At 40.4% G+C, this 144,179-nt stretch overlaps 3 protein-coding genes across 3 annotated transcripts in view; 2 read left to right on the forward strand and 1 right to left on the reverse strand.

Moving 5' to 3' along the window:
* Positions 1-24,961: 24,961 nt before the first annotated feature.
* Positions 24,962-39,791, forward strand: ctnnb1 (catenin (cadherin-associated protein), beta 1). Its single transcript, XM_070911292.1, has 17 exons — positions 24,962-25,097; positions 31,867-31,917; positions 32,634-32,858; positions 32,987-33,240; positions 33,328-33,566; positions 33,870-34,071; positions 34,222-34,366; positions 34,531-34,634; positions 34,853-34,987; positions 35,192-35,395; positions 36,081-36,239; positions 36,535-36,654; positions 36,988-37,138; positions 37,355-37,476; positions 37,645-37,705; positions 38,405-38,655; positions 38,980-39,791. The coding sequence occupies exons 2-16, from the start codon at positions 31,905-31,907 to the stop codon at positions 38,617-38,619; spliced, it is 2,349 nt and encodes a 782-aa protein (XP_070767393.1). The 5' UTR covers positions 24,962-25,097; positions 31,867-31,904; the 3' UTR covers positions 38,620-38,655; positions 38,980-39,791.
* A 1,762-nt stretch (positions 39,792-41,553) lies between these two features.
* ulk4 (unc-51 like kinase 4) lies at positions 41,554-111,585 on the reverse strand. The gene is made up of 36 exons (XM_070912182.1): positions 111,448-111,585; positions 111,096-111,195; positions 110,625-110,764; positions 110,367-110,529; positions 109,861-109,962; positions 109,529-109,612; positions 109,226-109,301; positions 108,501-108,653; positions 107,846-108,177; positions 107,011-107,080; positions 106,653-106,719; positions 106,317-106,409; positions 105,903-105,963; positions 105,554-105,747; positions 104,771-104,817; positions 104,348-104,426; positions 98,316-98,423; positions 94,601-94,684; positions 82,270-82,431; positions 81,543-81,728; positions 79,859-79,986; positions 75,959-76,092; positions 75,441-75,562; positions 75,019-75,075; positions 74,627-74,678; positions 73,866-73,960; positions 71,319-71,370; positions 70,156-70,360; positions 69,355-69,447; positions 64,110-64,158; positions 61,537-61,642; positions 54,535-54,701; positions 52,578-52,676; positions 50,921-51,115; positions 45,747-45,835; positions 41,554-41,659 (listed from the first exon to the last, which is right to left on the reverse strand). Exons 1-36 carry the CDS (start codon positions 111,583-111,585, stop codon positions 41,599-41,601), a joined length of 4,143 nt encoding a protein of 1,380 aa, XP_070768283.1. The 3' UTR covers positions 41,554-41,598.
* A 25,226-nt stretch (positions 111,586-136,811) lies between these two features.
* The window catches only part of trak1a (trafficking protein, kinesin binding 1a), a 15,440-nt gene continuing 8,072 nt past the window's right edge, over positions 136,812-144,179 (forward strand). Inside the window, exons 1-11 of the mRNA XM_070911644.1 lie at positions 136,812-136,888; positions 138,150-138,266; positions 138,483-138,583; positions 138,887-138,995; positions 139,468-139,546; positions 139,679-139,809; positions 139,968-140,042; positions 140,741-140,878; positions 140,968-141,044; positions 141,196-141,435; positions 141,818-142,146. Of these exons, the coding sequence (XP_070767745.1) occupies positions 136,838-136,888; positions 138,150-138,266; positions 138,483-138,583; positions 138,887-138,995; positions 139,468-139,546; positions 139,679-139,809; positions 139,968-140,042; positions 140,741-140,878; positions 140,968-141,044; positions 141,196-141,435; positions 141,818-142,146 (1,447 nt within the window). The 5' untranslated portion in view covers positions 136,812-136,837. The remainder of the gene's footprint in view (positions 136,889-138,149; positions 138,267-138,482; positions 138,584-138,886; positions 138,996-139,467; positions 139,547-139,678; positions 139,810-139,967; positions 140,043-140,740; positions 140,879-140,967; positions 141,045-141,195; positions 141,436-141,817; positions 142,147-144,179) is intronic.

A 144,179-nucleotide genomic window follows, 5' to 3' on the forward strand; every position in this document is an offset into this window, starting at 1 on the left:
TCTGAGCAGAGGACAGGGTGCCTCCCCAAGCAGGTCGCCAGTGCATCATATGATGAATATGGGGAGACAAACAGCCACACTCAGGGGCAATTTAGACTCTCCGATGGGCTGTGGGAGAAAACCCAGGCAAACACAAGGGGAGATCATGCAATCTCCACACTGAAACTTACCAAATTAGCAGACCACTGAGTCGCTGTGTTGCCCTGGTATTATTATTATAGACACACACTGTCTCCCTGTCTCACCTTTCCTCTCTCCCCCACTTCTTTCTTTCACAGCACTGCAGTTGTGCGTGTGTCACTTCTCCTGCAAACTGTGGTCCTCAGCCCTCCGCTGTGCTAATCATATTTCTTCTGGCAAGTTGTTAGCTTTCGCAGGAGAGAGGGAAACAGGGAGGGAGGGGAGAGAGGAGATGGGGACGTGGTGCAGAAACTAATAGAAACAGTGGAGGGGAGAGAAGAGGAAGCACAGGGGAAATGAAGAAAGAATGACACAGAGGAAGAGAGAGAGGATAGAGAGTGCTGTAATTAGTCAAGTTTTGCGGTGGTTTATAACTCAGACACATTGTAGAGATACGTTGTTGAAGGATACCTGAATCTCTCTCTCCCTCCCCTTCCCTCTTCTTGTCCCCTCTCCCTCCCCTCCTGTCTGCGTCTCCCTCTCTACCTTTAAATAATGCAGTGCGAGAGATGGTTCTTACATACTGAGGAGGTGTCAGCAGACAGTTATGGGAACGTCAGCGCCATTGCACCTACCGAAATGACACATACGTACACATGAGCTCATCCACACATGCACACGCTTCTGTCATCTCTGTTTAGAGTGTAGCTAAACTCTGCCACACTGAGTAGATAATTAGACGGGCTGCCTATACTGTTAACGTCTACCATTAAGGCCCAAGAACATCAAATAAATGGCAATGCCACACATTTATACACAAACACATACTGGAAATGCTAAATAAATTCAAATGTATTGCATAAAAACTAGGCCATTACAATAACATATTTGAATTATTTGACAATTTAAATATTTACTGTAAAAATGTATTATGATTCATGCCATGGATCAGTGAAGTTAATGAATTATAACAAGAATTTAAAATATTTCAACGTGGAAAATAAACAAGATGCATTAACTAAAATAGTGTGTTAATGAATAAAGCTGACAGGTTGACATCTTGAATACCCCATAGTGTGTAGTATATGCTGTGTTTAAAATGTGGTGAGCATTTCACAACACTAAATATCATGCTAAAACTATTATATATAGAATTACCAAACAGCATCTGTTTATCTTAATTGATAAGGATGCTGTACTGCATAATCGTCTTTACAGTTACAGGATAATGTTTATAGATTAGCATCAACCCGTGTTCCCTTGGAATTGTTTATACTGAAAATATTTCACACTTCAAAATATATTTTTCTGAGTTTTTACTCTTTTACTGTATTTTATTTTTCATAGAATAAGGATTTGAGAGTAGGAATGCATACAACTGTTATAAACCAATATCTACACCTATACCTATCAACCATACAGCTGTACATATTTCTTTATATTTCCCATGTTCTCAAAGAACATCAATGGAGCAGTGATCCAGTCTGTGTAAATGTCAAGATATGATAGACTGCACAGCTTACAGCAGTTAAATTTACTGTCAGTCTGAAGCATCCAGGAAGGCCATTTTCTTCCTGATTCAAGATCTAAAAAGCTTTTGGTATAGAAAGTTACTCTCATCCAACCTGCGGACAATTGACTGAAACTGACTGGAACAAATGTCACCAGCACTTTATGTCAACATTTTGTTAGTATTACAAGCAGCAAAATATTTTTTCATATCTGCAGGAATCATGCCCACAATTTTCGAGGACAATGTGAATAATCATTAATAATATTTGTAACGTGTAATCAGAGGGATTAATTGCATTACAGCAGAAAGCAGAAATTCTTAAACCTATTTTTTGTGAGATTAACAAAGATGAACTCAGAGTAATATGGTCATTTTTCTTTGCCTTCAGGGTGCCTGGGGTAAAAATGGTAACATCAGCCAAAAATGTAATGTGATTTATTTTACACCGTTATAATATGGCTGGATGCTGCCAAATAAAATAGAACAGCTTTTGTTTATTCTTTGTGTGTTCCAGTCATTGTCAGCCATTTATTTAAACCATTATGTTTCACAGACTGTTCTGCCCATGGGCTCACCTAATACCTACTATATACAAACTGCATGGAGCCATAATGCAACCTTCCAGTCAACCATGTTTAGCCGAGCCTGTCGTACAGTACAGATTCCCCATGTTTCAGAACCTCTCTGGGTCTCTTCTGTTTTATTTTCACTTACAGGAACTGCTTTTTTCTTGGCAAATATAGCCAGACCCGTTTTTTGCCTGCCTGTCAACTCTGGATCTGTTGCTACTTCAATAATCTCAATGTCAAATTTGTATTAGGCAAATATCTAATAATAGCCATACTGTTAGATGGATGGCTCTTGCCAGGGTTTAGACGCAGAGAGCTGTTTCATATACTGTCACGCTGTCAGGATCTCGTGAATACTGAGCTGATGAAGTGGCTGCCTATAATACAATTTGGACTCAATTTAACAAACAATAGACAACATAGTGACATTGTGTTATATTTCTGCATGCCTATTATGCACTCTCTTTGTGAGGATGTTTAATTGCTCAGTGACCTTGGAGTGACACAATGAAGAACATTAAGCAACAAAAGCAAAGTCAGCAAAATATAATTACATTCACCCCCACTGCAGTAACAGTTTGTAAAAGGGCAATACTGGAATTAGTTCTGTGTTTCTGTGATTAGGCTTGGAATATGAATACAATGTTTCATCATTTATGCTAATTTTAATATTGAGCACACAATGCACAAATGTTTTCTGAAATAAATGTGTTAATGGTTCCGTGTTCGGTGTGTATAGGAATATTAAATGTGTAGAACACCTCACAAATCACAAATCTATGAGACCGTAATACAGCGGAGAATAATGTGGTAGAACAGATTATTATATTATTAATACTAAGGGGATATTTCCCATATCATTTGAAAGGAGAATATCACCCACACGGCTTTGTACCCACAGCCGAGGCGAGGCTGCCTTTATGCATAATTCATATTTCCATATCGTCATGGTGATCATGTACGATGAGTGTTTGCTCTCACAGCAGGGGAGCTGGTTGCTGGTGATGGTAGTGTGTGTGTGTGCGTGTGTGTGAGGTGGGCTGCAGGAAGGGTGTGTGTGAGGAGGGGAGCAAGGTGTCAGGGGGGGACAGAAAATGCCCTGAAAGAGAGAAGGAGTGGAGAAAAGAGAGGAAAAGTGTGACTGCTAAAAACACTGGCTCCATATTCACCTAATTATCCTCCGTCTCAAAGCAGCCCATTTTCAGATTTTTCTAACAACAGTTATTTTTACACAGTGGAGATAGACAGCAGGGATGGGGAGGCTTCGAAACAGCTCACAAATAGCTTGTGAGTCAGATTTACACTCACAAACCTACACACCTCTGCCTGATGATCCCCCAGTATATTAATTGATTGCAACCCACTGCTTTCTAATTATATCTGATGCCATCTTGAGCAAATATTAGCTTGTAAAGCATAACCTGTTTTCAGGCCAGAAAAGTAAGGCTAGTGACAATGAAATAATTTTAACATAAAATGGCATAAAAACACACTGTAATCACATTCAATATATAAACAAGTTTACGTACATGCACTATCACCTCCCAACTACACAATAGATTTGGTAAAAATGGGGTTTCCTTCCAAAAACACACTTTTTAATGTAGAATGCATTATATTCTCACACTGTTATTTCATTTTTGGAATGGTGAGCTGTATTCACAATCAACTCTTCAAACTGGTGCATTTGTTTTTTATTGGACATTTTCTATGTCATAGCCATCTCTCTAAATACACATTTACAAACATGCTACAGTCTTAGAAAAGTGCCAATTAACTACTAAACAACAGCATAAAAAGTGTTAAAGGCAAAAAAAAAAAAAAAAAAAAACCTTCTGGATAATACTCATACAATAAAAATATAGGAGGAAGCAGGAATAGCGGTGAGGCTTGACTTCCTATTTGGTTTGTGGTGTTTCCCATCAAAAACCAGCTCATAACCTTTGTTGCATAACACACGCCTCACTTCCTCATGATTCTTGCCTCCTGACATTGTACAAAAATGCAGAAATACCGAAAGAATGATACAGAAAACAACTGATAGTGCTCACATTGACCTCCTGAGTCCCATGAGCCTTTAAAATAAACAAAATAAAAGATAGCATCCCATGTCATTCTTTCTTTTCATTTCCAAAATATGAATCTTTAGCAATGTAGTTAAATGTTCAATCAACTTTAATTTAAAGGTTTCTTGGGCCTTGAGGTCCAAATCTTTCTCAGATGGAGGGAGACAGCAGTGATTTATGATTATGATTTATGATTGGATGGGAATATGTGGGAGGGAAAAGTGAACTAACAAGTCCCCCTTCCCTCAACAACAACTGGCCAAGTGCCTTTGAGTAATGTGTTTAACTCTCAACTGTTCCACCAAAGCTCCTCAGTGGGCCAGAGTACACCATTTTGCCAGATTTTGGTTGTTAAACATCTGCTTGATAAATTAATGTTAAAATAAAATGTTAATGATGATGGAAACAAATAGTAAGTGTTTATCGTTAGATTATTAACATTAAGAGGGAAACACATTATTCTCTCTCTCTTATTGTCTTTTGCCCCCCTCTGCTCTCCATCCTGGGTGAACTTGAATCGATCTGGTTGCTGCTCTGAATCCTCTTGAGAAGCTTCCCTGCACACACACACACACACACACACACACACACACACACACACACACACACACACGCATACACAATCTTTTGCTCAATCTTGATATTCCACTCTCCCAGTGGACAAGATGGACTAGAATTAATTAGCCCCATCCATTATGGACACACGCATCACCAAAAAAACACACAAATAAATACACACATTCACCCTTTATGTGTGTGTGTGTGTGTGTGTGGGTGTGTATATGTGTGTGTGTGTGTGTGTGTGTGTGTGAGTAGGTGTGTGCACTGTTTATACACTGAGGAGGAGTGTGAAGTTACTTAGTATTCCCTTGGTGTCTGACAGAAAAATATTGGAAGGCGTGTGTGTGTGTGTGTGTGTGTGTGTGTGTGTGTGTGTGTGTGTGTGTGTGTGTGTTTGTGTATGAGTGCATGAACATGTGCGAAGGCTGAAATTCAGAATGGTATTGATTAAACACAGCAGGGGGTGAGTGTGTGAGCACTGCAGATAGCTCACTCGCCTGCCACTCTGCAGACACACACACCAAACACCAAACGCACACAAACACACACAAACATCAAACTGTCCACTGGCTTCATTAGAAAGAGGCTGTCTGGCTTTCGATATGATGAATAAAATAAATCAAGGAATTTTAATTCAGCTTTGAGGTACAAAATATCAAATTTGTATTGAAAATGTGTTTACGAACCATTTTCTGTCCTTCTGATGGGCAATACTGCCATATTTGACAGGTAAACAAACAGGTAAACAAAGAGTTTTCCTTCAGACGATCAATACCCAAAACAGCCAATATGGCTATCAGTGATCTGTTGAAGGGTCCATGAGCAAGGCATTGAATGAATGCTCTCTTTGCTCTTAGTCACAAAACATTTTCTAGTTCTGGTGATTTAGAGTTTTTGCCTTCACTTAAAGGATTAGAAAGGTCCACTTAGGGCTGAGCAACCATCCTCTAAAGCTTATGAACATACACACAGTTAAAATGAAGGCTAAATGAGCAGTGAACAGGTTGAAGATAAGATAAGGCTTTTACTCAACAGTCCACTAACCTGTAACCTCACTCAAATTTAGCAGCAGCCAACCATGCAGAGACAAGAAGAATCACAAGTCATGTATTGATTGTATTGTTTGAACAGTGCCTACTTAAGAATGATCATTATAATCATGTCATTTGTTGCATTGTCCTCGTTGTTGTTATCTCTTACTATTCATTGGATTAATTATCCAGCCACCTAGCTGGACTTTCAAAAGTGACAATACGACTATGTTTTAACACAGTCTGAAATGTGTGTGTCCAAGAAGGATGTGTTAACATTTAGTGTCTAAACACATCTCTTATATGTTTGTTTATATAGGCTTTTGTATTCATATACAGTATTATTCCCATTCTTTAAATAGTGTTGTTAAACTTAGAATTTTAGTTCCACCATAAACAAAACGGAAGATTAAAACTAAATCTGCAGCTGAAATCTTGTAACTTTATTCTGTTACTGTGAATGTAAGTGTAGTAGTTTTAATCAGTCTATAGTCTATATTAGTGGATTTATTTCATTGTTTGAATTTCACGTCGACACAATTAGTGATGCAAAGAGATTTCTAAGCCCACAAAAAGACCACACGTCTTGCTTGTAAGTACACCAGGAGGCTGACGTGAATGGTTCTTCTCAGTAGGGAGCTTGTGTTTATGGTAAATCTGACATGAATGCAGCACATGACTCCACGTCACAAGATGAGAAAACATGGTGGTTATGTCTGGTCAACCCTGCACAGAGCAAACTGGTGACTGATTTGTTCCATTTGAGTAAAGTGTGACGCCACTGTGACTTGATCATTTTAAGATTACTGGGCTAGTTTGTAGAAATATTTTGAGCTTTACATTAGAGGGATAATGGATGAATTTGCTGCTCTGTCACTATGTGTGAACATGAACCAGGCCTCTTAAAGCTGGAAGAAAGAGACCATATCCTCTAACCTGTGATGTCATTGAGAAAAGCCTTTACCCTTACCATTGATAATGAGTGAGGCATCATGTATGTGTCATCCACAGAAGTGTGCGTCAACACTAGTGATGCTGGTGAATGCAAAGAATGCTAATACTAAGCGCAGTCAGCTTATGTACACATGAAGAGGCTTTCAAAGAGTGAAACATACACTCACATGTTGCATACAGAATTTGATCATCGAAGCATTATTGCTGTATGCATAGTTCCACTTCCGTCTTTCTCATGCCCTTCTCCACTTTGCTCTTGTCTTCCACATACTCCTCCTCTGCTTCTGTCTCCTGTCCTGCATCCTATCTTCACTCATTTGCTTTCTTTTCCTCTTCATTTCTTGTCCCCTCAACCACCCTCTCCACATTATGCTCTTACATACCTCTCCTCTTCTCGGAGCCACAGGCACTAGCTTATGTGATGGAGGCATACAGTGAATCAACTGAGAGATGCAGCTGCCTCTGCTCCTTTATGCAAAGAGTGAAATATCTTATTAATCAGACAGTCCTGACAAGGGATCGATACAGCGGTGCCATTCCCTTGTTTGGCATTCTGCCCCTTTCTCTGCTCTTTCTCTCCCCTCACTCTTTCTCCTGATTCATTGTGAGGGGGTTCTCCTTTTCTCTTTGCGTTACATGTGCCATGCAAAGCTCACTTTCCATGGTTAAAGCAGGTGCCTGGGTCAGAGCTAAATGGGGGAGAAAGTGGGAAATGCAGAGGACAAGAGGCAGCAGTGTGTCTCGGATTCTGTGGACAAAACCAGCAAGAGAGAAAAGGAGAGTTTCCATATGCATACTGTGTCTTTCTCTCTGTGTATCTCTGCTAAGCTTCACATAAAAGATGTACGATGTTGTGGCACAACTTTATCAGCAGAGGTAGGAGGACTGGCTGGTGGCTGGTTTAGTCAAAGTGGACTTTTTTGTCTGTGTAGATGCACTTTGGTTACGATTATCTGGTATTATCCTACTTACAATAATGATGCTGGTTATTTTGAAACAAATGTACTCGTGTTTACAGATATTCTACTTGGGTTTCACACTGAAAATTGCCCAAACCTATTTCCTGAAGTTTTGACTCAGGCTGTCCACAAATATCACACCTACAATTCTGTAGCATTTATGGAGCATGTTTGTGTTCATTGTAGCTCTGTCTGTCTGTCTTTCTATATCCCTTTCTTTTTCTTTCTTCCTCCCTTCTCTATCTCTCCCTCTCTTTCCCTCGCTCTCACTCTCTCTTTCCACACTACTGGGTTTTAATCACTGCTGTAATTGGCAACTCCCTGCTGTGCATGTGCACATACACACACACATACGCTCTGCCTCGCTGCTGCAAATCCCTCTGGCAATGTATATGTGTGTGTGTGTGTGTGTGTGTGTGTGTTGTGGGGGCAGGAGAGAGAGATATGGAGAGATAAGGATAATGAAAGAAGGAGAGTTTCAGAACTGCAGGCCAACTCAACAATCTGTCTGCTGTGAAGCACTGTGAGGAAGTGGAGCTGTGCAGCCAAATTGTAATTATCTGAGAGAAAAAAGACATGGTTGAAGATTTACACAACATCGTGTTGGAGTTACTGGAGAACCTGATGCTGCCTCAACTTAGTCAAATTAAAAATTAGCCATGTCACACTGAAAGTATACCATATACTGTTTATATAGGAACACATACGTGCATTAACAGCACATGCAATAGAGCACACATTAACAAATGAATAGATTACTGAGGACAGCCGGAGTTTCCTGTGAGTTTGTTTGCACCAATTCAAATGTTCAACAACTATTTCCACTTTGGAACATGTACAAGTTGGTTCAAGTTGCACTTTAAGCCTCAGCGAACATATACATCATAACTTTGTCTTGCTTCTATTAGTTTATGAAAGATAATAAGGCAACAACCTAAAAACAAAACGGATCAGGCTTAGATGTAACAACCTCATATCACTTCAAACAAGGAACATAGATTCTGATTTGTTTCCAGTTGTTTGTGGACAAACATGTTTTTTTTTACTGCCAAAATAATTTAGTCTAAGGTGGATATAGGGAAGTAGACCCATTTACATGCCATGGACACGACAGGCTTCTCCTTTTCTAGCGAGCGCTGGAACTAGTATCTAGAAAGTGCTAAAGTGCTACAGTTCCAAAATCAAGTGAAAAGCAAATAACATGTAACGTCGTCCCAGTTGCAGTTTCTGGCATTTATGACTATCTAAGATAGGCAGTATAGACAGATATGACAAGGTGTACACTGTCAGAGCACTTGGCATTTGGGTCAATTCTAAATGACAACAATATCCTGTATATTGACTGCATTTGATGATATTCGTGTTTAGACCATTCCAGTTAATGGTTGTTGTAGCGGGTGCACTGTGGTCCGCCATGGAAACAGTGTTGTGCTTTTTACATTGAGTCCTGTTAATGTCTGTTAGGTAATGCTACATAGAAAATACACATACACAAACACACAAGTTATTGAATACAAACATACCCCAATTAATTGCTATAGAGTGGCTATACATTTTAACTTTGAGGTACAGTACATGTACAGGGATGGGCATAATAACAGGAACCACTTGTACAATATTCAGTAGTGTAACCCAATGCAATGCAAAAAGAAGACTTACTATGTGTCAAAGAGGCCTTCATTAGTGATTTGGCGTCGGTAGGTTGTTGTGTAGCTGCCAGTTCTGTATTCCCAGCCCACCACATACTGTTCTTTCCCATCCTATCACCTCAAATTAGTCAATGCTGACAGAATTACAGAAATTAGCGTATCATGGAAAAAGCATATGCAGTGTGTGTTGAGACTTAATACACAGAATGGCAACAAACTAAAGTACAGCAGAACTCTGTGAAAAGTTTTCACTCAGAACACTGAGCAAGAAGATGTGTTTCATCAATGAAAAGAGTTTGTTGGGTTTGTGCTGAATATGTTGAGGCTTATTGGACCAGCAGTTGCCTAACAACACTGTGAGAACCATGTGACAATGGCCATGCTAAACCCAATGCTAAAGAATCCCGGCTTTATGGTTATCATGGCACATTGGCCGCTAAAAGGAAAGTTTCATGCTTGTGTGTGTGTGTGTGTGTGTGTGTGTGTGTGTGTCTTTTATGTGGGTCACCCCACCATGTCTAATGGCCCCTTGCTGCGTGCAGCGTCCTGCGCTGAGCTGCTCCCTGCTGTCACACTCATACACACAAACAAGCGCATACACGCAGCGGGGGAGATTTTGGGGTGTCCCTCACCCTAATACCCTCCACAATACACCAGCAGTGCATCTGTTGCTCCTGTTCCCAAAGTTGAAAGTTGATCAGTGAAGTGCTAGCATGTCTCTGCTCTCTCTTTTTGAGATTTTGTCCACCTCCTCTCTACTTCGTATTTCTTCTTAATTTCATCCCACACCAAAGATGATTTTTCTCTGCATTTATTTTACCCTTTCTTGACTAGGGCTGGATTTTAAGGGTTAGCTTATAGCCCATTCTTTGTGGTTTGTCTGTGTGAAATAGAAGAGAAGGCTTGGCCCTCTGCAGGCCTCCATCACACAGACAGCTGTTTAAACTGCTAGGAACTGCCTCAAACAGGTGAGCATCTGCACCAAAACACTACTGTGACTTGTGTTACGTATACTTCTGATAGGATTCAGGTGTAATGCAAAGCATCAAAATCATTGGGTATATTTGTATTGTTGTGTGTCAAATACATTTCTGCTGGATGCAGGATTAATCAGAATTAGTACTTTATCATGAAACAGTTCATTAGCATTGTTAGTCATGAAGAAAAAGCTAACACCAAGCTAACCAGGCTTTTGCCCTATATTGTACAGGTGTAAAGTATGTTTTGTTAGTAGTATAATTATTACTTGTAATAATAGGGTGGATGGAGGTTTTATATGCATGTCTAAATGACGCCAGTGTTTTTACTTTCCTCTGTGTGTCTGTCTCGGCAGTAACCAGACAGTAGGGAAGAAAAAGACCGTCATTAAAATTCTAGCACTATGATTTTATTTACAACCAGCATTGTGGAGTAGGTTGAGGAGAGGAGGGGAGAGGAGAGGGATGGGTGAGGTGCAGACTGAGAAAGGGGGAAGGAAAGAAGAGCGAGCACTGAGATGCTGAAAATTCTGATTACTACAGCTACAACCTGCCCATCTCCACTGTACTCCTGAAACACACACATAAACACACGAGAGCATATCAGCAAAACGCATGAAGAAGACATACATGCATGTATAATAAGTACAGTGAACATGCATGTAGACAAAGTTGCTGCACACTCAAGAGAAGCATCTGCAAATGTGCTCATGGACACACACTCCAAAACATATCATGCATATTTACTTCAATCCATACACACACACACACACACACACACACACAGACTAAATCTCAGCCACAGAGAAGCCAGCTACGTCAGTATATTTTCACACTGCGGTAGCGTCTCTTTGTCTGCCTGTCGGCCAGCCAGCTGTAAGATGGAGGGCGAGAAATATGGTTTAAGCGGACGGCTTCGTAAGACAGAAGACACAGCTTTGTCATTTTTGTTTCTATACAGCATTGTTGTAATATTGACTTCTGTCACACGATTATTTTAGTTTGGCGTTAGGTGTTGTTTTGTTCTTTTCCGTCAACGTGTGTATGTCTGATTATTTGTACATGAGTTAGGAGGTTGTATGTGTGCATGTCGAACAATGTGTTGATTACAGTTACTTCTTCTGCACTTCCCAGCTATGTATGCTTAGTATGTGAGATTTGTGTGTGTGTGTGTGTGTGTGTGTGTGTGTGTGTGTGTGTATGTGTGTGTGTGTGTGTGTGTGTCCATATGCGTCTACACATACATGCTAACACATACCTGGTGTGTGTTAAAATGTTTGTGTGCACATTAGTGGGGGAGGGCGACCTTCCGTCCACCTGTCCATAGCATCAGCTGTTGTTTGTGTTGCCACACACACTCACAAAGCAGGGGTAATTTGTTCCAATCCCGTCCTTGTCGAAAAGTAGAGCCTGGCAGTTGCTATGTAAGGAGCACACACAGAGACATGTACACGCACATACCAGGTGTCGACAGAATATAATGCATCCCAATACCATGTTCCTGCTGCAAGACATGCTACCTTTGTAAAGCTTACAGTACAATAATAATAATGATATATTTGTAGTTTGTAGAATCTACAACGAGAAGTCATAACAGCTATTAATTACCACTAGAGGGTTAGTTTGTGTCATCAGTTGTGCTCTGTTATTTCCATTTTAAAGCTAGCTTCAGCTGCTTGACCCACCTCAACAAACATACAGCAATGTCACAACACTGTTAGATGCAAATACGTACGTTTTCCCAAGCCCTACTCTAAAACCAGCACAGCAGTGTAAGGGGCAATACATGCTTTTTTCCTTTACCCAGTGCAAACCCTACAGTCATTTTTTGTGCATTTGACAGTGATGCACTGCCTAAAGAGAAAGCCATTTCAAGGGGAAAGCATCGATATGTAACACACACGGGCACAAAATGAAACCCCAGGAATGCATGGCGAGGCGGAGAAAGACACAGAGCCGCAGAGAATGATTCAGATGTATAGAAGGCCTCAGTGAGAGAAGGTTTGCCATTGTGTGATAAACACAAACACAGATGCATTTAGGCTTTGATTTCAGGTTGCTTTTCACTGCTCACAGTGGGAGCTGTCCTAAAGAAACAACCCTCACACACTCTCTCTCTCTCACACACACACACACACACACACACACACACACACCATGGACCGGACTGATAGGATTAGAGGCTGGTGCTATAGTCACTCTCTCTCTTTCTCTTCTTCTCTCACCCCCTCTCTCTCTCGAGCCTGCCAAGCCTTGATTATTCACAAGGTTAGTTCCTGATTGCCTATAGCAGTAGCAGACACAGGTTCATTATCTCTCCACCTCTTTTCCTCTCTCCCTCGCTCCCTGTCCTCTTTGCAGTATGTTTATGCATGATGGCTGAGGGAAAAGGCTTGACTTGTGCAAAAACTAAATACGATCCACCGAAACGCAGTGTGGCTGAAATGTTACGTGTCAAATCATCTTTGCATTTTTCATTGCATTTTCAACCGTACAAAATGAAATAACGCAAAAATAGTGTTTCTTGTCAATACAATTTTATGTTTTCTCTATCCCTGTATTGTGTTTGTATTCCTGCAGTCTTCCCTTATTTTCCATTTAGCCGAAACGCTGAATCACACTTTTGATGTGATAATTAGGGGATTCGATTGAGGATGAAGAGAATTATTTTAATGTTACAATAATTAAAACATTTATTCACCCTACTTCACACCTACATCTATCTATCTATCTATCTATCTATCTATCTAGATAAGACACACATTTTAATGTTTTACTTTATGTTATCAACAGTCTAATAAAATATTATTTACACATTTGAGGACGATGGCAGTCTTCAATTATTATTGTTATTGTTATAGAAATGACAGCAGAACTGGAGACAGGCAGGTTTCTTAGCCTACTGATGACACTGTATGTGTTCGTGTGGTGGAGGATATCAGTGCTGCTGCAGCAGGCTTCAAAAGGTAGCCGTCGGCCAGCCCTTCGCTGTCACAGTGGAGCTGTTGTTATAAAAGCTCCACCGGTAGCTCAGATGAAAATACAGCATACAAGGAATGATTTCGGTTAGAAATGCCTGAAAATTTCAATCAATGTTTTTTCCCAAAACATATTTGCTTGTGAGAGTAATTGTCCTGATATTTCGTTACAGACAGTCTGATAATGACGGAAGCTTTATTTATTTGTCCCAAATTTGTTGTCAGGATATCGAAAGAGTGTTAGTTTTTCCCCTCTGTCCGTCGGACAATGTCCCCATTCTGCAGAGAGTGTGAGTGTAGTGTTGACACATGTTAGTGCTGGCTGATTAGTCGACACATAAAGGAACACGCAGCTCCTCCATCACTATTCAGCCATTTTGTCTCCCTGTCTGTCACACTGGTGGAGTGGATGTGTGTGTGTGTGTGTGTGTGTGTGTGTGTGAGGCTTTTGTTAAGGTAATACAGAGGAGAGAGAGAAAGAGCGAGGGAGAAGACACCGTGAAAAATTACACAGACCACAACCAGAGCGGTCAGTGAGACAGACAGCCAAAGTGGCAACCATAACCGCTGTTTACAAGCTTGTGTCGCCTCTGTCGCTTCAAATTTTCATATGATTCTGATTTGTTTTCTGAGACCTTCTCACAATAGCGGGGTGGAGTTTGTGCAAAATCACTGTGTAATCTTTTTGATAAAAGCTTAAGGGTTGGCACAGTCACATCTCACAAATTTACAGATGTTTTATACATTTAAAGCTTTCTCAATATTGCAACATGTGGTCAGATGGAATTCTATAGATGTGATTGTAATCTACTGCTTTTATAATATAGTTTTTACAACAGACGCAGTGACAAATTCATAATGCAAAATTCCTTATATCTGATTCTGGCCTCTAAATGCGGCATGCAGCATGCAAAGTGAAAAAAGCAATGTAAGCTATTGTGCCTTTCATGCAAAACACTGCATATATTTTGAAATAAAATTGTTATTGTCAAATCATGTAAAATGGCATAATGAAATCTTACTTTGCAATGGTTGTTTTGTTATATTTTGAATATCCACATACCATTAAACTTAAGCTTCACAATCTCTCTTTAATAAACACATTTCCAGTAATGCACAGTTTTGCTTAATGTGTCATTTTAGCCACTTATTTATGATATAATCAGGAGGTATGTAAAAGTCATCTTATAAAACGTACAAGGCAAAGTCATTGTGTAATCCATCACAGATGTGAACCAATTATTTCTTATAAATAAACTCTGTAATAACAACATTTTATTCATATCAGCATAGCTTAATATCAATTAAAATGAACTAAACGACATGGAAAAATAGTAATTTCTATTACAACAAATGAATGTGCCACCACAAAAATCTGATGATTTTCCAAACACATTTTACCCAATTTCTCAGCAGCAGACTGTGATATTCAAGTCTGCTTCAATATTGAAACATGTTGTATATTGTAAATACTTCAAAATATGCTAAGAAACATTAGCTTTATGTAGTATATATACCAAAATGTTCTACATAATTAACTATCGACATTAATACATTGTTTTAAGTTCAGAAAGTAAATGATTGATTCAAAGATCTTAATATGTCAATGCATGTGTCAAATCTCACAGTGATGCTCCAACGAACGAAGTATTTCAGTTTGAACCAAATACAACCTTGTGTTTTGGTTAATTACATTATAGTTATCATTGTCATTATCATTATTATTATTATTATTGCATAGATATGTTCGATAGATTAGCGTAATTAATTACCTCACTGATGATTTTTACTATTCTTGGAGAGAATAAAAACCAATAAATTGTACCTAATAAACAGACTTCACTAGTTTGAACAGCATAGCTCCCCCTCTGGCTTTCAGGTGACTTAACATCTAAAACGCACCACATTTGATGGATCCAGTTTGTGTGCAAAGTCAAATGACACATGTCTCTCACACTTTCCTAGAAAATCAAGCACTGAGCAATCACCTGAAAAATGATCTGATAGTTTCACCTCTAACGTGAACATAAGAAAATAATCTCAAACGTATAAAAATGATATATATTCTCTGCACAAACAACTTGTAATCCGATACAAGTACCAGCTTGAGACCACAGGTTTTGTGTTGTGGTTTGATTTGCTGTGTGTTCTGTGTTTCTGCTGGGTCACATCAGTGTGCTCCTGTGGATATATTAAGAGCCAGAAATCCTTATATTGACGAGAATTGTGATGAAAAATACATATATTCTCCAGCTTCTGATCAGACTGTTCACAGAGATCAAAATTAAAATAATCTTTAAGTGACGCTTCTTTCATTTATCATTATGCTGCATATTTCTTATCTCACCAGATAATAAATGCTCACATCTTTCAGATTTATTATCATGCTCCGTATTTCTTATCTCTACAGGTAATATACACGTCTATATGTATACACTTAACCTTGCCCACAATAGACCATAATGATAAGATTTCTACAGTTTCTTGAGGACTATGAATTAGATGATGGTGTGATTTACCTTTGAGGCCTTGAAGTCAAACAGCATGTTTTATTCTTCTTATTTCTCTCATATCTCTCTTTCTATTTGTTTCTTTTGAAAATAGATTTCAATAGGCTGCTCAAGGTTGTGTGTCTCTGCGTGTGACGGCATATTCAGTAGTTAATGTGTGTGTTATTTTGTCTCAATATATTTGTGTGTTTGGTGTTTATTGGAAAATGCAGCAGGTCTGTGTGATCATTAACAAAATAATTAAATGTGAGATGATTTTCAGTAGCTAGTTATGCATCAAAATTCAACCTTCAACATTTACCCATTTATTTTTGTGGAATACTACTTTATAGGAGTCCATTTAGATTTATGGCATCCACTTAAACAGCAGGACAGAAGATAAATAATATCATCCACCTCTCCACTGGTGTCTGGGGGGTTTCTTGCATCCTCTTTTTCTTGTGTTATCAGGGGGAATATAAACAACTCCTGCTTTTGTTTGTCTTGCAATAACGAGTCTCAGAGTAAGAGCTTAGCGTGAAGGTGCACGAAGTCTATGATAGCATTACGACGACGTGTGTGTTAAGCCACATTATCTTTTAGGGTGTAAAAAGGAGCGTCTTCCCCTCTCCATTGAATCTATCAACTCCATTCAGTCCTGTTAGCTTTGATTGAGGCCTGTGCTATGGGCTGCTATTCATCTCCAACCGTCTATGTAAACAGAAAAGTCTTGGCGTGATGGTATGTGTGTGTGTGTGTGTGTGTGTGTGTGCTGCAGCCTTTTAAACTGAGGTTTAGCATCCACAATACTCTCTCTCTGTTGTCTATTTTACACTCTTTCTTTTTCTGTCCATGTCACGCTCTCTCCGAATCATGAACACACACACACACACACACACACACACACAGTCAGTCAGACCTACGGAGGATCAGTCATGCTAGAGGTCGTCTATGGGCCAACTTGACATTGTTGTCTATAAGCTGCTTTGGAGCAAGAGGAGAAGTTTAAAGGACAATTCCAAATAGTTTGTACAAGAAAAGGCGTTCTCACTTCACATATAGCTCGGTGTCAGTGAAGCAGGCTTTGCACGAAAGGGGGGGGGGGCGTCAATTCACTCTCGGTTCAGCCCTTTCCAAATGTGAATAGAAGCTACAATTGATTTGCTAATGATAGAGTATTCACTCTTAATAAGATGGATATAACAACCTTGTAGCTCTCAGTATTGGAATGTTTGGAAGAAGATTGGCTTCCTAAATCGATTAAACCGAAGGTGAAGTGGAGGCAGCCGTGCAGGATGTTGTTTTATGCTGCGGAAAGATGATTTGAGATAAATGTGACACAGCCGTTTATGTCAGTGGTGTTGCTTGAAATTGTTGAGGCTAACCAAATTACAATTATTGAATGAGTGGAAATATACGCTCTATCGTGATTTATTAAATTAATTTGAATGTGATCAATGCTCTCGGAAGAGCGCTCTCCTTATCTCGGTGGAGGATGCCTGGCTCAGGCTGCCAGTGTCAGTGACATCTTTTTTCTTTCACATGATTTCATTTCACAATTTGAATCACAGTGTATTTGTCTGTCCAATTTTTTTGTAGTATTTCTATTCAATTTAATGCGGCTTTAACTATTTTTTTTAATATAATTTAACATTAAAGTAATAAGTAGTGTGTGATTGTATTTTGTAAGGGAATTTCTGTACTCAGTTCATATTCCTGTTTTACTATTGAGGAAGATATATTTTCATTTGAGTTATCAGATTAAAGTGATCAAATAATATTATATAGCACAATAAACAAGACAGTTAATGATTATTGTTGTATTTCTCACATTTTATTTTATTTTTTTCCATCCAACAGCTGCTGCAACATGCAGTACTGGCTGGCATCATTTTAGCATAGAATGATTTATGTTTTCTAGTTTATGTGTCCAAACTAAACCACATCTGCTGTATCATGACTAAAACTCACCGTAGAGCACTATTTGAAATTACACTTCCCCTGTTATTTGCCATCAAACTAACATTTACACTCTCTCGTTGCTTGTGAAATGTATTTCTTAGTTCATAATGATATGACAATAATGATGACAGTCATTGGCACATGCTGGGTATGTGACACAAATGGCATATAAATCCAGATGTGACTGGCTTTAATGAGCAGCTGTTGACGATAATCCAGCTGATAAATGACTTTTAGACGCTTTAAACCCTTCAGCTCCAGTATCTCTCCATGTGGAGTTTAATTTGAACATGACATCATGAGATGTAATGAAATATCAGGGAGCAGTGTGGTAGCTTAGTGCACCAGCCACATATTCACAGTGTCATGTTGACTGAAATCCAGGGAACGGCCTCCCTCTGTCTCTCCCTCTGTCTGTCTTGTATTTAACAAAACAGAGAGATGCCATGCTCGTGATCTTAAAAACAGTGCTGAAACTGCTCAGAATAATAAAGCTGCAGGTAGCTGTGAACACAATCTGTGGCCTTCCTTGTCCGTCGGCTTGCTGTGCTGGTCTCCATGTCGTTGCTTTTGCAGTAAAGGTGTGACGGATACTGTGCAGTGCAAGAAATCTCAGCATGATTTCACAGGTAGATCTCAGTGCTAGCACATCACTCAGCTGTATTGTATAACTGTGAATAGCTGTTGTTGGGTTTCAGCTGTTTCTGACTCTCAGACCCTCAATTTTCCTCCAGCAGAAATCGGCATGAGTGTTGCCTCGCTGTCTGCGCAGGGTACGTGCGGGGTGGAGGACTTTTACCATGGCAACCACTAATGCAGTATAGATGCAGGGACTGAGCCGTTGTAATGATACAGGGTTGGAAGGCAGGTGAAATGTCATCCGGGCTGTTGTTTTAAATGAGCAAGGAGTGCTTTTGATGTCTAGTGTGGTCAACACTAAATCCCACTTGCCTCTGCTGTGGAAATAAGGTTCTTGTATTAGTTCAGCACAACAGCATCCGTCCTTTCAGCAGTTTGTAGATGACAATAGAATGTCATCAACATGGCTTCCTATACTGCATTATAGCACAAATTTTTAAGTCCACTCTGCCAATATTGTCAAGTGTCTCCTCCACATTGTTTCCTATATCGGCTTATACTGCCCAATCCTCATAATCCCACTGTAGTCTGAGTCAAATATCTGGTCCCTGCAGTGTCCTGTCACCTTCTTCTAGGATGTGACTTTTTTTTTTTTATCCTCGTCTTCCACCTCTTCACACACTGGATTACAACTAAGCAACTTTGAAAAGTGACACCTAACAGGTTAACATGGAATTTAGCTTGAAGTATATTTTGGGTTAATAATCATATCATGTTTTTGTCATTAGAAAAAAGTGTAATTTCCCTACTGTATATTCTGCAGTGAATAAGGTGATGCAATGTTTGCATGTCATGTGTAAAAACACAGTGCACTGAAGCATGCAGTGTAGCAAACTAAATAAAATAGCGGATATACAGAGGTAATGCTGCTCGGTAGTTGTTTTAAAGCTAATTCATCCATATGTGTTACTTAGTTCACAGTGTATTTTATATTGTACATAGAATACACCAGGCCTCATTTGTCTCATTTTCCCTGTCAGCGAAATATAATACTAAATGCATAACCAAAGTGGATGTATAACCTTGAGAAATAAACAGTATATGCTTGTCACAGACTGAGACATCTACAGCTCTACAGTTTCTTCAAAAGAAATGATATGTTTGGTTTCGCCCTGCTGTGTGCGAGCTATTTTTCAAGAAGGCCACAACCCTCTACACGAGAGTGTCAGTCCAAAACAAACCCTCCTTCCATGTGGCCCTGTCTTTTGCGCTTCCCTGACCTGCGCTACTATTGCTGTCTGCGTGTGTGTGTCCTTGTGCGTGGGGGGTGTTTGTTTTGTCTACCCCTATCTATAGCTCCGTCCTGCCCCTTTCTTTCACAGTTAGAGAAAGGAACCACACCCCTCAGCCCTTGGCCCAGTGTATGTGTGTGTGTGTGTGTGTGTGTGTGTGTGTGTGGCGTTTTGCTCTCTTAGGATTTGGGGATTTCTACTGCCGTCTCTGTTCCTCAGCAATAGCTATGCAACACCAAACACATATACTTCTGCATAAAATCAACATAGGAAGTTCTATAAACACACACACACACTACTGTATCCTATTCTACACACTCTTTCTACACACATCCATACAGGAGGTTTTGAATTACACATTCACAGGTAGAGGAACACATACAGTATACTTACACATAAATTAGAACATGGCACACACATATGCCAATGCAAGCATATACACAGGTTGTACACACACACACACATGCATATGTAAACACATCAAGTTGAAGCGTGAATGTGACCCGTGCTTCCCTTGTGAGTATTAAACCCCAGGGAGACCAAAACCTTCCTGTTTTGGTGTGTTTGCGTGTGTTATCCTGGGTTCTGTGTTATCATGGGCTCGTCCTCTGTTTAGTGAGAGCAGAAGGCACATACACATGCATGCAGTTTCCTCACAATCCTGCATTAAGCCGGATGAATGCACAAGTCAGGATAATTGTTGGTTCTGTCAAGGTGTGTGTGTGTGTGTGTGTGTGTGTGTGTGTGTGGTGCAAGCAAGTAACAATGTCTGCAATCCCCCGTGGTTTGCTTACTGTATGTGTGCCGGTCTGTATTCTAATTTTAAATCTGCTTTGGCACATTTCTATTTTAAAACTGTAAGACACACATGGAAAACACTGTGTTGGACCTTTTATTCAGTCAAATATGTACGTGGATTTTTTTCAATATTAAAGCCCTGATGGTGTTTCAGTGCGAGAATGTTGTCAGACCAGCTCCATGACGGCTTCATCTTTACCCAATGAACAGATTTATACTATTAGCTGATTACTTAAAGTGAATGGAGCCCTGCACGGTGCATGATGTTGGATAGCAGCCAAATATTACCAGCAAAGATACAAAGATAATTAAATCAGAGTGGAAAATATAACTAGAAATCAATATTGTCCTGCAAGTGAGCATTTGACATGTTTTATTTTTAGAATAGATATTAGTTGTATTCCGTCAATGATATGTTTTAAATGAAGACACAAGGTTTTTTATGAACCACATTTATTAACACACAAACACGTTTGTCATTACAGTTACATTATGCCTTTTCTAAAACGTGCTGTCTTGATGTCCATACCAATCTACATTTATCAATAAATTGCAGGTGTAAATACTCATCCAGCGAACTCCCCACGATGGAACATGAAACAGCCCATCCAGCTGGAAGAACAAGTGCTGTGTGGGCTCCCTGAAGTGGTGCAACACTGGGTCATTGGAGAGCCACAGCATGTTTGGGAACAGAACTGGCTGTGTTATTTCAGCACAGCCTGTTGGATGAAGGGCCATTTCACAGGCATTATGGATTAATCTTTGGCAGGATCTCTCCAGGATCAGACAAAATTGGATGTTTAACCTCACGTGTCCTAGAGCCGAGAGTTCTCTTGTGATTACTAACCAGGATAGAGAGGATTGAATCTGACCCACATTGAGTTAAACATCACATACACACATACTGTATTCAAAGTGACTCCTGAATGAAAAGATGAAAATATAGTACGTATACACATCCGTCCTCAGGTGAGTGTGATCCAAACCCTGAAAAATGATTCCATTCACAACATTATGGTCCACTGATGTATCACTCAATGCAGAGAGAAGACATTAGTTGGCCTCTGTCAGGTACTTTTCCTCAATCTACTTTATCAAATAAAATATTTTGGAATATACAGTGGTGTTGTAGTTTCTGCACTTCTCCCCTTTCACTTGATGTCTGGCTACTCTTCCACAAACAGAAAAATAAAAATGAAAATGTACAGTTGTATTTATTACTCCACCTTGCTGTTCATATTAGCTACACAGAAACACAGGTTCACAGCTGAAACCTCCCACCTCTTCCTTCACTTATTATGAGCTGTTTGCTATGTTGGGCTGAGTGTAGAAATATTAGCAAGTTCAGGAGCAGTGATTGACAGGTCTAAAATTAACAGGCAAGGTGCAATTTAACATTTCACATGCAGAAAGAATTGTAAAGCAGTATAGGCCTAGAGCTATGGATATGAGAGAATCCTTGTAAACAGTAATAAAATGAACAATGTGAATGAAGTTACATGAATGTGATTTATTTTCTTGCAGTATGAGACACAAACATACAAATTGATGCTGCTTATCAATGAAATACTGTATATGACGCAGACACACTGAATGCATAGACAGTTTGCTCAATGCAGAATGAGTCTCACAGACATCACAGATTAGACTTCAGTGGGATTTCCAAAGATGGTAAATCAGATTTTTAACCCTGTGCTCTTAATCCAGACCCAGTGGTCACAGACGGATATACTACGGTGACAATATGGTTCTGTTTAAATCTTTATTGTAACTAAAGCCCAACTCTGTAACTACACTGTTGCATCCTCTCTTGAAACACTGTCAATCCCCTACTGTCATTTTCTTTTTTACATTATTTATTCATTGCTTGTCATTGTGTGGCAGAAATAACATACAGTTTTGATTAATAATAAATCACAGAGACATTTACATTTTGAAAGGCCTGTAAACACTGGAGTAAAAGACGTCTGTGTTTTGATTTATGTTGAGTTAACACTATTCCATCAGGTAAAACTCCACAATTTGTGCAATATAAATACACACATACACATTAAAAATCAAATCTGCTCTTCTACTCTAATATATGCTCTTGTGATTTTTGTGTTGAGACATTAATCATAATAACCAGTAATGTAAACAGCTAGATTTTCAGAATGGTTTTGGAAGTGTTATATTCCTAGAAATGCTCTTTTTAGGTTGGGTAAGATCTATTTCACTAAAAGCAAGGCGGGTATGCCTTCTTTTATGAAGAAACAGTATTGTACAAGAGAGTGCACTTGTGAGCAGGTGAACTGCTGTAAAGATTACCATCTAGCACAGGTACTGCATGAACCATTCTCTCAGTTCAGAGATACAGTTTTCATGATAATATGTTATAATATATTTTATGCTAGATTCCTTTCTTTTTCACAACAGCACCCACATCCACAGTCTTTAGACTATATACTGGAAAAGTTGGAGGCTATGTGCCTTGCTCAAGGACAATAGTAAGTATTGAGAGGAGATTACTGTACGTTTCTCATTTAACTCAGACTCACCCAGCCATATTTGAAATGTAAACCAGCAAACTTCTGATCACCAGCCTGTCTCCTAACCATTACACTACCTTTCCACTGATATATGTTTGGGAATATAATCAAAATATCTGCAACCCAGAATGTTATGTCATCCTGTTTTCTTGAAGTCACCCACTGTAACATGATTTCGTACCTGTTTGGTTGTATCGGCATGCTCCTGTGAAATCACGTGACAACAGAGCCGAGCCATTTCATTTCACAAATCATGGCTGTATATTAAACTGACTGACAGCAGTAATTCTCACTGTGGTTTGAAAGCCATTCAAAATAAAATCAATTACACTCAGTTAGCGTAATTTTCCATGTTGCAATCTAATGACACAGGGTGGATTCATTCTAGGTGATGTGCTCATATATTGTGTATACTGGCTGTGTTGATGTAATTCCCGTATATCCTATCCAGGGACTGCTGCATTCACTGTTTTGAATTAGAGTTTGGCTTTCGGTAACCTATTCCGCCCACATACTGTAAATAACGGTTAAGGAAATAGCCTGTAGGCAGATGACAAGAGAGGATTTTACCTTGGTTTGCACATGACATTGTTAGCTGTAGAATGAAGGGACAATGTGAAGGTAGCACATTACCTTTATAACACAGATTAAGGGACCAAACACTGACTAGAGGACTTGTAATGCATATTCAAATTTCCAACTAACTTACTTAAAATACTTCCTGAAAATTAATAGCCACAACTCTGTGATCTCAGACTAAAGAGGAGATCACACTATTCACTTGAAGGACCTCGGCTATGCCCGTAGATCACTAATAATGTTAATGACTGAATATGCTTTCTAATGGAGTCAGGAAGTATAATTAATCTAATTCTACAATATTTGGAAGAAATAATCCTTTTAGCAATGCATGCATTGTTTGATCAATTAAGTATATAATACAATTGCCTGAACTCTGATTTTCTCCTACCCACACTGAAAACAGTAGTTATGAATCACTTCCTTTGGATATTTCCTGAGAATGTTGATTTACTTCAGTAATCAACAACTCTCCAGTAATCACTGACAATCTCTGACTCACAAATTCATCACTTTTCTGCTGCACCCAACCTTTTGCTTTATTGCAGAAGTTACTAATCACATATTTTTGTTCAGGAAGCTTGTAGCCAAAGAGCTGCTTGCTGGTTACAATTTGAATAGCCAATACCATATCCAGTGTCTATTGATTGAAACTGAAACTGAAAATCGAAAGTGTAATAAAAAATGATATCTCCTTTTTGAGTTTTTTGTTATTTGCAATGCTTGTGTTTTATTTATCATCATTTGACCCTTTGCATCCCCTAGCTTTTGGAGTCGCAAATGAAAATATGGTACCTCAAATAAAAACCATAATTTGTTTCTTGGAAGTGACTTTCTATTAGGCCTACTGTGATTATTGCTGATTTTGTGGACTATTTGTTTATTTATTTATTTTAAATCTGTGAGGTTATCTGTTTGTTCTATTGGGGCAGGGGAGTACTGGTAAGGGTAGTGCTGTTGGCATTGAAACTCTCACTGTCACACTCTGTATAGGTGAAGGATATTATCCGTTTTTCACAGTCCAAGAGGTTTAACTTGGGAAAAGGAATCGGATTTCCCTTTTCTAGTCCGCCGGAACTTCATTCAATTGTGTATTCATGCTCACGCCGTAGACATTGATTTGGGCTTGCTTTACTTTATTAAATCAACTAAAACTCACAACTAATGCATGTAGTCATTGTGATAGGTACATGTATGTGGAGACGCGTAAGAATAACATGAATTAAAGATTTATCTGATTTTAGTTTCTATTTTATTCGATCGCACGGCAGGATATGTAACCACTGGAGGTGTTCTCCGGTCTATATAAAAGCGCCGCCATCTTACATTTTTCAGTCACTGCTGTTCCGGCGAAGCTAACAGTGACTGACTGTAGAGGGAGTGGACGAGGGCTCCCCGCTGACGCTCGTCTTCACATTTTCCTTGACTTTTCCATTTCTAAGTGGTTTTTACTCTCCAGGATCCGAGTGGACGGACTTTCTGTGTTGACAAGGGTAGGCTTCAACATTCAAAACTGTCGGCTACACTCAGTGTCTCCCTCTTTTCTAGTCGGGCTCTCCTTGAATGCCAGCAGGAATGGAGACGGTTGTTGTGTGCGGGCCGTCCGGTGATGCTGCTGCTGCTGCTGCTGCTGCAGCAGCTAGTGAGCCAGCTGCTTTCACGGCAGATATTTGGGATATGCCATCCACCTCCTAATGGGAACATGCCTATTTTATAGACGGTACTCATTAACTTTATGATATCACGGGGTTGGTGTTAGGTAATAGAGACAGTAGTTCACAATTAGCTAAACGTATCCGATGGATTTCATTGCCTTACAATTTATTCGGAAACCTTACTTTGGGAGTAAACGCCGATGTTGCGTCCTCGCTTGTTTCAATAGTTAACGTTAGCTTACGATAGCCATGGTTAGTTAGCTTATCTACTATTAGCCCACTTATGCCGCTGGCCACATTCCACTATTCTGACTCATGTTTGCTCGACTTGAGTTTCGCCTTTTGGTCGCTTGTTTTTGCAGCTGGTTTAGCTTAACATTCACTTAATATGAGGTGACGATACACGCGTTTGAAGCTCGGCCGTGAGCACAGCTTTGTGTTAAAACTAAGTTGGCGAACGTTAGTTAACGTTAGCCAAGTCGCGAAAACTCGTGAGGTGGGTTAACAAACATTTCATCGAAAGTTCAGCTGGAAGTGAAAACCGGTAGAAACTTTAATGTTAAATTGCTAGCGGAATCGATCCAAACGAATGTTAATGGTTAATATTTAAGTTTATTTTAGGTCAAAGGCCCGTGAGAGTGTGTTTCCACTCGTCCTTTTAAACAAAGACCGACAAATTCCTCCCAGCCGTTGTGCTTTGGGAGGAAGATGAGGAGGAGCCAGAGTGTGAAATTTGAGTCAGTGGTGTTGGAGCAAGAAAGTCAGGGCCAGCCAGCAGCTGGGGAGGTGGGGGGTGCAGCACACTATTATTTGGATAGTTGGTATGTGTTTATCTGTTTTTATTAAATCTTATATTAGGTGTTTTCTTTTTCGCTTGGCCCCTTTTGCACAGCCAGATGTGTGTGTGTGTGTGTGTGTGTGTGTGTTGGGCTGCTGGAGAGGGACAGGCGGGTGTCCACGGGAAAAATAAGTTGGCCACCTTGCTGCTTTTTGCCATCCAGTCGATACAGAAAACACGCGATGTGATGGCTTCAGTTGGAAAAGCTGTTTGTTGCATGTGGTTTAGTGTCCAAGTTGACATGGTGGTGAGATTTCAAGATATTCTTTTACTCGTCACTGATTATGTTTTGGTTTCATTGCAAAGAATGATTTAGCGATCAGATTTAGAGATTAAACCGCGGCTGGAGGATGTTGACATCAGCGGCTCCAGATTTTATTTTAGTCACGGAAGACCAACAACTAAACTGGTTTTTATTTAAGATAAGGACACGAGAGTGGGGTCGAGTTTTTACGTTTTACAAATTACTGAATTAATATCAGTCCCTGGTGTTTCCATGCCCCAGAAATCAGTGCATTGTTTGACCCTCGTGTTTGTTTTAGAAGTGGTTGAAATGTTTTGTTTTGTTATTCGTCTTCCTGCTGTACTTCGGCGAAATCCCCGTTCAGATTACACAACGGAACAAAAAACTGAAAAACCCGTCATCTCGTCAGCAAAATGTTCTTCTAACGGTGCATTAACATCTTTAAGACAGAAGCGTGGGTGTAGACTGCGTCGGAGACCGGTAGTGGTATGTTTTTGAGGTAATCCACTTGCAAGAAGACCGTTACCATGAACCTTTCTAGTGGTATTGCAGTTACCTAATACTGTAGTTTTTTCTTTTTCTAATTACCCGCTTATGTGTCCGCAGTTAGATGGTAATTTGTATGCAATTTATAGGCAGATTAAATATTCGAGTAACAGTGGTGATTTAGATTTTTCCATATGTTTCAGATAAAATCACATATCCTCATGAGGAGACAAGGAAAGGATCAATCACTTTATATAAATACAGGTCCAGTTTAACACCCATGATAAATGTTTCCAAGCAATTGAATTATTTTGGAGAAAACATCTGTCAGGATTTTTATGTGCTTTTTGTACTACTCTCAACCTATTCAATCCATTTTAAATAGATTGATAAATATTGAGCAGAGCAAGGGAAAAGTTGTCATGTGGAAGTTGCTTGGGTGTTTCCTGGAGCTCCTGTTTATCCATGGGCATCCAGCATTTTTTATTTGAGACTCAGACCAAACACTGCAGCGGCTGCAGGCATTGAGCTCGTTGTATTGTTGGCAGCCAGCAGTGAGTGCTGCTGACCCTGCACATTACGTGGCTAACACTGAAGCCTGTGGCAGCTGCTGTCTCTATGCTTGTGCCGATAATGCAGCTTGTGTGGGTCATTTACTCATATGGATGTATTGAACTCAGTGTTTTTTTTCACTTGAGAGGAAACGGGCTGTGCAGGAGTTTAGATGGATTTGGTTCTTTTTGAAGTCTTGCTCTCAATTAATACATTTTTCTTCAACCCAAGCACTGTGTACTTCCTCTAACAAATTAATTTAATATGTTATTTAAATACCACAGCATGCTAGGAAGAGACTGTAAAAGTAAGCCACTAATGTCTGCAGGCCAAAATAGTGATTTTGTGTGATGCAATGCAGAGGAAGAGATTTATTTTTTTAAATGGAATTATGATACTGTCTTCTTTACACAAGGTAAACCTTGAGGCTCATCTGAACTCACTTTGACTGTGGCTCGAATTTGCTGACAGAATGGCTATTTTTTTCTTTTCATCAAGAGGAAATGGAATTGGAGAGTTTGGATGTGCTTAGCTGCTATGAATAAATGGATACGAATTTCAACCCTCCTATTAGTTTATTTGGAGTTTCCTCAAATTACAAAGGAAAGATGATATTCAGTGATGTGTTGTTTTTTAGCGACAGAAGAAGATTTCCCACATAGCTTACATATTTCTTTCACGCTTGCTTAGCTAGCTGCTGATATGTTAGATAATTGGTTAAACTTGGGCATATTGGACCGTGTAGGTGTATCCATGGACCCATAATAACCTTATCTTTTATTTGTGGGAGTAGAAATTATCTCGTAATAGTTGTCAGTTATCTGGCTTTGTGCCTAATCCTGATTGAGACATCTTCTCTGCAATTTAGCACCCTCTACATATGGGAAGTACTCATAGTTCAAAGAGCCATGGTTCCTACCCTGTATGTGAGATAAGTCGAGTCTCTTGCAGAGCATTTTTAATGTTAGAAGTGATCTTTTCTTGATTTTTATATTATAATTTTATTGTGCTTCGTCCAGTCTGTCTATGAATGTCAGGAGTTGTAGTCTCTATGCTCTGAATAGAGCCAGCCTAATAGACTACATCGGTACCCTTATCTGTTCTGTGAGGTAGCGTTAAAATCAAACCTCCTCTGAACAGAAATGGTTGTGCTGGTTCACCTTTGTTTTGTTTCATGTTTGTCATTCACATTGATGACCTCTGGCTCTCAACGTGGACGGCGTGTTTTTCTTTACTATATTCAGGGCAGTGAAACAGACTGAAGGACACTATTCCTGACCATCCAGTTCTGTGCTGGAACAGTAAGCCTGTCATTTGAGTGTTGTCCTGGGACAGCAGTGCTGTGATTACACTTCACTTCATAGGACTTTGTGTGCCTGTGTGCATGCACATTACCTTGCCATCTACATTCACATTTGTGTGTGCCAAGAAAATACCTCTTCATCCAAGTGTAGCTTCATGTGACTTCCCCCTTCGCCTCAGTTCCCTGTGGGTGCTTATGTCTCGATTCATCCCACATACTGCAACCAAGACAGCCATCTTGACTCTGGTGACTTGTGTGTAACTCATTAGTCATCTGGTTTCAATTATATGGCTTTTAACTGGACCAGGCACAACTCTACATATTGGATTTCACATCTGGCTTCAAAGAAACCTTTCGTTCAGATGTTTGTGGCCGGGCTGCTAGCCTGATATCTAGAACGCTTACTGTAATGAGTTTTTTTCTTTTTGTTTTAACGGTCAGAGTCTGACTTTAGGGTAAGGCTGCCATTTGTGTGTCTCAATTGGAGACCAGACTTTACTTGTTTGCCCATCAAAAAAACTCATCGGCTCAGTTTCCAAAGCCAGATGTAAAGACCCACATTTTCCACCAATGTGACTGATAAATGGTTCCACTGTGCGCTTTGATTGAATGTTTGATTTGTATGCAGCCTTGTATGGGACATATGGCTCCCATTAGGGCAGGGCTAGGTTATGTGAGGGCAGGCCTGTAATGCTCGGGAAGATGGTGTGTGAACAGTGAATTTGAGTTGGTGCGTTTGTGGTTGGAAGCAACAGTCTTGGAGCCTAACTCAAGATTGTGTTTTAATGACACAGCTGAGCTGGGGTGGTGTGGGTGTGAGAGGAGGGAAGTAGTTCAGAGCAGTAGTTTAGCTATCCTTGGGTGTATTTGCATATTGGGAGCCAGTCAACTTCACAAACTCCTACACATTCACTGGCACTCATGCCAGACTGGTTTTTACCACTACATGCCTAGCTGCTGTGTATTTCTGTATGTCCACTTGTGTTTGTAGGCTGTTTAGTCTTCTCTTTGTGCTATATTGTTTTCATTTTGATTTGCTGATATCCTAGTGTTTTGCAGGCAGGATAATAAACGTCTCTAAGAAAAAGCTATTCAATCTATAGAACAAAGTGAGTGCAATGGTGATCTGACTAATATGTTTTACGCTGCTTTTGTGATATTTGCCAACATAAGCTCCTCAAGCAGAGTGTATTGAATCTTTGCTGGACACACAAATATTCAAAAACTATATTTCTTAAATAGCTTGTCATGTCTTAAATGTAAGAAGTGAGTTTTTTAGGATTTCATTTTAATACAACAGGGTGCCTACAGGGTCAATCACAGTTAGCTAAACTCTGCTGTTGTCTGCTAAATGCACTCTGCAAGCCACACTGTGGGGAAAAAAAACAAAACTCTATTGTTTTGATATATGGAAAGATGGACTGTGCTTTTTGCTGCTTAAAGAGACCAGAGAGGTAAGTCTCTCTCTGCCGAAACAACCAAGGTGAACACATAATCCTGCCTGTTGACAGCTAGCAGCTAAAGTTGATATCTGTGAGACGGGACATCTAAGATTCAGGGCGGTGGGGCAGCATTTCCTGTCTGTATTATATATTTTAGCATAATTGGCTAATGTGAATGCACTGTCTGGCTGACTTAATGATCTCTCTGGCAGAACCCTGTATTTCAAAAGTAAATGGCTATTTCACTGGCAGAGATGCTTTATTGCATTGTGTTTGTTCTATTAAGAAATGATGTCCTTACTTTCAAAATGATCACACAGAAACTTGAAATATCAAATAAGATTTCTCATGACCATTTTTTCTACATGTTGCCACTTTCACTACATCTGACCTTACAACAGTAACGCAGCCTTACACCTGTTGCATCAAGTCTTCTGGCAAGAAGTGGCTGCTCAACACATTTACTTTCCATGGGGACAAATGAAAAAGAATCCTCAAGTTTCTCTTCTTGGTTAATTTCATCAGCAATATTCGTTCATCGCTTGCTGATACAATGCCGGACTGACCAAAGTCTGTAGACTTTTTCACCTAGTACTGCGATTGCTCTGTCAGGAAGCATAAGCTGCTCTAAAATCATCATGATGTTCTTGCCTGTTTATCATAATAGAAATATGCAGCACACGGTTTTATACCATGGTTGTACATGGTCTTAATGAATTTTCTCAATGATCCTAAACAAACGAGGGCACAACAGTATCTGTCAAATGAAGGTCGGGTAAAGGCAGTCTTTTGGTATGCTTGTATGTTTTCATGTGGATTGTAGATTATGTGAAACCAACATACTGTGACAGCAGGTCTGTGGTTTTCACTGTAGGAAAGTCTGTCTTGTTAGTCCCCTCGAAGTTCTTTAGTAAGGTATGAATCCATTCAGGGCTCCTTTGTTGCCATGCCCTTATTTTCCTCCAGTGTGCCCGTTAAGTCAAAATCAGTATAAAAACATTGATTGAAATCGATTTGGTCCTTTTTATTTTTCTGAAGAATTTATCTTAGAATAACCACAGATGTACTTTTGAAAGGGTTTGTTAAGTATTTCTGATTCTATAGATAAACAGCACATTTCTGTCTCATTTTAGCTTAGGTTTTCTTCTGCATTTTTCTCATTTCCTGCCTTTGTGTGTTACTGTCATAACATTTATCTTTTGAGTATGAATTGAAAAAATACCCGTTTCAATTTTCCTTGTTTTTTTTCTGAATTAATCCCCTCTCACTTGTTCTCCCTCTCTCCTTCCTCTGCCGGTGTTTACTTTCCTGCAGAGTGCGGTTTCGGCTTCAAAGCCAGCGCATATATGCGTACGCCCGCCTCCCTCCTCCTGCCTCTTTTCTCTCCACCCAATGCTCCACTTCCCCTGTCCTTCCTCACCTAAATAGTTGCTAGCTGCTACACTTAATGGTGGCTTTGTGTGTGAGCTGCTGCTGTTTGCATGTCTGGCTCTAACAGAGGAGGAAATCCAGGAGACGTAGGAGGCAGGAAAGGAAAGAAGGCACTGAAAAGTCACTTGTCTGGAACGTTTCTTTTGAAGCAACACTGCAATTAATTTCTAACAGTCTGTTTTTCTGCCTTTACCTCTGCTGTGATCTTTTTCTGTTTAAAGTAAAATGGCTGTTTGACTGGAACGAAAGTGGAGGACTAAGGTGAGATGCCACTGAGGCAGTTTGACTGACTGCTTGTTTTCCTGTTTCAGATCAGGAAGCTGTGTCGGCCGAGGTTTGAGAAAGGAACATGGCTTCCCAGGGTGAGTCAATAGCTTTCTGACACACTCAGACTCTTTCACCTTCTTGCTCTTTACAGCTTCTATTTCATTTGTCTGCACCTCTCACACTCGCACACAGTTAAACTTTGCTGCAGTTCATAACGGCCTCTTCTCCTGGTACAGATTTATGTTCTCATTAGAGCAAAGTGAATTAGTTATTGATTTCAATTTGAAACTTGGAGCACACGTAAACTCAAACTTTATGCTTGAAGAGACCTTCACTGGTAAATCCCACACATCATTGAAGTATGAAAATGTGGGAAAATAATAGCATAAGAAGCAGGTTAGAAATCGATTCTTTGCGGTGGCTATAAATTATTATTGGTACCCTGTGCCACTCTTGCAACACACAATGTTACTGTCAATTAATGGTGTAAAGGTAAAAAGCTGACCAGGTTTTTGACATAAGATGGGACAATTGCAATTCAATTTAATACTAAAATTAGGATTTTTAAACTGGTTTAATAATTGTGATCATACCTCTTGGTAATAATTGTGTAGGCATTGTTTAGATGCTTTTATATCTAATATTTCCTTGTTAGCCTCGCCAGCTGACCTAAAATGAACTCCAAACTGTTCACTCCACTGGAATTACAAAGCTGACAATACCTTTCTCTACATTTTGTCAAATGCCAATAATATCATGCCTCAAACAAGAATTGCATATGTTGATCCTCTAATACTTCATCTCTTTCCAGCTGATCTGATGGAGCTAGACATGGTCATGGAGCCAGACCGCAAGGCGGCAGTCAGTCACTGGCAGCAACAGTCTTACCTGGATTCAGGCATCCATTCAGGGGCCACCACAACTGCTCCCTCCCTCAGTGGGAAGGGCAACCCTGAGGAAGAGGATGTCGACAACCAGGTCATGTATGAGTGGGAGCAGGGTTTCAACCAGAACTTCGCCCAGGAACAAGTACAAGGTAGGTCATAGTACTTTCAACAAATAGTTTTGAGGAAGATCTGTTCACTGCACATAAAATCTTGGACTTGGATGGTCCGAGAAGCAGCTTGAATCCTAATATAACAACTGTTCTTCTGTCTCTTCTAGACATAGATGGTCAGTATGCCATGACGCGTGCTCAGCGGGTGCGTGCAGCAATGTTCCCAGAGACTCTTGAGGAGGGCATGCAGATCCCCTCTACGCAGTATGATGCAGCAAACCCCACCAATGTTCAGAGGCTGGCAGAGCCCTCGCAAATGCTCAAACATGCTGTGGTCAATCTGATCAACTACCAAGATGATGCTGAGCTGGCAACCCGAGCCATACCAGAACTCACCAAACTACTCAATGATGAGGACCAGGTAGCTGCCTATAGAAATGAGTAGTTGTGTTTTTATTTTATGTTTTCCCTACGATTATCCCTTAACATTTGTGTCCGTCTCCTCCAGGTTGTAGTTAACAAAGCAGCAGTGATGGTCCACCAGCTTTCAAAGAAAGAAGCTTCTCGCCACGCCATCATGCGCTCCCCTCAGATGGTGTCTGCTATTGTCAGGACCATGCAGAACACAAACGACGTGGAGACAGCTCGCTGCACCGCAGGAACACTCCACAACCTGTCCCATCACAGAGAGGGTCTGCTGGCTATTTTCAAGTCTGGAGGAATACCAGCTCTAGTTAAAATGCTTGGGTATGTGAAAGGGATACTTGATTTGGAAGGTTTTTTTAGTTTGGTCAGGAAGCAGTGTGGTCAGTGTCAGTTTCAACAACATGCACGTAATTTAGTTTTCTCATTCTTATTGTCACAAAGTAAACAGCTACTTTTGTGTCACTGGCCTATCAATTGTGATAAGAGAAACATGAGAAATTGGCTGTTCACTCATCAAAGGCAGAGGATGTGGAGAGCCCTGTGAGAAACCTAATCCAATAGATATCTAGCTGTTGTTATTTCCCAGTGGGACAGTAATCTAATGAGCCTGTGTTTGCTCTGCAGTTCACCAGTGGACTCTGTCCTGTTCTATGCCATTACCACCCTCCACAACCTCCTCCTGCACCAGGAAGGAGCCAAGATGGCTGTCCGTTTAGCTGGGGGTCTACAGAAAATGGTGGCGCTGCTCAACAAGACCAATGTCAAGTTCCTGGCCATCACCACTGACTGTCTCCAGATACTGGCCTATGGAAACCAGGAAAGCAAGGTGAGGGCATAGTGGGAGGTGTGTGTGTGGACAGAAGGCAATACTGAGTTAAAACCTGGTAATACACACGTAATAACTGTTGCAATTTGTAAGGTGATGTACTTCATGAGCTTTAAAACCCCTATCCTTTCTGTGGATTCTCTTTTGTAGTTGATAATCTTGGCCAGTGGTGGCCCCCAGGCATTGGTCAACATCATGAGGACTTACACCTACGAGAAGCTGTTGTGGACCACAAGCCGTGTTCTCAAAGTCCTGTCAGTCTGCTCCAGTAACAAGCCTGCCATTGTAGAAGCTGGTATGTTTGGTCTCCTAAAGATTAGAGCGTTTAAAATATGAGCTTGAATATCATTATAGATATACTGTATATTCTTCCGGGTTATTTTAAATGCCTTAAAATGGCAACCACTGGACTACAAACACATTTATGTGTAAACGACATAAAATCGTTCTTCTCTCCAGGGGGCATGCAGGCTCTGGGACTCCACCTGACAGACCCCAGCCAGAGACTGGTCCAGAACTGTCTCTGGACTCTCAGGAACTTATCAGATGCTGCCACCAAACAGGTGATGAGAACTGCCTCGTGTACCAACATCAAAATCTCTTTTGTCAGTGAAAGACAGTGAGAACAACTCACTAAAAGGCATTGCTCAGCAGTAAGATGAGAGAGAAATGCATTTTACTTTTTTTCTGTAGTTGAAATTCATCTTGGTAGTGAGCATTTGCTGCGCTCTTGATACTGTGTACCTATTCATGCTAACCTCACGATTGTCCTTCTCTGCAGGAGGGAATGGAGGGTCTGCTAGGGACTCTGGTCCAGCTGCTCGGCAGTGACGACATTAACGTGGTGACCTGTGCTGCTGGCATCCTCTCTAACCTGACCTGTAACAACTACAAGAACAAGATGATGGTCTGCCAGGTCAGCACTCAATGTTAAAATTAGTCTACTATTTAGTTACTGTTTACAAATACTGTGTATATACCTACTTTGGTTAGAATTTGTGAATTTATAATTAAAGTAATGTATTTTCCACACTTACGTTTCCGTTTTAATACTATCCACCCAGTAAAACTGAATCTCTGATGTGTCCATTAATCTGTTCCACCATCGGTTCCTCTGTAGGTTGGAGGTATTGAGGCGTTAGTTCGCACGGTGCTTCGGGCCGGAGATAGAGAAGACATCACAGAACCAGCTATTTGTGCCCTGCGTCACCTCACATCTCGACACCAGGACGCTGAGATGGCACAGAATGCTGTCAGACTGCACTACGGCCTTCCCGTGGTCGTCAAATTACTGCATCCACCGTCACACTGGCCACTCATTAAGGTACGTGCACCTACACTCATTGCCAGCAGCAGTCAGTCACATAAGCAGTTCTTCATACTGTCAGCCTCTCATGTGGCTGTTCTTTTAGTAGTGTTTCCAGTGGAAATCAGTTTACACTTGACCACACCTTGAATCTAAAATAATGGGCCAAACTTGGCTTTAAATGCACAGTATTACTTCTGTAGAAAAGTGTAGTTTGCTACTAATCCATGTGGGCAGCTCATCTCCTCTGGGTCTCTCAGGACTGAGTGTTGTTGTTGTGCATTGAGAATGCAGTGCCTTACTGCTGGAAGTTGCTTAAACCTCTAACACATCCGTAAATCCTGCTTGTTTTGGCACAGTCCAATGTAGAAGCTGTGAAATACACTTGAGTGACCAGTCCTAGCCTCTAGTTTATTGTAGTGCATTTGTACATATGGACATAGAAAATAAGCATTAGTACAGTTTTTGTTCTCGTCACTGTAGTGTGAAAAAACAAGTCCTAAATTACATACACAATCCACTTGGTCTGTCAGAAGGAAGGACTTTAAAGTAAAAAAGATGCATTTTTATAATCTTGTGAATACAAAATATATATTTCTGAAAACAACATTTGGCTGTGATTCTTGATCAGATGTGCCTAATGGCTACCTAAGTTGACATTTGAAATGTGCATAACTGAAATGTAAATCTGTTGGTCCGTCAGGCTACAGTCGGTCTGATCCGTAACCTGGCTCTGTGCCCTGCAAACCACGCTCCTCTGAGGGAGCAGGGGGCCATCCCCAGACTGGTTCAGCTGCTGGTCAGAGCACACCAAGACACACAGAGACGCACCAGCATGGGAGGCACGCAGCAGCAGTTTGTGGTGAGAACACACACTATCTCTTTAACACTGAACACACACCTCCACAACAAACACCAGCATGGCATGATTAATGGGACATGCAGCTCAGTGGTGCCGTGGAGCAGAACTCATCCGATGCCCAGCATAATTTAAACCTGACCTAGAACTGATGTCAGATTTGGTACTGACCAGGTGCACTGTAATTCCCTTAGCCACTTCAAAAAGATCACCTGAGGTCAACGATAGTTCCCACCACTGTCTGCTCATCTTTAGCTGCTAAAGGGTTTTAAACTCAACTGTGTGTCTCTGTCATTAGGAGGGAGTTCGTATGGAGGAGATTGTGGAGGGCTGCACAGGAGCACTTCACATCCTGGCCAGAGACGTCCACAACAGAATAGTCATCAGAGGACTCAACACCATTCCGCTCTTTGTACAGGTAAAACATGCTTCAGTTCAGTTTTGCTCTGTTCTTGTGCTTGTGTCATCATGTTGCAATCACACCAACACATCTACACTGTAATGTGATTAAATTGTTTCAGGTGTCATTTTGGATTGAATAGGGACCATGTCAGTGATTTTTGAAAGTCATGTTGTAGTTTGAAGAGAAAAAGTTCCCTGCCCCGGTTGTTAAATGTATTGTACCACCTGTTGTGTATGTGTGCTTGCTCTTCATGAATCTCTGCTTGTTGCATCCTTTCAGATCATGGGTGGGTAATGTGAAGGCTGAGAACATTTTTCTAAGCAATCCTGTCTGTGTTTGTGTGTGCAGCTGTTGTATTCTCCCATTGAGAACATCCAGCGTGTAGCAGCAGGCGTCCTGTGTGAGCTGGCCCAAGATAAAGAGGCTGCCGAGGCCATCGAGGCTGAGGGAGCCACTGCCCCACTCACAGAGCTATTGCACAGCCGCAACGAAGGAGTCGGTATGTCCACAAAAAAAACACTAATTTACATACTGCCTTCGTTCACATACGGACTACTCTTTAGCTACGCAGATGTTCAGAAGAGCCAGTCCAACTGAGCATGAGTGCTTATGATTGGATAAAACGCATTTTCCGTGGACTTACATTAATGATAATCTCTTGCTGTAATAACAAGTTGTTTTTTGACTAATCCGTCAACCCTCCATCTTCCCTTAGCCACCTACGCTGCAGCAGTTTTGTTCCGTATGTCAGAGGATAAACCCCAAGACTACAAGAAACGCCTCTCTGTGGAACTCACCAGCTCACTCTTCAGGACGGAACCAATGGCCTGGAACGAGGTATGAAGCATTCAAAATCAGCTTTGTTCTTGAATTGCTAATCAGTGTATTTGTACACAAAACACTCTTGCTTGTGCACTGAAGCAAAATGTAAATTAAGGCCTGCATAACTGGCCTTATTGAAATTGCAGCCACCCTGCTCATGCTTGTCTGTGTATTGCTCTGCAGACCGGAGACCTGGGTTTGGACATTGGAGCTCAAGGAGAGCCTCTGGGCTATCGACAGGAAGGTAAGTCTCCTCCTCACCTCTGGCTAGCCGGGAATATCTCCCAGGAGAAACATGGGAGTGGGGGCAAGGATGTAGCAACAAATACCAGAGCAGTTAGGCTGCAACAAAAACAGTTTTAGCTGACAGTTGATACACAACTAAATATTGTCAGTCCAATAACTCCATTTGTCCATCGTTGTTACTGCTGACGACAGGATTGGCTGTTGAAGGTTGTGATACACAGGCAACTTCAGGCTATAATGCTTTCAAGTGAAGGATGGAGATTGACTGTTTCCCTGCTGTCAGTCAGGACAACACAGCTGCTTTAGTTATTTTAACTGTGGGCCATCTAAATGTTATGGGTGTACCAGGACCTTGGACTGTGTACTGATCAATAGGCTAAGGAGTGAGGGTTGGCTGGTGTCTTAATTTGCACTGCTCTCCATTCCTCCAGCACTAACGGCTTTAACTGGCTGTTGGCCAGCCAAATGAAAACAGAATGAAGACTTGAAGTTGGTAGATTTAACTAAACGTAGTGAACTGAACCACAAGTTTAGCAATGTCCTTAACAGCTGTAGTTGGAGGAGGGACGTGTGCAGTGTTGCTGTGTAGTGTTGTTTGAATGATCATACTACTGTGTGACGGCTTGGTTTGTTAACATGCTTCTAACAACTGCTCTGCTTCCCCTGCCTCTCCTCCATCCACTCCTCCCTCCCCCAGACCCAAGCTACCGTTCTTTCCATTCGGGGGGTTACGGAGGGGACTCTATGGGTATGGAGCCCATGCTGGACCACGATCTGGGCGGGGGCCACCACCCTGGCCAGGACTACCCCCCTGTAGAGGGGCTGCCTGACCTGGGACACGCCCAGGAACTGATAGAGGGCCTGCCACCTGGTGACTCCAACCAACTGGCCTGGTTTGATACCGACCTGTAAATACCAAGACCAACATTTCACTACACTTTCTACTAGGTAAGAGTATACTCGCACTCAGTAGCCTGGTGTTGGCTAAAGAAAGAGCTGTTTTGGGGGCAAGATGTAAAAGTAGAAGCACAGTGGGGAGGATTTGTGTCTGGCTGAAATGTCTGAGGGGGGAGAGGCGTGTGGATTTACTCACTGTGGCTGCTGCATGTTCAGACTGCTCCTAATTGCAGAGATGTGTGATGTGGTGTGTGTGTGACGTTTGATCTGTGTGTGTGGTCTTTACACACGCCTGTGCCCTGTCTCCTTCCTGTCACCTCCTGTTTTCCCCTCATTCCTCCTTTCTTTTTTTTTCACTCTCTTCTTCCTTTGCAGCTGTATCATGTGATCTGGATGAACCTGCATCGTGATTCGCCCATATGGAGGAGGCGGGGTTTCAGAAAGTGCCTGAAGACGACTCAACAACAGCAAGCAGAGTTTCCTGTCTATGGGAACTCCATTGGGACAAACTAGATTGAAGTGCGGTTCTGTTCTGGTCTCTCAGCCTGACGGGGGGGCTGACTTTAAATCCTGACATGACACATGGATTTTAATCTCAACAGTTGAATTTTTTTTTTTTTTTTGAAAAACCCTTTTTATGTATTGTTTTTCACTTTTACTTCTTTTGGTTGTTTTCCTTTTTTTTTATTCTGTTTTCCTGTAATGGTACAAACTGATTCTAGCTTGCTTTTTTTCATTATTCTGAATTATGATACTCATCTCTTGTTTTGCAGTCCCTTGTATTTTAAGTCTCTGGTAGTGTTGAGTTTTTTTTTTTTAGTGGTAATGCTCCATCCAAGTAAAGAATCTGATCACATTTTAAATGGTGTCCAAACACTAAAGTTAATCAGTTGAATTGTATTCTGATGATCAAGTGTAACATTGTGTAGCTTTTGTATAAAAAAAAAACATGAATTGGAATCATGGTCCAAATATCAAGCTATTTTCTTGCTTTAAAGGTGGACACTGATGTGTCTCTGCTGTTCCAAAGGGGGTGTAGCTGACCTAGCTGGATGGGTGTGGCTGTGGAAGGACAGGGGTGGAGGAGGGCTCTTATTGGTCTGCTGTTACTAAGGGGTGGGGTAGTGGGAGGAGCTGGTTGCTGTAGCCTGCTGTGTTCTGAAACAATAAAATGGACTGTCATTTCACCTGGATGGCTCCAGTCTCATTTTACCAACACCTTCAATCCCGGAGGACACGAGTTACACAGAAAGACAACATTTTGACTGTATCCCCTCTACAGCGAAGACCATGGGATACTGCAGAAGTACAATCATGATTATAACTGGGTCAGCTTGGTTGCATGCACAATGAGACCAAGTCAAGTGAGTTGAGCAGTCTCATGTGTAACATGTTTCCACAAATTTACCCAGTACGTAGCTCTCACAAGGAAAAAAACTTACACTTAACACTAAGTTTCTCAGTGAAACTAAACTTCCAATTCTCTGCTATAAGAAGCATTAGGTGGCTAAACAACAACACAGGTGTGACCCTCAGTTTCACACATGAAGTGACAGGTAGCTAGTTGAGAAAAACTGATCCACCAACTGTGAAAACCAGTGTCCACGTCCACCTGTGGGGGCCAAGCCGTTTGGCAGGATGCCAGTTCAGTTCACTATCTTCCTCTTATGAGACTGTGTCAAACTGCAGTTGGTTTAACTTGGTGAATGATATTGCACAACTGAACAGTGACAGCTGTGTTTGCTGCAGCTTTAGTGAGATTAGTAAGATTTGCATATAAAATGAGAACCTGGAGCAAAGAACTAAAAGCCTGCAAGTGGTGACCGTGTGGGTGTCCAGGATTTTGTTTTTCAGAGGACATAATGTTGCGTAGAGCATGGCTGGGGTGGTTTGGGGGCATTTCCCTACACTGAACTCAACCTTTCCAACAAGACACATGCCTTGCATCACTCTCAACTCTCCCTGACCTCCTCTAGCTTGTTATCAGCATAGTAGGCCCACCTATATTCATGCAGACACCCTCTATACTGGTACATTAGATTATTCTAATGGTAATGTCCAATTTATACAGTTAAACCAACTGGGAATCTAATGGTAGATACCAGATATATCTGGGATCAGCAAAATGACAAATACAAGTGCTTTGACCTAACATATATAGAGACACAAAGTTGAGTTTCTGTCAGACCTGTTTTAGTAGAGATTTACCTCAGTCTTAAACTATGCTGTGGCCCAGGACATCTTCATTCGTCTGGCATCATAATTCCTGATAGAGAGACACATTTCGGGTTGTGATGCCATCAAGTAAAATAGAAATGCTGGCAGTAGTTGAGCAGTGTGTTGCTCATAGCTACATTCACCATCAGGCGAACTACAAATATGTGATTATGTCACATTACAGACACATATGATGGCAGACTAATATTCCACCATTAATGCGGACTGGAAGAGTCTAGATAAACCCAGAGGCCAGTGCTGCCTGTGACAGTCTGAATTAACTTTCATGCTTTAATCCTGTGCAGTCTGATGGACACTGGATGGATGTTTTGATTGAGCTGTCAAATTAGTTTTAGCGACACAGCTATATTTATTACTGTCATTGATCCAATTTGCAAATTTGATGAGAGTTGTGTAGAGGGATACACCATGTGAGTGCTCTGATGCCACACGGTCAGATTCACTCTCAGCAGTGTTCAAAGCCGGTTCATACAAAAAAAAAAAATCTATTTATGAATTCAAACAGTCACCAACTATATATTACATAATTATGTTTACATCCAGTCCAATTTCTAATTATGAACTCAGATCAAGAGACTTAAATAAATAACCGTCTAAAGACATTTTATTCCAAAACTGACAATTTTTTGTTTTTGAAAGAACAATCTTCTAGCTGTTTATTCAGTAAAAGGTTACCTGAAGAAATCTACCAATCATAAGTATCTTTCAAGTTCTGAAATGGTTCTGGTTTGCTTAAGGTTTGAAGAACAAAAGCTGTTAGGATCCAGAGATCTCCTGGAGGATTTCAGCAGCCAGTGGAACCACATCGATATGACACCTGGGACAGAGAGAAAAGAAAAAAAGAAAAGAAATGTTTTATTGTCATTATTTGATGACACAAATATGCTCAACATCCTGCCTGACCTCCACAAGCAGGTACAAATGTTACAAAAACCCACAGTTCAAAGGTCTCAGTGACCCAGAGCGCATGCAAAGTGCACTGTTGACTCCAATGTGTACTATTTGGGTGATTGTTTACCAAACCAGAGGCTCGATCGATACTTTAAGCACTAGCCTTCTTGTGGATGCAGAATTGATGCACTTGATCCATGTCTGTGGGACCAATTTTAAAATGAAATGGAGCTCTGTTTAACCAAATGAGGTGGCGGAAAGGGTTTACGCCTCTTGTCGTATCAGCCAAGATGTAGCTGGTGTCATAAAATTTCCAAGACGAGCTATGAGGAGTGCAAACTGCTGAAGGTGTATTGTTAGGGGAAGCTTGCTGTTGAAAATACCAATAAAAGGAATCGAGTTCATGTCTAAGTGTGGCAGACGAGAGCACTGGAGCAGGTGTGTTCATTACAGCATGGTACTGAGGCCCTGCAGTCACTGCTGCTCAACTGTCCTCTACTGGTGTTCCTTTTGTCAGTGGCCTTGTTGAGTTGCCTTTTGCCTGGCTGATATTCATCCATGTTCTCGAAACATTTTCTTTTCTTTTTTTTATGATTTCCTAAGTAAGTACTTCTGCACATTCAATATACTATTACAATGTGCAGTATAATTACTATAGTAATGTATTCCTTTGCACATAAATCTGTAAATATCTTTTCATATTGGACCTTGCATAGGTGGCTTTTTTATTTATATGGCATAGTTGATGTTAGGAGAAAAATACTCGTAGAAAACGTAACACTAAAATACGATATTCTATACAAACATACATACATTTATAATATCATGGCTAGGTGAAAACATCCAATCTGCTCAGACCCTACAGGCTGTCTGTAATCTGACTCTCCCCTCCCTCCCTCTCTTATCTCCCTCCCTCGCCCTCCTCCCCTCTTCTCTTCTCCCAGGTGTCTTTGAGGGCAGCCTGACAGCCAGGCCAGCAGAAGCCCACCCCCTTAGTTGATTAAAACCCACATAATTAACCTAATTAACACAGCTCCCAGAGGCCTAAGAAATCCTTGAAAGTTTGCGATTTTGGAGAACATAAATTGGATCCATAAAAGTTTTAGGACAAACTTTCACAGTCCCAAATTGCCACTCAGCAGCTGCGTGGAGGATAGCGGAAAATGAAATAATTGGTTTCAGATTACAGTGAATGGCTATTACACTACCACATTAGCTTTGCTCACACCAACACTTGACAATTCATGTGTTTTCCACCATTTAAGAACTAACTGCAGAACTTGGACAAGCAGGTTCCCCACTCTGTTTTCGTCATTAAAATTCTTCATGTCAATGGATTCCTCACAGGGATACAGTCGACTAGTTGATTCCACTGTCAGATTGCTCCAGTGGGTTTATCTCCATCTCTTAGCTCCTCAATACCTGGTCAGTTCACACAAGACAGGTTTGAAATCTGCTCTCAGTTGTGACCGACTGAAGACATAAACATACCCCTAACATGCTTGTCTTTAGTTGTCTGCACTAAAATGAAGAGAAGTGCCTGACCATGGGACATCATAGTGTTTTTGGTGGAGTGATCAAAATGTAAAGCAGTTAGAAAATGTAGCAGAGGTGAGCTATTCCCTAAACCAATGGCTCCCAACCTTTTCTGTCTGGTGTACCCCCAGAGCTGAGCTAATCTACCCCTTCATCGACTACTTGTCATGTTCCAAATGTGTTCTTTTGAATGGATTTTATTTCAATTATATAAAAGTGGATAATGTTACATTTTCTTCACACGAGACATAGTGATCCTGGAATTGTGACCCCTGGTTGGGAGTCACTGCCCTTAACAATGGGAAAAACATTAGTGTAACAATCCACCAGAGTGCAGGCTTTAAAATGGACAGTACAGTTTTAGGGTGTTAATGTTGGCGTTTTGGTAAAGTCCTTCCTAAATTGTAGCGTAGAAAGTTGAGTGTTTGCAAAGGAGTTTTGTAGTCTTCTGAGCTGCCTCTGTTGTCTGAGCAGATATTAGTGGGCTGAAGTTTGACTGAACGCAGCAATAAACTAAGGATCAGGTTTTGGGCCTCCAGGCTTTTCTTCCGGATGGAGAACTATGAGTGATGCCCCTCCCCTCCCTCTACACCCGGTCAGGCTTGAGGTTTTGAAAATGCATTCCTCAGGTTGCCATGGTAAAGGCTGAATGACATCATTTGGGTTAGGATCTCAGCCCAGACCTCCCCTCTCCTTCCCACTCTTCTTCTCCTCTCTCTGCCCCAACTTCTCTCATCCTCTCAATTAACCCCCCTCCCTTCCTCTCCTCTTCTCTCTCCTCATAACTCCTTTCATCTCCTGCCCTTTCTCCTAAAACCTCTGCTCCCCTCCTCCTACCGCTAAACCAGTGGGAGTGTGCCAGTCTCAGCCACTTCAAAGGCTAGAGCTGATCTCTGCTTTCATCTGCCAGAGAGAGAGAGGAGAGAGAGGAGAGGAGAAGTGGGAGAGGGAAAGCACAAGAGAGAGAGAGAGAGACAGAGAGAGAGAGAGAGAGGTGAAAAGGAAAGAAAATGAGGGAAAAGGAAAGAAAATGGAGGGGGGAGAGAGGAGGAGAAATGGGTACAGAGGGTGACAAAAAGGCAAGAAAAGGGGTGATCGAGGAGAAAAGAGGGGGAGAGGGAGGGGAGAGTGGGAGAGGCCACTATAGCAGGACAACAATACACCTTTATTATTGATCTGACAGGGTGTGTGTGCGAGATTGAAAGACAGAGGGCTTGTATATAGAAGGGGGTGAAAGCGACTATTTGTGTGTATTCATTGTGTGAGTGTGTGTGTGTGTGCGTATCAGTGTTTGTGTGTGACAGGTCGCTGGTCTCATACATCAAGAGATCAAAGGAAGCATGGTCGCTACGGCGACAAAACCCTTGGCTCAAAGAGGGAAGACACATTCGGCCCTCATACTCATAAAAGGCAGCCATATGCAAAGATGCAGGTGCGCACACTCAGGCACACACACACACACTCACGCACGCACACACACACATGCACACACACACACACACACACTCACGCACGCACACACACACATGCACACACACACACACTCACGCACACACACACATGCACACACAGTGCATTTCAGACTTAGATATTAGCTATTAGAGAAAGAAATTAGAAAGTTGTATTTGTTTTCATAACTATGTGACATGTTTCATTGTGTTTATCTATGATAGATAAAGGCAGTCGTAACTATTAGTGGCCTGTTTCTGGAAGACGTTTAAGAATGTGCTTCTTAATTTGTGCCGTAACAAAGCTCACTCAGATTCACTGTTTTACAGAGAGTGACATATAATGGACGTGTGTCTGAGATGTCACAGCCTTTATTGCAGCGTCCTAACTCAAAAACACAGTGAAAGTGACCGATCTTTTAATAAGTACAGTACAGAGTTATCACAGCTATCTTATAAAATACATCTTAGAGGGCAGCTGCTACTGTGTCAGGTGTGTGAGGGTGGTGCAGGTCACATTTCCTGCCAAGACTCCCAAACAAAGTTTTTAATACCTGTATATATTTGATCTCTCAGCTCTTTGAGACATTAAGCTGACACTCTGTCCTTTCAGAAGCTCGCATCCTTTCAATTAACAACTAGAAAAAGATCCGTTTTGACACGTGTAATGCACAGACATGTTCTGACATGCATAAAAATAATAAGATGAGGGGAAAGGCCTGGAGGAGACATATCTAAATCCACAATGATTTGTTACTGGTGTCCTTTGAAGTATGGTTTCAACACTGACATACACACACTACTGACAGAAATGAGCCCATTATATGGACTGACAAATAATATACACACACACAGACAGCTTCATATCTTGACATCTAAAAAGTCTTATTCTGCCATTATTCAAAAAATGTGCTTATTTTGTCAATCTGAGATCTATACAAAGTGTCTGTTATATCAAAATGGAATAACTGAAGGAATATCCCCTAATACATTGATATTTTGTATGACACACAAACGGCAGAAACACACCTGTTGGACGTAGTTATATCCTGTAGCAGACTCATTAGCTCCACCCCCTCAGGACATTCTAACCAATCAGATCGCTCTGTAGTCTGCACCTGAAGAAAGACAGAGAGAGGAAGAACAAAGTGAGTGAGAAAGACTAAAGGTTCGGTCACATTAGTCTTCAGTTAAATGGCAGTGGTCCACACTCAACAAAGGAGTATTTTTTTATTTAAAACAAGTTGTTTATCCAGTTTTGCCAACACAAAACTAACCACCTTGTAAAGTGATATTGGTCCAATCTAAGAGCCAAAAAGTCAATATAGCTTACCAATCCCCTACAAGCTACCATTAGTCATCCTGCTAAAGGCCAATAAATGGCACCAGTACACCTCAGTGAGGCAGAATAGTTAAGCATGGCTGTGTATGATGTCATGTTCCCAAGCCCTCAGGACCGACATATGATGACATAACTGTCAGTGGTCTTTGTCTCTATGCGTCGTCTCAACAAAGCAATACTAGTCATGCTGCCCAGCAGACATGCAAGATGAATTTGTTTTTCTTCTGTTTCAGGCTATTGGACCGATTCATCAGAGGAGGAAGACAAGCAGCTACTGTTTCACCAATATAAGAGACCAATGATGATACATTTGTACATTAGTTATCTTTGTTACTTTGTTATCTTTTCACAGTGTCACTCAAAATCATCCCATGGACCACTACATTATAAGAATCACTGGTTTGTGTTATCATCACAGAATCATTTTGCAAGTTACCACGACCAACTGCTGAGTGGCATCACACTCGTTTGTCATTTCAAAGTAAATTCATCAAAGTGCTAATTTGCCAAAAATCCAGTTGAATACACACACACACACACACACACACACACACATTGTGCTTGTCCACACCATTGTGTTAAATTGGTGCTTTTTCACACTTGTCCTTTCACTTGTCCGTCTTTCTACGGATTGTCATTTTGATTCTTGCACTCCTTAGTGCTCCTCAGTAGTGGTCATTATTTTGTGGCTCCATGAATTTAGTCTATGATTCTACAGCTGAACTTGTTCACCACTCTGGATTAGACACTAAATGAATGAATGAATAAATCAGCTAAAGAATATTCCCCCTCTTCCTTCACTGAATTTCCTTACTACAACATTTGTTTCTTCTCTTTGTCATCCCTCTGTTTTTATTCCTGTCCTGACATGTCTCCCTACACCATGATGTCTGGGCTCCACACCCACCCAGGAACACCTGGTCCACATAGTGCTGTGTGTGTGTTAAGGATGAGTTAAGATCTGATTTAATAGTAAAACTGTGTTTGCCTATGTCTCTTTAAGCGTTGTTCAAGGTGTGTGTGTGTGTGTGTGTGTTAGTGAATAATTATGTGTGTGTGATTGAGTGGACGTGTGTCTGTGTGTTTGGTGAACGTGTTCCCTATGATCTTCGGTGACATCATCACCTCTGTCTCTGCGGCGACACAGCATGGTTGTTGCTAGGCAACGGGGTTAGGAGGAGACAAAGACGCTCCCCTCACTCACTTACTTTTCTCACAAACACACACACTTTGCCTTCCCCAACAGGGTGAGGGGACATTTATGTGTGCCTGCCAACCAACCACTAAAAACACACACACACACACACACACACACACACACACACACACACACACACACACACACACACACACACACACACACACACACACACACACACACACACACCTACTTATCATCCCTTCTCCATCCCTGCTCTCCACCACATCTTCGCCCTCTCCTCCCCCTTCATCCTCCTCTCTCCCTGACCAACACCATGACTCTATAATACTGAACTCAAAGTCAGATGAGAGGCACACAGGCAGGCAGACAGTAGAGAACAGACATGTTGCCTCTCAGAAAGACAGCACAGGGACAATGTACTTAATGTACTTGACAGCAGAGACAGAGAGAGTAGTGCATTTACAAGAATACCATAGGTCATGCATAAATTAGACTATACATATGTGTGTGTGTGTGTTTATAAACTATCTGTGCAGATGTTGCTGGTCACAAATACCAAAGATACACACAATACTTGATCAGGCATGTGGAAATGTCTTGATGGAATTGAAAACTTGTTGAATTTGAATGTGTTTCTTTAGTTCAATCTATGACACGTATAGAGATTTTGAATGGAAATATAATTTTATATATGGTCACTCCTTCAGACACACATGCCCACTTTTGGCCACACCCGGCCATAAAAGCCTTTTTTGTCATAAATGACTCCACCTCCATGTCAACTGAGGTTGATTGAGCACCTCGCCAAGCTGGAAGCACTGCAACTGCGGGATTGATGGATGGATGATGGATAAATACATTTCCGTGTTTCCAGCTCCAGCATGTGAAAGGTTACAATAATTGGACATAATATGCTTTGACATTTTGGAGACTCTGCGCTGAGATATTTTGGCCTCCGGAGATGAGAGAGGAGGAAGCACAGAAGAGTGGGATTAACAAGCAGTGTACGGACAAAACACAAGACAGCATGAACAACAACATCCTGCCTTGCCTCATAGATCCAGGTTTGTCCTGTAGTATGTGAACTCAATTTAATACTACATATTAATACACAATAATTCTACAGGACAAGTTGACATTATAGTATTATGGGGTTTTATATGTGAAAGAGGCTTGAGAAATACATTAATTGTGGATTCATATGAAGGGATAAATCACTGAACACAATAAATTCTGTTGCCAGACGCAGACTACTGAGTTTGAAAATGTTGTAACTGACAAATGCTTTAAAATAAATAATAAATGCTTATTTCTCTGACAGCTTCTTTTGAATCTCTTTTCATTTAATTAGCATTCCCCTTTAAGTCTTTCCAAGTTGTGTGTGTTGAAAAAAAAGACAAGTTGAAAATTTCACTAATTCAGACTCTCCCTCTCTCCTCCTTTGCTGTTTCCAAGCTATTAGCAGGATCTTTGACTGAGATTAACGGAGCCCTGAAATCAATGAAAGATAATTAAAACGCCTTTGTTAAAGGGCAGGCACTTGTCTGAGTGTGTAGGGGTGTGTTTGAGAGAGAATGTGTTAGTCACTGTGTTTCTGTGACGGTATATCTGTGTGATTTGTGGATAATGAATGTCTGTTACAATCTTTCAAAGGTGCACATTGTTCTCTGCCAAATGATAATGACATTAAAGAAAAGTCAACTTCGTAAACACTTAGATGTTGATTTCTGTTTTTTTTCTTTGAAACTTTAAAACAGTTTCTTTAAAACTTTAGCTATTGGACTCCAATGGAAAAAAGCACAAGATGGGGGAGCACAGTATTGCAACAATACTCTGAGGGGACTTTAACATTTAAATCTTTTAAATTAACTAATGTGCAATGAGTCAAATAAGTAAATGTGCAGAATGGTAGATCTGCTCCTGGCACTGAGCTGCTTCGTGACTCATCTATTAGCTACGAGGAAATGGCTGAAACACACACACACACAGTTTTGTGTGTTTGTTGCTCAAGGTGGTGAGCGGGATCGAGAATACACACCTCGATGTTACTGTAATGAGGGAGTTTGCACAAGAGGACAAATTTGCTACAACAGTCAAAAAAGAAGAAGAGGTAAGTCTGTGCACTTGTGTGTGACAGAGTTTGTGTGTGGGTGGTTCAGGTGGCTGGAACTAATTAGTGAGAAGAATCAAAAATACACACACACGCAAGCACTCTTGCACACACACAAACTCTCTCTTTCCCACACACACTATAAATGTAAGGTAGCTTCCAGGCACAGCCTTCAGTCAGATCATATGATCTCAGGGTGACAGCTGACCTTGTGTCCCACGTGCAGAAACTATTTCATGACCCTGCGGCCAAGCCAAAACATTAGGAATGCATTTTACATAATTCAAAGGGGTCTACAGAAAAATCTGCCAATTTTTCAAACTGGTCGTGTTGACTTTTTATGATGTGTTTTCATTGGACTGCCCTCACTAGCCCTGCCTCTCTTTTACCTTGCTGTTCAAATGAATAGTGGACAATTCTGCAAAGCCCTGGATTCATTTTTTTTCATGATTCGTTCACAAATATCCACTAACAACATTTTTTAAAATAACGTATTCCTAAAGTATCTGTACCATGACAACTTAAGCATGGTAAACAAAACACCTAGTTTAAGGTAGGAGAAATGCTGCCTGGTTAAAAAAGTGAGCACTAATTGATGGCCCGAGAAAGGATGCCAACCCTGGTCTTTGGTGTCAAAGTAAAATGCTTTACTTCCACGCCCTTACTTGGCCCCAGTGATACATAAACAGCATACAGCTTCCTACATTGCCACTGAGTGTGGGAACTGGGCGTAATTTTTTTTACCACAGAACCATCCAATATGAATTCATTTCCTAGGAAAGCTAGGCTGCAGAATGTGTACCAAATATGTTGTTTGACTGCTTCACAACAGGCTTTGTCTAATGTGGTATGAGTCTTTGACCAATATTTAACCAGCAGTTTCGTTAACTTTCTCGTTGGCTTTTTAAGTCAAGTGAATGCGTGGCCTGACAATTCAAATTCTCAGTCAAATTACAGCACGCTTTCATTTCATTCCTACCTGAATTAGTGAACTGTTACAGCGTTGTTTTATTGTTGTGTGAGTCTATCAGGACAAGAAACTGCCACCTTGTTAAAACTTGCCTAATCCTGGTTAATGTTAGCTGCTTCCGTTTTCTCCATGTAACCACAGGAGCTAATGTTATTTAGTACATTTGGGGAGTAAAAGCTCCACCTGCTTTACTGCGGTGTGCTCTCTTACGAGTCAGACGAGTCCGTGGCCTGTACTACAAATCTCTTTGACTATTAGACAAAATTGGACAGACACTCAAACTGAGAGTGACAGGCAGATACAAACCAACACTTTTTCTCCCTCTCTGTCTTGCTCCCTCTGTCACTCTAGTTCTGGTGAAACTACACTATTTTCAGCAGCACAGCAGGGCTGTCTGTGTGTGTGCCTGCACTGAGTCTGTTTTTATTATTCCAATATTTTCATTCTGCAGTTAATATTTCAGCCCCCAAAATATAAACAAACAGGGCCAGCATTATTAAAGTATACGGAGATATTAAGACATGTTTCAGTGCTGCAGTGGGACATGTGTGCGACATTTATGCACGTGCATAGATGTTGGTCTGTTTGTGTCTGTGTGTGACTGCATGCCTAAACTCACCAGTCGTTTGATGATCCTAAGTGTTGTGCGTTGGATTCGGGGGGTCCCGGTGTGCATGTGTGTGCGCAGCACGTGTGAAAAGCTTTGCAAACAGGAAGGTGACAGGCAGTCATAACCCTCTCCTCCATACAGCTGGACCAGTAGGGACAGACACTGAATAGACTCCTCCCAAACCTCCTGGTTTTCAGTGGACAGCTACAAGAGGAGAAAATCAGTTGAATTTCACACAAACACTGCAAGACGGTATTTACTGTATCTGGATATATTAATATTATTTGGAGGCAACATGAAGTAAATATCGAAAAATGCTACATGCAAGCATCCAGGATCAATTTTCACTCTAAACCGTGAGCATCTTAGCAAGATTACTACTGGTAACTGACCCCTTGCCAAATTCATTAACTTAAATAAATCATAATACTTTACCATGCAGCAATAATTAACCCACTACTCTACTACTACTACAGAACTGTATTCTTTTAACACAAGCAAGCTTTGCAGCTTTAATGATATTAGATTCAGGGATCATATTGACGCTGCTGCTCTCTATCCCACTAATCTCCCATGGGGCAAAGGGGCTGCGCAGAGGCTGGGGGTGTCAGCTGCCCCCACTCAACCCTCTCATACACAACCACTCACACTGACGCCCACCCAACACTCAATGTGTCAAGTATAAGTAAAAACCTCTATTGTGTCCCTTGAGACCTCCTCTTCTCCTCCTCGCACTTTCCTACCCCGATAAAACACCTACTGCAATAACATTTCCACATTTCTCTCAGCAGAAAGGCCAAGACTGTACCCACTCTTATCGTCCTGTTTTTCAGATTGCATCACGTTCTGTGCTGGTACTTGCAGATGTAAGAGCCTTTTCTATAGATTTCTGGAATTAATATTTGTAATAATAACTGTAGTATTAAACTAGAATAATCATTTGTATCAAACAGACAGACATTGTGCAAGGAGCATGCTGCTTGATTAACTTCATTACCATAACAGAGATATGCACACTGCTTTGGAAGACAGCTAATTAAGGAAGAACTTTTAAACAAGCTTGATCAGTAGTGTTGCAGTCAGACATGGGAGTAGGTTTGAGAATTGACATATTTGGTCTGGGAGGAAGCTGTAGATCTAGTTACTGTAACAGTGGCAGATGGTTTTACTGGTCTTAATAGTTTCATCCGATGTCGTATTGGTATCGTTCCATTATGAAATCACTGTTTTACCTTTAGATGGAAAGGTTATTGCAATTTACCTACTAATCAGCACTTAAGTGGAGATCAAACTAGCTTTTAATAAGCAGTCCAACCATGAAATGATAAAGCTTATAAAATCCCACCGACACACACTCACAGGTGCATAGCGGAAGTGGCTGTGCTGGGCATCACGAGTGCTGCATAAGTTGTCACTTTCAATGTAAGGAGTTGATTTAGAACTTTCTTGTACCAGTACTTAATGATACAAATTTTTGTATTGTATCAACACTTCCTCACATAAATAAGCATACATACAGTTTGTCTCACTGTATTAGGCATACATTTAGACATACAGTACAAAAAGAAAATATTTATGTATGCATGCAAGGCATTTACACACACACACACACACACACACACACACACACACACACACACACACACAGGCTCTGTGAGTGTCTCACCATGTGAATGAGGTGTGTGCTGAGTTGGCTCAGGGGTCGGTTTTCCAGGAGTAGCTTCTCTGCTGCCTCCACTACTGCTGGACAAGAGAGCCTCTGGCTCTATACACACACGCGCAAGCATGCGCACGCACACACACACACACACACACACACACACGTTAAATCATTTATAGAGATTTGACAGTCAATAATGATGGATCCAGAGACCTGCCAAGACAGATTCTGACAGACTGAGACAGACACACTGATAAATAGACTAAAAGAGGAAATAGTTTTTCTGCATGTTGTGTTAATTTAATCCGTCTTTAACATAAGATGTGTTCACAACAACACAAGTTGAACAACTTTCTTTATTTGTCACATCAAGTCATTTTTTCATCTCATTAAGACTTCAGTCTTCTCACCGCCTCTTTTTTTTCTGCCCCCCCTCATTAGCACCTCTGTCCCTCACTTTGACTTATTTTAGTTCAGTTCATGCCTACAGTGGAACTTCAGGCCAATTAGCGGTGGGATAATGTGATTAATACTGGCACACATTTTCTCTCTCTCTTTCCCAAAGTCACTTCTTCTCTGTTATGCTCGCTCTCTCCTCTTTCTCCTCTGTAGTATATATAATCTCTGACTCGCTCTCTCTCTTGACCAACGGAGTAATAGTTTGGGGAGAGCGGTCTAGTCACGTCCTCTCCTTATCAGACCTTATTACCCAAATGAATTTGGTTTGGGCAGAAGTTTTCTTTTTAATGAGCTTTGCATTTCTCGCAGAATTGATTTCCGCTGCACATTCTGCTTGCTGCTTTTTCCATCTCTGTCTCTCCTTCTATCTCTCCATCCTTCCCTCTTCCTCTTCTGTCCTTCTCTCTTCCACCGGGCTTTTACCCTGCCTCCCCTTTAGTCCCCCCACCCCCCTGTCCATGCATTAATATGTATGCGTTGGGCTGGGGTGCACGTATGGGGAGATGGGGGCTGGTGTGAGCGTATGTGAGTGTGTGTCCGTGTGTGTATAGGGAGGCAAGCTGAGGACAAAGCCAGTGGTGATAATGAGGCCGCAGGGACATAGCCAGACAGGCCCCTCTGTGTAAGCCTGTGAGTATGAGTGTGTGTGTGTGTGTGTGTGTGTGTGTGTGTGTGTGTGTGTGTGTGTGTGTGTGTGTCCCACAGACTCGGGACCTCATCCGCTCTCTTCTGAGTCCACAACTTCAATATTGCAGTTCCTTAAACCTGCTAGCTTCCACTGCACACATCAATGGACACGCACTAACACACACACGCACACACATGCATGCGCGCGCATGCACACGCACACGCGCACACACACACACACACACACACACACACACACACACACACACACACGCCTTTAGGGACATGATACAAGGGCAACATTTTGAGGGAGTTGACTTTGTGATTCTGTTGCTGATTCTGTGCTCAACAGAGATGAAACTGGTAAATAGTGAATCAATGTGGGAAATGCACCAGCCCAATGTAAGACCAATGTAAAATGATACAGCAGAACAACTGACACATGGCTAACAACCATTTAGAAAACATTAAAAATACAAAACAAGCTGTTTGACAATTTCTTTACAAGTTGTGTAGCAATGCAGAGATTTGTAGAAGTATATAAAACTAAAGTTATACGTTTGTAAGGATAATGCTTTGTAACTTGCAATGTGAGGTGAGGAAGCTAGCATTTAGTTTGTTGAGTTATTCAAAGAGTCTCCATTAGTTTCCTTTTGAGATTTTTTTCTTACAGTACCCAATACAACAATCACTGTAGTAGCAACTGCACTGACCGACCATAATCTATGTTACTGTGATAGGGCATACTTTGAAATACAGGTCTAATACATTTAAGAAATGAATGATTGCGCTGGAGGTTCAAATGTTTTTCAGCGCATTTGATATGTTCTATGTCAGCTTGGTGACATTGTCATTAGCTGTGTTTGAGTGTTCATACCTGCAGTGCGGAGCGGACAACAACAGATGTTTGTTTTAGGATGTTGTGAAGCAGCTCCAGAAGGGCTTGTAACACAAGATGGCTGACCTTCCTCCCAGCATGCCCCTCTCCATCCAGGTGGACTAGTGCAGCTTCTGCGAGGGTGCTCACCACCACCTCTATTAGGCCTGCTCAGTAGAAGAAAAGTAATTGGATACTGGATATTTGGATTCTTGTTGGTACCAAAACATGACATTTTACACCCTGATGTAAACATTGCACAGGTAACATGTCTCAGTTCATCCTGGACTCCAAGTGGACGTTCAAATTTGAAGAAATTTTCTCAAGGCGTTCCTGACATATCATAACAGATATAACATAACAGATATATATACCTGAGCCTGACTTGAGTAAATATCTGTAGCTGCAGGCTCTGGTTCAACTCCACCGTGGATCGATAGCTCCTGCACAACATGAGGGACACTCTCCCTCTTAAGTCGATTAGCATTACATTGTCACCTATTTGCTCAGCAGAGAAAAACAGCTGAATGTGACATTTAACTATTTAAACAGAACTCGAAGATGTGCAGGTTGAATTTGTCTGTGAACAGCTGATAGTATCAACACCCCCAAGTCCACAGAATGGTAACACAAATAGCAACAACAAAAGACAACTCAATTTAGATGCTCATCTAAAAATACATTGTTCTTCTCTTCATATCTCTTTTTCTTCCCTCTCACCTCGCTCTATCCCTCCCTAGAAAACTGTCCAATGTAGAACATGTTGTATAGCTGCTAACCCTTGAAGCCATGAATAAATAGCTCTTACTAAAGTGCAAAACCATGTTCCTTTGCTCATTAAATTTAACATGACACATACGATACTCTGCATTTTGCAGCTCGATCTGTGTAGTTAGATATTGTAGGCTTCTGTCCCTGAGGTGTTCTCACCACACACCACATCTCTGTGTGTAAGTGAAGACCAGATAGATTCTGCCCTGACTATGTTGACATGACACGTTCCAGTACATATACACTGTGCCTATTTTACCAAAGTTTTACTTGATTTATATTTCTGTGCACAAAAAAGTTAAATAACAAATGAATTAAATCACTTTCTTCACTGGGGAAAATACACCCAGTGTTATTTTCAATTCCAAAAGATGTTTATTTAGAATGTAGACATTGTGTGTGTGTTTATTTTGGTGAGTGAAAATTCAGCACTGCAGACACTAGAAAGCTATTAAGCTAGCCTGCTGTCAGTGAAATGTACTGTTGCTTTGTCATGCCTCATAATTAAATAAACAGACTGCTCTACTTTGGACTGTTCAGTCAAACAAAGACCTCTTCTGCTGTTAATGTGATCTGACAATGCAGTCCTGTTCAGAAGAACACTCTGTTCTAGATAGTTGCTCATGTATATGTTAATAATGTTATTCTGTTATTATATGTTGAAATAGCTGCCATCACCATACACAGCCATCTTTACCAAAAAATCTTGAAAAATTAAAACTGAAACTTTTAAGCATATGCTCACATTGCAAATATACATAGATAGCACAGACTGTGGTTGTAATTGGTGATCATACAGACTATTAGGCTATAAAAATAGTCTTGTCTCCTTGTCTTTCTAACTGGCGTCAATGCTATAATAATCTGCTACAGTTTTATCTATCGAGTTCTATCTAAACAGGCCAATATGTAGGTTTTTATGATTCCACTCTATACACTTTCTACCATGACTAGGTTGACATGACATGCATTTCAAAAAAGTTGCAGCACAGTAGAATCCTTAAAGATATCTACAATTAGTCTGCAAAAGTCACACTACACACTGATTTTACATGGGCTACAAAGACAAAGAAAAAATGTGTTGGAAGGGGAGGGTTACAACACGGCTAAGGAAGTAGTCAGTAGTTGAAAATTGGAAAGAGAACTTGAAGCACACCTAACATTATTTCATATCAAATGCTTCCAGTGCTTTCATTTTTTTGTCACACACTGTGACTTGTCAAAGCACCTGTCGAAATTGATTTTCTCATGGCATCACTGCATTTTGATTAAACCAGCTGTTCCATCCAAACTAAAAACGTCTGATCACAGACCAAAGACACAAATCACTAAGCATGTATTTTTTTAGGGGATAAAATGGCTACATATTTGGTGAGTTACTGTAAACACACTAGGACTATGTGAGATTACAGTGATACAGATAAAATTGGGTCGTTGATGTTGCTCATAGATTTGAGGATCATGCTTGTACTTCGTACAATTCCACTAATTTGACTGAATTTCACCAGCAATGGGAAAATGTATTTACAGATTAAAGCTCAATGATATGAATAAATATATTACTTCGACTAGAAGAGACATTTAGATCCACATCAACACTACAAAAGGAAGGACTATGGCAACATTGCCAGCAAAGCAGAGTCTGTGTTGCATTGTAGATTGATAGCTCTTGTCGTCTGAAAGTCATTGGACAGGTACACATTTTCCTACTGCAGCCTCCAATTCAAGATGTTGCGCATTTCCAATGCACAAGACATTTCTGCATGCTTGACCCTCTGTGGGTACCCTTAGTCCTTATTCAGTCAGCTATACATCAGAAACTGCTAGTTGAAAGGTTGTACACACTCACACACAGGATTTTACTGTGGATGTCTTTTGCAGGTACAAATAAAATGTTGACTGCATGGTGTCATGGCAGAGCACCCAGTATAAGCTCTGTGTGTTTGTGCATAATGTAACGATGAGTATTGCTGTGACTGACAGGGCGTGTATGCATCTCTTCCACATAACTGTGGTGATCATATGGGTAGCAGCTTCATTCAGTCAATGCTAACAAGTCAATTTTTAAAATGTCACATATGTACTTACTCATCTTAAAACTGGATGAGTAATTTATGAGTGAAAATCATTGTACTCTGTCCTATTTTGCAGTTTGGACTTAAACTAGGTTAAAAATAGACATTATACAATGCTTTGCATCATCTATTTATAAACCACTGTAAAATTAGTTCTATTGGGAATCAACAGGATGGATGGCTCAGAGCATTACTGTCTAAGCAAATAAGGAAAGTTTTCTGGAGACAGAAAAACCTCTAGTAAACTGATAACACATGATTAATGGCTAACGCTTCAGTTGATTTAAATAAAATTCAATTAGATGTACACCCTTTAATGGTTTCAATAATATGGTGATTTTCCCCAATAACATATATGCATCTGGTTTAGTCTTCTTGAAGGATAGAGTGAAGAATAGCATGGTCAAATCATGTGTGTGCTCGATGTGCTTACCGAATACCTAAATGCAAATTATTTCAATCTCCATATTGATGTGATCATACAGGCCCAGGCCTTTAACTGGTAGATCCTGGACTGGATACAGCCTGTGACTGAGTGTTACCCCTTTTAATAATTTCGATCATCAAATTCAAAGAAACCATATTCTATTAATTATATGTTGTCTAGAATGTTTGCACCCAATTCTTCTGGTCCCACCCTATGGCTTATAGAAGTATATAAGTATTAAGCATTCATGCACTGGTCAAGGAAACAACCTGACTGAAGCTGCAGGAACGAAACCACCCAGCTGGCAGCACAACTGTCACTAAAATTTTGTAATCTACTTAAAATATACCAAAAATAGACCTCATACCCAAACTATAAAACAGATTGCTTGTTGGTGCCTTCCAAAATGTCTCATATGACTGTTCCAAAGATAACTTTTGTGATCTACCACCCCTTAAGTTAAGTTCTAGATAAGTTTATGCAACTGAGGCTAATAAACTAAAATTAGGTAAAGAATGGGGTCGGGTTTAAGGTTCGGAAAAGATCACCACATTGCTACATATTTAAATATATAAATATCTGACATGTTATGATTGCTTATTCACACAGGGATATTGTTCTTTGTAAAACAAAATACAGTAATAATACAAATCTTTATAATCAATAACTTCTCACTAGTTTCCAGAGACTTCAATGCAGACTGCATAGGTATCAATGCAATCTATGCACAGCATAAACTCAAGACACACTACAAAAGAGCTTACATTTACTGTCAAAAGTGCCTTATTGATTACCATTATGTAGAATTGTCAATCTAATGACCTCTTGGGTGCATATGAAAATATTAATATGCAAGACAGATCTTTGTAGTATAAATTATGCCAGGGGGCAATCTTATTGATTGGACACATATGGACACGGTGTGGAAGAACTATTATAGAATTTTTTAGACACCGTTTGGGGAAATGACCCAGACATGAATCAATTTCAAATGGCAATTTGAAGATGCAAGTTCCACAGAAACTGGATAACACCGGCACAGTGGCAATTACCTTAAAAATTCCTCTGAGCCTCTCACAGAAGGTCAAGAGAAATAACAAGGATTGGTGGCGGATCAAACCCAGAGAGGAACCTCAAAGACCTTCAAGGATTCTGAAGACATATGGAGCCCCTGAAGACTTCTTTAATTAATTACAAGCATGCTTTAATTAACTGACACCTTGTCAGCACCTCAGCCTAAGACCAAACTCAGGGGATGCTCAGGATGTGAACACTTCTGAATTGTTGGGGTGAATTTCTGCTGCTCTACATGCACTAAATGTGTCCATTTCCTTATCAAATCTATGTGCCTATAAATGAGTCTTAAATTCACTCTCAGTAGAGAAGCTCTAGGCTTCATATCCTTATACAATCAGATTACAACAGAGGCTTTCTACATGAGTCTGCTACATGTTCACAAATTAAAACTGAGCCACAATCATGTAAAATAATAAGAACTTTGTTTAGGAAGTGACTCTTACTCCCCCATCAAGTTATTCTTCCCCTCCTGCCTCTCGCTATCTCTCTATCAAATTGTCACTCACTTCAACCTCAAATTTCCTCCTCTATCATCTCATGCCTCCTCACCCAAATGAACCACATTCTCTCTCTATGTATCCCATTCTTCCTCTCTGTCACCTCTCTGCCACCCTTTTTACCTCCCATTTTGCTTTTCCCTCTCTCCTCTCTCTCATGCTTCTTTTTCTTTCTGTTGTTCTGTTCTCCCTCCCTATCTCTGCCTTTCTCTCTCTTTGCTCCCTCTGTCTTTATTCCCCAGGGGATATTATCTCAGTTGGAGGCAAATCTGCCCAATTATAAACCTCATCTCCTCTCTCTCTCTCTCTTACACACTCACACACATACTGCTCCTGCATCCACCAGCCCTCACACACACACACACACACACACACACACACACACACACACACACACACACACACACACACACACATCTCCTCTCCGTCCCACACATACATACAAGCATAAGCACAAATACATTCACACAAGCACAAAAAAACACCTCCCTATTTTGCTCCTCTTCACTCTCTATTTCATTGCCTCCCAACACACACACTCACGCAGACAAACACACACACATACATGCTCACACACCACCCTTCCCCTCTTCTCTCTGTCACACCTTAAAAAGCCAATTATACACGCTTCCTCCCTTCTCCTCTTCCCTCCTCCTCTCCCTTCTTTCTTGCCATTGCCACACTGATCTGGAGTGCACCACAACTAAAAGAAGAGAGAGAGGAGCCCAAAATAGAGGATAGGGGAGAAGGTAAAAATGGGAACAGAGGAAAGGAAGGAGAGGATATGTTGGGGCAAGATGTGAGCTGAGTAGATTGGAAAAGTGGATGGTAGGAAAAGAGTAAAATGAGGAACAAGAGGAGTAGAACAAGTTAATACAGCAAAGGGCAACAGAGTAAGAAAAAAGGAGAGGAGAGGAGAGGAGAGAGAGATAGCGTTAATTGCCCGGCCAGTATTAGTGCTGGGTTGACAGTTTCTTGTTGAGAGCAGAGCTGATTGGACGATAATGATGCTGACTACTGAACTGCTGCACTGCTGACCCAATGGAAATACAGAGAGAGGAAGGGGTGATAGTGGTGGTGGTTTTGGGGAAGCAGGGGGTGCAGAGGAAAAGATGGATAGACAGAATGACACAAAATGATGAGTGAAAGAGAGAGACAGAAAGAGAGAGAAATGAACACAGTCCTAAATAGAAATTTGAGAAAGCAAATATTATTGTGTTGCATTTTCATTGCCGCTGAGAGTTGCAATTACAGCGTTGAACTGTGGGTCCTGAAACATTTGCATACAGACAGACAGACAGACAGACAGACACACACACACACACACACACACACACACACACACACACACACACACACACACACACACACACACACACACACACACACACACACAGAGGCAGCAGTGTTTGTAAATGTTTTCCTGAAAACACTAGATTTAGGCTGCATCCATACATGCCTAAGCTTTGTGCCTATACTTACTATTCCTTCCTTGTAATTAAAGTTCTAATCCCAAACTAACTCTTGGGTGCTAAAATGGGCCTAAAATTACCTAACATCTGAAAAATGTCCTCACTGCAAGAGGACACACACCATAAATTTGACTCCCCACTTTGGATCCACTGGAATCACTTGCAATTGACAGGAAATTCTAATATTGCGCCACAGCTGAAGGACAAAAAAGACTGCCTCTGCCTCATCATGCACGCACGCACGCACGCACGCACGCACGCACGCACGCACACACACACACACACACACACACACACACACACACACACACACACACACACACACACACACACACACACACACACACACACACACACACACACACACACACACACACACACACACACACACACACACACAGCCAAGGTTGTTGACCTGAACAAGCATCATGCTGCAGCAGGACAGCAGGCTGGGGAAAACAAGATGTCAACAAGTAACATGACAATAACTAATGCTAGCAGAGTAGATACATGATACAGACACACTGTGCAGTAGGGTCAATGACAGTCAGGCCTCAAGGACTCACTTAACTCACACACTAATAATAGTACTAGTGTAAGAGTCAGTCAAAACAAGACAAGTAGAGAAGAATGGAAGCAGAGAACAGTTAAATCCATACATACAGTATGCAGACATACTGTACCTTGTTGGTATAGTGGCTCCAGGTCCAAGACTGTGTCTCCACTAAGATTACACAGCAAGGCGACTGCATTCTGGACCACCCCACTGGTAACATTACTGCTGTTAGCCTAAACAAAGGAAGAGGAAGAGATAGGATAACTAGGTTACAGGCCAGCTAACAACATTTTGTATTCCATAATTATTATGTTTATTATATAAATTAATTATTATTATTATAATTAGTCCACAGCCAAACATCTACTAACATCAAACTAAATGTGATGACTTCAGATAGATGATGTAAATAGAGGAAAAGAAGTGAACTCAGCACAGTTTATCGATGTAGCAACAATTCTGTCACAGACGTTCATCACGCCTTAAACTTACAATACAACCTTTGTATTATGAGACAGTGTGGCAAAGTCAGCCTTGCTGTGAATTTGTCCCAGGGGCCAACTGCAACCAAGGCATCAGTTTTTCCCAAAGCCTGCCCACATCTGTGAAAGGTCAATAACTAATGTGGGCCACACAACACAGAAGCCAACCAGCAAGTGAAAAAAAATTGTATGTGCACTGATTGGATTTATTATTTCATATTTTATCACCATTTTGACATAGAAAATTTATATTTTGTCCAGAAAATCACTGGTTAACCAGTTTAGTAGCTCTCCAGTTTATTGGACGTAAGTCTTCCAGTTACTACTCAGTGAAGCTACTGTATAAGAGTGAGCCGCTGCCTTTCCCATGTTTTATGGACTGAACTGTCAATGTTGTCACCTAAAATAAGCTATTTTCAAATGGTCTTTTTATTGTTAGTATAGGTCAATTTTGTACTTTGTAACATATTTGACAGGTGTACATGACATTTCTATTTTGATCAGAAGCACAGCCATATCGCCAACATTTCTTCACATGGGAAACACAGAGAAGAATTAGATGTTCTATCTGAGAAGACTCATATGTTTTACCTACTGAGGAAATTGTTATTGGGGCACAATGTTTGCGCAAAGGTCTGAATAAATGATGTCTATTAGAGTACGGTGTAGTTGTGACCTGTGATGATGGATAGGTTTTGGAAAGCAACAAGGAGCAAGACTATAGTCTCCACATTCCTCTTACTGCTATTTCCTCAACCTCTCCCTTCTCCTCCTTTGCTTTTCCTCCCCTTACTCTCTTCTTCTTCTCTTTCTTCTTCTCATAAAACCTTCTGTCCTCCGACAGTAATTCACTTCTCCTTCTCTCTCCTGCCCTCATTTCATTATTTGATCCTCTCTGAGATACACCAGCTCTGCCTGCGGGGTCTGTGCGCATCAGTGTGATCTGAGTACAGGCTGATAAGCCTGACTGGTGCTCGTCATGTGCAGTAGCCTGAGGCTGAAGACAATGACACCAATTCACACCCAGGACAACCTGCCTGTCAGTAACAACAAATGATAATGCTAATTTATTTTGATCTTTAGAGACTAATAAGCTGTGAAAGGACTATCGAGTACATCACTGAAAGCATAAACCTGACAAAGAGCAACGAGGAACCAAAATTAATTTTAACTCAGTGACTCACAGTCCTGCACCTTAACTCGTAGAGCATTCAACATGTATTAGTGGTGTTTCTACAGAATGTACAGTGTAAGTGAGACAGGATTTATAAAAGTATCTGACTGCAACCCACTCTGATCAGCCCTCTGCCTCCTCAGGCACAGCAACCAACCAGTTAAAGAACCATGGTCGAGCCAGCTTCCTGAAGTCCTTTCATGTCTGAAGCAGAACTACTTCATCATCTAGACAAATACAATTAGGTGAGTTTCTCTGTGACAAGTGTGATCACCAGTGACACATGTAATCAATCCAGATCACAGTGTTTCAGGCAGCATAAATCAATCCGAACGTGAGCAATACAGACGGCACTAATGGATCCTGACGTGACTGGTTGAGACAGGAGTAAACAATCAGGAGGGGAGTTCATCAGGCTGTTGGCTAACAGCGTTTAACATTCTGCATCAGCTAGTCGGGGCTGGACAGGCAGCCGAGCAGAACACTGATTATTTAGTGAGTGTGTGTGTGTGTGTAAACCATAAATTGTTTCCTGTAGCAAGTGTTTTTGTTGGCTGAAAACAGATTGTACTGTATGTGTTTGTGTGTTCATTAGATTGTGTGTATGCAAAAGGGGTCAGGTGAAATAAATTGTTTACTGGAAACATTGTTATGCTTCGCTGATAACAGACAAGTGCTGTAGCAAGAGAGGAGTCCATATTTTCACTCTATTAACCCTTCCTCCTCTCTATGGCTGACCTGCCAGTCAATTACACCAGCCCTCTAGTAGGTCAACACCACTCATACTAATTTACATAAATACATCTATAAGGGTAAGATGGGGCGAGTGTGAGAGGAAAGAGAAGGAAGGAGGCAGAATACAACTGATCTGTAATAAAATACAGCAGAAGTACAACAAAATAATACAGATTGTGATAACTGTGTTGGATTACTTGATTGTAAGGCTATTTACAGACTGATTGATTCATTGACTGAATGACCGAGTGATTTGCTGATTGGATGAATAATAATTGATTCATTGATTAAGTGAGATTGGTTTCTTACCATAATGAGTTGAAAGACCGATGGTAGGATCCTACTGTGTTTGATCAACCTGAAAAGGAAAGGGAAAAATACATATTGGAGCAGAGGTAAAAAAGACGAGGATGAGAAATTAATTTAATTTAGAGGCAATTCACCGCACTGTTCACACATGCACACACACACGCACATGCACACACACACTGGGCTGTTTCATCTTCATTAAGGTTGAAGTTCCGCTACAACGACTCCTGTCTGGTACCAGTGGAATTGAGGAGAGACGAAAAGAGGAGATGCGAAGTGAAGTGAGAGGAGGTGAGAAAGGAGAGGGAAGGATACAGGAAGAGGAGTTGAGAGTTAAGGAGAAGATGAGGTAAGAGAAGACTACATGAGATGAAGAGGAGAAAAAAAGGGGAAGATTAGACGAGAGGGGAGAAGATTTGGGCAGAGAAGATGTAAAAACAAAAAAGCGATGTGGATGAATCCACATTGGAAAAACTAGAAGAAAAGCCGTCAGAGAGTAGAAGAGAGAGAGAGAGAGATGGATTTCTATACTAGCAATGACATTCCGTCTACTTACTGATTAAGGTTCTTTGATTTGCAACCAATTACTTTGTGGTTGGAGTATCAACACATATGCGCACACACCTTGTGTATGTGTGTGTTTGTATGCATTAGAAATCAAAAAAGCATTCAAGCTGTATTGGGAACAAAGCCAGCTGAAGTCAGACTGGTGTTAATATGCTGAAGGTAACAAAGCCTGTCCACTGATTTAAAAATCTGTCTTCATTTTAACTATGATTTATAGCTTGTCTGGCAGGCATCAGACCACGTATGGAAACCTTAAACAAGCTGATTCAACAGTATCTATCATTTTCTATGGACTTTTCAGCAGCAAATATTGTTTGTGTTTTCTACTGAACTTTAGTTAAAGTGATGTTCACATCACATCCTAGACTGGTGTGTCAACTGGGAGGCTGTCTTCATTTAATAAAAGTTAGATGTTCTGGTAGAAATGCATCTGGTCAGCCAAAAGGAGTAACTAATTGCCATCAAAGGGTGTTAACAAGTCCTCATTACTTTTTACATTCCATTTTTACTGCTTATATGTTTTTCTTTTACCGGTCATACATTTAGTCTTTTCCTTGTTGTATCTGATGACTTTTGCTGCAGTCCTGCAACCTACTTTTTACACAGAAATGAATACCAGTTGTATTTTAACTTAATGTGTTCTGAGAAAGTATTCCTCACACCATTACACCAACTTCTGGGCAAAGCCATCAGCATGTAAAAAAGAAACTGCAATTAATTGGACCGCGCAGTAGTTCCAGGCTCCACTGGGTCATGTACCTAATATTTCTTCAACTAGAATTGTTACATTTAACCATTTTTTGCATACTCTGCCATGTATGATAAATTGAATGAGTATTTATATTCTTGTCTGACATCAGATTAATGAAGATATTTTGACCTACAATGCTGTCATGTCATGGATGTTTCTTGTTTAATTCTTGAGGTTTGCCATAACTGAGTTGCTGCCATCGGCGCACCACTGATCTACTGATCTAACAGCACTCAAATACATTGAAAAGATGTTTCTTTTTAGCTGAACACTCACTGTCTGTAGGAGCAGGTTGCTTGTAGAAACATGGAGTTGTGGACACTGACTATATCTCTGTAGTAGCTTTTTTTTACTTGCCATGGTTAATTAATCCAGATCAATGATGCACTCTATCTACTCTCTACCCTGTTAGGCCTTTTATGGAGGGGTAAATACGTGTTAGTGTGTGTGTGTGTGTGTGTGTCTGTATTTGTAGATGTGATGGATGGCCTCCCATTAGGTAGGTGACAGTCTGAGAGATGAGAGGACGGGCCAGGCCAGCACGACATGACAAACTGGACCACCTTTAAACTACCAGCCATACATCAATAGACACAGTGCACAACACCAGACACTGAACCAACCAGAGCACAACAGACTGCCTATAACAAAACAAAACACAGATGAGACCACTCTTACTGTATTATCATCAGTATTAGCTCTTTAATAGAGAATATAACATCAAAATAAACACAATAAAAATCAATCACATTATGGACAACCACTAAACTAGATTAACCTCTGCTCGACTAGGCCGTCAGCTACACTTGGAGCTCTAAAGCTTAATCTTGGATGATTTTGAAAGGGCATCGTGGACCTTCATTTTGAGTGAAAAGATGATAAACACCAAAGATAAAGTCAGGAGGTTATATCTTAGCATTTTGTTTTAGTTTAGCCAAATATCTAGTGTATATCACAAGGCACTGGAAAGTTCTTCCCTTGAGGATGGTCCAATTATTCATAAATGACACACCTTAATGAGTTTTTGTATCATCTAAAGAATATTTTATAATATTTCTTCATGCATTTATTCACACCAGAGAGCAGCCCAGTAAAACAGGCTGTTGCATGCAATTACAGACTTTTAGTGTGTGAAAACGACCACCTTGGTGTTGTTAACACCTAATGATTCGACTTTTCTCTGGCTTAGAGGGACTCAGGAGTCCAAATGACTATAGCAATTTGATGATGTAATGGTTTGCAAGGTTCAGTCTATGTCAAGCTATTAACTAATGGTAAAAGAAAATAAGAGCTATGAGTGGTTTAAGACACTACACTCTACAATCACAATACAATAGCCAATCCAGTTAAACTAAGAGAAAATACTACCTGATACTTGGTTGATAAGCAGGGCTAGGCCACATCCACGCTCATTTGGCAGACAGACATACATATAAGGACATTGAAACATAGTTGGGCACACACACATGTAACCACACAGCATAAGGTTCTTTGACTAAAGGTCATAGTAAATGTAGTTGTTTGAAGGTGTGTCTGGGCTGTGATAATGCAGAGAGAAACAGCAGGCTGCCTTCCCAACGTTAATGTCCCAATTTACCATCTAATTACCGCTCAGCCGGCTTCATAGCCACACTTATCTAACCAAGACCCAGGCAATTTAATTTCTGATTGTATAACCACAGTGATGGAGGGACAGTTGTGGAGAGAGGGCACAGAGAAAGAGAGAAATGTGGACTAATGTTAATAAATTAGAGATGGTGAGAGAAAGAGAACGAGGGAGACGGAGAAATTGTGAAATATTGTTAATAATGTCAGAGGAAAAAGAGTGAGAGAAAAACGGAGATGTAGAGAGAAGAGTGCTGACACCAATTTGAAAAGTTCACGTCACTCTACTTGTGTCAAGGAAAGAAGGGGATGAGGAGAGGTGGAGGAAGAGAAGGATGTAGACGAGAGGGGGTAATATTACTGATAAGAGAAGTGGGGGCGTATTCAGCTATGAGGGTGAACTCTTGGAGGATGGGAGGGATGGATGGATGGATGGAGTTGGAGAGTGGGATATTAGTGATAAGAGGTTTGTTGAGTTATTATTGCTGAAGTAGATAAAATGAGTGCATGGAAGTGGGGAAAGAAATGAGGGAAGGACAAAACAGAAGGTTAGTAGTTGTAGTAAATGAATACTTAGTATTGAAAGATGAAACAGAACTATGGAAGAGCTACGATATTTGGCCATGGACATTTCCATGACCACTTTGTAATCCACAAATATTGATAATATATGTAAGACTAAGTGAAAGACAAAAGATTGCTTGCCTTAAATACAGCCAGCATATTATATATTAGAACAATATGTTAAGGTAGCAACTACTTTTTGCTGCATAAGGCTCCTGATTCCATAATTTGGCTGATCTGCAGTTGAAACAACTGCTCATGAGGGAAAATGCATCCTTTTATCTCCTACTTGTACTCGCCTTCTCTTCAGAACAAGGAGGTGATGAATGTCCATCCATGCTCACCCATTAACACTTCATCCCTTCTTTCCTTGTCCCCAATGATACCTTTTTTCCCATCCATTTATTCAATCTCCCTGCCCATCTCTTTCTACCTCCTCCTCCTATCCTTCCTTCCACCCCTCCATCCACCTCTTGCCTCCCCCATTCTCTCTTCACTCACTTTCTGTCTCTGTCAACAGTTGCAAAGAGAAGACAGATGACCAGAGAATCAAGACTTACTGACAGCTGCTGTCAGAACACATCTATCAAACGCATTCGCACAAGCACACGCATACGCATACGCACACACACACACACACACACACACACACACACACACACACACACACACACACACACACACACACACACAGGTGAGTCATCTCATGGTTAGCCTAGGGATCAGCTGAATTCTCTGTGCAACCAAACCAGGAAACACATTATTACCGCTTTTTATTTTGGTGTCAGATGACTGCTTCCTCAAGACATGTTTTTAAGTTCCTGAATAGCGAATTACTTCGACATTATGCAGCAGTGAATTTTACTTTAACGCCAGCAATAATTTTGTCTCAGTGTCGTATATTTGAAGAGTGTGCAGTACACTTTTTAACAAAGCTCTTCAGGAGGAGCTAGTGTGCCAAGATATATCAGCACACTATGTCAAGTCTTTACACATCTTAGCTGATACAGCACCTCATGCCTGCCACTAAGCTGATTACTAATGTAGAAAACACTTGCTTTAAGAGGGGTGAAAAAGGTCTTGAATATAGATTACCAGCAGTGATGCAGCTGTGCTGATGTTGCTATTAGCTCTGAAAGTGCATCATCTACATCAATAAATAAATGATCATTTGTGTGTATATGTATGTACTGTAGTGGATAAATAAATCACTGCTAATAGTAAGTGTGTGTGTGCAGTTGTCCATGTGTGTGTGTATGTGTGTGTGTACATGGTTGTGAATTAGAAACAGTTAGTAGTGATTCACAGTGCTGAATTGGGAATGACTGGCCTTGGCATTAAAACATTACACATAGAGTGCCTAAAATGTGTATTTGTGTGTATTTGTGTGTGTGTGCCTGCTAGGACTACAAAATACTTCAATACTACCAACGCTTGGTCTTGGAGGCAGAACCTTAATATTGGAGTTAAAAGTATCTCCACTTAACAAACATATTGTCCACATGAAACTTCAGTTACTATAAGAAGGAATCATGTATGTAAAGAAGTGGATCCGTGTCGAGAAGAACAGGCTGACCAGCAGCTGAAGAGCAGGTTTGCTTGTAAATGTGTGCTGCTGAACATAGGAGTACTTCAATGGATGTAATACACAGTGTACTTTATCATGATGATAATACTTGGGATGGTACTGTAAGATACAGTAAGGTCACATTTTGGTATAGTTTTGTGTGACTGATTGAGTGCCTGTGTGTACAATACCTGCAGATCTGCATGCTGTGTTCAGTCATTGATACCAGCAGTTTGAGTGCGTAGAGTGGGATAGGCTCTGCTGCTTGAAGAAGAGACTCATACCTAGACACAAACATGCACAAGTACAACATTTGGCTTTCATAGTGTTTCATAATTCATGTACTGTTCTGATCATTAGTAACAGAGTGTAAACTGGAACAGATCTGGAGAGAGGGGTGGAGAAGAGGGGGAGGGGGAGAACTAGAGTTATAATAGGAGAAGGAGAGAAAGAGAAATGTGGGAAGAGGAGCAGGGGAGAGAATTTGAGAGGCAAAGGGGAGAGGAAGAGGAGAGATGTGAGAGTGAGGAGAAGAAATGGGGGTGGAAATAAAGGTGAGGCAACCGTGAGAAAGAAGAACATTTTAAAAAGGGAGATAAAAAATAATATGGTATAGGAGGAGACTGTATAGATCCACATAGAGGATGTGAAGGGAAGTGAGAAAAACACACCACAAATGTCAATGTCTATTTTGTATTTTTGTTACTCTGTCATGATGTGAACTTCTGCAAACTGCATTTGTCTCCCTCTCACTACAGATTGTACGGCCATTTGATGCCAACACTCATAACGACAGATGCTTGTCAGTTAGCTGTATCTGACAAGCACTGGGATGTGACGTGGACCCCCAGATGTTTTGGCTTGAATATGGCGTCTATTTACAGCTAGTATTTACCAAAAAGAGTGGGGCATTTGCATAAGCCAAGGACAGGATTGGAACATTGCCTTGGTTGTCAAAGGGGGGTTAAAGGACTAGAAAGAGTCAGACCCACCTTGGAAGCAGAGATTTAGTGATGAGAGCTAAGATTTGACTACAGGAACTTCCACCATCGCTTCCTCCTGCTGACCTTCGTCTTTCCTCTCTTCTCTCTTTCTTTTCCTCTGTGTCCTCGTCTTCCTCAGTTCCATCAGTCTCCTGGACCAGCAGGACAAGACTGAGTTCGGACAGCACCCTCAAGACAAACACAGACCACTCCACTAGAACGCACACAGAAAGAAAGAGGGTATTAATATGGTATACAAGAAGTGTTTAGAATACTGTATGAGTAGCTTTCAATCCTACACATATTGGCTTAGAGAATAACGCTGAAATGTGAGATTCGATTTTAGGACGTCACCGCAGCTCAAGACTGAGGGAACCAGATGTTCAGTGGCATGTTTTGACCAGTTTGGTGTGTGAACAATAATGTATTTTAATCCAATAATTTCCTTCTACAACTATTAAAATTAAAACATAAACTGAACTTAATAAATGCCATGCCACACAAGTAATATAACTAAGAGAGAATAATATTACACTACATATCATTATATTATACAGTTTGTAGTACAAATACATAGATAGTAGAATATCTGCCTACAGTACTTACAAAAACAGAGGTGGACTAGGACTACACTGTAATGATTCACTGAGGGTCCAAAACCAAAACACTGCAGTGGATAATTACAATGACACTTTTCACTGGATACTCCAATTCATTAATGCAGAGATTTTATGACCTTAAACATTCAAGGTTTGCCTCTCTTTCTCACTATCTTCCCTCTTCTTTGCCATCTTTTTTCTTACAAACCCATCTCATCAGTCATCATTTATCTTCCTAATATGTATCTATCAGTCTTTACACTTCCACGGATGTATGCACAGTATCTATCTTTTGAAGATTAAGATAATTTTTTGGAAAGGAAACCAGGTGAGTGAAGGTCCTCGGCTGGAGATGAACCAGGGACATTGCGGTTGTGTGGTATGCGTCTTAACCATTCGACTATCAGGACGCCCCTATCTCCCTGAACCTTCGCTTCAACTCTTTCCTATTTCCTCTGTTCCTTTTTCTTCCTCACTCCCTCCTCTCGCACTCTGACATTTGTGTCTATTTCCAAATGTCCTCTGTCTCATTCTCTCTTCTCTCTCTCAAAAATGACCCACCATCTCTCTTACCATTTCTGCTGAAAGCCAGTGTTGTCAGAGGAGGCAGGATGGCAACCACAACCTTCAACAAAGAAAAGTGTTGCATATATCACACTGTATTATATAGGATACTCTGTAAAAAGGCTGATGGCATACTCAAGTAAAGCAATGCTAAAATCCAGTGAATTACAATGGTATTATTTAGTTCATCTGCAGATAATGTCTCAGTGCCACTGACATGAAACAACTCAGATCAAAACAGGTTGAAATTCTGTAGCAGTAGAAAATTATCTTATCAAGAAAACGTACCAGCAAAACTACTGCCAATGTGCTGAAGGCTTTTATATGTAAAAATTCATATTCAGTTTCACTGCCGAACATAAAAAGTATACATTTGGTCCTCATTTGAGGGAAAAAAGCATATCAATAAAAGCAATTTCAGCCTTTGCTCTACTACTACTTAATATACAGCAAATCTGAAAACAGGATATATTTTACATTAAACTGAATAGAAGACACTGCACTATATTAATTCAGTGGGCATCAACCACACAGACCACTGTCACAGAGGATCAAATTACTATGGAAATGCACTGCTGAATGATCTCTTTGATCAAACACACACACAAACACATAAATGTACTTCCACAATGGTCAAAGCCCTTATTTAGGCATGAATCTGTATTGCATCTATTTGCATGATTGCTAATATTACCATAGAAACAACACTAATGCTGAGTGAGTGTGTGTGAGGTCATTACATTGAAAGCCAGAGAAAGGAAACTACAAAGGATGTTGTCCACCACTTAATGGCGTGTGTATTAATATCACAACCATCAAAAGACTGGATAGTGCGTGTGTTTGGAGAGAAAGGCTTGGTGCAATTTCTCTGAACTGGGAACTATGGGTGGCATGTCTCCTTACTATCTGAAATCCTTTCTTGTCTGCATTTTCTGTTTTTGCTCTCTTACCCAGTTACCCCTCCACCTATGGTACAAGTTGTACAAAAAAAGACAGTTTTTCCTGTTACTAATAGTAAAAATAGCAATATGCCAATTCTCCTGTATTCTCACAGGGCTAGAAAAGATGAATGCTGTATATACTTTTTATTTTACCTTTCTAGTATTTGCAAATCACAGGCAACAGCTGGTCTTCTGAAATTCTACTTCTGTTTCTTCTAGTAAACAAACTAACAAACCTCATGTGTACATTGTTGATTAGGCAGTGCACGAAACTACCCGCTGTGCTGAAGCTGCTGTATATCATTAATTCAACAACAAATAAGCTATTGTTAGCATGCAGCTCCTGGATACAGACAGTAGTCTATAAAGATGCTCAATATATGTTGGCCTTACTAGAAGACTGAATAGTCACTGCAGCAGACCCAGTTGAAAAGAGGATGGTGGTTTTCTCTATTCGCAAAGCGAGAAATTAAAATGTTGTTAATCAACATTGTTAATAGAGAATTTGTTGACTTAGTGTCTGTTGTTTTACTCTATGAACAGTATTGCCTCAAAACAAAAAAATATTCCTATGTGTTGTTTTGTTTTCACTAGCTAACATGACCTAAAACAGTAGTAAATCAACCTTAGGCTGAATGCACACTGAGTGCAATAACATCAAGCTCAGTGACTGAAGTCAATTATAAATTGTATTTGTTTACAGCTGCAAGTTTAAACATCTGTGTAGCCTATAAAGTGTTTGGAATTATTTCTTCCCCATCACTACTTGGTTTAAACAGGTAATACTTACTTTAAGGTGACTAGAGAACAAATGTAATGTTTTCCCACAGTGTGTGGGCGGTTTGTGTAAAAAAAAAAAGAAAGAAAAAAAATGGACGAAAACCTTACTGCAAACTTTACTTTGTGATAAGGATTCAGAGACATAAACTAACTCAAACATGACTCTGTGTCCTTGTCCAGCGGGCAATAATAGTTAATCTGAGCTGGCTGCTGGTAATTAAAGTGTCTTCCTGTGTTATTGACTATCAGTAGCAGCGAGCCTCCTATTTACTCCTTTCCTCTATTCCTCATCTCTTTTCTTTTCACTCCCTCCATCCTGTCTGCTTCCTGCTGCTCTCCACTTCCTTACGTCAATAGCCATTAAACACAATCTCACCGTCCCATTCCATGCATATACGTACACACACACACACACAGATCAGATGAGGCCCTGTTGGTTCAATAGTTGATTAGTGTCTTGCCTAATAGTGCACAAGTTGACCCTCTGTCCTCTGACCACTAATAGACAGGTTTAGTAGACTGGAAGACAATCACTGAATGTAAAACCAGGGGCCACTATATGAAATGGGCAAAAACTGGAGATATTCATGGAAACAAACTAACATACACCAGACCATTTTTATAGCCCTCACTTGTTCTCTGCATGCTTTCTATCACAGCAAAGGAACTTGATGACAGGTTGTCTCCAAAGTCCCATCAGAGGTAATGTACTGGCATTTGTTGAATATCACAAGATACCTGTCCTATATTTCTTCACTAAACTCTCAGCAGACAGACAGTCAGTCAGTCAGACAGACAGGTAGCCAGTTGCATATTTGCTTGCATGCATACTTACGGCATTATGATGTGGAGAGGTGAGAGAATGGTGCTGACTCAGGACTTCCACAATAGACAGAGATGTCCTAATCAACTCCTCACATGCTGCTGCACCTAATGAGGAATCAAATATCATTCAGCTCTACTGAATCAACTCCTCAATAAAAGTGGAGGATGACCTAAAGGCTGACCAGTACCTGAATATCCTGCACATTCCCTACCGACTAGTTGTATTCCATTTGTATACTAGCAACTGGAATGTGGTTGATATTATTGCCTAAGGTACTGAAGCCCCTCAGCTTCTGCAGATGCAGATCCTGGTGGCTGACCCTGCATGCTGCACCTTGCCTTGTGCACAAGCATTTGACATCTAATAAAACATCTGTCTCTTCAACGCTGTACTTATCTATCTCTCTCCTTATCTTACACATATCGATATGTTTTCTTATGATTCAAGTGACATTGTTATTCAACTACAGAATGCTTCATTCATAACTTTTAGTCTTCATTTAAACAGGTAAGCATGCTGACTGTAAAATTTCTGTTAAAAAAAGTAGATAGAGCAGAATTAAGACTTGTATAAAAGTGGCAGATAAAATGATTATTGATGAAAATAAAGATACAACAATGTACAGAAGAAAACAATCCGAAGCACATGACAAGTGAATGCAGAGTAAAGTTTTATATATATATATATATATATATATATATAAAATATTGCAGATTTTAGATAGATATTGAACATGTTTTAACATTTTAGTAATTGAGAAAGTAACTCACCCAAAGCACTGGCTAGATTTGTTTCATTGGACTCTATTGAGGTGATATAGTTCTGAGAGAAAGAGAGAGGCTAGAAATTACATATATAACTAAATACTACAGCAATACCTGGTCAACATAGTTTTAATGTACTGTAATCAGTGAAGGTTGTTTTACTTTTTTTTCCAGACATGTACTGACCACTATGTGATCTCTCCCTATGTAAATATTAGGACTGTATGATGTGACTATATATCTTAACTTCTCAAATGAACTGAAAATGAACTTCAAAATGTCAGAGTATCCTAGTTTTAACTGTGTTATTTTTTGCCTTCAGTTTGTAAAACAATCACTCCAGATAGAGTCCTTATCTAAACATGAGCTTTGGCAATACTTTATTACCAAACACTTACCAGCAGCAATCCAATTTGAGCTACAAACTCTTCAGTTACAATTTGAGATCTAAAGACCTGAAAGAAGACAGAGAGTCAGTCACACAGACAAACAAGGAAGGGGTGATGGGAGAGCTAAGAAATACACCTTACATATTATTTCTTGCAGGGTTTTCATACACAAATCTAAATGATGTACAGTGTCACATCACCTACGGTAGCCAGGTGTATCTACATATACAGTACATAACATATCCTGTATTTGTTCACAGGCCCACAGAGCCAGGCCACAATGGCAGCTATGAAAATATATGGATAATTAAACAATTTACTCGATTTTGATGCAAAATGGGCAATAGAAAATCTATGTGGATAACTTTAAGACAGTAATGCTACAACATTAAAATCTAACAATGAAGAAAACTAATTTTGGTCCAAGTTACCTGTGATGAAAGAAGTTCCAGCACTATAGACATTGTAGGCAAAGTGTGTTTAAGCTGTCTGCTCTGAGCTGTAGAAGGGTGTCTCCTCCCGATCACACCTCGCAATGCACATGAGACTTCCTCTAGAGAGAGGAGACAAGAGGAGGGCACAAGAGGAGCTGAGAAGGGATGAATACAGGGCTAATGGGGTCACTTACAGAAGTACATTTTCATAAAGAGCACAAAAAACACTAGTATTTCATTTAGTTGTGAAAATATTTACAATTGAATATTTTTTCTATTGATTTTTTTTTACCACAGCTAGCAAAAACATTCCTATTAACCTGAACGTTTTTACAGAATCAAAGTAAGCAAATTCTCAAAAGTAGTTATGGATGAATGGGATGAGAAAAGGAGGATGTTGAGTTGCTAAATTTATTTGCAAATTCATATAAACACGTAGGCAAAAATACACAGAGCAAGCACACTCATGCTGAGGGATATTGTGTGTGCTTATGTGCGTGTGTATCTGTTTGTACCCAGTATCAGAGGTACAGTGCTACTCAGATATACAATCAGTAAATCCAGACACTGAGACAGGTATCCTGATTGGCTGAGGTTCTCTCTAAGTGGAGTGGCTTTGCGCAGGTCTCTCTCCAGGTACATCACAAGTCTAGACAGAAAGAGACAAAATGTATGTAGTATTATTGATGCATTAATATTTCAAGGACGCAGGATTTTTTTTCTACTGCTCCTCTACTGTGAATATCCAACTCAATGAGTAACATGAAAATTATGAAATTATGCACACATTAACATCATGATTCTAGTGAATAAGCTATAACATTTTGACAGGATGTACAAAAAGAAGGGGCTGGGAGATTGGGCAAAAAAGAGAGAGAAATGCCCTGAGATTTACAACATTTTTATTCTTGTCAGGCCGCTTGTATTGAACAGTAATCAATAATATTCTATTCAGACATTCAGAGCTGAGAGGAAAGGTTACCACTGCTAACTGATATTCATTACTGACACACAAACACACCCACACGTGTGTACAAGCACAAAAAGCATGAATGCCGACACATAGAGAGATTCAGAGAGGTCATATTAGTTAACAAATATTGATCCTAAGCTTTAGAGTGGCGATGGTGCAGGGGGAGTGGGGGATTACAAATTCAGTATTTTTCCTCATAATGCCGCATAAAAGATTTCGCAGCCAGGGTTCACAGTTATATGGAATCTGACACAGCCACTGTTACTATACTAGGAGTCCAGTACATTTCAGGGAGGCTGTAAGAGTAATTGCTGTTTTTTCCATTATTGTTTATGAGTTTAGTGCAAAGCAAAGCCTCGTTGGTCCCACCAACATTTGACCCTCAGGTATGAAAACAATTACTCCAAAAAATACCGTAGCATTTTATAGCTATTAAATACAATGATAGTTTTATTTGCTTTCATTTTGCATTGTCATTGTTAATTCTAAGAAAAAATGATGTTTGCTTTAATGATAAATAAGACTAAGAGTCTACAGCCACGCTAGCAGCACTGTGAGGCTGTACTTAGGCGCTGTGGATGACCAGCAATCAGCATTATTCGATGATCTCAATAGCTTCTAATATCATGCAACATTTTTTTCTAATACAATACATGCATGTCTGTGTGGGTAGTAATTCTTCTGTCTGTATCTCTATCCAGCTTCCTGTCTCTCTGCCTGTTTGTCTCCTGGCTAGACGTCTGCCTGTGTGTTCCTCTGTCAGTCTTGCAGACATTTTTCCAGATTGCTAAATAAAGAGAGACAAACTTGCCACCTCTCTATCAGTCACTGTGGGAGACTCACAAAGTACTCACACACAACTGACCTACAAGTGGCCCGCTCTGTGTGTGTGTGTGTGACTGCGTCTGTTGAAAGCCATCACACTCCACTCCCAATGGCAATCTTGACACTTCCTCAGTGAGGCCTGCACAAGTTTATCTCATACAGACAAAAACACACACACATGAACACACATTTTCACGCCACCAAGGAGCTAATTAAACACAACGTGCCTGGGTGAGAGCAGGACTGAGGAAAAGACGCGTGTCTGTGTGTGTGGTTGAATCATGCAGAGTGCTCGGTGGGAGAGAGACAGGCAGGTCATCTCTGACAGCTCTAACACAGTGAACAGAGGGAGAGCGAGTAAGAGGAGAGAGATAGAGAGAAAGTGTGTGTGTGTGTGTGTGTGTGTGAGAGAGAGAGACAGGCAGAGAAAAAGAGCTGAAGGGAAAGTCAGAAATATTACACCTTAATTCTGTTTTGGAGTCATGTGTAAAAGGAGGTTGTGTTCAGACTTTCAGGAATTTATTTATTCTCATATCTTAATATAATATAAGAAAGCCTAGCCAGAGAGACAGAGAGACAGAGAGAGAGAGAGAGAGAAGAAGAAGAAACAGCAAGGCGAGAGACAGTTATAAGGATCCATATGTCAGTAATCTCTGGCATCTTTTTCAAACCGAAATACCAACTGGTCGTAAATTACCAGGGGAACTGGCTGTGTAAATATATATATATATATATATATATATATATACACCCGCATGATCAGATGCATATGCGATGATGGGTTATGCACATTCATAGCTGCATTGCAAGTTTGTGCGGGGTGAAACACAGGACAACCAGCTAATGAACCATTTGAAGTTCCAATAAAGTTACAACATAAAGCAGCCCAAGCTGAATGTCCAGGGTACATACATTTATATTATCATTCCCACGGCTGCTGTGCTAGTTAACGCAAAGGTTACACAGAGTACGACTGCCTTGCCAACAACCCCAGGCAGCACTTTTATGAAGGAAGTCTCCCTTCTAAAAGCAGTCTGCTTTAAATAACAGATAACTGGGTTTAAAAGCAATCTCTGAGTGCTTGAATCAGAATTTGAAACCTCTGCTTCAAGATAAATCACTCCACAATAGCATGCATGGCCAAATCTATTGGTCTAATAAATCTTTAACTCAGTTTATTATATAGCATCTCCACACTACGTCGATTAAATGTGAAAATTAAGCCTTTTCTCTCTCTCTGGTCACATTAAGCTGCTGTTTTTCCAAACCCAAAATGAAAGCTTTTCTTAGATGCTCTCCAGAGTAAATAAGTCTGAAAATGCCAGTCTTTCATTTTAGTGTGGACAGGAGAAAACAGAGCTTTTAGAAAACAATGAAGTAAGCATGCCCAGATCTGATCAGCTGCTGTTTGCAGAACAGTTAAGAGGTCAACTGTCTATTGCCTATAACTCTCAAACAACAGTCACTTTCACAAGTAAACAGGGTTTCCAGATTCAGTCAGTTACTATGGACGTAGTCTTAGAGTGGGCTACTGCACACCACCTAGCCAAAATGAAAAGCTCTTAAACTGACAGGAGTGGGCCATCTTCCCTCCAGAGCAATCAATAAATCACACTAGCCACATGGACTATGCTAACACGGCTGCTTTGCTGGAAGTAGACATTGTATTATATAAACCACATGAACTATGTAAAGTAATTCTTGTGGTAGCTAGTACAAATGCAAATTTCTTTCAAATGAATAATATCACAAAAACAAAAACCTGGGGCCCAATTTTGGATTTACCCCATCACACTGTATACTGTATACTGTATAGAGGGAATTTAGCTTTAGTTATAGTGTAGCCAGGTAAGAGAACACTCTCTGAAAGCTACAGCTAAATAATTAAAGGGGAATCCCACCCTGAAATGGAATTCACAAATGCTATTTGTTTGTTCTCTGACAGTTCAGTCTATGTGTGAACATGGGCAACTACATTCCAGAGAAACTAATTAGCTGGTGGTCTGACAGACTGTGTGGAGTTATGAGTAAGCTTCACTGGTCCAAATCTCAGTATAGTTAGTCAGTAGGAGAGTGCAGGGGGTATACTATGTGGTAAAATTACAGTTACACAGACATATCACTCTCATGCAGGATCCACATGTTATAACCATGTTACAGGACAGTACAGTTTAAAAGGGTGTGACTCAACTAAATGAAATTATAGTTGAAACTTGCAGCCTCCCATTCTGAACAGGATAGATGAACCACTGATCTCTTGTTTATTTTATCACATCTGGTTTATTATCCACTCCAGAGCTGCTTCTGTGCTGGGTCACATAGAGTGTTACAGCTCAACCTTTGCTTTCACAATGCTTTAAAAAGACATTCAGGTCATATAACTCTGCTTTGAATATTACATATGAGATGGGTCAATTTTCATACAACCATACTTAGTCACAGTAAGTGAAAAAAATGTGAGCTACTTGCTGGTTGTTGCTCACTTAGTGAGATAAATCAAATGTACATGTAATAATTTGGCAAGGAGGATGCTTTAATGAGATATTATTGAGGGAAAGACCTTGTGTATAAGGTGTTGCATGCGCACGCCTGTGTGCATGTGTGTGGGTGCATTTACCTGTGTTGACAGCAGTACAGCAGTGTGTGTGTGTTGTCCTGTATTAGTAGCAGTAGTAGTAGTAATGCTTTGGCTCTTGTTACTGTAGATGGACTCTCTAGACAGCGCAGCACCTTCAACACCAAATCCTACAAGACACAGAAACACAAATGAATAAAGAGAAAGTCTCCCTGACTGGTTGTGAATGTTTCTGCTGGTGTACAGTCACACAAGATACTATGCTTTGCAATTCAAATACAAGTCAGCTATATGGAACAGACTTTTCACTTAAATGTATACATGGTAGCATCCTAACTAAGAAAAAAACACTTGCACACTGTACACAATGCTGACTTAATTCATCAAAAGATATTACTGCAATGAGTCCAAATAATGTATGCAAATAAATAAGAAATTATTCAATTTAACATTTTCCCTAAGGTGTCCAAAAAATATATATTTTCTGAAAATGCGTCTACTAACAGTCTAAAACTTAATCAGCTCAGACTCCACATTATTACAACACACACACACACACACACACACACACAAACAAACTTAGCCTAAAGCTACTTTAGACATCCATTCACTCAGCATAAACTCAGCTGCAGTAACTGGATGGAAACATTTTTGACTGGCCAACATTCATTACCATTATCATTATCACCAACACCATACACTTCTGACTGTGTGTGTGTTTGTGTGTGCGAGCTAATGTGAAAGATTGTGCACGCATGTGTGTTTATGGGACGACACACCAAGTTAATTAATTTCAAAGCCCAGTAGTGTGTGCCTAGCTGATAAGTCCCTCCCCACTACCCATAATGCTTTGCTGAGTAGAATGCTGCAGCGTGTTCATTCAGCCAATTAGCCCAGATACTGACACACTCTACAAATTAGCGTATGTGCATGCGTGCGTGCGTGCGCACACACACACACACACACACACACACACACACACACACACACACACTAACAGACAGAGTTCTGTGTAAACAAACTCTTGGACTGTCTGTCTTTGTGCCAGGGGAGAGAAAGGGGGAGAGAGGAGGGGGTGAATGCATATCAGTGTATAATTAGAGCAGAGTTGAAGTACTAAGTTTGTATTCTGGTGTTAAATTGGAAATGCTCAATGCAAATAAATTCAGTTCAGAGTCAATTACCAATGCTAGACTCCAAGTTAAAAACCTTCAAATCAATTTTAGCCCCTCTGCCTTACAAAGATTAGCACTTCGCATACACACTAGATGGACTGTCTAATGAAAAATTAAATAAGCAATTCCTGACAAATGAGTTCGTGCACAGTTCAGCATTGGTTCATGAACTGTATGGAAGAAAGAGAAAGCGAGACAGAGAGAGGCAGAGAGAGAGCACAAAGTAAATATTTAGAGAATTTGAAGCTAGTTTCATTTGTTCCTCATGTTGTGTTTTCATCCCTCAGTCCTTGTGTAAAAACCTCCCAATTAGTGACTTTCCCTCGTAAACTTCTCTAAAAATCAAACACTACCCAATAGTGATGTTACCACCTATGTCTCCTGTAGAATTTCTCTGTAGCAATATCAATAGAATAATTTTATAAAAATAAAACATTTAAACAATATGGTTGTTTGTGTCTGGGTTTCTTGGTTCAGTTGATATGTAATCTGTATGTATTTGCCTTTGACATTCTGAAATATACTCTATTATACACAGAGTATACACATACCCTGCTCTGTGTGACGCGGTGTGTTTGGATGCGTGAGGTGAATAGAGCAGTGGCCATAGCAGTGAACAGGTGCTGCTGGACCCTGGCCCCTGCTCCACCCACGCCCTCCAAGATGGCCGCAGGGCCACAGGTGTCAATCACAGCCGAGAAGACAGCGGGGACCACCCGGGTTAGCCTAGAAAGAGACTGGAGACATAGGGACAGACAACATACAATCATATACTGAGGCAATGTAAGTCATTTGTGGATTGCGTTCCCATTCCCTTGTAATGTCATGTTGCACTTGAAGTCCCTGATGTTAAGCTGTTAGTGACTTAAAAAAAGAAGAAAGTGCCCATCTAAATATTAAGTGGGTTAAGCTAAGATGCAAAATTCATTTGTTGTTATTTAGCATTAGAAGGTCTTTTATTTTAATTATTTGAGGTCGGTCAGGAGAGGCACAATTTATAGTAATTAATTCATTTTTCATCAGCAATCACAAAGTACAAGCAGTTCAAGCATCTTTGCCTGCTTTTACTTTGAGTTTCCAATAAATATGTATAACATTTTTTTTTTCAATTTGTACAAACAATACTTGAGTTAATGTTTTGGCTCATGTGTCATTGTGGTGAGTTTGATGTCTCCTTGTGTTTGTAGGTCCCACAGAGATGTTAGTGCGTATGTGTCTGTACACAGTCACATATATGACTCTTTGTATGAGTGTGTGCTTTCATGCATGTAAACTTACGGAGATGGCAGTGACTCTGACAGCCTCCACAGTGGAGTGAGTGAACAGGTACCACAGGGCGGAGCCTATCTCTGTGGTAACCAGGTGATGGGAGGGGCTGGAGACAGTGGTGGAGATGTTCTCTATGGCTTTTGCAGCCATGTGATGAACTATGGAATCATCCTGTAAGAAAGCCACACAAACACTTTTGAATTATTTAGATCAACTTTGGAACAATGACCAATTAGATAATTTTAACAAGTGGACATTATTAACTGACATGATGAGTTTAAGTTGGTATTGATCAACATTTCTCAATAGCCAGAGAATGAAGAGATCTCTTACCACAGTAATGAACCATACCTAAAAAATATTCAAATATATTTTGAAAATTGATTAACTAGGTTTCCTGGTCAAATCCAAGACACATGTTAAGTCAATTTAAGAACTGTCCTGCAAGAGGATGCAAAAGTCTTCAACACCAACACTATGACACTTCTCCCAATGAACCTCTTTAGCATAGAGAGGTCGCACAGAGACAATACAGACCGAAAGATCATAATGTTGTTCTAAAGTATGTGCTGAAATTAGAACAACCAAGAGGTGGATGTCTTCTATTTGTACAAATACATGTAAAGATTAGTTTTCATACTGGTGTGTGCATTTGCACATGCATCCAAAAAGCAGAGCATATCATAGTGCTTTGTGTCCAAATATTTCTTGTATAAAATATAATGCCATTGTGAGAGACACATTTTGTGCTTCATTGTCAAGTTACAAACTCAAGTGATTAATGAAAAATGTCACACACCAAAAGGCAGAAATGAACAAAGAACTAACGCAATCACAAATTACAATTAGATTAGCTCTCAACATCACCTCAATACTAAAATGAGAGAGAGGTTGTGTGTGTGTATGTGTGTGCGCATGTGTTAGTGTGTATGAGTTAGTGTGCAAGTGTTTGTGCGTGTATGCTTGTGTGTATACTGTATGTGCCCACACACCTTTGCCTGAGAAGAGAATAGTTGTTTGTTCAGACAATGGGGCCAGGCTAATGAAATTTCTGTGGCTGAGGAAATTAGTTTCTCCAGGAAAGTCATTGTGGAGAAAGACAGGAAGTTGAACAGGAGTGATTGCCTCTGTCAGGTTATTATTGTGTTTCACTGTGTTACATCACTTAGACACTACTCTGCCCAGATATGAGATACAATAGGGCCTATTCATAAAACACAGTTAACTGTATTTTGTGGTAAAGGTTCATGATAACAGCTGAAACATTGATTTAAGCATGACAAATAATGACATTATTACACTACTTAATTGTTGCATATTTCACACATAGCTGTTAGGCATTTGTGTACATATGTAATGCACAACATAAGAAATGAGACACAAAATTCAACAATTAGTGATACTCCATTGAAAATCTACTTTTTTTTAACTCACTCACTAACTCCCAACAAGCTTGAAAACTGGCTGTTTTAAGTTTTTTGTCTGTTTCTTAACACACAACTGCAGCTGTGGTCAGCTTGAATTCATGTCATCTATGTCTCTATGGACCCAAATGCTGACAAATTTTCAAATAATCCACTTTTCTGCTGTCCATCTGTGTGCTCTATGTTTTAAACAGTCATAGTTTTGTCAAAATATGCTAAATAAACTACTTATGTTTCGTGTTATAGACATTTAGATCCACTTCCACCATGAAAATGTGTCACTATAGGAATCCATTATGATAACCATTAATTCAAACTGACTATTGCTGGTGTTCAATTCAGTTAAAGCCCTTTGTTTTTATAATTTACACCACATTTTCAATTCCACAAAAAGATTTATGGCAATCCCCAATAACAGCAAAAGAATGTCCCTACTATACTGCAGAGACCTTATGTCCAAAACAAAGTGAACCTTTTATAATTGAGAATAATCATGATTCTCTCATGGAGGCATGGATGTACCTCTGACATTTAACAATGCATCAGTAGTCAGGCTGTGATCCACGCTTATTTAACATTTCATAAAAATTAGACACATCCTCTTAAACCACAAGGGAACTCTAATCATAACTGATAGCTTAAATAACGTATCTATTAATCCAATATAGAGCATCACATCGTGTATGCAACACCAAGGGACTACGTAGCATGACAACATAATGAATCCTCTGGCACCCCTACGGGAACCAGAAGAATGGTCTGTTCCAGCATTCCCCAGGCTGTGCGGGCCAGCTCACTAATGAGCCCACGGGGGAGCACCCACTGTCTGTGTGTTTAATAAACGGTAGCCCTGCCAGGAACTACACAGAAAAAGAGAAAGGGGGGTGGGGGGGGGGGGACTAAAGGAAAGAGAAAGAGAGAGAGAGAGAGATGGAGTGAGAGAGATATCCGTACATGTGGTGAGAAACAAGTAGCTCATGCAAGAAACTCCATCATTATGATGCAGAGTGAGAAATGCAGGAGACAGAGGAAAGAGTAAGTTATTCTCATTATAATTTCTCCCAGTAAGAGAAACAAGTTCATCCAAGAAACACACTCATTATATTATACTCAGTGTCCTACTTAAACCTCACATCTCCAGAAAGTCAACTTTAAAGAAATTAAAGTCAAATTTCTGAAATGGCTTTCCCGATAACTTGGCTACAAGGTCTTACAAGGTCTACAAGATTCTTTTTTTCTTTACACACAAGACTTTGAACAAGTTTGAACATAAATGATGAGACATCTGTAATTTTACATGATATAACTGAAATTATAAAATCACAGTACATTTTCTTCTCACGATATCACAACTTCTTCAAAGCTGAGAGCCTGTCTGTATTCAAATCAGAGTCTATAGCTATGCTAGGTGCTCTGTGAGGCAGTACTGAGGCACAGCGGTGCATTGGGCTAAATGCTAACATCAGCATGCTAGCATTCTCACAATGACAGTGCTAACATGCTGGTGTTTAGAATGTGTAATGTTTACCATGCTCGCATGCAATCATGCTAAACGTGCTAAGACATACTGGCATGTCATAGCAGAAAAGACACAGATAACATTAATAACAACCGCATTCCTTTTAGTTCCAGGGTCCTGGTATTGTGCATGCTGGCTTACTGAGACACTTAATGGAACTAAGCCATCTTGGTTTCACCTTTGTGTTTCCTACTATGACAAGTCAAAATGTCTATTAGGTAATTCACACTGAACACCAAGTACAGCGGAGGTTGATGGGAATGTAATTAGTTTGCAGGTATAGACAAAGTATTCAACATTTTGGCTCGCTGTCAGCACTAGATGAAAAGTCAAGGGATCCCCAAATTATTAAGAGTGAATATGAATTTCACTCAAAACCATGAATGTCAACTTCATGTTTGTACTCGAGGAAAAGTCAGAGGATCAACAAAGTTGTTGGGTTGGAAAAATATGGTAGGCCTTATTTTACCAAGAATGACTGGATATTAATATTCCAAATCAAGTCCAGACCTGCCTGAATTATTTTACAGCTAACTGGAGTGACTGCACTTCACCATGTCTCCTCTTGCCTTCACTTGACAAGAGTCTCTGAAGCTCTCACTGTGCTCTTGTTCTGCTCTTCTAGTTTGTTGATAGCATGAATATGTTTGGTAGCATCTTGTCAAGTCTTTTAGAGTAAATTAGATTCAGGGGGGTTGAATAACAAAGAATTATTAATTGAAAAAATTATTAGGTTATAGTTAAGGAGAAAAAAAAGAAAGTATAATATACACATATTTGTGTTGTTACTGCAAAACAAAACAGATTCATTATCTAAAAATGTCGTGTAGAGTAAATGTAAAATCCATATCTTAGTTATCTCAAAGATTAGCAATGTTTCTCTGACTCGACTGCTTCTACTCTGTATCTCCTGCTCGATGATTGGTTTAGATAGAAAATGTAAATCTACCAAAAAAATGTAAATCTACCAAAACGTTTGGTACTTCACAGCATTTAGTTCAGCCTTCCAGAGGTGTTATGGGCAGATCTAATTAAATGACATACCCACCCTCATACATCCTCACTTCAAAAATCCAGCCGTGATTCAGAGTAGGTACTCATCCTAATTTAAGACCATTAATGATAAATATAATACTCTGGCAAAACATGCATTCTTCAATTTCAGTTTATTTCATCTTACTGGTGTATCCAGTAGGATCTCCACCTTTTTTCGGCAGGTTTCAACAGGACTAACTGGCCTCCTGGCAACTGGATTAAATTAAAAATCTCCCTTATTCTGTTGCTCAGGGCTTACAGAGAAGATTTACGCACTTTGAACCCCGGGCTACAAAAAAGTTGGAAAAACCTCTGTTTTTAGATGAAAAGAGTTAAAAGGCTAGTCAGATATGGAACAATAAAATCCTGTTTTCAAGTGTCGATGAGTAGATTAGTTTTATATCCAAACATGTTTGCACCTGGCCTCTGAGTCTCAAGTAGAAAGAGATACACATCACAAAAACTACATCACATGACTTGGTGCAGGATTTGTGTGTACGCCTATGCGTGCACAAGTGCGCGTGTTCACATGTCTGATGTGGTTTCCCTCTGTAATTAAAGTCCTTTAGAAGCCAGTGCACCTGGTTTTGAATGAGCCCCTATGGCACAGACACAGACACCATCTATCAGCCTCACACATCACATCTAACACCACTAATAGCCACACTCAAAGAGAGAGACAGACTGTCTGATTAACAAGGCTAACGGACAGACAATGAGGCGTGAAGGAAGAGGAAGAGACATGTGGACAAAACAGCAGAAAAGAGCAACAAGTGGAGATGCAAATAGACAAACAGGAAAGAAGACAGACAAACAGACAAACACATAAACACATGTTAACAAACAGGAAAACAAACAAGAAGACAAACAGAAATACAGGTAGGTAAAGAGAGATATCAGAAACAAAAGCCAATACTGAAAGACAATCTGACAAAGAAAAAAGGACAGGCTAAAATACAAGGAAAAAGAGGAGAAACAGGCAGACAGGCACACAGATCATCCTTCCCTACTTTTTCTGTGCGTAAATGACAGAGGCACTCTCGTTTTTTAAAAAACGTGCTAATCAATACAACACAGCACATTATGACATTGCACAATGGCTTGCACTCAGATCATGCCTGCATGTATGTGTGTTTGTGTGTGTCTGTATGTGTGTGCATGTATGTGGAGTGGTCATCCTATGTTAGAGACACAAGGGCAGGACCCATGACTGTCTTAGAGAGTCCCTCTCTGTTCTCCTCTCCTTTGTGGAAGATAGTGATAAATCATTAATAGGCTCACCACTGCTCTGTGTGTGTGTGTGTGTGTGTGTGTGTGTGTGTGTGTGTGTGTGTGTGTGTGTGTGTGTGTGTGTGTGTGTGTGTAAGGGGGATTTCTGCCTTCTGCCCCCTGGCTTCTATCACTGTAATACTGTTCACACATCATTTCTGCTGCACGCGCACACACTCACACACATTTTCCATCATAGGCAGCAGAAGCATCATCTTGTTCAGGCTCATAAATAATTTCCTGCAGCTCAAGTCTGGCCTGGAAACCTGCCTTTCACTCCATGCCATCCACTCCCCCCTCCCACTGCACTGATCTTTCTCTCTCTTCCTCTCTGTCACTCCCTGCCATCCCCCACTATCCCCCTCTCCGGTAGTAAAACCACCATGCTCGCTTTGGCTCTGTGCCCCCCCCAGTAGACCCCTTCTTCTAGTACAACGATCTCTATCCCTTTCTCCAGTGCTTTACTTGTAAATCAGGAAAACTCTAAACAGCAGCGGAGGGGGTTGGGGTGATCCAGGGGGTCAGGAAACGCATCAAAACCACACTGCCTGGAGCGCATTAGAGAGGGTCTTGGCGCTGTATCTCAGTGCTGTCATGCAATAAACAGTGTATGGCACTGGATTTACATTTAGCACATTGGTAGACAATCTCCTTCTCCAGACATCACTACACAAGAAATGCATCACTAAATGTTAGAGCAATAAACCAATAATAACAACAAGGATACAGGTGGTCACTTATCAAATCAGACAATATAGGTTCTAAAAGGTCTTTGGTGATCAGCCAAGAGTAGTTAAAATGTGTTATATATCCTCATGTGCATTTGAGAGAAAATCTATTTGAAGTGATTTTTACTCTTGCATTGCATTGGAATACAGTAAGGCAAACTGCTATCAACTTTACATCTCCTACACTGTGTAGCAGTAAATAAATATTTCGTTTTCAACTCAAGGTCAAGTGAAACCAATACCATGTCTACAATCAATGTCCATCCAACATTTGATTTATGTTTGGCAGTTACCTAGCTAAAATATTTTATTTAACGCTGCACTAATCAATACTAATCAATATTTTTCATAATGCATCAAATTAATATGTGTGATGTGGAAGGTGTTTCCTGTTTGCTTTTAGCTTATCAAACTTGTTTCCTGCAGCAATAAGCTGCTGTTTTAGGCAAAAATAAACCATCTAAAAACCATCTCAATGCTGCAGTTCCTGCCCAGCACCTAGCTGCAGACAAAGTTGAAGACTAGCTGGTGAACATACTGGAGCATTTAGCAGCTACAGAGTCAGAAATTTCCCTCAGGAATTGGTGGAGAACAAAAACAGAGCAACAAGGAAAGTGAATATTAGACTTACTTTCACAAGGTGACCACATGACTCAGAATGAATGCTAATGTTGCTCTGTGTCTGCTGGTTGTGTAAATAGGCAACTGTTTACTTACACGTTTGCCACAACAACTTTATAGGGTGATAAAGTTAATGTGTTTGCAGTTTGTTCTACTGTACACAACTAGCTAAAAAATCAAATAATGCAGCTTTAATATCTAAATGAAATTAGTTGTTTTCAAAATGGAACATGTTGCTATACTATGTCTATCTTCATCCTCCTGTGCCTTTCACCTTTTCCTCTTTTGGAAAGACAGTATACTTACTGTGTTATTTCCCTATATATGACAGAACAGTATCCTAACCCTAACCCCCCCCCCACAACCCTCTTTTCACACTTTCCTTGCTGCCATGTTATAGCTTTTCTTGATGAGTCGTGTTCCCACTGTTTGTTTGCTTTCGTCAATGCATTCCTGTGATCCAAAAGACCACATTCAAAGAATTAAATCAAAATAATACAGCAACTCTTAACCTGGAAACATGTGACTCCAGTCTAAATGCACACAAAGGGAATCAAAATGAGACATTACTACGCCTTTAAATACCTTTTTAGAAAAACATTATTATTTAGCACTACAACATTCCGTGAAGTACTGCTTTGCTTTCCTGCTCCCTCTCAAACATTTGGACACAAAGAGCTGATTCACAGGTATAAACAGGCGCATCTCAATGAATTAGAATATTGAGGGAAAAGTTAATTTATTTCAGTAATTCAATTCAAAAAGTGAAACTCATATACTATATAGATTCATTACACACAGAGTGAAATATTTCAAGCCTTTATTTCTTTTAATTCTGATGATTATGGCTTACAGCTAATGAAAACCCAAAATTCAGAATCTCAGAATATTAGACACAAATTACATACGACCAATAAAAAAACATATTTTTAACACAGAAATGTCGGCCTACTGACAAGTATGTTCATGTATATGCACTCAATACTTGGTTGGGGCTTCTTTTGCATGAATTACTGCATTACTGGCATGGAGGCGATCAGCCTGTGGCACTGCTGAGGTGTTATGGAAGCTTTAGATTCTCTATGGGGTTCAGGTCAGGCGAGTTTGCTGGCCAATCAAGCACAATAATACCATGGTCATTAAACCAGGTATTGGTACTTTTGGCAGTGTGGGCAGGTGCCAAGTCCTGCTGGAAAATGAAATCAGCATCTCCATAAAGCTTGTCAGCAGAAGGAAGCATGAAGTTCTCTAAAATTTCCTGGTAGATGGCTGCGTTGACTTTGGACTTGATAAAACACAGTAGACCAACACCAGCAGATGACATGGCTCCCCAAATCATCACTGACTGTGGAAACTTCACACTGGACTTTGAGCAACTTGGATTCTGTGCCTCTCCACTCTTCCTCCAGACTCTGGGACCTTGATTTCCAAATGAAATGCAAAATCTACTTTCATCTGAGAATACCACTGAGCAACAGTCCAGTTCTTTTTCTCCTTAGCCCAGGTAAGACACTTCTGACGTTATCTCTGGTTCAGGAGTGGCTTGACACGAGGAGTGCGACAGTTGCCCATGTCTAGCCTCAGTCCACTCCTTGTGAATCTCCCCCAAATTCTTGAATGGCCTTTGCTTCACAATCCTCTCAAGGCTGCAGTTATCCCTGTTGCTTGTGCACCTTTTTCTACCACACTTTTTCCTTCCACTCAACTTTCTATGAATATGCTTGGATATAGCACTCTGTGAACAGCCAGCTTCTTTAGCAATGACCTTTTGTGGCTTACCCTCCTTGTGGAGGGTGTCAACTGTCAAGTTAGCAGTCTTCCCCATGATTGTGTAGCCTACTGAACCAGACTCAGAGACCATTTGAAGGCTCAGGAAACCTTTGCAGGCATTTTGAGTTAATTAGCTGATTAGAGTGTGACACTGTGAGTCTACAATATTGAACTTTTTCACAATATTCTAATTTTCTAAGATACTGAATTTTGGGTTTTCATTAGCTGTAAGCCATAATCATCAAAATTAAAAGAAATAAAGGCTTTAAATATTTCTCTCTGTGTGTAATGAATCTATATAATATATGAGTTTCACTTTTTGAATTGAATTACTGGAATAAATTAACTTTTCCTCAATATTCTAATTCATTGCGATGCGCCTGTATCTATGGCTAATTTTCCCTCTTGATATTGAAAAATAAAGAGAAAGATTAATCTGTCCTCATATCTCAAGATTATATCTCACCAAAGAAATGTACTGTATATCTCTTCAAACACACCAAACAGTGCAACATGGGTTTGTGTCTGCTGAAGCTATGAAAACCTGAACTCCAGTGTAACAACTCAGTAGGTCAACATTCTGTTGGAAATGTCAGTGCCATTCATGCACTAAATGACTAAATGTCTTGGTAGTACACAGCACCAGTGTACTGGCCTCCTTTCATCCATGCACAAAAGTAAGTTAGTGATAAAAATGCAGATGAAAAATATGTAGCTCTCTGCTTTGCTAGATGTTAACGTTTCTTCTCCAGCCTTTACATCAGCAGTCTTCCTTTTTGTACTGTGTAAAATCAGCTTAACTGTCAGTTTAAAGGGACTGTCATTGTTTTCTTTTTTTGGACCAGCAAATAAAAACATTTGAAAGTTGCATAGAGGCACACATTGGGGTGTTGGTTCTCACGTGTATTGTGATGTTATCTCTTTATGACACTGATGTTTCACCATGAACATATTCCAGTGCAGTCTCAGAAGTTACTCCTAAATATCATAGGATATTGTGCAGTACAATCTCAATTTCTGATGTGTAAATCGAACAAGTTGTCACAACACAAGACATGTCATGACATAAAACTATTTAAGGAAAACAGTCAAATACTGATTTCATGTTGAATTTAACGATCAGTCAATATCTACAGACCACTGCTCACTAAATAAAGGCTTGTTGGAGGTGCTGGAGATATAAGACTCAATGTGTAAATATATGAAAAGCATCCTCACACTGCAAACTAACAAATATTCCGTTATTGATTTATTTTTCAATAAATGCATATTGCACATGAGCGGATGCTTTTCCTATCATATGAGTGGTGATATGAATGGTAACATAATTGTCTAAATGATCTTGCACTTGACCTGTGGCTTGATGTAATGGAGGCTATTGCACAAGATGAGCGACTTGATGCTGAAATGATTGTCTGGCTGCAATTCATCATCATTGATGAACTGGAGGACGAAGGTATTGCTTTGTTGAGGTAAATTATGGATCAACAAGAGCCCAGCGATGATGACAACATTGCCATTGTTGATGAAAATGGTGGCAATGATGATGAAGTTGAAGATGCTGCTGAGCCTCAAGTTAACATAGAAGTCAACCAGCCTGTGGAAGCAGAGGATCACCTGCCTGCAGGATCCAGGAGGAGGTCAAGAGAGGAAGCTGATGAAGGTGATGAGAGGAGCAATGAATTGTCCAGCAGTGACGCTGACAGTGGCACTGAGGAAGAAGACCCAGTGTCAGTGCCCTCCTCTAGCCCAGTGCCTGGGGGATGCAGGAAGAGGGCAAGGGAGGAGTTTGCTGACAGAGTTTACAGTTACTTAGAGTGACTGTTACACCTCATCTCCGGAGAGATTTTACAGATGACTCTGATATGCTATTATTGTCTGTCAAAATCCTGAAATATCTCAGTGGAAACTGAACTTTGTCATCATGTTTTTGTTTGTATCTCATGTTTGACAAGTTATCACAGCTATGTTATCCTAAAATGTTTGAGTTTCTAGAGATTTACATTGTTTACATTTGACAAGGGAAACAATCAAACACCTGGCATAAACTTAAAGTAAAAATGTAAAATTCTGAGGTCAAAATTAAAAATGTCTCGAGCCGATCCTAAGGATTGGTATTGGGGCTGATCCGGCAGACATCCAATATGAAAGGACTTGGATCAGGATTGGGGCTAAAAATAACTTGATCAGGACACCCCTAGTCAAAATATGAAATTAATTTGGGTCACTAACTCAGAACTGAACCTCCAAAAATTACACAAGCACGCTTTTAACTAAGAACTGCACAGCATCTGTCCAGGCCCATCGTGCAAGTGTGTATAATACAAATATTATATTTTAAGCGTTTATGAAATAGATTTCCAAAATGATTTTGCTTACACGAACAATAATTTAGACTGGCCAGCCTTTGATAAATGTTGTTAGATTTTTATATACTTTTATTTTTCACTGGTCTGGTCATTATCGGACATTTTAAAAATTGTTTTTCATACAGCACGGACTCTGTCCAATGATTCCACTGCAAAGCAATGAATTTAAATGATTGAGATAAATGTTGATGTGACCGTGCCCTGAAACTTGGACGTGGAGTTTTTCTGTATTCCTAAAAGGTCCCACAAATAAATGACATTTCTGCTTTAGGAATGATATAGTTATATCTCAACAGTACAACTATATGACTGTCTGTGGAAGTTTAGTAAGCGATGGTATAGTGTGACCACCTTGTTAGCTCCAGGAAATGTAATGCCCATGAGACAAGGTTAGACTATTTAGACAGCTCTGTAATATAATAGCAAATCTACTTGTGCATCCACGGGAAAAACAGCCAGTCAGAAAGAGGGGGAAACAGAGACAGGGTGGAGAGAGGAAGGGGGAAGGAGGGTGAGAGGGAGAGATGGAAAGAGAGGGAGGCAGGTTGGGTCTGGGGATGAGTGTCTGGTCCCTAAGGCTGTGTGTGAGTGTGTGTGTGTGTGTGTGTGTGTGTTTCCGTCAGCCTACTCTCACAGCTCAATAATGATAAATAAGTCAACCTCCTCTCTCTCTCCTCCCCTCAACCCCTCTCCCTGCTACTGTCACACACACCCCTCCTCTCCTCCCAGAGTTTCATCTATATTCATTCTGCTATAGTGGGGCACCACAGTAAGACCCCTTCTACCTCTGAGAGACAAAACAACATCCACCCATCTCCTTCTCTCGCTCTACCTGTTCGCTATCTATCAGTCTCACCACCCACCAAAACTTTCCTCATTCAGCAGCAATGGCCCATCATCTAAGAACACTACAAATAAGACACTATAATATCTTGTGATGTGATATGGAAGCACTCAGCTGTACAGTTACCATGTCTACAATTAATTAAGAGGGAAACACAGGGTCCAAACTAAAATAAGACCAGGTAAATACCTAATCAACATTAGCATGATACCAACATTGACACATTACCTGTATACAGTTTAGGACACAACTATGACTTGTTATACTATTATACCAACAAAAGTCATAATTCATTACTTACATTTTTCGTGACTGACTAAAATAAGACAATAAACATAATTAAATACAAAAAGAGAGGCGATAGAGAGGAGGGACAAAGAAGAAAGCCGGAAAGCCAGCAAAAAGGAAAGAGCTGTCTATATTTCTGCTTGTGTTTCTGCTCCATCTACTGTATATGTGTGTCTGGAGGGTCCTAATTGCTGCTGAGGTCAGGCTGCTGAGCAGTAAAGGGTTGTGTTTGATGCAGGTAAGAGTGTGTGTGCGTGCATGTGTGTGTGACTGCTCTGCATGCCCTTCACTTGCAGCTGGCAAACAAGGCTTTAGGCCCCCACAGCTGCCTCATCATTACTGTTCACAGGGATCCCCTGCCACACACTCGTACACACACACTCGCAGGCACACACAGTGAGAGAGACTTAGTCACAGCTACACAGGCACAGACACAAAAACAGACACACGCAGACATACACAGAGACACTCACCCCTTCCCGCAGGCTCCTCATTAAGCCAGTGTAGGCGGCAGCGGGAACGAACCACAGTCCCTCTGGGGATCCTCTCTTCTCCTCCTGATAGAGAGACATAGAAAAGACAGGGAGAAGGGGTGAGGAAGGGGGGGCGGGGGCAGTGGAGGAGTAGAGTGGGAGTGAGAGAAAGACAGAGAGATAATGTGGAGGAGATGCAAGTAGAGAGGAGTGAGGAAAAGGGCAAGAAAGGGCCAAGTCGGGGAGGGGAGAAGAGAACAAGAGGAGCCATGACATCTTGATTACTGGGTTACCGTGTCTGTGCGTGAACATGCTTTCATAACTACTTAAATTCAACAGATTTTTTTTTCTTATTGATTTTACTCAGGAACATAGTATGTGTGAGCTTGCACACAATGTTTTCATTAATTTTACTTGTTTGTGTACTCAATCATCTCGCTCTCATTTTTCCTTAAGAGGTAGAAAAAAGACAATCACAAATAATAGTAATAGATTTTTTTCATTATCAATTCATCTCTCAACTACTTATTATTCAAATAATCCATTAATTGTTTATTTATAATTTACAATTACATGAAACTGAGAAAATCAACAAAACTTCCCATTTGAGAAGCTGAACCCAGAAAAGTTTGGTATTTTTGCTTGATTACTTAAATGACTAAAGTTAAGTAAACAAAATTGGTGTCAATTTTGTTTTGTTGATTGACTCTTCAATTATTTATCTGATCATGATTAATAAGTGTACTTCTTTTCCTGACAAATACACTATATATACCAGCACTGTCTTACATTTCACACAGTTCTGATTACTTCAACCAATAGTTTTACCTTTTCATGAAACAATGCCCCATTCCATTGCTACTGTGCTAGGCCCTAGGCTATATCTAACCTTGAGGATAAAGACTAGGTACTGGAGGCTATAGCTAATCATTGTCATTGACTGGTGCTGCAGAAGAAGAGAGGAGCAGAGCAGAGGATTTTACCTGGGGACACTTAAAGGGCCATTCCACATTTCTCCAATAAATTCCTGCCATTAAACAGCAAAGTGATTCCATTTGTCAGAATGAGTTCACATCCTGTGTTTAGTATTTTCATTAGAACTGCTGTTCAGAGAACTTAAATATTATTGTGTAACATTGTATTCAGCGAAGGGTTTCAACATCATGTGCTGTAAATTATGTAAGTCGTTTAATTCATATAATCCCCAATGGTGTTTTCTGTGGTCATGTACTATTTTAGGAAACATTTTCACCATGCTCAACAGTACTCATCACATGGGAATAGTCTGATAAGTTTTTATTTTCAACCTTGAAACTATTGCTCCAAAGTCCAATAAAAGTTCATGTTTCTGTGGTGTTTGTCAAGGTTGTAAATTATATCTAACCTTGAGAATAGAGGCAGCAATGCAGCTCATCATTGACACTGACCAGAAAGCCCACCAGACAGCCGGCCTGTCAGTCCACCAGGGGAATATTAAAAGACTAAGAATCAGATAACTACTGGGTTTTTAGAGCTATCAATTCCTTTACTGGCACTACTGGAGAAACATCAAGTTCTCAAGCCAAAACTGAAATAAGGGAGAGGTCTGAGACAGAAGCCCACACAGTACAAAAAGTTGTGCTAATCATTTTTAAAATCCAATCCTCAATCCAAAGTCAACAAGCAGGTAGCACCACCCTCTGACTAATCACTACCATTGCTTAACATAAGAAACCTGCTCTAAGTGCTAACTCATCTTGACAAAAAAGCTAGAGCCAAAGATAAAATATGTCACTGAGCTTTTCTGGGTGTGCCAATCCTAAATTAAAAAACAGAAAACCTGGAAGGCACTACAGCAAATATATGTACAGTATATATGCAGTGTGTATATATATGTGTGTGTGTGTGTGTGTGTGTGTGTGTGTGTGTGTGTGTGTGTGTGTGTGTGTGTGTGTGTATATATGCTGTACATAGCCGTCTGTGGTTCTTAGAGCTCTTGGCAGCATATCAACAACACAGTCAGGGGCAAGTCCATGAAAATATTTATAAAAGCATCTTTTACTATCTATTCTAAGAATAACAGCCAGCACAGGGACTGTACAAGACAAGTAACGTGACCTCTTCTGTGCTTCAGTTGCAGCTTCCTGGAGTTAGAATTGTATTATAGACTTTTTGGACACACCTAAGAGCAAATCATTATAGTTGTTTTGCCTTCCTGTTACAAGACTAGGCAGTTGTCACTCTGTAGCAGGTAGAGAAAGGAGAGACCAGCACTTTTGGACTTTACTCCTGAGGTACAAATATATTTAATGCTTCACAGCAGTTACCAATACATGGAGGTAAATCTTCCGTTACTTCTCAATTAAATCCCCATTTACTCGATTACACCTAATGCCTCATTCACTAAATCGTGGAATTACTCAAATCAAGTATACTTTGTTACCCTAAAACTGACAAAAATTAATACTTTTAAGGTGCTGTTCAATAACTGACCCTGATGTCTGAGGGAGGTACAGGCATCAGTTAATTATCGTGTTATTATTTGTTAAGAACACACTGGCGTCAATGGAAAAACACTAGCTCTTGCAGGGGCTGAAAAGCCAATTTATTAAGAGCTTCTGCAGGACACTGATGAGATTTTCCATGGTTTCAGGAGAGTAATAAGTTCAATCAGGCGGGGTGATTGATTTTTGAAGGTTATCCATCAGTCGTGTAAATAAAAATCTTACACTTAATCGACTTGCCTGGCTAGATTGAGGTTAACCAGAAATAAATTGGGATCACCTTTTCTAATGAAGTCAAACGAGGCCCTCCACTCTTTCTCTTGTAATTTTCAGGGCTGGGGGTCAATTTGCTTTCAATTCAATTTAGTCAGCATGTAAATTTAAACTCCATTACCTAATGACAGAGCACTCAGTTTCATTCATTTAACTCAAGATTGGTCTTTTTCACTGAAGTAATAAGAAAATGTCTTTTGATCTTTCTTGCATCTGGCCTCAGTGTTGTGCTCGATTCACTTTGACTCATTAACATTCACATTAATTACTAAAGTTGGGAAAAGAGAAACTTTTCTCTGAAAGATGATTTTCACAATGTACATTCAAAAAATAATAATAATCAGCCATTTTGGCAGGTGACTTGAAATTTTTACCTGCCACAGCCAACATTTACCCTTTAGTATGTTGTCAATACTGTATATTACACTACTTATTTAAACGTAATTGTGGTCATAAAGTTCAGTCATACTATACTGTGGAGGGGTGATGTATCTGTACCTCTTTTTGTTTAAATCGAAAATGGTTGCAGATTCATATGTAAGATTAATAGAATTAGTGGTTCATTTGCATTTCCCTGAATCTTTTATTTGACTTCCCAAATACAGTCAGGTGGATTCTCACATAAGCCAGTGGTCAAAGACTTATACTAAATAAAGAAAAATCTGAATTCTGACCGGAAACCTTTATCACATATCACATCCTACCCTGTGTTTCAACCTTTCTAATTAAAGAAAATACCAGAAAATGACCTTTAAAAAGGAAGGAAAGAACAAAATATTCTTGTCAGCTATGGAACTACTGCCTTTTGTGTGCATGCAAGCCAGTGCACATGTGCACCCATTTCTCACTTATATAGTGGGTGTTTGGATCCATTCCTTTAGATCAATCAACTACAGTATCTGTGTCTCTTTATATCTGTCTCTTCATCTGTATCTTATCTTCTGTCATGCAGAGTCTACCTGAGAGGCGATGAGGTGGAGGAACTCCCCGAGTGGTGGCAGCAGGAACTGCTTTATTTTACTATTTCTCAGGTTATCTCTCAACAGGTCTGTTAGTGTGGACACCACCTGGAAAGAGAGAACAGAGGGAGATATAGTTTCATCAGCACTTTATTTACACATTTAATTGAAAAAAATCAATTGAAAAACATAGTAATGATAAACTAGACTTCATGCTCCATAGAAACAAAAATAAACATTTAAGACAGTTCAATCAACATTTAACTATTTCAAGTATCAGTTATAATTTCACAAAGGTAGTATTCCTTCACATGTAGTTTCAGAATATAATTGAGACAAACTGACTATAAAGTCATCATATTTAAAATGTGGTTACAAATATATGATTACAATCTGTCTTTAAGGTTCTTCAGACATCTCTGCTTAATCTCAAACTGAATGCTGACAAGACAAAATGTGTTTTATTCTCAAGAACCCACAATTCCAGTCGGCATCTCCCTGCAATCCATACACTTAATGGTACTGAAATTGAAATTGTTCAAATACCTGGGACCTTTAAACAGCATATGGAGCAACTGGCACAGAAGCTAAATATAACAATGGGTTTCTTATATAGGAATAAAGCATGTTTCTGTCAGGAAAGGCCAGGAAAATGACTGTACAGTCTACCATCATGTCTGTGCGTGATTATGGCGACATTCTCATGCTGCTCCCTCTACCTTAAAACAACTTAATGCAGTTTATCATTGTGCTTTGGGGTTCATTACAGGAAACAAATAGCGTTTTCATTACTGCGTACTATATGAAAAAGTAAGCTGGTCCTCACTAGCAACAAGAGGAGAACTACGTTCTATCTTTTTTATTTATAAAGGTCTCCTGCAAAAGCTGCCTCAGTAAATCACTTTAAAACCACTGTTCACCAAACCACATCTCAGGACTGTTTAACTCTAGTTACCCCTCGGGTAAAAACTGAACTTGTGAAAACTGCCTTCCACTACTTTGCACATTGTAAATGGAATGAATTACAGAGGATTTTAAAACTTGAATGTCTCATCTCACCAGCCGATTTTAAACTTTTAACTTTGTATCTATTTAGTGATAAGACACTAAAGAGAGGTAAGGGTAAAAGCAGAAGGGTAAAGAATGAGGAGGAGAGGATCGTGATACAAAGATAGAACAGCAGTGAAAAGAAAGAGGGGAAGGAAATACATAATACAGAGACAAAAGGATGACTGAAGAAAAGAAAGATGTGAAGAATACAGAAATGGGGGGGGGGGGACAAAGCATGGAAGAAAAAGATATGAGCTGAGCAGCAGCAACAACAATCTCACTGAAAACCTCTCAAATTCATACACACACCAAATTACATGGTAAGGGACACACACATACTGTATGCATGTATACACAAACAACACACACATATTCAGAGCATTAAGTATATGCATACATATAACTAGGTACACAAATTCATGCAATGTTATGCACATGTAAGAAATGCACACCACACTCAAACGTGCACACACACACACACAGAGTTAAGTATATGCAGAGACAGCCTTACTGGCTGGCTGCTTCCTGGCATTAGCATTACTGCCAACTTCCCCCCTCTGTGATCTGATGCAAGTTCTGCCTCACTCCTCTATCTCTCCCTCTCTCTTCTCCACAATATTTCAGTATCTCTTGTTTTTCTCTTTATTTCTGTCTTTTCTCGTCCTGCTGTACTTTGAATTGCCCTCCATGTATGTATCACATAATATCTCCCACCCCCCCTCACCAATATCTTTCTCTCACACTTGCTTATTTTTACTGTCTCTCACCTTCTGTCTCTCTTTCTCATTGTAGGGTGACAAGTGGTAACAGTCTGTTAGTCATGTTCTCTCTCAAAATATCTTTCCCTTTCCCAGAAGAGTTCTTTCCTTTTATTTTTGCCCAAGAACCGTGGTGTGTCCTCATGCTGAGCCATCGATGAGCATGGCACGGTATTAGCTTGCCACTGGAATTCCGAGTAGGTCTGAACATTATTTCCAATAAATTTTGAGACTAGGACATACACATAATGTTTTAGTTGACCTTACGTAAACTCATACCATGTTATGTCACTATTAACCCAGAATGTGAATGGTACATACATGCTGTAAAAAAATAACTGCTCTTGGTTTTTCCCACATTATTGCTCTCCTTTCTTCTCTCTCACTCCCCTCCTAAGCTGAACCCACTAATAACATAAATGGCTGAGTGGGGAGTTGAGATTCTGGGGTGTGTTTGAAACTGGTCACGCAGCTGCTCTCAGGCAGAGGGTGCTGAAAGGCACCCCTGTGCAACGAGCCAGAGTTAAAAAGCAAACATAAACACACACACAAAACAATTTTTCCTCCCAGAACACATTATCATTATCTCAGCATCAACACTCCCTCAGATCAAACAATGCACATGAATGCACACAAGGAAACATAAACATATGCACTTAATTAACATGCATAAACAACGCTCGTGGCGGCGCAGCGAATAAAAAGACGTGTCCCAACACAGCACACACACACACACACACACACATACACAAATCTGACACATACAAATAGTGCACATGAGCCTTACTGTATGTCTACACTTGGGACAGCCAGATGTGTAAAGAAAGAATACAGAGAAAAGGTTGGTGGATTATCAGTCCCATGAAGACGGAACTACTAAATACAAGGCTCGTCTCAATTGACTCGAGAGAAGAGAAAGCAGTATTGCAGCATTGCAGTCAGAGGTAACCCTCTTATCTTCAAGCGCCCAGCTTTGCACCTAAATTTGCTTAACTTTCGAAATTTAGATGCTAGCTTTTGACTGAGATGTCCTAAGGTCAACCCTTGCTATATATATATATATATATATATATATGTATTCACATATGTTCTGAAGTGTCCCATGGCAGATATGACATACTGTATGTCAAATGGTAAAACAAGACAACAAATATATGTATTGTATCTAAACAGTTTTTTGTTAAACACCTAATTCAAGGGAAGTTGGATGTAGATTAGCGCAGGCTCAGAGAATATCTTTACCAGATATCTCCAGGTAACATTATGGCTACATTTTTGACTGTTTGACCATAAGCATATGAATCTATACTGTGCTGTAGGTTTTGAATGTTTTTCTTTTAATCAAAATTCATTTGTTGTCTAATATTTACACAACACAAGGGGTTCAAACTGTCATCTTTTCCTTGCAAGAGGTATTCACAAATGCTTCGATTAGTGTCTTCCTGGAGCCAATGCCCTCTGAATGTGTGTTCCTAAAGATTGCTGAGAGCTTTTAGAATGCGTTAAGACTCCATATCCCCATGAAACACCCTGAACAGTGGAAGCTTTACTGGATAAACTGCTGTAGAGCCCCAGAATAACTTTATAAGTGATGATAAGTGAAGGGGAAAATGATACGTAGTTGGTTTTGAAAGCACAGCTTCCATATGTCACATAAAGAGAGCAGCAAGCTTGTGTTAGTAACATTAACCCAGAAAATGTTGTTCTCATTAAATTCTATTCGAGGAGAGAGACAGAGAGAGCGAGGGACAAAGACAGACGGACAAGAGCGAGAGAAAAGAGAAAGCAGGTGGACACACAGAAAGGAAAGAGTGAGACAGAAAAAGACAGACAGGTGTGTGTGCGTGTGCCTGTGTTTGCGTGTGTTTGGGGGGGGGTGATCGAAGCATATAGCGGTTACCATGGTAACTAAGCCCAGCCCTGACACTCCAATCAGCAGGACTGCAGCAGGAGAACCCCTGCTGTGACAACACACCACACACCCAAAAAAATGGAAGTATGTGCCATTTTAGTGGTCAGCTGTTAGCATCACTATAACATGAGAATACACACAAACACAGAACATTTGCATGCACACAAACAAATAGGGAGAAAGAACAAAATACAAATCTATATACACAGGACCCCTGCTGAGTGCACACACAACCATGTCTCAAAAAAGCCCATGCTGACTTACGAACACACACACACACACACACAGAGAGAGAACCCCTGCTGAGTCTATAAATGGACACACACATGGTCATAGACACAAACAGACACACAGGCACAAACGTACAGCTTTGTCCTTTTCTTAACAATTTGTCATTCTACGGTAGCTGTGGAGAGGTAAGGAGGGTAGCGGAAAAAATGTTCCGCCATTTGTCTTTGACAACAAGCGCACCGAAAAAAAACTGCTATGCCACAGTCGGCCATTTTGTAAATCGCCGTGACGACTCAGTAGCAGTGAAGTGTCAGAACAAGTGGCGAAAGAGAGAAAAAAAAGACAAACCAGGAAAGGGAGCGGATGTGTGATCAGAACTACTGTAGCCGGAATGGATTTCATTCTGAATAAAGAGATGTGATCGAGCAGACGAAGAGACAAAGAAGAGTAGAAAGAAGAGAAGCAAGAAAAGGCTGTTTAGTTCTGTTAAGGATGAAAGGATCAAATAAGGGAGAGAGGCTCCAGATCTCACCTCCATACAAAACTGCTTTTACGTTGAATTAGCTCAGCACCACGCTGTTTGAACATGTGTGTGTGTGTGTGTTAGGGGGTCTCAGTGAAGTATCTGAATTGCCTGTGTTTCTGTTGAGGAAAATATGTGTGTAGACAAGTGTGTCCTATTACTTTACAGCATTTTAATATGATTATGGTTATTACAGTGATGTAGCTACATACACTCAGGTACCAGTTTATTAGGTACACCCAGCTTAAACTAATGCAGTTTCACACAACTGTCCTGCAACAAATGCTACCTTGATGAAGCTTACAATGTTCAGTTTTTGTTGAAACTGTTCTAGCGAACTGTTGAAACAACTGTAAGGTCATTTTGGAGGCTGAAGGTTTTGGTGCTGTTGAATCGTACTGTGTTATACTGACAGGTGTTTTTATAATTTTGTGCACCCTATTTATATCATCAAGGGTAGAAACGCCGTACCGTTTAATGCAATACAATTCAACAGCACCACAAACTACATCCGCCAAAATGACCATTGAGAGAGAGAGAGAGAGAGAGAGAGAGAGAGAGAGAGAGAGAGAGAGAGAGAGAGAGAGAGAGAGAGAGAGAGAGAGAGAGAGATAGTGTGTGTATTAATTTTCATATTACTGTTATTGTGTACTGTCCAAATATTTGGACAAATTGTATTTTGATGCTTTGGCAACAATGTTTTTGAAACTTTCATGCCAATAAAGCCTTTGAGTTGAGCTGAATTGAATTGAGAGAGTGATGTTTTCAGTATCTCTGAGGCTAATGAAAGACTGGGTGGGTTTTTAATGCCACCTGCTGGTACACACTAGTACTATAAAGTTAGAGTGGACAGAACAGGCATTCCCATTTCTTGTGTTAAGGCAGATGTTCCCCTTCATGTTGGGCTAGAAGTTTGAACTCTTGGTGATATGCCCCTAAACAGAACAAAAGTAGGGATAACATCCAAACAAAAATTGCACATCTATAAAATTACAAAAAGAATCATAGATGTGACGTACTGTAAATAAACAAACAACTATATATATATTATATGCAGTACTGCGCACATTGTTCATCATTATTATTATTAATTTATTGTTGTTGTTAATTTATGTTTTATGTATGTCCATATGTACACTTGCTGTAATATGCACATGGTGGGCTCCTGCCGGTATGTACTGCCTCCTCATGGTGCAAACTGGTACTGCATGTTTTAGGTCCTGAAGAATGTTCTACAAAGATTTGGTTAATTATCCTGTTCAATTGTTTGTTATTGAACACTTACTTTATTTTGGAGTTCAAATAACAACAGAATTATGTGTTTTATGTTTTTTCCACAGTGTGAGTGTTGCTCCTGTACTAGCCACTAAAGGCTGAATGAGACATACTGTAACTGCAGTCTTACTGAAATTCAACACTAGCTGTGACAACAGCTTGCAGTGGAAGCAATATAGAATTTTAATTTACATAACAACGTGTGTGTGTGTGTGTGTGTGTGTGTGTGTGTGTGTGTGTGTGTGTGTGTGTGTGTGTGCGTGTGCGTGTGTGTGTTCCAGACCTCAGAAACAGGACTGTCCTCTTGGAGTTCTGAACAGTGCAAAGCCAGCAGACCCATCACTCTAAGAACCTTGCTCCGCCTGGAAAACATTTTTATTTCCATTTAATAAATGAATGTATAAAATGTTGATTTTCTGTTTCCATTTACATGTTGGTGTTATTGGCAGTAACTTGAAAGCGCAGTTCTTAGAGAACAGCAAAAGAAAGGGAGAGAGAGGTGTGCTATATTCTACGTACTTGCTTGCCCCTGTTTGTTACTTTAGTGCAGCCAAAAAAACATCCAAGTGCCTTTCTATCATAATTAAGCAGTTTAGTTTAGTTGCATTTTGGGTATCCAAGTCTCAATAGCTTGCAGTTCAGCTCCACCAATGATTATTCTATCTAGTTTGCATTTTTAGAGAGAATACGTACATAATGTACTTACACATCCCAGTTAGGAGCTTGTCGTAAATGCTGGGTCAATGCTGGAAGCTGAATGAAGGAGGGAGGAGATTAGAGAGATAGATACAGAGAGAAGGAAGAAAAACAAGATTAAGCACCTAATCTGGAAGAAATTATGATATGTGACAGCAATGCATTATGACTTTTAATAAGCTTTTTCAAATTTGCTATGTTTGTAAACACTTGAGTAAAGCAATTGCAGTTTTTAAGGTCTGATAGGTGAATAAAACAGATGAACAGTATGGACAAAACTATTATCAGACCATGTTATGTCAGCACTGATATGTCTTGAAAGTAGTCATCATTTTCTCGTGTTTTATTATTTTTTTGTTCTTACTTTTGAAGAAATATACATGCTCTCAGGTATTTCATGTTCAAAGTCAGGCAAATGATAAGTCCCTTTTTTAAGCCCTGGTTAATTCTATGGGACCATGTCCTTGTCACTGCACTAATGACTCCCACTTGACTAATGAGTAGCTGGGAGCAATAGCTAGAATCTCATGCCTGTTACATCTTCCTGGTGAAGCTCTGCTGACAGGTGAAAACACATTGCTGCCAAAGAGTCACGGAGGGAGCACAAGGACAGAGGAAACAGAAATTGATACACTTTCAATTTCACTCAGCTAAGAGCAAGGACTCCCACACTGCCATGCAGTGTTGAAGTCTACGCTATTCCATCAAACTGAAAAATGATCTTGCTAAACCCAGCAAATAGTTATGCAACAATATTTCAACAGGGATCCTAAGTAAATGCACATTTTCCTACCAGTGCTGAGTTTATCAGCCTGTTAGCAATAACTTTATGTCCAACCACACAGCAGAGGTAGCACAGCAGGTTGAGTCTGGAGCGAGTGGAGGGAGGAGGAGGAGGAGCGGAGGGGTTCTGTTCTTCAAGGGATGAACAGAGCTGTAAGAAGAAGACAGTCCACTCTTCATCACTTAGGGACTGCAGCTTCTCAACTGGCAGAGAGGAGAGAAGAGGAGGAAAAAGGCATCATCAAGACACATTGGGGCCAATGACCATACACTCCATACAGTAGATCCTCTGTACTTTCTGCAGGACACTGATAAAATCTCACTTGATGCTGACTTGAAAAACAAATACAACACAGTACCTGAATACACTGGTACACAAAGGGTTTTGGGATCAAATCGCACAGGAGGACTCTTAAGAATCTGTTAAGAAAGAGAGAAGGAGAACACCTCAGTACGTGAGCCTCAGTATGAGCCGCCTGACCTTCATATCACAATTCCCATGTAGTAATAATTCACATCTTCACCATTAAATTCAGTATTCATGCAATTTCATTGCAGTGAAAAATTAAAATAAAACTTTGAAACCCCATTTTCAGTAACATTGCTGTTTAACATTGTTTAGCTTATACAATTTTTGTGAGGTCATAATCAAACATGAACAGCAGGAAAGGCTCCTCACAAGGATACTTACTACTGAAGTCAAATTGATGCACTTTAAGTATCTGAAAACACCGTGAAATATGAAAAAGCCTGATAATATTGCATGTCTGTACCTTGGGGTTGTCCATGATTGGGGTGACAGTTAGATCAGAGTCAGTATGGAGAAGGGCTTTCACACAGGATGTGATGTCAGTACCAGCACTGGCCTAGGAGGATAGACGGGAAAGAAAGAAGAGCAGAAGAGGAGTGAAGTATTTACAGAGGATGCCTTTAATGTTAGTATAAGTATAAGTGAATATATAAGTCTTTAAGAAACAGCAGTAGTGTGACTGGGTTTTGGCACGATAAGTTGCCAATTTACCAGTTACTCATGTTATTGTATTGGCATGAACCACTCCTCTCTGCTGTTTACATGTACTTACAGATACAGAGTGTATGGTGGCAGTAACCTCAGGTGCAGGGGTCTGGTTAAGAGAGTCTGAGATACTGCAGCTTCTCCTTGAGTTGGCACAGGAGCTAGAAGACCAACAGAAACAGAATATTAAAACATACTGTTAGCTGCTTATGGCTAGCAGCTGGATATATGTACATGAGGCTGATGCCCTGTAGGTTAATTGGGAGCACAGTATTGCTGTGTTTGTAGACGTGTGTGCCCAAGATAAGAGGTTAGATGGAGTATAACTTAAAATATTTTCAAATTCACATTATTTTTCAGAAAGAAAAAAGCTTAGTGGGTAAAACAGGTAGACAATCCTGGCAAAACAGATATAACCCTACGACCCTGGCCCCTGACCCTGTACTGAATACCTGAGCAGGAAAATGGCCTCAGTGTTGTCCTCATCCACACCACTCTTTGGCCTGAACTCTGATACATTATCTGGAGGAGGAAGCACACAATATATTAAATCAGATTTTCGAGGGTACATTATGACACATATGTCTGAGACACATGCCTAGTAAAGGCCACACAGGTGAAATATGGAGCACTCATTTTAATCAAGTATGAGATTTGCACATTAGCAACTACAGCAAACAGTGAAAAATCCAAATGTTTGCAGTTTAGGGGAAAACAATAGGACAGAACAAAATTGGCTTATCTAGAAAAGATAGATTACTACAGTCCTGTTGATACAAACATTATGGTGAAACAAAACAACAACAAAAATAAGCTATTAAAAGCCTTACAAAAAAAATATAATATAAAAAATATTACTTGTTTATGCAGGAAAAGTTTGATGATCATGCATGTTGTTCTTGTCCTTCCAAAAATATCAAGTTACAAATTCTCAGTGCTGCTGCTGAGAAACAGCCTAGTTTAGGGGTATGATGATAGTGGTAGCTTCTCATAAATACAGTAAATATAGTATACAATGTCCAGTCAATGACCTTTCATATGAACCGTCTCTCTCACACACACACACACACACACACACACACACACACACACACACACACACACACACACACACACACACACACACACACGGTGAACATATATAGAGGACATTTACAAAAACCATAAGTATAAATTTGTGTATCATAGTTCAAAACTTCACAGCCTGTCGTGGCCAAGTATTAAACTCCCGTGTCTAACTTAAAACACATAAAAATAAGCAAGCACAGACATCAGTGAATGTGTTACCTAGTGTGAATGACTTCTGCAGTGTGTGGCCCATCTGCTGGGCCCTAGTTATCTTAGGGTCATCTTCTGTCTTTGCCTCCCCCTCTCCTCCTCTCTCCTTTCCCACCTCCCTCTCCAAGCCCTGGTTGTTCTTTAAGGCTCCACAGGTTGTATGTCTGACAGATTGCTGGCAATCAGTCCCTCTGTCAGATGGTCGGACAGTTGTTGCAGTTGTTGTCTGTGATGAGATTAGTTTCTCAGAAATCCTATGGGCTGGCTGGGTGATTGCAGAGCTGCTGTTGGAAAGCTTGTCTGTCTGTCCTGGAGGGAAAGGGTCAGGGATCCTTATGTGTCTGTTGAGGAATTGAAGAAACACAAACTAACCCAAACTATTCAACTGAGGGAAAAAATTGAAATGCAGCATATGAACCGTTTCATGCTGTTGAATTGTTTTGCATCATATTGAAAGGTGTTTCAAAATTTTGGCCTCTCCCAGGGGAATAAAAAAGACTAGACTGGGCTTGAACAGTATTTTGCCATCTACATCTACCGTTACTGTGTGCATTACTACTCTTTCACAAAGCAAATCTGTATGCAGTAAAATGGCTGCAACAAAATGTCTGTAGAATGCTGTAAGAGCTGTAAAATCAAGAGAAATAATAATATATCAACACACCTCAAGTTAGCTGAACCAACCCCCTCACAGCCATTTTTTATCTCCTGATCCCCTTCCTCATTCTCCGTTTCCTCTTCTCCCTCTTCCACATCTGCTTCCTCCTTTAGTACTTGTGTCCAGAAAGGGTGGTCCAGCAACTCTGGCCAGTCCATCCTAAAGAACAAAAAACAGGAAAAGTAAACATTGGGACACAGAAACATGACTCTGAGAACAACATGCAATCAACGATAGCAGTCTGAAATAATTCAACATTTAAGTTGAAATTTCACTGTCTTGAAACTATCGAGCTGTCCATTTTTATTTGAGTCCAGAACAAGACTTACTTTATTAATTAAACTTATTTTTCATGCACAGATTACAATAAGATAATAGCTACAACATTAAGAGATAAGAGACGAAATAACATTAGGAGAAATGTGTTTAATTCTGTTGGGTTCATGATTATTTAACCAACTGCAATGGGCAACATAAATAATACACAACAATAACTAATGCAGCATTTTGATGTTAAGACAATATATGTAAGCTACCTCGAGGACAATTGAGCAACAGTGAGCAAAGTCCAACCTGCTCCTTATAATTTAAAATTGATGGTATGGACGTATTGTAACTGCAAGCTACCACATGATTTTAGCCCTGATAAGTGTTATGATGATGATAGTAGTAGTAACCGTATTAGAATAGAATGTGTGCTGAACCTGTGTGTGTGTGTCTATGTACCTGACCTCTTATCTGGGTTTTTGTTGATCAAGCCTTTCAGAAGATTCTGGAAGTCCTCACTGGGAGGACTGGCTGAAAACACTGTAACAAACAACACAGAATATAACTTAATTAAACAAACAAACAAAAACAAGCACTCATAACAGCAACATGTAAGAAAAAGTGGCCCTCAACAAGGCATCATACAGCTGCTATCACTTCTTCTACTAAACAGCAACAAAAATGTGTTTACGTCAAATATCAAATCTGTGTGTGAGTGTGTGTCTGTGTGCAAGCATGTTATGTGTGTATGTGAGAGTGTGTTTTACCTGTCTGTTTGGGAGGTGGTGGTTCCTGATGTAAAATCATGTCTGTCAGTTCAGTGTAGCTATCAGAATAGAATGGAGGTTTGCCTGGGAGACAAAAGCAGTTTGGGTTTAGGTTTACAATACATTACAGTAAGTAAGTATTAGTAACTTAGTGCCTACTAACTGCTGTACTGTTTAATCACTGTTTAAACACTGTTTATAATCATGAAATACAGGTACAATAGTACAATGGTGAAAAACATTGGAAATGGTGTGTGTGTGTGTGTGTGTGTGTGTGTGTGTGTGTGTGTGTGTGTGTGTGTGTGTGTGTGTGTGTGTGTGGATGTGGTTACCAGTGTACATGTAGTAGAGTATACAACCCATAGCCCAGAGATCAGAGCTCATACTAGTTTCTGATCCCTGTAAAACCTCTGGAGCGCTGTAAGTTGGAGAACCTAAAAATATGCATACATACACATATAGTAATTAGGAAAGACAAAAATAGTAGAAGACGACAGACATCCGCATCATGAACAAAATATATATTGATGTTAAATTTTAGCCAGATTGCGTATTCTAGGTCATCATGTGGTAAATTGTGAAGAATAATGTTAAACCAATTATTTAAATTACTGATGGAAAGTGGAGTTCTTTAAATCACTTAGTTATCATACAGTACACTTTGTCCACAATGTATAACATGTTCTCAGCTTTTAGTTTCTGATATGATATGATCCAAATCAACTGGATCCATCAAAAAATCTTTGGACTCCACTTGGCTAATCTATTGGCAAGCCTCTCCATCAATCAGCAATGCAATGTTTATAGAAGCAACATGATTACAAAATAGTCATCTGACCTTGTAATATTTTCCTCATGTTGTCAAAGTTATTCTTGCGTTCTCCTTCACATGCCTCCTCAGGTGTAGAGAGCAAGGTAAAGAAATCATCCAGTGTCTCTCCCTCTGCCTTGGACAGACAGAAATTACTGAACTTCAGAACGCCACTACCATCCAGTAGAATCTATGGGCAACAAAAGGAGAGTTACTGTAAATATGACAATGATCATTTTGCTGTTATACTGTTAGACCTACATACACAATAATGCAGAGGTAAACCTTAGAAGGGGTCAAGTCAGAGAAAGTGATTCCTAATTCATGGATGTGTTTCAGTCCTTTGACCAAGTCCCATCCGAACCGCCTCACCACATCTTCTGACAGACATCCATCATGACCAATTACAGACTCCAGGGAACCACCTGATAGATAGATGGACAGAGAGGGAAAAAGACATTGAGCATGAGAGAGACAAAGAAACTTAGATTCCTGACACCTGTTGAATTGTTTTAAAAAAAACAACAATTCTGCGCAAACAACATGCCAGTTTACAATCTATACTTAAAATTGAATATCTGCCATTAATCAAATAAACCAGGATATAGGGGTATTTACAATTTGTGAAATCTTATCAGTTTTCAGCTGCTACAAGATGCATCATTTACTCTACTTTGATGGCTGAAAACAAGCAGTAAAGTATTACTATTAATGGTACATGACTGCTTATCAGGACTGGCAGAAAAAATTACTGACCTGTGCAGAGCTCCACTACCAACCAGAGGTGGTTACTTGTCTCATACCACTCATAGAAGCATACTATGTTTGGATGATCCAGATCATGGCTGAGACGTACCTAACGGGGGGGAGAAGCAAGACATCATTAAATGTGTACAGTAGGAATTCTTTATTCCAAGGCTCAAACGCAAAATTCACCCTAAAAAGAATTCACATGCAGTATCCCTATGATCTCGGGACTGTTTGGTAGACAATGTTGATACAAATTTAGGAAACTCGGAAATAGATGGGGGCCCGAAACTCTAATGTCTGTATAGTTGATGTTTGTTTCTGATAACAGCACAGTTAGTAGAATTTTTAGTCATCCTACATGGTTAGTGATCTTAGGTCTCTTGGCTTTGTCAGCGCAGATGATGGCTACATAGTTGAGACTGCCCTTCCTTCTTCCTTTATAGACAACAGAGCTGCTGCCTGCCCCAAGTTCCTCGTACAGGATGAAGTTCTCCATCCACTGTGGAAAAGAAATGAGAGGCTTTAAGTTATAATTGTTAGACATTTTAGGAAGATGAACTAAAAAAAAAAAAAAAAGTAGAGGTTGTCATTAATGAAAAGAAACTGAGAAATATTAGACATAAAACCAAACATACAGTATTTTATGACCTTAGCTTTATTATAAATGTTGTGCATTTGCTGTAATGTTATCCACACTAATTATAGACCATAAAATGTAATTATCATAAACTGAAACCTATTAAAATTGTTGTTTCTATGGTGTGACATTGGTCAACATCACTCTAACACAGGACTACATTTCATCAAGTCTCCAATAAATAAATAAATAAATACATGTAAATAAATAAAATGTGTTGTATACTATTTAAGGTACATTCGTCCTGTTAAGTTTGCTATATGAGTAACTTATATTAAGCATAGGCTTACAAAATTAAAACGGCTACCTGTAAAATCTACCAGCTGATTGCAATTACGTCTAATTAACTGCAGAAAGGCTGACACCTGTGTCATTAAAGAGTTTTAACTTTCAGCCAGCTAGATAGGACTCTTGAATGTAGCTATTATAGTTATATTAAATTGACATATTTGAAGTAGATAGTTCACATATTTAGCGTCAAGTTAGATGCTAATGGTTGGCTTGTAACGTTATGTGTGTCTTGTATGTTATGTGGTCTGGCAACCGCTAACGTTATCGTCTATTAATTAGCACAGGCAGTTTGTTCGCTTGTAACGAGACGGAAGTTAACCGCAACACCGAAAAAAGTAACGTAATAACATGAAAACTGCATGCAACTATACACAAGGCCACAGAAAAACTTAGCTAATAATATGTTCGCTATACATCACACTCACTATCAAATATCCTTAGAACTTACCTCTTCAACGACCCCGCTGTTAGTTGGCGGAAGAGTGATGGGCCACGTAATTCCAACTGGAAGAGGGACGTTTGGAACTCTTCAGATAAAATGAAAGCTAAATATACTCACCACAGTCATTACATGTGCATAAAGAAGTGCATATGTCTTTATAAAATATTTTCACATGCACACGCTTCAAGAAAAACGTTGGTTTATTGTAAAAGTTTTAATGGTTTTACCTTGACACCTCAAAATGGCACAGTCCTGCGTTGCTAGGATACAAGAGGGCACACAACAGACAGTGCACGGTCGAGCGCATGGAATACAGCAGTAAGAACCACCAAAATGACTGTATTACATTTTAGAAAGGACATTGCCCAATTCGCGAGTCTGGCTATTTACAAAATATACAAATTCTCCAACCCACAGCTAGGTCACGTCCATTCTGAGAGATATTTCCTACCTGACAGAATGATCTACCCTACTTTTAATCCTATTTATAAGGGTAGTATGTCTGCTTCTTACACATATCTGACCTAAGTGGCATCTAAACAGTGTTTTTCGCCAGGGTAGGTCGTTTGCCTGCGAGTGAGAGGCCGGCAGCAGGACATCCGTGACACTCCTGAATGGCTTTTATGCCATGTCTGCAACTGTCGGAAATGGGGATTCGCCGACCTAAAAGTGGTGAACTGGTGGATTTTTACTATTATTACCGTGTGAATGCAACTATAAAACGCCGTTCCCTTTTACGATCCGTTAGGAATCCACAACGCTGTTAACATGGGGGTACTTTTTTTTGTTTGTTTTAACACAATCATGCAGTAAAACCCCAACAGAAAATGTCAAACTAATTAAGTTTAAACCAAAACCAAGCACGGTGAAATAGGGTTAATAATACTTTCAGGCAGTCTAAATGCTGGGTTACTGCATATAGATGGAGAAAGAATGAACGACAGGGGACACTGGAAATCCTCCCAGTGCACAGAAGTTGAACTGATAAAGTTCCTAGCCTGTAAGGTTACATAAAATTGCTCAGACTACCATTTCCCGTGAGCCCGTTTTATTCTACAAAATAAAAGCAAGAAACAAATTCAATTCAAAATATGTTTTCCACACACATTTGTTTCTTACAACATTGTTTAAATACTGGAGCGCCTTGGTAGCCGAATGGTTACTGCGCATGCCACATGACGCTGGTTCGAGTCCATCCGGTGACCTTTGTTGCATGTCATAGCCCCCGCCCCCCCCCCCCCCCCCCCCGCTTCCCGTCTGCCACTTCACTCAGGCTGTTCAATAAAGGCAAAAAATGCCACAGAAATCATCTTTAAATAAACACATAAATACAGGTAATGTGCTTAGTGTTATTTGTGTCAATGTTTTTTTTTTGTTTGAAAATATTCAATGTAAATAATCACATTTCCACAATGACAAACTACCCTGTTTCTTTTACATTTAATATGAGTTATGTACATGTCAATGTACGTGTGTATGTGCGCGTGCAAATGATTGAATGAAACACATACAGTATCTATAATGAGTTAAAGGGTTTCTTGCCACCATCACATTACAATATAATGTTTACAATTCATAAATGAATTAAAAAAACAAGATCTAACAAAAAAGCCTCGTTTAGGCTGACTCAGCATGACACTGTGGTGTGGTTTATGTCCGGTGAATAGGTTTTGTAATCTATTTAGGTTTTACATGTAAACTGACACTTTCGGTGTACTATCCAGGCAAGCAGGACGTTCACAAACTATCTTTTAGGGTATTTATTTAATGAAGTGTCATGCGTTTGTCTATACACCTTAATGCACAACAGACCGCTAAAGTTTTTCTATTTTAGTATTTTGAAACGAGATGTAATATGAATGCAGTTTATTTTGGAATCCCTGACACCGGATGTAGCACCATAATGTTTCTGCCTTGACTCAGTTCCGCTCGGCAGCTTTGTTTCCATCAAGCGAGTCAGTCACCTCTGCAAAGGCAGCCAAAAAAAGCTGCTGAAGTTTTGTGAACAGGCACAGGGCTGACTCTGAATTACATCTTCTGTATTCGTCCGTTCACTTGGCTTGTTTTTCGCCTGATTGCGGCTTTATAGTGTGACAGTCTTGTGCCGAAGTCTGCCCCCCCCCAGTCAGTGTTTCCCGTAGCGGTGCCCTCCGCAGTTGGGGTTAGGTTAGGTTATGGTTAGGCGTAGCAGGGACAACTGGTCAGGGGTTAGTTAGGGTGCGGCTGGGCTCAGGTTAAGCATCCCAGGAGACGGCTGGTTGGGGTTAGGATAAGGTTTGCATTCAGGTGACGGTAAGGGGAAGCAGACTTCGACACCGGTCGTATTGTCGCATTTTGGCTCGACCTCATCGTCCGATAGTAGCAGAGCCGCGCTGAGTGAACAGATGAATAGTAGCCTACTCAGCCAAACACACTAAACGGAATTATTTTGCCTCTTCAGGGAAGTCTGATCCACCTACCAAAGCGGTAAGAAGTCTTTCGTGAGTTTCTGAAGGTCTCAGATTTAAAGTTTGATGATCATATGGTGATAAAAGGAGCAGGTGCACTGTGCAACACGGTCTGCTAACTTGTAACGGTCACAATAGCAACGGTTTGCACTAACATGACTTTATAGGCTGCATGATATGTTTTTAAACTCGTATGTTTTCCTTGTTGCATTCATCCGCTGGGTATAGCTCAGCGGTGTGGTAGATGGCCCATGTGGTTTTGCATGAGAAGAAGCCGTTTGTCTGATCTAAGCTCTGTTTTCTGCCCACACTTTGACTCAGAAGTGGAAATGTTCAGCCTGGAGAGTTTGTCACAGCGGCTTGTGGGCACATTTTAATAAGATTGATTTCAGATTTAGGTAGGCCTAATCCTATCAGCAGTAAATCTGCCTCCACTCATTAAAAGTGACTGAAGCCCCCCTCAGTCTCCACAAGCACTCTGACTGATTATCACAGCTACCTCTCAGAGACTGGGAACAAACTTTTGCCTTTAATGTCGAGTGACATGTTTGTTATTACTCCTCTGGTCAGCCCGTGTGTGGTCATTACCTGTATGAATCTGACTTGAGTCTTGTTGCAAGCCAATTACTTTTTTAATTGCACCCTTCATCATCATAGTGAAAGTTACTATATTAAACATATAAGTTGCACTATATGAATATTACATTCAGAGAAAGCAGTTGGCTTTCTAAGATCTGTGCAGTGTGATGCATTTATGTTTTTTTGGGGTTTTTTTTTTTACATCTCTTCATGTACTGTATATCTGTTAAAGGCATTGTTTTGTTTCCATCAAATGCAATTGTGATGTGAAGTCAAGTTAAACCCATTATCCCTTATTGATTTCCTTCATTAAAACTAATCTTGGAATAGATTTTGCATATTCATATTCCCCCTTACAAACCAACCACAAAAAAAGGAAATTGAGATAATGAGCCTGGGGCCAGCCAAAGAAGGCTTGTGAAGCTTCACTGATTGTGTTGAAGAGGCTGCGACACACTATCACACCTCCAGTGTGAATGTGAAAGCTATTGAGGGGTCAGTGATTTTTAACTTTACTCTGGCGACTCGGCTAAGGAGGAGGGCTTCTCAGCCAGTCCTATGAAGCTAAATAAGGTCCCAGTTGGTTTTGCCAACTAACAGCACATGATCTGTGGAAGGCCTGCCACCGCTCGGACACACAGCAGGCCTCACTGTTAACACAGAGAGCGAGAATGTTCACACAACCAGAAGGTGGACCTGAACAGATAGATCACATGTCTGAAAGATAAGAGGGACTGACAGATGGGCTGTGGGGGGGTGTTTGTTCTTATCTGACCGCTCTGTCTCCCTACACACACACACACACTCACACATTCACACATTCAAAGGCTTGTGTGATATGATAAATCAGTTATCAGTACAAAAATCTGTATTTTGTAACCCCAGCATCTGCTCTCAATAAGCCAAAATGAGTCTCCTTGTCAAGGACTGAGCAGTACGTATTCATTTATTTTGGTTTGCCATTTTACGAAAAAGAAAAATTGATCAAGCAAGGACAGTGAGCGGTATATTCGACTCTGCCAGCACTCACACGTTCATGTGTGCTAGGGACTGATAACTTCGTATCTTGGTAGACAGAAAGGACAGAACAAGTCAAAGGTTGCCTTTATGTATGCATGAGGCCCTCATGGTGGGATATTTCATAGCATACAAAGTGGGGGGGAAGACGAATAAAGCACTTACGATACAGCCTATAAACCTTTTTTTAACTATTTGATACAGTCGTAAAAAAAAAAGTGATGTACTTTGCTCAGAATGGTGGTCTTTGGTGTGGTACTGCACATTTTAGTGTTAGTGGTGACATGATACTGAAAACAGACCAAAAAAAGCCTGTAAATGATTATTTTTAGTGTCTGCGCTACAGTTCACTGAACTGAGCCCAAGTGATGCAGCTGTCTGTGTGTGAAGCATATGGACAGGAGGTTATAGTGAATCATGCTGAAGTGTGTCTGTGTACACACTGTACCAGTGTCTCCTTACCAGTCTGTATGTTTGATAAAATCAGCAGGCTAAAAGATTTCGCAAGACTCCTCTGCTGCGCCAACTTTTTTCAATCCCAGCAGGATTATACAACCTAACGCCTTGTATGGCTTTCTCAGCCATAGTTAGCGTCGATGCTCTCTGCTTTGTTTTTTTGGCTTTTCTCTGTCTCCTTGTTGTCTTGTAGACTAAAAACTGTAAAGGACAGACCTTGTTTTGGCACCAGATGTCTGCCTCTCTTTCTTCTATTGCTCCCTCTATTCTTCCATCCCTCTCTTTCATGTCTTTCTTCCCTCCACCTCTCTCATCATTCTGTCTCTCCATTTCATCTGTCTTCTTCCTGGATGTGATCCCGTTCTTTCTGCTCGGTGTGATATGAAAGCAGGGTCAGTCTCTTCAACAACGCTTCCAAACAGGCAGTAGAGTAGTGTACCGTCATGAACATCCATCAGCTCTATTCCCACTCTACTTTGCTCTTGAAGAACAAAGTATATTCTTTTCTCTTTTTTTTTACCAGCACAACACTCCTCAGCCAGGAGGTGTTCAACTCTGACATTACATGAAGGCATTTAAAGGATTTCGGAAAGGATGTCTCAACTTCCTTCGACTGATCTTGTGACTCACCTTAACTTCTCTCTTTGTCTTCCTCCTTCCTGTGAAGGCAGTTGAAGTGAGACTGTGTGTGTCTCTGTTAGTAATGGTATCAGATCTCTTTTGTCTGACAACTAGCTTGCTAGATTCGAGTCTGTAGGAAAACAAAGAACTTGTTGCCGTGTGCATTTGAGCTCAGATTGGGAGACTAAGAAATGAAAGATGAGAGTTGAGATGCAGGAAGTATGTCAGAGACAGATGCAGGGAATAGGGACATTAGGGAAAGAGATTTTCTCCTTTATGCCTGTCCCTTTTTGTCTCAACCCGACACTCATCATCAGCCAGTCACGTCACTGAGACCACAAGTATTTGCAATTAGCTCAATAGGACAGAGCAGGTCCGTTCTGTAACTTTACTCTAACCACATTTTGAAAGTTGAAATGAGCAGGCAGACTTTGTTGTAGTTTACTTTGTGTCAGGTACACCAGTAATGCATGTTTACGATGATATTTGCATTTTCTTAACAATTATTTCTAAAAAATGGTTCTTTGGGCATCAGTTTTTCTATGCAGGTGGTGCCTTACCTCCTGTGTGAAGGACCTTTTTTAATATTTAGCTTTTTACATCCTGGCCCCCCTGTGTTAAGGGGCCCCTCTGGTGCTTCATGCACAGAAGACTATTTCAATTGTAGATCATCAGTTAGGGAAAATAGTTGTGTACTGTTGGAGACAGTTAATGTAAGCTGAATGTTAATGAGTGAGTGAGGCTCTCGTGAATGTATGAAACTGGGCAAAGTTATAGTGAGGCATAACATTACCGACGAACCACCAAGCAGCTAAGTCTCAGTGCAAAGCTAAATAAGAAAAACGGTGATAAATATGCCATGGGGAACAGAGTTGTGATGAAGAAGTTTATCAGTAAATACTTGCTCTAAACTTTTCAGTGCAACACATGCTTTTGTTTTAATAAAATCAAGGCTCATCAATTCAGCACTTTCATTTGCTGTGTTTTATCAATTTCTTTTGCAAGTTAACCCTAACCCCAGATCTTTTGCTCTGTTATTGATTGTATCTCCGGTCAAATAGAGGATATTGGAGTATTGATTGGATCCATTGATCATAAAGTGGCTGACAGAATGGGCTGCAGCTCCCAATGACCTTCATTTATAGCTCTCAAACATTTTATAGCAAGTTTGAATTTTTCTATTCTTTCTATATCAAAGTTCTTTCTATATCAAGATCGAACAATTGCATTCTGAAGTCCGATCTTACTTAACAGGTACGCTTTACTGCAAGTTAGGTTGTGAAACAACAATACGATAAACTATAACACTAAATACTAAAGTGCTAGCAAGACTGAGGGACTTTCACATAATCCGGTTAGAGAGAAAAGAATGAGCGATAAGATGAAACTTGACCCAATCAAGCTAGAGGGAATTAAAGAGGAATTTGAGCCTCAGACTGAGAATAAAAACGTTTCCACTTGGAACATTTAATCCAACAGTACCTGAACCTCTTTTACACTGTTTTATACATGGCTACTGTGTAATTAAGCAGCTTCTGTACACAGGATAATGTTGACATTGCAGTTCCAGTAGCAACCGTGTTTACTCTGCTCTCCTGATTTCTGTCAGCTTCTAATAACTGGAGATTTTATGGCAGGAGATTTTTACATGTTGGTCCTCTCACCATGGTGATGTCATAGAGGCAGTTAACAGCCGACATATGTTCATTTCTAATGACTGAGCTGGAATTTTGGACCCCTGTTAACCATCTGTCACTAAGGCAGACAGAGACAGAGTTTCTACAATATGTCTTGATATCTTGAAGCTGATTTGAGATTCAACAACCCCCCCCCCCCCCCCGAGTGTTTCATGGCAAAGAACATTCAGAGGCAGTTGTTTATGATGTAGATACGGTGCTTCCTGTGTTAGAGCTCCAGCTTACAGCCAGTCAGTCACAGCATGTGGGAACACTCCCCTGCTCACGGACAGATGACCAGTGGAAACGGTTATCCATCAGCACGTCTCTCTACATTTCATTAGCCAGGACACACACAGACACACACATTAACGTGCTGGGAACCAGCACTACTCCAACATGCTCTAAATGATCAGCTATTGAAAGTAAGGAAATCCCCTCTAGCAAGGACAAACCTCATCACACATGCTAGTAAGTGCTGCAGAGGCATGTTTTGTGAATTGATGTATTGACTGTCATTGTACCCAGTGTCAGGAAGGCTAATGTTTTAAAACTTTTGGGCAAACAGGCTACAAACAGTTAGCTCATAGGCTGACCAATAATAATATGCATGCCCATAATTTTGCTGTCCCGTACTGACTCTCAGTTGCTGACTCTTAACTGCTACAAAGTGTAACATTTCTGTGGATTAATAGACATTCAGCAGTGGACTAATTGGAACAGTGCAGTAGGGAGTGATTCCTACTCACATAATTGCTTTGTTAGATATAAAATATACATTATATGCATAATCTAAATGACTCCAACACATATTTCTGTGTAGGCTGCCGTGCAAACCAGTCTAGTTTCTTGCAGTTGACTTGCAGTTGTGTTTTGATCAACAGATGGTAGATTGTGGGTGTAATATCAAACATGCTCTAGTTACTGAACTTGCAGCTAGACTGCTATTTCGGTCTGTTTTTTCTTCTTTTTTCATTGCAAGAATGCAACTGCAGAAAAGAGGAGAACACACACAAACACACACACACACCTCAGTGCTATTTTGAGTTTAGGTGCTGTCATATCTGCCTCAGTGCATCAAGCATAATGTGATTATGAGAATCCGTATTATTAGAGAGAGATTATTAGAGTTTGTATTGTCAACATACACTGCACAGTTTGAAAAGACATTTGGAAATGGACATTGGCCTGTCTTAGGGACCTGGTGTGTGTTGTTTTTGTGTATCTACAGTTTAAGAGAAATGACACATGACACTATGATCTTAAGGTCTTAAGGAGGTCATGTTGCAACACCAAAAGACTGAGCTGGACTTGACGCAGTCTTCTTAGGGTGGATGTTAGCTGTGGATGGAAAAAGTTCTTAGTGTTGTTATTGACAGAGGTTCGGGTGGTGCAGCTCTGTTTTCCTTTAGGGGCTGAGAATGAATATTTGTGGTCTGTGTTGTATTGTCCATAGTGTTGCAGTTTCAAGCACAGTCAGGAGTGACTGATTAACAGAATGTATTGAGAAATAATCTGTGGGAGGCATACACCATTGTTTGACAGTTTTCTCCACGACACTGGACTAAGAATGAATACTCACTGCCTGTACATTAAGAACAATTGAGACTGTAACTAGTGATTACCTAACTTGATGAATCATTTTGTCTAAAAATGTTTAAAAGAACAGATAAAAGCTTACCTTAAGGACCTTTAGGACTCACCACAGGGCATTCATTTTAAAGTTCCATTAGAATCAGTTGTGAATACTGTCTTTTTCTGTACACTCATCTCAGATTCTGTATCAGCAGAGAGAGGATGCTTGCTAAGACCAACATTGCGAAAACAAGTTTTTAGATTGGAATGTCAAGAAAATAAATTGAAAGAAAGTGGGAAAACCACACCTTGTCCACCAGTATTATGTTCATCAGCCCATTGAAATCTTCCACTTCCTCAAAACTCAACTCAACCCTGTCATTGTGAGCCCTGCTGAAGGACAGTACAGGGTGGGAACGTTGTGGCCATAACATGTTAGATCCTGGTACTGTTGAACTTGGAAATACAGTACTGTTTGGTCAGCATTATTGTTATATTATTATAATGACGTAATTCGTTCAGCACTGGCTATGAAGTGGTCTTGCTTTTAAAGAGCAAAGACTTTTCTTTTTTTATGTTTGTGCAAATTGTTGGTCACCTCCTGTGATTTCATTTGCAGTCAGATTAAATCCGTTAAAATCAAACTTTTCCCGCCTGGTACCCACCTCAGGACTCTTGTTGCAGTCATCCAAAAGACTGGTAGAAGAAACTGTCATATGTTCTGCAGTGACTGTATGGTTTGTTGTCATTAGCAACAGTGTTTGGGCATTTGGATATCCTAAATAATGGAAACTGCGTGACCTAAATACTACTTCCCACCAGGCACTGGGATCTGACTCAATATGTCTGAGAGGAGGCTGGGATGGAAAAAGAAAGACGATGAGTGTAGATAAATACAGCAGAGAGAGAAGGATGGCATATAGAGAGTATAAGAGAGAATACACAAAGTGGAGAAACGGGAGGTGTGGTGCAACAAAACCACAGCTGTGTTTGTAATGATGAGAGAGTGAGTCGAGGTGTACATATCAAGCAGCTTGTCTTGAGGGTTGTGTGTGTGTGTGTGTGTGTGTGTGTGTGTGCGTGCGTGTGTTTTGAAGAGTTGACTATTAATAGAAACGTAGCCGAGTTCCTCTTCATTGCTGGGCTGGCAGCCTGCTGACTGATATGATCGTGTTGTACTTTTGTCCACCTTTTAGCTTGTCAAACAGTTTTTGTATCATTGTCACTGTGGCTCACCCAATGTGCTTATTGGTTGTTGTTTTCATTGATGGCTGAGTCTCACTTATATAGAGTGACCTGCTGAATAATCATCTAGAGAACCAGCTACTCACTAAACATGGCACCACAACTCTCAATTATACCAGTATTCTAATAGGATTTATTACATCTTTGTCTTGAACTGCTTTTGAATCATATGCTTCATTAGATCTACTGCATCCATTTGATGCTCGTGTGCTGCAGGTGACTATGTTCACTTGCTTCCTCTCTGTGCTATTCAATCAGATTCCAAAATACACTGAGTTTATTGGGGGCACCTGACACCTGTACGATACAACCGCTGTGCAATAAATCATCTTTGTGAAGCTGATCTGCAAAAATAATGAAAAATGCCAAACATTCTCTGGTTCCAGGCTCCCAAATAAGAGGATGTGCTGCTTTTATTGCTATATATCATCACAAACTGAATATCTTTGGGTTTTAGACTGTTGCTCAAACGACACCTTGGGCTCGAGGAAGTTGTTTTACTATTAATCAACAAAATGACCAGCAGACTAATCAATAAAAACACCAGAGACCACGCTCAGTCTAATGCAATTCAATCTAATACCACATATAACTACCATCATGCCCCAAACAATAACATAGAGTAGATTTGACATCTTGCCATTTGACATTTGACACTTTGTCAACAAACACAGAACATTATAAGCTTCTCAAAGACGTGATCTATTACAGGGCTGTTGTGCTGGATTGTGTTAGATTACACACCTAAAAAACTGATATCATGTCAAAAAGGTTCTACACTTTAGTATGTATTCTGTTTATGAACCAGTCAGCCATCACGCAGATGAGTGTGACTCTGTCTGTAAATACTACTGCGAGTGAGGAAAAGAGAGAGGGTGGTTTCAATGAAATCATATTTTCTGTTCTGTTATTATATATACATAGGAACATGTTTGCAGATATTAAACTAATGAAAGAGTGTAACCCTAAGCTTATGATACATTGTTATATTTTAATGCTCTACATATGTTGTATTTTGTTTCTTTATGCATCGTTCTGCATGTAAGTTGTGATTTAAAAAGTTCATGCAAATGACGTCTTCTCCTGTCTTTTGCTGTCTCCTCTTTCAGGTATGCAGTGAATAACCTCTGTACATCAAAGTGTGAGGTTCTGGTTCTGCTACTCCCGCCTGTCCAGTTTTACATCCTGACCAGTTTTGCCCACTGCAGTCCCATAATGCACTCAAGACTAATCTAATTGGGTTTTGTACCATTCCCGCTTTGGCAAGTCCAGGTTTTGTCCATGGCTGGTCGTGTTTTAAATCGGTAACCACTCGGCGCCAAGCTGGACCCGAAGACTTCGCCTCCCGTCACCTGCTCCACTGCCCCACCCCCTAAACAGTCTTCCAAACACACAGCTCGGCTCCACAACCCAGGGCTCCGATTGGTCAGCAAAGAGGAGGAAGAGGAGGAGTATGTCTGTGAAGCAAGTCTGCCAGCTGCACTGCAGGAGTTCACAGCCACCTACAGAGATGCAGAGACCATTACAGGTAATGTTGCAATGCATACGTTGTAACCATAGGTAGACAAAACTCACTTGAATCCATTAGCAGTGTTGGTGTACTATGCACTAGAAGCATAAATGGTTAAACTGTCATAAATGCTTTTGAATGTCCATCTGGTTGCATTGTCTGTGTCAACAAAATAGTTATATATCAAAGAAGTTGTACATCAGAATTTAACCCAATTAAAAGTTTACAGTAATAACAGCCTGCAATCTCTAATGGCTTTGGAATAAGCTGAGAGGAATATTGTAGGCTGAGAGAGATGGTGTGAGAGAGTGAGGCATGTGGAGCTGTGAGAAACTGTCCCTCTCCGTGACCCTTTTCTAATGTCACATCCTGTCAGTAAAGCAGCTCCAGGGGACCTCAGCTCTGTGTAGAAGCCAGCATGTGAAAAGGGCTCCCAGTGGACTGTCCCTGTCGACTCTTTCACTCATCTCCCCTTCTCGTTTTCTCTCTCACCACTCATCCTCCCCTCCAAGGGGGAGCAGAGGGACGCTAATGTCTTGTCTCCAGTGGTCAGACTGTAGCTGTGCTGTGGCCCGTCTCCTTTCTCTGTTACAGTCTGGATGAGCCGCGTCTGGACTGAGAATTTGCCAGACGCTTTTAACAACTGAAGTGATAACACATAAAATATTAATGGAGATTGATTACATTTTTTTTTCTTGCAGTGCTAATCATGTAGCAGTCTAGATCGCCCCAACCTGGAGACAAAAACTGATGACAGACAAATCGTTTAGAATCATAGTTTTATAACAGTTTCTTACACACACAAACAACAGGAAAAGGCCCTTCCAGCAGTTGGTGGTTGCTCTCACCCTCCCACCCTTGACCATGACCTCAGTTCCTTGTATTATTATGTACATTAAAGTCCACAAATCTGGAGTTAGGGTTAGGGGGTTAGGGGAGTTTTTCACCTTGAACATTGCCTCTATTGTTCAGCCATCCATCTATTCAGTTTCCAAACCAGCTTATCCTTTCATAGCGTCCTGGAGTCTACTACTGCATGCATTGGGCAAGAGACAGGTTACACCCTGGGGGGGTGAGCATGCGGCTCAACCATGCTTAGGTAAGCAGTTGATGGACAAAGTAATAGGAACACCGTATAGTGTAGTCAATTACACTAGGTCTGCAAAGCTTATTAGTTCCAATTTTGCAGGAATTATATGAGCTTGTATTATAGTGTAAACTGTTATTTGTCAGTGTTGGAGAATATTAAACTTTAATATTTTCTCTGTGCTCTTTCTCTGGTGCTGAAACTGTATTTACAACTCGGGTTCAGCTGCGATTTCAAGTCCTAACGTCGTTTTTCTTTAATCTAGTATTCTACGACAGCGTTCCCTAAAGATTTTTATTTGGTAGTGTCAAAAAAAGAACCACGGCACTCAATTCTTGATTTGGGCCTTGTTTTATCAGTCGGACAAAGTGAACAGAAACAGATTGTTAGTGCAACAACCAGCAGTGTAAACACTTAAACAAATGATGAAAAGTCATGCTGTGCTAATATCTACTGTAGTCATGTGTATTGAAGTCATTCAAGGGCAGGACAGTTGAGGACATTAGGTCAGTGCTGCCATCTGCTGGTATGAGAGGATTACTATAACAAATGTAACTTTCCATTTATTATTATTATTCCAGTTAGATGTGTAGTAAGTTCTTTCTTGTCTCTCTCTCTCATCCTTCTCTGTCTGTCGTGTCTCCCTACCGAACTCACGAGTTAAATACTTCCTCACCACAAGAGTGAGTGTGTGTATGTGTGTGTGTGTGTGTGATTTCACTAAGGCTAGAGGATGAATGAACACAAAGAGCTGAATAGAGCAGCTCATTGCCATGGGGCAGTTCCTGGGCGTGAGGTTAATTCTCCGTGGTTACCAGCCAGCAGTGATGTAAAGAGTTGAGTAACGGTGAAATTATGGGATTCTTGGTGAGGAGAGAGAGAGAGACCAGGAACAAACGGGCAGACAGAGAGGAGACGTAGGACAGAGAGCTTGAGTGAGATGAAGGCAAAGTTATGTAAGTGGACAAACAGAGTAGAATCCAAATTGCTGAGTCTGCTTCCTGACATCCAATCACGGCATGCGAAAACATCCATTGTGCGTGTGTAACGTTTGGAGCACAGCTTGGTTCTTGTTCACTGTTTGCATTATCTCACACACACACACACACACACAGTAGAGACAGAGCCAAGAAACATGAGACTGAAACTGTGGTGACCCAATGCAGCCCGTCTGTCAGTGTTGTCCACTTCATTGGAGGAGTGAAGTCATTTTGTAAGATAAACTTTGGGTCTGTCAGATGTATGCCATGCACATTAACTTACAGTGTTGCCATGGATACAGTGTTTGTGTACACTGGCTGCATAGTTGACAGAACAGGCGGAACTGGAATAGTTTGGTCATTGCATAAACCTTTATGTAACACTGCATCATAATAATTGTTATTAGATCATTTAATCTTTTGCATTGATTAAGAAGTGCACAGCCGTTGCTTGTTTTCCCTCTTTGTAATTCTGGCTCATTTTTCAGGCTCATGAAAGGGGAGTTGCTGGCATGTGTGACGTTGCATGTTTACATATCTGATACAGCCACATGTCCTGTCATGTCCACACCTCCTTACTTGATTGTTTCTAGCCCTTGCATCTGTCTTATACTACACAGCAGGAGCTCTAAAACAATTGCTACAACAATAAAAAAAAAAACATGTATACAACTTGTCAGCCAGTTGTCATATTATATTCCAGTTAAACATTTTACAGTCTTCTTTAACTTTTACTTACTGGTAAGCTTAACTCAATGGAAAACGGCCTCTCTCCCTGATATTCCATAAGTGTATATATTAAAATGGTCCCTGCCCACATGATGTTCAGCCCGCATATTGTTTTACAGTCCTGCAAAATATCCAACAACTACTCAGAAACTGCAGCTTACAGTTGTATCCAGAAATTCCAGTGTAACTGATTTTGGATCGGTCATTTTGATAACAGGGTAGACAATGTTCTATGTAAGTGGTGGAGTTGATATATTGGGAAACAGAAAGCCCCGCAAATGTTAGGAAGTAATCATAGAGTTCTCTTTGAAATTGTGGTGTGATTTATTATGGTTGAAATTTACATCTGCAATCAAACCGGACTTCCACTCTGACCTCTAGGATTAGTGGTAATTCTTTTTGTACAAGTTAACACGGTAGTGAAGGACGACACACACATACTGGACTCAGAGATTTACAGGGTTAGTTGTTACAGCACATAGATGTTTTAGGCTGCCACTGATATTTGACCATGTTGACGTACTCTCACGTATTTCATGTGCTCACCCTCTGCGACCAGCGGCAGCTTTCAACTGTAGCCCTGTCTAATTCTGGAATGGTGTTATGCTGCAGCTCCGTGACAACAGTGTGTTAGCAGATCATAGTTTGCACCAGTCAGGCCATTGACTTTTGTCATGAAAGGCACATTGTGTGTGTAGGGAGCAGCATGCACCTACTCTTCCCCAAAAATAGACATACAGTGCTGAATTCAAACTATCCAAAATGTGATTTTTCACATTGCCTGTGCCTGAATAATTCAGAGGAGAGAGTGACGCAAAATCCGGAAAGTATTGCTCATTTCCAGAGATTGTTTCTCTGGATCTGTTTTACCAGGCGTCAGGTCACCAGTGGTGGTGCATAAATCCAATCACAAGCTCCACTCAGAATTGTTTACTAAAAACTGATATGAACATCTTTTGATTATTGATCCCTTAACACCCTAACCACTCAAATGAGCAAGAAATGTAGCAACTAGATATTATGAACTGGTTAGTGTAGCTATTAGTCTGCTTGTAAGACCTTTACACACAAGCTTAGGAACAAATGTACTCGTATCAGGTGCCATTCAGTGCCAAACACGTGGGGATCTGTAGGATTACATGAGAAACACACTGAGTGGGTTTTTGGCAGTTTTTCTGCTGCAGCTTTGCTGGTGTTGTACAGGACATGATTAATGTACTGTACTGATTACTACTCTAACAGGGCTAAATCTGTTTCATGACCTGTTGCTCTGGCAGTTAAGTGTTTTACACTTGCACATACGCTCCTTAATCAGATAGTATCTTTGTTTGTGTGTTTAATGAAGAGAGAGAGAGACAGACAGACAGACAGACAGACAGACAGACAGACAGACAGACAGACAGAGAGAGATTGTAGGAAGAGTTCAGCTGGGTTTGTTGGCTGTGAGAGTGAGGAAGAGCGAGAGAGAGGGGGAGAGTGAGTCCAGGGCGGTCCATGTGGATACCGTCATTGGCATGTCAGGCATGACGAACCAGTTTGGCTCGGGTCTCTTCTCCTCCTCACTCCTCCCTCCCCCTTTCCTCTCTTTCTCTGTCGGTCTCTTCCACCCAAGCGCCGTCCTCTAAAACTTTTTAGCACCCTCTCTCTGGTTCTTCCTGTCTCTCACCCTCCCAACGCTCTTTCTCTCTCTCTCTCTCTCTGTTATTTCTTGCGACCTTGCGCTCTCTTGGTCCAGTGGAAAATGTGATTGGAGGGCAGGAGAGTTGGTGGTTGTCGGGCTTCAGGCACCATGAGTGAGTACACTGTGCACGGCATGGTTTCCTGCCGGTTTCGGCTGGTCTCTAGTCAAGTTTATGATGAGTCTGGCCAACATCTGGATAGCGTTTCTCTCACTGTCTCTATCTCTCTATCCTCCCTTTGTTTGTTTGTCTTTCGGTCTGTCTTCCTGTCTATCTGTGAATCAGATTTGGACTTGTACAGTTCAGGAAACTTCAGGGATTTTCCTTTACAAGTTAACTATTTGTATAGCCTGTGTCTGTTGAACTTTTAAAGGAACTGTTTTTAAAGGATAAAAGTTTACCATGAATGTATTGTAGAAAGGTCAACTTGGCTCTTTAGCTACCACTTGGCCCCAAGTAGCACTCCTGCACTGTTTACAGGAGGCAGCCATGTTGGACTTATGAGGCGTTGCTCTTGGATTTAAACTTGTCCTATTCTGTTTAGCCTCATTTCTGAAATCTTATCCACATGATACTACAGTCTTGACACCAACACTATGTGTGGTGGCTTTGAATCCAGCCCAACTTTCTTCTCATTGGTGACCTAATTTCGGGTCTCAGTCCAATGATACTACACTTGGTTATACTATACCTGCAGTGTTGGTACTTGCGTGGGTCAACTGGTAACTGGTAGTTAGGCAGTAAGCAAGTTCTGTTTTAACACTTGCACTTCTGCTTGATCTTAATCATTTACTGTGTTGCTTTGCATTTGTTTGACAGATTTCTACGTGTTTTGGGATCTGTGCAGTTGTCCGTTATTATCAGTGTACTTGTGTAGTTACAGTCTTTCTGCCTTCCTGACTGTCCTCTGCACATGTTGGTGTGTTTATTGCTCGGTCTCACCATGTGACAGTGGCCTATTCTTACATTTGAACTTGAACTTGTTCTGCTGGCTACTAGCTGCATGACCCTGCAGGTTGTTTTCTCTTCTTCTCTTCTTTTCCAGAAGTTTATATTTACATTTGAATGTTGGGCTTGAACTTGAACTTCTCTTGGTCATTTATATTAACTTATTACATTATACAGTGTTGAGAGTGAAAAATAAGTGTTGCCACCTCTGTGCAAAATGTAAAGTAGTAACACTAGTACTGGTACTGGTCAGCTACCTAGTCACAGCTGCTGAAAAAGATACCAGATGACCCGAAGAGACCGCAGAAGTCACAGGTGGCAGAAGCAGTTGATTGTTAGAAGAGATATGTAATGGAGATATAGGCTGCTTGTAGATTGTCTAAGTGATAAAGTAGGAGTGTGAAAGGAAGCTACTTTTGTCAAAAATTTTGAAGCAACCGTAACATGTAAATGCCATTTTATTAGGGAAAAAAACATAGTAACCAATAAGGAACAAATCAGTGTAATGATCAAAAGATGGCTACAAAGCTGTAAAATTGTCCATTAATCTTAGAATTTGGTGCAGTGATGTGCATTTATTTAATGTAATGTGGACAATGATTCTACAGATTGATCCACACACACACACACACACACAGCCCAGACATGTGGAGGACTGATGGTGCCTGGTTGTGTGCCTGACAGCATGTTATAGCAGTGGTTGGTTTATTACCAGCCTCCTCTCTCTGTACATCTTTCTGTCGTGGTGTGTGTCTCTCCTCTCTTGCCTGATAAAGCAGCTTGATTATGGTCCATGTCTTGATGTGTTGTCTTATTCATTTCACTTAATACAGCTATAACTTAACCAATAATTGCGTTCCATTGGGCTGAACATAGGTGCATTTTTGTGAATTTGATAGTAGTATATTTTAGTAGAATTGAACCGTGAATTCAATGTAAAAAGTATGATAGAATATAATCTATTAGTTATGTGTGCTGTATTGTGTGCACGTGTGTCAGGGATGCTCTGTAGAAATTCTGTAGAAACAGTTTGAGACAGCTCAGCGCCTCCCCAGCGTGAGCTGTGCAGCTTAAACATCTGCAGTTTTATTTAGCCGACACAGCTAAGGTTTGATATCCAGTCTTTGCTAATGTCACTTTATGGAGATTGTTTCCTGCTAGACAGTGACAATAGATTTTACAACTGTGTTTGATGCTGAAATGATCAAGTAACCCAAATGGGGACATGCAGTTTCTTTGATAAATCTTCTGGTGGAGTGTAGAGGCAGAAATAGAAAGCAGCTGGTTTGGTGTTATTCTGAGATATGCAAGGGAGGGATGTGGAAGTAGGTTGGCTTATATTTAGCCCAATGAATTTCCATGCTTCTCCAAGCCATCCGTGTTGATAGCAGCCTGCCAAATGGTCTTTGGCACTTTTTAGAAGGCTTCAAAACAAATGGCTGAGTGGATGGAGGGCAACCAAGACAGAGCACTGGGGCTGAGAAAGAGGGCAAACTATTCTTCCAGTGGGGGATGTGACTGGGTGGAGGAATAGTTCTGGGAGCTGGGAGACAAAACATGGATTTTTATATCAGCGTTTCATCAGCATCTTCGAAGTTTTGTTAACCTTACTCTGAAAGAACTCTGTATGCTACTCAGTCAGCAAGTGGGACAGATAGTACTTCCCTGGTTGTTGCTGCTCTGATGGTAATGTTGCTATGGTTTCTGTGTCAAAGAAAACCAAGAGTAGTAAATCTAAGAGGCCTGAAGGACACAAGTAGAAAGATGTGGAGCAGACAATTGCCGTTTTAGCCAGGCGGATTTCTTGATTTCAACAGGGTTATATATGTAACTATATGTAATTCCTTGTCCAATTTAGTAATTTTCTACTAAAATTACTACTGTACAAAGCATTTCAGCAGAGACCTAACACACAAATCAGGTGAAAAGGGGGAGGGTGAATGAAAGGGAAAACGGAAAAATAAGTGGGGTGTAAAGAGTGAATGTGACCAGAAAAGCAATGAGGGAGGGAAAACACTGCTCAGAAGTACTGAGAGGTATTTGTCCAGGACTCCTTTTGTTGCCTGCAGCATTGCATCCATAGGGCCATTGAGTGGAGTTACTCAAGCATGGACGGGACTGAGCTGGCATCACAATTACAGTAATTATAACACTTGAGCAGTGACTAATGAGCAGAAAATTTGGCAGCTTTGATGTGGCCCATATTCATTTTTGAAGGACCGGGTCTTACAGGTCGCGCTAGCTCAGCTCAGATGGACATGTGACATTGGTATACAGTACAGTATATACAGTTGCAAGGCATGAAGGTATATTATGGTGATACTTTGACTGTAGACTCTCTTTCTCAACTGAACCATTTGAATGATGTGTTAAAGGTCATAATGTGGTGAGTTTAGGTCATCAAGCCACAAGGAAGTCTCTCATATTGAATGGTTAACTAAAGTGGAATAACAAACAAAACATTCTGCAGGGTGGAAATACTTATTCATGAAACTACATGAAGACTTTACTAATAGTCCCATGCTTTTAAGGTATGCCAGTAGGGAGACAGGCTTTGAAGTTTGGCATTGGACTTGTCCTTTTGGGTCCATTTTCCAGAGACCCCCGTTGAACGTGCTGCACAGTCTGATCGACTTGACCCAGTTCTGCCTTTTCTCGACAGTCTTTTTGTGCCAGTTTTTCCAGCGCGGTAGTTTGAAATACCTTTTCTGTATTTAGAATATTTTTGAATTGGATTTAGAGCTTAAAGATCTATTCTTAGTTTCTTGAGAAAGAAAAGTCAATTTTCTCTTCACTTCAGTTCACATGATTGTAAATCACTGGACGTCACTGCACTGATTTCAGTTGTTTTTAAAGCCACACGGTTCAGCCAAGTGGTTAGCTCAGTGGTTAACACAGTGCATTCTTAGTGAGCTGGCCTGGGATTTGATTCCACAGTCTGGCCCTGTCTTTGTGGACTGTGCATGTTTACATCTGGGTGCTGTGTGTCTCCACTTTAGGAATGATGCGAGTGTAGAGAACTGTCCATTTTATAGATGTTGGTCCATTATTATGACCTCTCAGTATGGTGCATATTAAAACTAGCTTTGAGCATCCCTTTATTCACGTGATCGTTAGCCACACGTGAATCTCGCCTGGTGGTACGGAGGTTAAATATATGTGAAAACATTCACCTATAAAGCTTTCACTGTGACTGGCCCCACCCTGGAAACAGGTGCAGGTCTGTTATTGTTTGCTCTGCCCTATTGTCACCATAGAGGCTGAACGGGATGGACCAAGTTACAAGGGGGGAAGGGGGGTTGTAAAGGGACTTGCTTTCATTGGATTTGAAACCTACCTGAGAAACAGGTGTCTCTCTCTGCTCTGTTCATTTGCTCCTGTTGGTGCCAGGCTGAACCATTTCAGGGATAAAGATACTTATTGTAGATTGTTTTAAGTTCTATCATCTAAATCTATTTCAACCTAGTTTTATGAACTTAGAACTTAGCTGGTGGACACCCTCCTCCATACATGTGTGTGTCTAACCCCCCCCTGTCTGTGGTAAAGTGGAGCAGACCACACACCAGTCACAGAGGAGACGGGGAGGAGTCAGGTTATTTGGTTGTCTCACAGAGCTACCACAGGGGACAAATGATACACACACTTTTAGAAACTCACTCAGTTGACATTACATGGTACATGACAGATATACCCACACATACTTTGCATGTACAATGGAGTGTTTAGAGATAGTGTATACACTATACATGGACCTGCTGTTAGATTTGTTAGATATGTGCTTTCACATCTAGGCACACACAGATTAGGTATTGATTCATAGATTAAAACACATACACACACCCACAAGTGCACACAGCACAGGTAGGAGCCATGGCGTTGCACCTGCAGACTCTGTGGTGTAGTGGTTAGCCTTAGTGCCAGAGTGGAGGATGGCACTGCTCAAAGCTAGCGCTGAGGACAAGCTGGAGTGTTCCAACCAGACAGAGGAGGACGGGGAATATGTTTGCCTGCCCGGTCATGGAAGCACGAAGCAGGAGGATGAAGAAGAAGAAGAAGGAGAAGAGGAGGAGGAAGAGGAGTATGTTTGTCTTCCCAGTCATGGAAGCACAGAACAGGAGGAGGAGGAGGAGGAGGAGGAAGAGATGGATGAAGAGCAACAAGTTCTGTGTGAAGGTAGTCTGTGGTCTTCTCTGTAATCAAGAGCATCATCTCCATTGTGCTCTTCTGGCTAGTCTGTGTGCTAGCTTGCTAAGTGTATCCGACCTTTGTAGCATGATTCCTCCGTCTTAATTTATTTCTGCTGAAGCTTTGTGGATTGATTCTGAGTGGCTTTCTCTTGCTGGTGTAGTCCCTCATGTTGGTGTTGTATCTGGTCTCAGCACAGCATGGCTCACCTGCCTGCTGATTTGACATGTTCAAATATGGGCTTGGCTGTTTATTCTAGCTGTCACATTGGTGTTGTCTTAAATGCCGGCATGCAGCATTTTGTGTACTTAAAAATGCACAAAGATTTGTCATTGATATTTAGGTTTTTAGCTTGTGTTTAATCACTTTGGGATTTGTTTCAGAGTTGAGTAACCATCCTGAATTGTTCTGGCATGGTTAGAAAGACAAAGAGACAGGGCCTGATGATGACACAGAAGGACGTGCATTTTGAGAGATGTGTACATAAATTAAAGGTACGGTAAAACAGAGGACTCTTCTGTCATCTGATCAACTGAAAGTAAACGTGGGGTTTTATTACAAAATATGCTTGAATAGAAGACATTCTGACCATGACTTGTCAGTTTGTAGTATATCATGTATGAAGTATTTGGGACAGTGCATAGGACACGGACGTTACCGTGGCAAAAACATGTTTTTATAGTGTTGTTTTATATTTTATGTACACAGTGGTGCAGTCGTTGGCACCTCGCCTCAGAGCAAGAGGGTTTTAGGTTCGAACCCACCAGCTGGATGGGCCAACAGTTTGCAGTGCCTGCGAGGGTTCTCTACAGGTACTCTGGCTTCTGGCCACAATCCAAAGACATGCAGGTTAGGTTAAATGACGACACTAAAAAAAAAACCTCTAAGGATAAGCGGTTATAGATGATGGATGGATGGATGGATGGATGGATGGGTGGATCAACGTGGGTCCAATAAGGAAATGGTACTCAATGATACGCACTACATTATATTACATTTTAACAGTTCAACACATGCTATGTTTGGAATATTGATTGAAATAACAAGGGCTCCCTCATGTCCGTTGTCTTAGTGTGTGTTTGTTGTCCTTGAACCTGTGTGTTGTCTGTTGCCTGGTAGTAACAGTGTTGTCTGTTGCCCAGTCTCAAAGCAGACAGACAGAAGTCTTATAAATATGTTATTACTGAGCTTTAATTACATTTCAACTCTGAGTCACCAAACTTGTCTATTAAGATAGAACCCATGTAGTTTTTTAACATTATACCTGTGGATTCTGGTGAATAAGACTAAACATTTGACTTCTCCTCTCCTTCATCATCCTCCTGGTATGAGAAAGAAAGAGAGGGAGAGAGGGCAAGCGAGTGTGTCTGTCTTAAGTTACCTGCTCTCTGTATAAAACACCAAGAAAACATCCCGATCACCTTCCAGTATTACCTTACACCTACTTTTACTCAGTACAGGTTATAGTTGCCTTCTCTGACCTGGGTCTTTACCTTTTCCTTCATTTATGACCAAAGTGGATTAATACAGGACATCCTGATGTTTTTTTTTGAAAAAACCTATGTCCGAGTGTTGCCATGGAAATAAACCAGCATGTTCTTCGATAAAAGCGCGCACACACACACACACACACACACACACACACACACACACACACACACACATGCACAGAAAGTATGAGAGGTAAACAGGCTGCACCTTGTTCAAGCGTACAATCTCGTAGTCCAGATGGCAAACAGATACAAGTGCATTTTTCTGTGTGTTTGTGCGCAATAACAAATGTATGTGTGTTCCCTGGTTATGATCATGCGGGTTTGTTCCCTTTGTAACACTCCTTAACAACTCACCCAGGAGAGGAGGTGATGTGTGTAGATGTTTTTTGCATGGTTTGTGTGTCTGTATCACACACATATCAGACAGATTTTTATTACCTAATTGTTTGAAGTGGGAAATAACCCATAAGCCTTATTTTATCAAACTCTCTGGACTATGAATATTGTATAATTTGTTTTTAGACATGCTAGCAGCCCAACTTTATGGTTGTCACTTTGGTCCAGACTGAAATACGTCAACAACTACTGGACTGATTGCCATTCATGGTCCCCACAGTACGTACAATATTTTGTACAGATATTCAAGTTCCCTACAGGATGAATTGTAATAACTTTGGTAATACACTGAATGTTCATCTACACAGCGCCATCATCAGGTCAAATTTTTAATTTGTCCAATACTCAAATATTTGCAAAACTACAGAGTTTTGTTGCCATTTAGTGTCGGCATGCTAAAGTAAGATAGTGAACATTGTAATCATTATACTTGCTAAAAAGCAGCATGTTAGCATTCTCATTGTGAGCATGTCAGCGTGTTGACATTAGCATTTAGCTAAAAGTACTGCTGTGCCTAAGTACAGCCTCACAGACCCACCAGTGTGGCTGTAGACGTTTAGAGTAGTAGCTCATAGAGGGTTCAAATCCTGGACCACCTTGGAAACCCAAGAATAAAAATGATGGATGACGAGCATATTGAGGTGTGAAGCTGCTCAGTGTCATGCATGTTCATTCAACCTTGTCTGGCAAGACAAGGGCAGCTTATTTAATAATGGATGATAATGATGGGAAATATCCTTAACTAAAGCATAGCCAGCTGAGGCCTTGTGTCACTGCCTCTGATGTGTGAGCATATGAAAATGTGTTGTTTGCATTGGCCAACTCTGTTTTGCATTGGGAGGCCTCTGAATTAGCTCTTTTGTGAACGTGCCTGATATGGCATGTGTCCTATCATATCATTTCTGTGGAAACTTAAAAAGGGAAATTGTTCTGTGTTGTAACACATTATGAGATGTTGGACATTACACCTCCAAATAATGTAACGTCATGGCTTGAGGTGTTGAAAGTGACTGACAAGATTGTTCAAAAATAAACATCCTCATAATCTGACATATTCCAAGTCATTTGATCTGCATTTACTTTGGAATATAACTTCAGAAAAACACAAACAAATTGGGCAACAAACCAAGGATCAATGTTGAACCAAGGAGCAGAGAAAATAGTTTTGTTGTTTTTGTCCGAATGCTTCTTATTGGTGTTTTGTCCCAGACAGAGACGCATGTGCATGTGTAATTCTTCCAGTGTGGACTGAAAACTGATTAATTCAAGTCACAGCTTTGCATGGGGACTGAAGGAGTTGATAATGAACTTGTGCTCATGTAGCCACTGTGTCTGCATTCACAACTTTATCTTTTCTGAATCACTATGTACGTAGGTTGATTAATAGTGGGCAGTATGTGGGTGTACTTCTTTGGAAATAATGTGATTCATGAACTGAGAATAAGTAAAGGGTGGAGAGGGAAGTAGATAGCAGGGGCAACAGGGAGACACTGTTTATTTGTCAATCATTTACACTCACCAAAGTTTAGAGTGCAGAAAGTTGACTGTTTCAATAACATGCGTGCAATCATAAAGGAGAGCTGAAGTTGCTGTTGCGTAACTGTGATACCTGGGGTGAATGTTATATGTTACTATTGTGATTTATTATTGAGTGCATTGACTGTTCAGCAATCTTCTTTCTTTGTATTGACCCTAAAGACTCCTTTGCTTTCTCTTTGTGTCTGTGCAGTACTGTGTGCTGACAGAGTGGGCCAGATGACGAAGACCTACAGTGACATTGATGCTGTCACTAGACTACTGGAAGAGGTAGGATCGGTTAAAGTAGAAACAACACAAAGAACTACCGCACATGCAAACTGTGAGGTGCTTTGGTTAAATGTCTGAACACGGGTTGCTTTATGAGGTTTATGACAAAGGAGGTTTGATAGACCCACACATCATAAAACTAGTTCAGGCGGCTGATATTCAAAGCTAAGTGATCCTCATCAGCAGCTCAGTGACCCAACAGAATGTCAGGCAGGACGTCGCTAGTGAAGAGCTCAGCCGGCTTTCTCTTCATGAATAAAACGTGTGAAAATAGAAAGGTGTCATTGTTAAATGAACCATGAAGTACAACAGATAGCCAGCCATCCTCCAACTATTGACTAAACATATTCAAAGGTGTCATAGCATCAACAAACAGGCTGGACAACTGTTTTCACCATGTGAGATCATTGTACTGACCTCCATTGTTGTGAAAAGTTTACTTCCTTTGGTTGACAATGCATTAATACTCACTATTCAGAGTTTTATAGCACTAAGCTGAGCCTCCGGATCTAAATAGGTGTGGACTTGCTTTTGTTTCTCAGTCGCACAGTAAGGCTGGTAATATTATTGTTTTATTGTGCAGCCAGACTTACTGAAACACAGGAGTACCTGGCAGTCATTTTACTGTACACAGGTTCATAATAAGCTTTTAATTATAGTTCAGTGTTGTGAGCTTTCTGGTGCTCCAGTAGGTTTGCACTTACAAGATAATTGTGCTATTGTGGGTAATAAGACGTTGTGGTATTAAGCGTCCTACTTTTAAAGACACCATGATTGTCCTTTTTGTGTAATGTGTGAATATTATGTTGTGTTTCTATTACCCTCTGTTGTTTAATTCTTCATTCCACCTTTCCCCCCTCCTTGTTGAGGTATTTAAGTCAACCCTCACATTTTAAACTAGCCTCTGCTACATGTCCTTCACATATATTCTTCCTAGAGGACAGATTTCCACTGCCATCATTTTAAAGGAATTGTTTGACATTTTGGGAACCATGCTTATTTGCTTTCTTGCAGAGATTTAGATCTATACTACTCTCCTATCCTTTTTTAAATATGAAGCAGGAGCCAGCAGCCAAATTAGCTTAGCATAAAGACTGTAAATGCCCGGCTCTGCACAAAGGTATAAAACAATCTTCTCATCTAACTCACGGCAAGAAAGCAAATAAGCACTTTCCCAAACTGTCCTATTGTTCCTCGAATGTCTGTAATTTATCAACAGTTTTAATGTTGAAACACTAAACAAAACTTTGTCTCGGTGCAGAAAGAACGCGACTTGGAGTTAGCAGCTCGCATCGGACAGTCACTGCTGAAGAAAAACAAAGCGCTCAGTGAGAGGAACGAACTGCTGGAGGAGCAAGTAGAGCACATACGAGAGGAGGTACAGCGTGTGTGTGTGTCTGTGTCTGTGTGTGTGTGTGTGCTTCTATATTTGGTGGTGATCAAATGTGACGGTATTGAAACGTCTTTATAGATGTAAAATAATTGTCATGGTCTCTGTGAGTCTGCGGCAGTGCAACATTAGAGTTGTTGCCGTCTCTTCTTTTACTTTAACTGTCCTCTATCTACATGTTTCCTTCATCTTTTCCACATGCAGGTATCTCAGTTGCGACATGACTTGTCCATGAAAGATGAGCTGTTACAGTTCTATACCAGTGCTGCCGAGGAAAGTGAGGGGGACTCTACCACCTCCACACCGTAAGTCTCCCATCATTTACCTCCTCTCCTCATCTCTCATCTTCTTTCCTCCTCAATAAAATATTATGTGGTGCAGTTACGCATTGGAATTCCAGTCTAATGCGAACAAACACACATCATTAAAAAAAACTCCCCTCTTAAGCTTTCACAAGCTGTGTGAGACATGAGGGCATGTACAAATGTATGAGAGCCATTACCACGACTGCATATAATGGGCATTTCACACCGATTTATAGCATAGTAATGGATGATTGATTGACCTCCTGATTCACAGGTTTCTCACTTACATGTGTGTGTTTACAGTGTGCGTCCCAGTGAAACCAATGTGTCAACTCCAACTTTTTTCCCCCTGGATTCCTTGCAGAAGAAACTCAAAGATCTGGAGGAAGAAAACAAATCATTGCGCTCTGAGGTACACAAACACATATAAGCTCCTGCAAACGCACACAGTATTTTTTATAAATGGTTAATACATTTCAGCATACGTTACGTAAATGTAACCAATGTATGCATTACTTCGTACAATTGCATGTAAATAGCCTTTCCAAAAATGATAAAAACCCACGTAATGTCAAAGTTCAAACCAAGAATAATGATCATCACAATTTGTCACTTTGTTTATTTATTCATATGGGACAGTGCCCATTAATCAAACATCAACGTCAGTGTGCCGGGGTTAGCTTGACAAGCTCATTTGCACCCGTAGTCCCGACACTACAAAAAACATCCTGATGTCTGTTTAATCGAGTTTGTTGGCAGCAGAACTGTTTTCGTTAGGAGGTCTTACAGTCTGAGCATGACCTTCTGGTTTTCTTTGTGGTGATTACTAATCAATACCACACACTGTGGACATTATTAATGTCTGTTTTTGTTTTTATTTTCAGGCCAGCCATTTGGAGACAGAAACGATCTCCTATGAGGAGAAAGAGCAGCAACTTGTCAATGACTGTGTCAAAGAACTACGTGAGTATTTAACTGGCTGGAGTCATATTATGCTCAATTTGTCAACTACGTTCTCTAAAGGCAGCGAGGCAGCAGAGAGGCAGTTTTTGTTTGGCAGATTCTCACTTTTTTCTTATCTGTTGATGCTTCCAGGTAATTCCAACCTGCAGATTTCCTCTCTGGCTGAAGAGCTGGCCAGGAAGAGTGATGACGCCTCCAGACAGCAGGAGGAGATCACACACCTCCTCTCCCAGATAGTAGACCTCCAGAAGAAGGCCAAGATGGTATGAATCCCCCCGACATCTCTCATCTTGTTAATGAAATGTTACATTATTTATATTTGTCTTTCTAATGCCTGTGTTCAACGAAATGTAGCAGAGACTGTTTTTAACTGAGAGTGTTTTTCATATCGGCTGTCCTATTGTGTCTGGCGTGCTTGTAGTATGCTGTGGAGAACGAGGAGCTGACTCAGCACTTAGGTGCAGCCAAAGATGCCCAGCGACAACTCACTGCTGAGGTAAAGCAATCCACAGCACGCTGACTGTGGCTTCATCATCGTATTTACTGCAGTGGTAGCTTCCACCAACAAATATTAATGGTCCGGGACGCACTGCTGCCTTGGACCAAATCCTGTTTCTTAGTATTATGCGTGTACTGCTTTGGAGGCGTAGTCTCATGTAGGGCATTTTTCATGATTTGAGACTTGTGGTACTACCTACAATATCTTTTATGTATTATAGAACTACATGTGAAATATAGCATAGCATGATCACCAAAAGCATATTTCAGACCTTCATATAACAAGTCCAGTACCTTGTCCAATGTCAGCTCCAATTGTTTTTGTCACCCTGCAAACATTTGAATTTGGAATCACGACTTAATAGTCATTAGATACTTATAGATAGTTATGGATAAAAATCAGTAATGGTTAAATATCAGACTTTCTAGATCTGGATCACAACCAGTACCTTATTACTTATTCCCAAACTCAAGGCCTGCCTGAGAACCAAATGTAATGAGAATCTATTTATTTATTGTATATGTATTCCACTAACAAGCAAAAAATAACCTCCACACCAGAGGTAAAAACTATATTACATGGTGCGTTTAGTTAAATCCATACATGTTGCAGCACAGTTTGTTTGCATAACAGTTTATTTATTCTCAATTTCCTCCCATATCGTCTCTCTTTATCTTTCTTTTCTCTTCCTCCAGTTGCGAGAGCTACAAGATAAGTATGCAGAGTGCATGGAGATGCTTCATGAGGCTCAGGAGGAGCTGAAGAACCTGAGAAACAAAAATCTCCCACTCAGCACGCCGAGGCGTTTCCATTCTCTGGGTCTGTTCCCGATGGTGAGCTTATATTCATTAACATGTCTGTCAATATCACAGCATCTCCACGGTCCCAGTAGCTACAAATCATTTTTTGCTGTCTTCTCCAGGACTCTTTGGCCGCAGAAATAGAGGGCACCATGAGGAAGGAACTTCAGATGGATGATCCAGACGTAGAGGAGCAGAGGTATCAAGAGGCTCACCCTAAAAAGAAAACATAGATAAAGTTGTTAAGTAATAATAATAAGTTAATGATTTGGTCTAACTTCATAGCGAAATGTTCAGGGATGGTACATTCAGATTCTATATTCGATATTTATGTGACCATGTTTCTCCAGACTGCAACCAAAGCGAGTGTTCCAGACAGTGAAAAACCTGAACCTGATGCGTCAGCAGCGTTCGTCGCTAGCCCCCTCCCCCCTCAACATCCCAGGCTCCAATCAGACATCATGCCTCACCTCAGGGCGCTCCAGCAGGGTGGGCACGCCGTGCTCCAACTCCATATATGGTAGCGAGATGGGAAGTGGGATCATCCTGGACAACAGGACTAGCAGTATCCTGGAGTGTCCAGATGATGGGTACGGACAGATGTTCACACTAGTGTTTGGCTGTCACTCCATGTGATTTTCAGTTGTTTAGTTTGTTCTTTGCCATTCATTTCCTTACTAAGTGGATGCCACTAACTCCATCAATTCTCCTTGATTTATTTTTGTGTTTATTGGTAACCTTGGTGTTTGTTGTGTATGTTTGCATTTCTGTTTATCTGCCTGGTGCCTAGAAACTCCATCCAAGTTTTAGGTTTCAGACATTTGCTCCTGCCTTTTTATCATTGTCTAACACAACAGGGACCAACTGAGTTTTACAAAATAACAAAACCGAGAGAGAGAGAGAGAGAGAGAGAGAGAGAGACATACTGCTTCATTCAAACCCAACAATGCCAACCATGTCCCCCCTCTCCAGGTCAGAGGACTCTAACAAGCGGCCCCCTGGCACCCCAGGGACCCCGGGCAGCAGGGACCTGGAGGCAGCCCTGCGGCGTCTGTCCCTCCGCCGCGACAACTACCTCTCAGAAAAACGCTTCTTTGAGGAGGAGCGGGAGAGAAAGCTGGCTTACCTGGCGAAAGATGAAGAAAAAGGAGGTGAGGGGAGTAGTGGAGGCCCAGGGACACCGACAGAGAGCCTGTTGTCGCTGTGCTCGCACCCCTCCTTGGGAAGCATCTGGTCGGGATACTCATTCACAGCGAGGTCCTACCTGCCGGAGAAGCTGCAAATAGTAAAGCCGCTAGAAGGTGATTATTCCTCTCAGAGACACAAGTCCTCTAATCCTCCACACAATGAAAATGATTCTTTTCAGAAACCTCAACAGAATCAAAACCAGAGCCGAAATTCGAATTGTATATTTCTACATACTCCCCAAAGTTACACTCAGATGAGTCAGACCCAACCCCAGAACCAAAACAAAGTCCTTCAGAAGAATCAGTTTCTAATGTTTCATAACCACAGTCGGTCCAAAATCTTTCTGAGTGCCTCACAGGGTCCTAAGACCCTGCAGAGGAGCTCCAGTTTGTTGGAGCTGAGCAGCCGGCCAAGCTCACAGCCTCACCTCAGAGCCCCGCTAGCTTTAGTCACAGGCCTGCTGGAGGTGTTGGAACAACAGGAGGGCAGCTTAAATCTCCAGCACTCCTTTTACTTCAGACATACACGGCCACGCTGCTGGTTTGAAGTATAGAATACTAGACAGACTGCTGTGTGCTGCTGGTTTGAAGCATATAGTTTGTCAAGAAGCCATTAACACCCCTTACGTATAGATGTGTGCTGTATCTTTTTAAAAAGCAGATTTGAGTGTTTTTCTTACATTTGAGAAATTCAACAGTTATGAGCACACCACAAAGGGATATATATCTTTTTTATGAGAAAATAGCAGGTTCCCAGTGTTACATGTATCCCAAATACATCACAAAAGCTGAGCACTTTACACTGTTTTCTGCAGTGAGTGAGTCAGTATGTGGTATGTTAAATGGCACTTAAGGCATAAGAAAAGTTATTGTGTTGGAGAAATACATTGTTTTTTAATAGAGGATCTTTATTATCTTGTGATTATTTATTTTCATACTGTATTGGTTGTGGCATTTGTAGAGTTGAAATGTTAATATGTTAATATGCTTTATCTACACAATGATGCTTTTATAGAAACAGAGCAAATGATAACAGTTAAGATACAATTTTCTCCCCACATCCTAACATTGTTGGGTGCAGCCTTAAACCTGAAGATATTTTCTTAAATTGTACATGTGCAATATGTAGCCTTTAAAGCAATCATCACTTTAAAAATGATCCACTTGAGAAGCACAAAAAATGTGAAATTGCCTGTCTGAGGGTATTTCCTGTTTTGTGGCACCACCTAGTGTTCAAACTCAGTTACACCACTCGCATGGTAACACTGTGAAAGCTGATCTCCAAACACCAGATAAAAGTAAAGGGCAGAAAAGGACAACAACATGAACATATGAACTGTTAACATATCCTTTTGGGCATGAAAAGCAAAATATATATTTGGCTATCTTTAATTTCAAGTTTAATGATGGTTGGTTGAGATGTGAGAAATAATCTAGAATCTGTCTCAGATTTGTGTTATTTCTTATTTCTTGGTAACCTCAGATTTATTGCATGACAGTGTTCTGCCTTCATAATTATATCATGCATAATAGTTCTGGCTGCTGACAAATCGCTATCCTATACCCCTTAAAAGTCAACAGAGATGAATATTCTGGGTTTTGACAGTATTCTTACTGTATGAGCCTTTAGTGTAGAGACATCAGTCCACAGATTAGTGCCATACTACTCTCTGTGCTGTCCACCCCTTTCACTCCTCTTTTGTTCTCCTTTTTTCTTTTCTGCATTTTGGTTTTGTCTTGTCTTCGCACTTTACTTCTTTTTCTGTTCAACTTGTCTGTTTTCTTTTGGTGATGAATAAAATCTTACTAATTTTCTTCCCTTTTCTCTCATTCTTTTTGTGTTAGCCTTATGAGTTTGTGTACTGACATCTCTCAAAGGACCTTCATGTATCACGAGAAAACAAAAATAAGCCTTTACCTGTATGTCCTGTCTGTGTGAGTACATGTATATGTGGTTGTGTGACCGTGTATATTCATGACTGTGTCCCCTCGTGTGTGTGTGCATGTGTCTCTACTGTCTGCTTGCCTGTGTGTGCATCTGTTTATATACATTAAAATGTCAGCCAGTAAACAGCTGAGGCATATTTTCACACAAATAAACATAGAAATGACAGATGTAACGTCAATATCTCTACATACAGTATAGT

This window comes from Enoplosus armatus, chromosome 9 (genome assembly GCF_043641665.1).
Source record: "Enoplosus armatus isolate fEnoArm2 chromosome 9, fEnoArm2.hap1, whole genome shotgun sequence".
Classification (NCBI taxonomy): Eukaryota; Metazoa; Chordata; class Actinopteri; order Centrarchiformes; family Enoplosidae; genus Enoplosus; species Enoplosus armatus.

What these genes read in the sequence shown, in the direction of transcription:
- ctnnb1 (XM_070911292.1), top strand. An exon ending in TACTCAATGATGAGGACCAG is followed by an intron (nt 33,241 to 33,327) that starts GTAGCTGCCTAT and finishes CGTCTCCTCCAG; the next exon opens with GTTGTAGTTAACAAAGCAGC. An exon ending in CCATTCCGCTCTTTGTACAG is followed by an intron (nt 36,655 to 36,987) that starts GTAAAACATGCT and finishes TTGTGTGTGCAG; the next exon opens with CTGTTGTATTCTCCCATTGA.
- ulk4 (XM_070912182.1), bottom strand. Translation starts at nt 111,585, where the DNA reads ATGGAGAACTTCATCCTGTACGAGGAACTTGGGGCAGGCAGCAGCTCT. An exon ending in ACCGCGTCACACAGAGCAGG is followed by an intron (nt 79,987 to 81,542) that starts GTATGTGTATAC and finishes TGTGTCTTGTAG; the next exon opens with GATTTGGTGTTGAAGGTGCT. An exon ending in ACTAAATCTCTGCTTCCAAG is followed by an intron (nt 69,448 to 70,155) that starts GTGGGTCTGACT and finishes GTTTGTGTCTAG; the next exon opens with GTATGAGTCTCTTCTTCAAG.